The following is a 113,297-nucleotide window of genomic DNA, read 5'->3' as shown; positions in this document are numbered from 1 at the left end:
TCCCGTAACACCTCCCCCTTTTGTTTAAATAAGAGAGTTCTAAACCTACTATGAAATTATATACAATAAGTACAAATATCCTATTCTAACTAGCTTAGGTCTTGTATAATGAATAACTTGGCCAAGTCATGAGAGAAAGTAACTACATTTTTATAGTCTTCAACCCCATCGAAGATCTGAGAAGGGAAATAATGTTACCGGGGTAATTAGGAAGTTCAGTAAAACAACTTCCAAAATATGCAACAAATCACAGAGACAACTAGCTACCTAGGCAATCACCCAAAGTCACATTAGCAGTATTGAAGCAACCAACTTTGGCTAAGGCCTAACATAACTGACATACCATTTTCAAAGGCAAGCAACTTTTCAAAACTATCTTACCCTGTCTTGGCAGGATATGACAGCCCTGTTTTATCCATTGATGCATGCTCTGTATCTTTGTCAGTGGTTGAGGTATGGGCATTTCTTTGCCCCAAGGCCAGTTCTGCCAAAAAGAAAGGCTCCAGGTGGAGTGTCTTTGGTGCTCAACATTCTCTCGGGAATAGAGTGGTGTTGCCAGGAGCAATTGTGTCTCACTGCCACAAAACCCTGAGTTAGGTTAAAGGCCATTTTCTACAGCTCTTTGAAGAAGTTGAAGATTATCTATCTATACTGAGAATAATCTCTATATATCTAAAGAACCTGATTAGTCTAATTATAAATGACAAACTTAGATGACTATTAGTCTATATAATTCTCAATATCTAACTTAAAGACTAAGACAATAAATGACTGTGAAACAAATGAGGACAATGACCTCCAAATATAAACAATGTACAAATATACATTGCAGTAGGTAAATATATATCAATACACAAACATTATATAAGTATCTTAATCAGAGGTAGAAATGTACACTGCAATATGGTAAATATATACAATATATATATCAATACATGTCAATACATAAAAATGTTTTAAACAGAGGTAGAAACATGCATGCATACAATAGTCAATATAATTTAAGTTTGTATCAATATACAAGAATCTATACCAATATATTTGTCTAAAAACAGTAACTCACAATTACAAATCTATTATCCCATCATCCCTCTTTTTTTTTTTCAAAATGATCCCTGAGCTTATAAAATTCCTCCCCCAACCCTCAATCGTATACTAATTATAATCAACCCCTAAATGATGTCCTTAAACCCAAGGGCAAACTTTACTGGGAGAGGGGACGTCGTCCTCTAGAATTACTTCCAGCTGTCATGGGGGCGACGTTCTTTCTGGGGGATCCTGTGAAAGTAAAATGATGGTTAAATTTCAAGATCAATGTCTTTTAAAATTGCCAATAGTCTCTGAGTATTTTGTGCCGGTCTGGCCAAAATGTTGTATAAGATGTGCACCATTTCAGCTAACCAAGTTGGAACTGTCTTGTGCAGCTGGTACCCAAAGCAGGTCTTGTAGTAGCGCTATCAGTATCATGACATCATATCAACCAGTTGGAGTTGTTGTTATGGGGCCCCATCTTCTTCCTGGAAACTTCAAATGTCACTTCAGGAAAAACTCATTGTTCATTATGAAAAACTTAAACATTAATCATATAGACATATATAGACATATATATATATATATATATATTCAATGAAAGACATGATAGATATATTCAATGAAAAGTATGATAGATATGAAGAAAAGAAAAGATGTTTTCTAAACTCATATTTCTTTCTGTCCCACATCATGGCTCTTGACATGAGACAGAAACTCCAGAAACTCTGGGTTTTTCTCTTACTAACAGGCTTGGAATTGGAGAGGGACTGAGACAGAGTACAACTTCAAAACCAGCTTTATAAATTTAGAAATATGGTTTAATATTACTTACACAACCCATTCAGTTTTCTTGATATTTCCTATTGGGCAGGTATTTTTCCATCTGTCAGTATCCAAACATCCAGGGTCCCTTGAATTTTTCAAAGATGAGTGTTTTCCTGTGGAGATAAGAACAGAACCCTGCCCCCATTCTATATGTTTTTCTTACCACCTGTATGAATATCATCATTGTGGATGAGTTGTCATTTCTCCTTTCCAAGAGGTTTCTCCTCTTCAAATCGAAACTTTATTAATTTTGATGGTATCCACAATTTTTCTTCTCCTGTGGAAACAAGAGCAAAACCCCTTCCCCAACGTAGCACATCTCCTGGCTTCCACTGAGAGGTCAGCACATCTATGATAAATCGGTTGATTTAGTTCAGCAGACTTTTCCATTATCCAATGTCTTTCTGCTGCTGTCGTTCCTTTCTCATTAGCTTTAAGAAAATTCAAGGTTAATAAAGCATTATGTAATCTATTTCTGGGGGTATTTTCAGTCCCTTTCTGTTTGTTCAGCATATCCTTTATAGTACGATTTGATCTTTCTATAACTGCCTGACCTGTAGGATTGTTTGGTATACCTGTAATGTGTTTTATATTATAATAATCAAAAAAGCATTTCATTTTCTTAGATACATATGCTGGACCATTATCTGTCTTTATTTGCGCAGGTATACCCATGATGGCCATAACTTCCAATAAATGTGTGATTACTGAATCAGCCTTTTCTGAGCTCAGGGCAGTAGCCCATTGAAAACCTGAATACGTGCCTATGGTGTGGTGTACATATTTTAATTTACCAAATTCCATAAAGTGGAACACATCCATCTGCCAGATTTCATGTTTTCTTAGTACCCTTTGGGTTACTCCCTGCAGGCAACAGTGTTTGATTATAGAAAGAACAAGTAGGACATCTCTTTATAATGTCCTTAGCTTGTTGCCAAGTAATGGAAAATTCGTTCTTTAGGCCTTTACTATTGACATGATGCTTCTTATGAAATTCTGAGGCCTGCAACACACTTCCAATCAATAATTGATCAATCTCAGCGTTGCCTTGGGTTAGAGGACCAGTCAGACCTGTATGGGACCGGATGTGTGTTATGTACATCGGACAAAGCCTGTTCCTGATTATGTCTTGTACCTGGATAAACAATGAAGTCAACTCTGTGTCATCTGGTATAAATTCAGCGGTTTCAATATGCAAGATAACTCTTTCTGCATATTGTGAATGTGTAACTATATTAAGAGGTTCTTTAAATTCCCTTAGCACCATAAGAATGGCATATAATTCTGCCTTCTGGACAGAATTATAAGGGCTTTGTTCCACCTTACTCAATTCATCTGACTTGTAACCTGCTTTCCCTGATTTATTTGCATCAGTATAGAACGCACGGCCTCCAGTTATTGGAGCATCACGTACAATTCTAGGAAGAATCCAAGAAGTTCTTTTTATAAGGTTAAGTCTACCACTTTTGGGATAGTTGCTATTAATTTCTCCCAAAAAATTAGCACAAGCTCTTTGCCACAGTTCATTGTCTTCCCATAACTTTTTTATTTCTTCAGTAGTAAAAGGCACTATAATTTCTGCTGGGTCTATACCTGCTAGTTGACGAAGTCTCAGCTTATCTTTTATAATTAATTCAGAGACTTTTTCCACATAAGTTTTTAATTTTTTTACTTGGTTTATTAGGTATAAATATCCACTCTAAAATAATATCTTCCCTCTGCATTAGAAACCCTGTAGGAGAAATTCTGGAAGGCAATATGACTAGGATGCAGCTAAGATTTGGGTTCACCCTATCCACATGTGCCTCCTGTAATTTTTCCTCAATCATTGTCAGTTCCTTTTTTGCTTCAGCTGTCAGTTTTCTTGGACTATTCAAATCTTTATCACCATCTAAGGTTTTGTTTAAATGAACTATTAGATCAGGTGTTATCCCAACAGCTGGTCGTAGACTGGAAATGTCTCCTAACAATCTTTGGAAGTCATTAAGAGTCTTTAACCGGTCTCTCCTAATTTGTGCCTTTTGCGTTTTAATTTTCTCTAACCCTATTCTGTAACCTAGGTAATTAATAGAATTTCCTCTTTGAATCTTTTCAGGGGCAATTTGTAATCCCCACTAGGCAAAACTTTCTTTACTTCTTCAAACATCCTTTCTAAAGTATCTTTATTTGAATCAGATAACAAGATGTCATCCATGTAATGATAAATGATGGACTTGGGGAATTGTTTACGAATTATTTCCAATGGCTTACTTACAAAATATTGGCACAGTGTAGGACTATTGAGCATACCCTGTGGGAGGATAGTCCATTGATATCTCCTATTAGGCTGAGAATTATTATAAGTAGGCACTGTGAAGGCAAATTTTTCTCTATCCTTTTCTTGTAACGGTATAGTGAAAAAACAATCTTTCAAATCAATAACTATAAGAGGCCATCCTTTTGGTAACAGAGAAGGCAAAGGAATTCCAGATTGTAGTGGGCCCATAGGTTGAATTACTTTGTTGACAGCTCTTAGATCTGTCACCATTCTCCATTTACCAGATTTCTTTTTTACAACAAACACAGGAGAATTCCAAGGGCTGGTTGATTCTTCAATATGGTGAGCATCTAGTTGCTCTTGCACCAGCTGTTCCAATGCCTGTAGTTTATCTTCAGCTAGAGGCCATTGTTTGGTCCATATTGGCTTCTCAGTTAGCCATTTTAAAGGTAGGGCCGTTGGTACCTCTAAAGGTTTGGTATTTGCTGTATGTTCTTGTACAGCCTGAATGGCTGGTGACCTTTTTTCCATAATACCTCATCATATCCTTCCCAGAATTATGAGTTCCTGGAAATACAGGAATGTTAATCTGGGTATTCCATTGCTGTAGCAGGTCACGGCCCCATAAATTTATGGCAATATTGGCTATATATGGCCTTAGTCTTCCTATTTGCCCTTCGGGCCCTATGCATTCAACCCATCTTGTGCTTTGTTTTACACGAGATAGGGTTCCAATTCCCAGGAACTGAACATCTACCTCTTGAAGAGGCCAATTCGGATGCCAAGATTCTGGGGTAATGATACTTACATCCGCACCTGTGTCTAATAAGCCTTCAATAAAAGTGCCATTTATACAGACTCTTAGCTTTGGTCTTTGATCATTAATAGAAGTCTGCCAAAATATACGTTTACTCTGTCCTACTGGGTTTTTTGACTCATCCTCCACACGTAATTCTTCATTTAGACCAGTATTACTTTTTACAGCAGAAATTGGAGCTTTTAATTTTCTTGGTGAGGCACGTTCTCCACTGTGACTGGGAATGACTGGGCCACTGTTGGCTTTGGGGCCTGCGAGAGGCCCCCCAAGGAGTTTCCCGACAGTATCGGGTTGCCTTGTTTGTCTGTTGTTGACCTGCATTCGTTGGACCAATGTCGGCCCTTACCGCATCTCCTACATATACCTGAAGGCCTAGGTCTCCTATTTTTGTCATTCCCAGAGGAGATAATATTCCTAGAAATTCTGTGCCTGCAATCCCTTTTCAGATGTCCTAATTTACCACAATTAAAACACCTGGCAGTTTGATGTCTCCTCATTGCTGTGGAAATCGCTTCTCCTACCCAAGATTCATCATTATAGCTAAACGTCTCAACATTCATCGTATGCTGAATCCATTCATCCATAGGTGCTGATCTAGACTTTAAAGGCCCAATTATCTTTTTGCATTCTATGTTTGCATTCTCAAAAGTTAGAGATTCAAGAAGTATTCATCTAGCTTCTGGGTCTTTTACCCCTATTTCCAGAGCCTTAATTAATCTTTGCAAAAAGTCAATAAAGGGTTCTCTCTGTCCCTGCCTAATTCTGGTATATGATTCACCTCTTTTTGCTGGATCTTGTATCCTATTCCAAGCATTTAAAGCTGCTTGGTGACATAGACACAGTACTTCATCATCATAAAGAGCTTGGACCTGTGGATCAGTATATTCTCCTGCACCAAGAATTTGATCTTGGGAAACCTCAACACCTTTTGCTCTTCCTTGCTGTTCCATATGTTTGGATTCTTCTCTGAAATAAATTCCAAATATCAAGGAAGGTCCATTATCTAAAACTGCAGACACTAACTGATGGAAATCATGGGGGGTAGCTCTAGCATTAGAAGCCCAAGTCCTTATCATTTCCTTTACATATGCAGAGTGCAAGCCAAAATTAACAATAGCTTGCTTAATTTCTTTTAGATCATTCATTGCTATTGGCGTCCATCTAGCTTCTCTGACTCCCTTTGAGCCTTTAGAAGGTGACACTTTGTCAGAATTAAGTATAGGGTATGCCGCTAAAACCTTGAGTAAGCCAGTTCTAATAGCTGGTGTTGGCATTGTATCCTGTCCTTGTGCCTTATTACTCTGTTCACCAGCTCCAATCATTTCTTCAATCATTTCAAGTCTTTTTATTATTGTCTCTTTTGAATCCTGAATCTCCTGACCTGCATGAGTTTCTAGTAAAGATTGTATGGTTCTTAGGAGTGCCATGATCTTCCTAAATGATAGAATATGCAAAAGAATACTGAAACCTAGTAACCAGTAAATTAAGTTATCCCCATAGTCATATAAACCTTGCATGATATAACCCATTGTATTGGCAACCAGAACAGTAAAATTCGCGTTGGAAACGAAAACTGCCATATTACCTATTATCCAGCAGGTGGCGCTGTTGGCAAGTCACGACGAAAACAGGGTCCTATTTCAGAGTCCGCCTAGTATTTGTTAAAAACTGGAAAATGTAAGTTGCTCAACAAAGTAAATGTAATTAAATCAATTCCAGAGACGGAACCAGAAACCCAGAATCCAGGGGTAGAGAAGAACAACCTGGAAGCCGCTTATGCCTCCACGTGACAGAGTCACCCTGAGGGGTTGCAGCTTTCAGCAACCGTGTGCTCTGGTTCACGCCACTTAAGAGCTGTGCTTGCAAGGGAGATTTTAAAACGACTCAGAAAAGAGCAAACCATGCGGCAGAGACTATGCGGGCCTGTGGAGTTTAAATCCACGTGGGGAGGCCAAGGCCGCCGCCGGCGGCTGAGGAAGGGAGGGCTCCAGCCAAGTCGAACTCGTGGCCAGCCGCCGAGCGGGGAAAGGAGAGGTTCTAAAACCAAACGTTGGGTGCCAACTGAAGGCATAAGTCATAAACAATGCCACACCAGTTTGGAATTATGATTAATAGGGTGGTATTTATTTAAAGGAGAAAAAACTTACAGATCACCGTCAGCCCTCTGCACAACCAGGAAGGGAGTCTAGTCACCAGCGGAGCAGGAAGTGAAGAGAGAGAGGAGAGGGAAGTGGCCGCTTTTTTAAAGGGAGAGAGACCACGCCCCAATGGGCTGGTATCTCAGCGGCCATAGCCTGGAGGAGTGGGAGGACCTCCCGTAACAAGGTAGTACGGCCAGGCTAAGTTCAAAGCTCTGAGTACCAGGGATATTGCTGGTAAATTTTCTCTGAGTCCTAAGGGCCTGACCCTACCTAGGCACTTGACTTTTTTGTGTGGCTTCCTCAAATGCCTTTCAGCCATTCGAGAAAACTGTCCTGGCATCCATGATTATTTCAGAAACTTCAATCATGGTTCTGATCACCGAAGGACTTTAAGAACCTCAGACACCTCCAAGTAGGAAGGAGAGGAATGCCTCTCTCACCCAGAGACGCTGCACATGCATGAATCTCCCTTTTCCTTCATAAAGAGCAGCAGGCTCGTTCCTATGGAGTCAGTCTTCTCTGCAACCCCCTGGGCTGTAGCTGGAGTCAAGATGAAGCCTCTCTTAGATGTTTACAGTTCAGCTGCTCTTGATTCCAATCTCAAGCAAAGCAGGCTGAGCTGGTAACACTAGCTGCTGGCGCACCAGGTGGCCAGCAGCCAGGGGAGCAACAATGTACTTTTTTATGACTTCTATCCAAATCAGTTGACTGGCAACATGGGGGTGGCACCCAGAGTTAAACCAGCTTGCTGAAAATGAATGGCCCCTTTCCATTTCTTCCTCTTTTTAAATTTGATTCTTTCTTTTTTTTTTTTTTTTCTTGAGAAGGAAGAGTTTATTTTGGCTCACAGTCACAGAGGAAATAGGGGAGATACAGGGCAGCCTGGGAGCAGGCATGGCAGTTAGAACAGGAAACTGAGAGCTCCCATCTTGAATTGCGAGAGCAAAGTAGGGAGGGTGAGCTGGAAACAGGGCAAGATTGCTCTAGGCAACAAGCTTCCTCTTGCAAAGCTGCCTTTCCTAAACCTCCTCAGACACCAACGAAAGGCAAAGTGTTCAAATGATAGCCTGTGGGAGCAGTGCCCGTTCAAACCACCGCAGATGGAGACGGCAAATTCCTGGGACGGGCTGAATCAGTGAGCCTCCGGTTCACAGAGAAACTTTGCCTCTGTTCTATTTCACCTCCTCCTTTCTCTTCCCCATTTCTAAAAACCACCACTCACTCTATCAACTACCTCTGGGCTCAGCTTTCTGTGGCTAAAATGATGTTTATGTTACGAGTTTAATGTTTTATTTTGTTTTAATTTTGATACAGTTTTTCTATGATATAAAACACTAATATACTATCAAAGAAAACAAACACATTGAGATTGATGGATTTCAACAGAAAATCAAATTTAATTACAGCTGCTGCCCCCGAAGAGCGGCTAAAGCAGGACCTGTGGGGTCTTAATGCCCAAAGAGATGATCGCCCCTACTCCACAAGTACTCTTAACTGCTGAGTCGTTTCTAAGGACCCATGGGATGGTTTTTCTTCCCGAACTATACTCATTAGAATTAGCTGTGGAGGTGAATTTCTTTTGGAAGCATATTCGACCCAGTTCTGTTCATCTTAAGATGACTTGAATTTATCTTTAATGTTGAGAAGTATCAACATGAAATTGAGCAAGTTTCTTTTGAAAGACCCCAGCTTAGCTGCTGTAATGCCATTTTGCAAGGCTTTCACACAAACAAATGTAAGTTCAAGGTAAAGTCGGTACTCCTAGGCGGACAAAACAGGATATCTGTGGTCAGACACCAGGCCTAGGAGGGGAATGAACAGTTCTGGGAAAAAACTACATGTACCCTAGATAGGGCCAAGTCTGTTATTATTATCAGACCTTCATGTCTCCGGGGAAACTTGTCCCCTAAATGAACCCATTGGCTCTTTCAAACTGACCAATGAGATCCCTGTAACCATGCATTGCTTCTGTATGCCTGATTTTGCCACCCTTTTTTTTAAAATTTATTTATTTATTGAAGATTTCTGTCTCTACCCTGCCACCGCCTCCCATTTCCCTCCCCCTCCCACAATTAAGTCCCCCCCAGCCTGAAAAGCAATCAGGGTTCCCTGTCCTGTGGGAAATCCAAGGAACCCCCACCTCCATCCAGGTCTAGTAAGTTGAGCATCCAAACTGCCTAGGCTCCCACAAAGCCAGTGCGTGCAGTAGGATCAGAAACCCATTGCCATTGTTCTTGAATTCTCAGTAGTCCTCATTGTCCGTTATGTTCAGAGAGTCCGGTTTTATCCCAGGCTTTTCCAGACCCAATGTGGGTCTCTGTCTCTGTCTCCTTTCATCGCCTGCTGAAGGTTAATATTCAGGAGGATGCCTATATGTTTTTCTTTGGGTTCTCTTTCTTATTTAGCTTTTCTAGGATCGCGAATTATAGGCTCAATGTCCTTTATTTATGGCTAGAAACCAAATATGAGTGAGTACATCCCATGTTCCTCTTTTTTGGTCTGGCTTACCTCGCTCAGGATAGTGTTTTCTATTTCCATCCATTTGCATGCAAAATTCAAGAAGCCCTTGTTTTTTACTGCTGAGTAGTACTCTAATATGTATATATTCCATACTTTCTTCATGCATTCTTTTATTGAAGGGCATCTAGGTTGTTTCCAGGTTCTGGCTATCACAAACAATGCTGCTATGAACATCGTAGAGCATATACTTTTGTTGTATGATAAAGCCTCTCTTGGGTATATTCCCAAGAGTGGTATTGCTGGGTCCAGGGGTAAGTTGATCCCAAATTTCCTGAGAAACCACCACACTGCTTTCCAAAGTGGTTGCACAAGTTTGCATTCCCACCAGCAATGGATGAGTATACCCCTTTCTCCACAACCTCTCCAACAAAGGCTATCATTGGTGTTTTTTATTTTAGCCATTCTGACAGGTGTAAGTTGGTATCTTAAAGTTGTCTTGATTTGCATTTCCCTGATCGCTAAGGAAGTTGAGCATGACCTTAAGTGTCTTTTGGCCATTTGAACTTCTTCTGTTGAGAATTCTCTGCTCAGCTCATTGCCCCATTTTATAATTGGGTTGATTAGCCTTTTACGGTCTAGTTTCTTGAAAACTTTATATATTTTGGAGATCAGACCTTTGTCAGTTGCGGGGCTGGTGAAGATCTTCTCCCAGTCAGTGGGTTGCCTTTGTGTCTTAGCGACAGTGTCCTTTGCTTTATAGAAACTTCTCAGACTCAGGAGGTCCCATTTATTCAATGAGGTCCTTAATGTCTGTGCTGCTGGGGTTATACGTAGGAAGTGGTCTCCTGTGCCCATGTGTTGTAGAGTACTTCCCACTTTCTCTTCTATCAGGTTCAGTGTGTTCGGACTGATATTGAGGTCTTTAATCCATTTGGACTTGAGTTTTGTGCATGGTGATAGATATGGATCTATTTTCATTCTCCTACAGATTGACATCCAGTTTTGCCAGCACAATTTGTTGAAGATGCTCTCTTTTTTCCATTGTATACTTTTAGCTCCTTTATCGAAAATCAGGTGTTCATAGGTTTGTGGGTTAATGTCATTGCCACCCGTTTTTTATAAAAAGACCTTCTCCCAGCCTGCAGGTGCGCAAGTCCTCCGAAAGGACTTTGCCGCCTACAGGTACCTGTGCCCACCCAATAAACCTCTTGCTAATTGCAGCCAGTGGTGTCGACTGTTCCTTGGGTTAGGGGTCTCCTCCTGAGGGAAGGTCCTCTCTGAGGGTCTTTCACTTTCATTACATCCAGCACACAATACATTCCTGGAATTAGAGTATCAACATCTTTATAGGTTAATTGACACAAAATCTTTAGCCTTTAAAACATTTTGAAGTTTTCATTTGTACATGGTGCCAGATTATATAACAACATTTTTTATCAAGCATATTTTGTACTTGAAGTCTATCATGAATTTCCCAGCCCTCCTTTTTCTCATACTTTCCCCCTTCAGTTAGTTTTCTTCATTCCTCTAGATAGTTTTGCTTCTACTTTACCCCAATTTTCTTATTATAATTTTTTTAATTTTTATTTCTTTTTCCTTCTGTCTGGACCCTCAGCCAAGTGGCCAGCACTCACATGTAGAGAGCAAATTCTTTCCACTTGGTCCAATGGCTCAAATACCCGTCTCTTCCAGCAACAGGTTTACCCCAAAATAATACTTACTTAGCTATCTGTGTATGTGGTTTCAGGGTCACAAAACTCTTCTTTGCTCTACTCTCTTGCTGAGGAACATGAGGTCTGAGAGCTCTTTGGTTTGCTGATGTGGAGGAAGAGTTAAGGCCAGAGCCCATTCACTCCATGACAGAGTTCACTCTCCTCACATGAGGCAGGATTTCCCTTTCCCTTTGTGAGCAGGTCAACACTTGGTATGGAAGGGATGTGCATGAAGATGATGGGTCGGGTGTGAGAGAGAAGTTGAGTTTGTTACCATTTGATTATATTGGTGCCAATTGTCTGAGGCCATCTTTGTAGTCTGGGCTTGAAATTTATAGAACTATTTTATCATTATTTTCATTATTTTCCTTCCTGAGGTGTGTATGTAGGGGGACTCCTCAGCTCTTTGATAATTTCCTATTTATTTTTTGTCTCCAACTCAAATCTTCAGATTTAAGAGCAGCGTGATTCTCTATTTTATAAAGGAAACTTCTCAAATTTATTACTTATCACTGATATTGTGGTGGGTCATTTATACAAGGTAATGGCAATACATTAGATAATACATAAATGAAGGTAAAGCAGGAAAAAACAATAGGAAAAAGGTATAAAAAGCAATATATTAATTATATTCAGTGGCATTTTTTACTTTTATACAGCTATACTTTCATCCTTTCAATATTAGTATCTTCATAATGTCTTTTAAACATGAGATTATGCTTTTTGTGTTGTATATGTATGTGTGTATATGTATGTATGTGTGTATGTGTGTGTATGTGTGTGTATGTGTGTATATGTGTGTGTATGTGTGTGTGTGTGTAAAAGGAGGGATAATATCAAACTGTCAGATGGAGAGTGTTATCCCTGAGGGACATGATGAGGTATTAGCAGTCCTGGAGGTCAGCTGTGTACTGTGGTCACACTGTTTCCTGCCCTGGCTTTAGTTACGTTTCAGTCACACCAATCAATTTTCAGATTTATGCACCCACTTTAGTCTCTAGAGAGAGATCTGAGGACAGATGCCCATCCATTGGGAGAGAGAGAGAGGCCTCCATGGATCACCTTAGCTCAGTGGATGATTGGCTGTGTGGTCGCTTCCTCCTCTAGCGAGGACACCTGCAAGGCTTTTCTATTCCTAGATTCAAGGATGACAGCACAGGGGAGTGCTTAGAAATCCTGTGTTTTACCAAACGGGAAGAAAGGTATTTACCTGTTTTAACATTTGTGTCAGACAGAGGAGAGAGAGAGACCCTGAAAGTGGAATTTTTGTTTTGTTTGCTATAGTTACATAAAAAACAATGTATCTTGCAATGGAAAGAAAATACAAGTTAAGAAAAAATAAGTACTTCAGGTGAGAACTAGAAGCCATGTCAGAAGGGGGAGCTGATTACAGTTGGAAATTAAAAGGGAAAGGAGTATTTTTTTTTATCACTCCAGTCTCAGATCAACTCAATCATTGCCCCCCTGCTCCTCCTTTCTCTCTTTCTTCTTTTTATTTTTCCTTTCCTTCTTTTCTTTTCCCCCATACTCACTCCCATCACTGTGACAGTTCCCAAAGCCCAGAGGCTGCCCTGGTGTATGGTACCAGGGTATACATCCTTCCCTTCTCTTTTATAGACATATAGGAAGGAGAATGATTTTATACAAAAGGCAAATAAAATGAATACCTTTAAAACCACAGGAAAAAGTCTTTCAGACATCATAGGCTATCAGATAAAAAGCTCTGTGCTAGGATTGGGCTAACTCTTAGCAGGGGTGGGGTGTTGTCAATGGGGTTTCATAGACTCCCACAAACATTACAGGATATTGTCACTGATCTTGGTTATCCTTAAGATCTAGACAACAACACCCTATTGCTAGAGAAGCCACACACTTGAGTAATAGGACATGGAGAAATCAAGGTGGTACTGACCAGGAGCTTAATCCCTACCCACTATCTTTGATAGAACTGGCATGTTCTAGGCACAGTCCTAGAGACAGATAAGCAATCATCAGTCCTACACAGCTGTAAATCTTGGGATGTTCAGTAACAACCAGCCTGGCAAGAGATGGGCATTGGGACAATAGTGGCACAAATGCTATTAGAGTAACCCACTACTTTCTTGTTGCATTTAAGGACACTTCCACAAGGCATAAATAATTCTTGATACCAGTAACACTGACATGCAGCTAAATAGGTCATAGGTACTAAGGAAGAAACTGATAAATAAAAAAGTATCTATCAATCTGACTCCTAAAAAGTTAGTGTTATTCACACAGATAAATACTTCTCTCAAACCTCATCAGAGAAGCTTCCTTTTACAGTAGGTGGAGATTAGCACAGAAACGTATAACTGACCAGACATGTCCACAGGCCAATTTGATCTAGACAATATCTCAATTTGAAACTGCCTTCTCCTCTGGGTTGTATCAAATTGACAGGACAGTTTTGTTTTGTTTGCAGCAGTAGGGGTTGAACTGGGACAGTAGGGATCTTGCACATGACAAGCAAGCACTCAATCATGAACTATCATTAGTCTCTTCCGTACTGTATGACCCTCCACCATCATCTTCATTGAGTGGTGTAGGAGGTCCTTCCTTCTGTGTGTTGCTTGTATTGGTTAATGAATAAGGAAACTGTTTTGGCCTGATAGGCCAGAACTTAGGTAGGTGGAGAAGACACACTGAATTCTGGGAGGAAGAAAGCAGAGTCAGAGAGCCACCATGGAGCCACCAGAGTCAGACATGCTGAATCTTTCCCTGTAAGCCACTGCCATGTGGCGATACACAGATTATTAGAAATGGTTAAATAAAGATGTGAGAGTTAGCCGACAAGAGGCTAGAGCTAATGGCCATGCAGTAGCTTAATTAAATCAGTTTCTGTGTGGTTATTTTGGGTGCAAGATAGTCTGGCAGCCGGGAAGAACAAGCGGGCCCTCAGCTTATAATAGTTGAGGGAATTAATTAAAAAAGCAAAAAAGAAGACCATGTCTCTCTCAGATTTTAAGACTGTGGTGGATTCTTTAATTATATAATTAAATAAATTATACAATTAACTAAGTTAAATAAAATTGCCATCATCTCAAATACCCAGTTTTGCTGCCTTTGAAACTTTAATGAAGATGACTAATTTTTTAGATCCCTTGTAGAAGTTAGCTCAATTCGGGAAATAACCAAGTTTTCTAAAAGATAAAACAATTATATTTGTATTTATTATAAGGGGAAAACTCAAGAAACAGGAATGAAAAGCCCAAGCTCAGCTGTGCTGCGAGGGAACCACACAGAGAGAGGGCACCTGGGCCGCATGCCATTTTTCTCCAGGTCCCAGAAAGCCACACCCTAACTTGGTCCCACATCTTAAAGATAATTGGTTGGCAAAGATTCCCCATCAACCCCTCACTTCCTCGCTTTCTTCGCATCTTCTTTCTCCCTCTTGTATGAAAAGTCTATCTCTCATCACAGGACATATTCATTGCTGTGTATGAATTGGTTCCAAGCATTTTGATGCAAGGACAAGTATAAACCATAAAATGTTCAAAATAGTTGTTGTGCCTATTTGCTTAGGCTCTCCAGTAGGGATGGGCACTGACTAACCCACTATTAAAGGTGCAAAAGAGATGCTACACAGATCACAAACCCTTTTAATATGGTGAAGGAGCCATATGCTGCTCTAGGAACCTCTCGTCATCTCTGACACGTCTCTGTTAACCATGATTAGCTATTAGGTACCCATCCTTTACTGTGTTCTTACCAACAGTGGCTTTCCTTTGTATCCTTCAGTTTGTAACTGTAGTAAAATGATTAGTCACTGTTTTCAGAGAAGTATGGGAGCAAATGGAAAAGATGGGATATGAATAAAACAAAATTAGAGACGTTTAAAGACCATGAGATTCTAGAGTAACTTCTTGAGGAAGGGACAACTTCTATTGGGCTTTTGGAACACCAGACATATCCAGGTTGGTAGAATTTTGATAATCTCCATTGGAAATATCCTGCCTCCTCTCTCTGTCCATCCCTCGCCCCAAATAAAGCAAAGAATTTTCTCAGTCCTAGGTTGAAATCTATCCATTGGTAGAACTTCATTCCTTATTTTCTTTTTTTTTAATCATGTTTGCAGGAGAAAAGATCTGTCTCCACTCCTGAATGTCACCGTAGTTACCTGAGATGGGGTATAGTCCCACATTTAATGAAACAACCAGCTGTGGTGCTCATCTAACCCTGCATTCCACGGTCACAGTATCCTAAGTGACTTCCTATGAACTTTTTGTCATATTCTCTTCAAAATGTTAGCTGTTAGGAATATTCTGCTATACTCGTATATCAATGTGTCCCCAATTATCAAAGAGGCTTCCTCTGGCAGCTGATGGAAGCAGATACAGAAACCTACAGTCAAGGACTGGGTGGAGAGAGAGAACAAATTGGAGCTCTTCAACAGGACCCTCCCCCTTGGAGCTCCAGGAACCCCAAAGAAGAGGGGGAGAGAGAACTTTAGGGGCCAAAGGTGTTGAGGACACCAAGAGAAGATGGCATAAAAAATCAACTAAGTAGGGCTTATGGGGGCTCACAGAGCCTGATATGACAAACACAGACCCCATAACTCGCACTCTATCAATTCCTAACACCACTTTAATGAGTTTTTGTTTTTTTCCTTTTGAGTCCTTTTGTTTAAAGGGCCCATCCTATGGGCATAGGTGTAAAGCTGTCTGCTGGAGCCTGAGAAACTCAAAAGTGTTTATGTCACTGAAGACAATGACTCCCTTTCTCCAGAATCCCTCAACTTCTATGAACTACCTGAAAGAATTCTTTTATCCTTCCATATAAATTTTAAGATTTTTTTCTATGTCTGTGAAGAATGAACCTGGAATTTCGATAGAGCTTGCACTGAGGCTGTAGATTACTTTTTTAGAATGGGTATTTTCACAACATTAATTTTGATCCATAAATACGGATCCCTCCTCGAGCATCTTCCCCAACTTTTTTGTCAATATCTGCAATTTTTATTATAGATGTTTTTAATTCAATGCTACGTAGGTTTATTGACAGATTATGAGTGTTTGCATGTCTTCTGTAAAGAGATTATTGTTCTGATTTCTTTTTCAAAATGGTTGCCCTTGATGCATAGTAAGGTTACTAATTTAGGTGTGATAATTTTTGTAGCCTGCTATATTGTTGAATGTATTTTAACTCTAAGTTCTTTTATTTTTATTTTTTGATGGTGTCTGTAAGGTCTCATACATAGAATCTATAATCTTCAAATAGGGGTACTTTATTTTCTTCTCTTCCTATTTATATCCACTTTATCTAGTCTCTTGTGTTATTGTTCTAGGTAAGGCTTCATGTACTATATTGAATAAGAGTAGAGAAAGAATGAACGCCCTAACCTTAACCAAGGATGCTCTGGTTTTTCTCCAGTAAGCACAATGTTGACTATAGCTTCTCATATATAGACTTTATTATGTTGAGACATGGTCCCTTCATCTCTAGTCTCTCCACGAATTTGATCATTATGTGATACTAGATTGTGCCAAAAGTCTGGGTCTTTTTTTGTAGTTGTTTTGGGAAGCAGTTTTGAGTTTCTTAAGAAATTATATAGTAGTAACCTGTGATATTTCTGTCTGTCTATCCTTTTACACCTAGTCCTCTCTGTCCTCTCCCTTCATCCCTCCTCTTTCCCTCTCTTTTGTTCTTTCGATTTCTTCACTCCTCTTTACCTTCCTTTTCTCATACTGAACGGTCCAAAACTCATTAGGGATAACTTTCCCTCTCCTTTCCTCTCTTCTTTATCTCATATCTTTTTTCTTCCAAGAGGCTAAGAATTAGAGTAATTATTTTGATCTGTTCCCATGAGGAGGTATGTGTGTACAGAAGTGTGTGTGTGTGTGTGTGTGTGTGAGAGAGAGAGAGAGAGAGAGAGAGAGAGAGAGAGAGAGAGATTTATGTAGTAGTCTGCCTGTCTTAGAATTGACAATTTATCTGGGCAGTTAGAAGATTCATTAAATCCAACAGTATTAATTATGTATGCATATAAATAAATATGGGATTAGTTTGAGCCAATTTTCTCACTATCAGAGAGTTACATATATGAAAAGTAGGCAGGTATGTTAAGGTGTATATGTGTGTGCATATTGTGAAAAGATGCTGAAAATACCCTTTAATGTTGAATTGAAATAGGAGATTGTAAAGTCTGGGGAATTTTAAAACTCAAAAAATAGTAATTTTGCAATGTTACACATTAACATGAGAATCCAGGATTCCATATAGATAATACAAATAAATGAACAGATCATTTGGGTACAAGGAAAAGCCAATTCACAAATATAGACACGTTTTATAAATATTCTTATATAAAATATTTATTACTTAAGAAGTACAAATATGCATAATTGACATATATAATTATACAAACATGGATAATTTACTTCATGGTAGAAATCCTGTTAGACGACATCTTACTAAGGGGTAAAAAGAAAATCACAAGAGGTGGGGCAGATGAATGGGAAGATACACTGAAAGAGGCACAGGTTTGCTGTTGTGGTATTACTTTCAAAACAGCATCAGTCATAGGAGAATCAAGAAAATCCCAATTGAGAGAAACTATGCGAGGCAAGTGACCTGGAATCTTAGAATCTAGATCATGAAAAACATGAAAGATAGTAGTTGGAAGCAGAAACCTAGAGTAACAACAATAGGGTTTTGATCAATAGGCATCCACGCTGAGAGCCAGGGAATCTGGGAGAAAGTCCTGAGATTTTTGTGCTGCATTTAAGTTACTCTGCCGCAGTTTCATGGATACTCTGGAGTGAGAGATGAAGTATAGTTTATCATTCACAATGACATCAGTAGCTAGAGCATCAGTATTTGTGCTCGTTCCCAGGATCCCCAACCCTACAGGATATACAATGAAGATCAGGGAATAAATGGATATTTATTTATTTAGTGGCTTCCCAACTATAGAAAGCCCTAATATTGAAAGAAAATATTTCATGTTTTGCACTGGAATAAGACACTATTTTCGTTATTAAATAAAAGGGCAATTTCACCACGAGACATCTTTTCAGGTTGCATAAACATTATGGAGAAGATATTTGGGAAAGAGCTGTCAATTCGGCTGTTAATTGGGACATTTATGGGGAAAAATTGTCTCCTAAAAACATCCATCCCTTGCTTTTACACCATCTTCACTAGAAACATGTCTTCCTAGTGTTATATATTAACCAACCTATTAATACAATCAATGGAAGCAGGGACAAAATCTATCACACTAGTCTTGTATAGCGACACCAGCAGCACTTCAAGCATCTCCTGCCCTATAGTATGGACGCAAGACCCATTTCTCTTCCTGCAGAGGCCCCTTGGATCAAACCAGGCGTATAAATGGCATAAGCCTTTAGAATCCACCTTATAAAGCCAATAGAACCCCCACCCATGTCTTTCTCTGTCTCTCTCATTCTTCACCATTTCACTTGGTGCACAACATTTACACAGATTCAACAGAATAGATAGTGATTGTGCAGAGTCCACTGTGAGTGGTAAGGGCTAAATGCATCATCCACAACCATTCATGCCAGAAACCTGAACTTAAACTAACTGTAAGGATCAAAGTGATGTTGGTAATGATTTCATTTAAAGTAAGTAGTAAAGCTTATACCCTTTTTCTAACTGAGTAATTTCGAGTGTAGATAATAGGATGTACACAAGTAATCTGTCGCTTAACTTTCTAGAAAGGTCCTCCAAATAACTAAGGAAAGCTCCTTCTCTAAAATTTTATTCATTTGTCTATTTGGGTTTTTTTTTTAGTGCATATGTTTACACATGCAAAATGCATATGTGGAGGTCAGAGTCAACTTCTGGGAGTCAGTTCTCTTGTCCCACCAAAGGAGACCAAACTCACAGCATCAGACTTGGCAGTACGTGCCTTACCCACTGAGCCATCTCTCCAGCCCTTAGTTTTCTTTTCCAAAGAAATCATCTCAGTAATCAAAGTTGCATGGTTATATTTGTTAAAGCACTTTTGATCACCTTTAAGGTAGAGCTCACTGTGCTTTAGGGAGAGAAAGAAGTTAGTACCTGGCTCCACTTGAGAAATACAGCCTTAGTTGGAATTAAAGGCTTGTGGTGGTAGCGCATGCCTTTAATTCCAGCACTGGGGAGGCAGAGGCAGGCAGATCTCTGTGAGTTTGAGGCCAGCCTGGTCTACAAGAGCTAGTTCCAAGACAGGCTCCAAAGCTATAGAGAAACCAAAAGATAGATAGATAGATAGATAGATAGATAGATAGATAGATAGATAGATAGATAAGAAAGAAAGAAAGAAAAGACATAAAGCCCTGGGGACATACAGGGTGTTACTAGAAACGCCAGTGCTGCTGACAATCACTGGTGTTCTTGGAGCAGCCTGTATCAGTGGGGAATGGGTGGTCAGGTACATACGCCAGTGTTTCCTGTGTGGCCTTCTGACTCACTAATTAGTAAGTTGGGGTTCCAGTTAAGTGGCAATGTTTGGGGCTGGTCTTTGTTTGGGTGAAGAATGATTACAGGGTAGCAGGTCCAAGTTGCCCTGTTTGTCCCTGTCACTAGCTGAGGGGCATTGTTTATACCAAAGTGTGATTGACAAAAGTAAAGAAGACATCAAAGGGTGTGAACACGTGCTTCCTATGGGAAGTATATGCCATGCCCTGCTGTTTGATGTTTTAGATAGACGTGGCAATGCTAAAGGGAATGGCTATTAAATTGTAATGGATACGGTTGGGATGACAGAACATAAGGTTCTTACAGCGATTTGGGAGGGAAGCATCAAGGCATGTTCAATGGATGGGGGAGGCTTCAGGACAACTCTGAGAGAGAAAAAATAGTATCATGAATGCCCTCCTCCCTCTATGTCTCAAAATCAAAGGTGTTGCTTATGTTCACGAGAGTTTCTGGTCTGCTTTGCCACAGCAAAACCAAGGCATCCATAGCCTCACCTAGGTTCCGTTTACTCGTTATTCACATCAAGCGTCTTTGTCTAGAAGCTCAGGCACAAGAAGGACGAGTACTTTGCAATGAAGCCTACAGAAAACCTGGAGGACCTCTCTTGGGTGCCTACAACCTCCTGTGGGAGGACTCAGTGAACAGAACACTCAGCCAAGTGTTAATTATGCTTATTATCTCGAACCGTGTCAATTCAGTAAGTCAGACTACAGACTACAGGGTGAATCCAGTCGGCCTGGTGTTGCCATTAAAGGAATAATAACCATCACGCTCCATGATGGTCAGGGCAGAACCCTAAACTTCCAATTAAAAAAATAATCATCCTCATGCTCTTTTGTCCAGGATGTTACCCAGGAGCGGCAGAAAGAGGATTTCATTCTGGAGAAGGCTTCACTAGGGGCCAAACTGCTGTACAGAGAAATGTGACCTCAGAGGAGGTGAGGGAGAGATTCAGAAACTTTCTTAAAATTAAGGGTTTTTTTTTTTTTGAAGTGGTTGTAGGTGCACAGGTAGTCAGCAGGGACAAACTGAAGAGATTCTATTACCCACTTCAGCTTTACTATGCTGTACCATGTTGTTTCCTAGCAACATTCTGGCACAGCCAAGAGACAGAAAGTTTCCAGCACCACGAAACTTCATAAGAAGCCATTTTATAACCACACCGACTTCCTTCCCACCCCACGCCTTCTTTAAACCTGAACAACCACTTGTCCGCTCTGTTTCTCAATTTTGCTACTAAAAAATGTTACTTAAATGTAATCATAAAGCATGTATCAAACATTGAACATAAAGAGCTTTCTGGTACGTGCCTCTTATCAAAGTTTAAACGTTCCTCTTTTTTTCCCATTTCTCTGGAATTTTGATAGTGCTGTATTTTGATAAGTGCTTGTCTACACACATGGATATTTCATGACCTATAGCAGGGTTATGCTGATTGGTTTGGGGGTACAGAACGGGACTTGCATCACTGGAAAAAACCCCACTTGGTTCTTCTGTGTGATTCTCTTTGCCCATCGCTGCATTATATTTGCTGCTGTTTTGTTAAAGGAGTTTGGGCATCTTTATCTCATCATAGACTGGAAAGAGTAAATAGCAGGATGTCCACTGGCCTTTGCTGATGTGTGAACATCAGTGGGTCACGGTTTTTGCTAATGTTTGGCTGGAGCGATGTAGTTATGAAATGGAGTATAAAATAGTTTTTTTCTAGACTTCCCCTTCCCTCACTCTTTCTTGGTTACTGAAGGAGCAAATAGTAAGTTTACTATGCCCCTCCCCCCATATATCTCTACTTGTTTGCATATTTAGTTACTTTCTCTGTAGCCAGCATTCTCTCCACCATGACAAATTAAACAATTTATTTTTTTGAATTTTGAAACATTTTCTTGGCTCATAGTTTCAGAGATTTCGGCCCATGGGTATTTGACTTAGTCACTTTTCAGCCTGTGATGAGCACAATATCATGACTGAAACACCTGATAGAGGAAGTGTTTTTGTGTCTAGTAAGAAGAGAGAGAGAGAGAGAGAGAGAGAGAGAGAGAGAGAGAGGGAGAGAGAGAGAGAGAGAGAGAGAGAGGAAAGTAGAACGGGCGGGGGCCCAAGGTATCCTTGCAGATTGTACTCCCCAGTGGCCTTTCTTCTTTCTATCAGGTCTTTCTTCAATGGTTCCACTTTCTCAGGCTTTAATCTGTCCTTTGGGGGACATTCTAGATTCAGACGGAAGAAAGGGCATCGCAGCTTCAAGTCTGAGATAATGGACCAAAAGTAAAACGTACAGCCTCACCATGATGTGTTCTCTGGAATGCTGAGGTTTCCAGTGAGGCTACCTTCTACTGCCAGCCCTTCAGAGTCTCTGTGCTAGCCTATGTATAAGTCCAAGAGTGTTGATTATGCACAGCTGTGGGTAAACTGAAATCTACATGCCTGCATACAGAAGGAATCCTTTTATCTTAAGGAGCCTGTCCTAGTAGTCAATAAATCCGATGCCTACAGATGGTAATTTATGAAAATCTAATTCATCCATGATTACAAAGCCACTTTCCGCCATAGAAGGTGAACTAATGACTGATACAAATGATTCGGAAAGCTATCATAAGACACAAATGATGTCACACAGCCACATTCAAGGACTGTTCCTTTGTGGGTTTCCTTTGCTGTTAAAGGGATGAAGTGTTGTGAATCTTCTAGAGAGTCTGCCCCCCCCCCCCGCCATTCCTGGAACCTACAGATGAAAATGAAGCCAGCAGTTGCCTGAATTTGCAATCTTTGTTTTCTTTTGTTTTGAGACAGGGTTTCTCTGTGTAGCTTTGTTGCCTATCCTGGAACTAGTTCTTGTAGACCAGGCTAGCCTCAAACCTCTAACACCGGAGTGCTGGGATTAAAAGCATGCACCACCACCACCAGACCTGAATCTGCATTCTTGTGAGACCCAAAGCAGATGATCCAGTCAAGCCTGGACTTGTGTCTTCCAGAACTGTGCAGTAATATCAGTGTGCTGCCTCAAGTATCGACTTACATAAAAGTAGATAGTGAACACAGGAATCCACCGAATATAATCGTTGTAGCAAAAACTTTAGACACAGAAGGACGAGGCATTCACAAGAAATCCTCATCCTCACATTGATGACAAATGATAACACGCGTTCACATGTTTACTGCATACTCTAGTGAAGTAAAGTAGCACACATTGTCTAGAGACGTCCTTGGCATGCTGGGATAGATGTGAGTTTTGGTCTCATCTGACAATGGAGATGATATCTACTCTTATAAGTTGGGTGCAGGAATTCAAAACAATGCAGGTAAAAGCGGCCTGGCACAGGGCCTGCTGTTCGGCCCATTGAGTGGAGTCCTTGACTTCTCATTTCAGAGATCAAGTTTCTGTCAACATCCACATTCCAGTGGCTGCTGATTGCAGATCTCTTCTGTTCCCCACCCCTTCCACCAAATCAAAACGTCCTTGGCGTAATTATACAGTTCTCACAGGCCAAAATAAGAGTTCTCTCTTCGCAGGTACTAGCCACCTCAACCGTAAATGAACCCTAAGCACTACTTCAAGCACCCACCCAGGATTTTTCCACAGAAACGAACAAATTTCTCATGAGTTCGGATTTCCGTAAAAAGTTCACAATTCCGTCGCTAGAATACTGTCCCCAAACAGTGTACTACTGACACCTATTTTTCTCTCCCCTGAGAAAGTGTGGATTACAAAAGCCTCGAGGAGGGCCTGGACCGCCCTATTGGAGGCGTGGGCAGCGCGCATCTCCAACCCCTTCCTCTTGGAAAAGCCAGCGGCTTAAGCTACTGATGGCTGGCCTTGCTCGTCACCCAAAACGACAGCGATCACCTAGTTTAAACGTAGCTACTTACAAGGCCTGCGGTCAAGGGGTGAGGACAGAGACAAATTCCGAGTTCTAGCGACCTCTCCTCTGCCCCTCCCCAGACCCCCGCTGCCACGCAGTGCCACATCAGCGACTGCACAGCGAGCCCAGCTAGGTTCCTTTCTAGGATGAGAGTGGCCCAGTGGGCGGAGGCGGACAGAGCCCGCAGGAGTGGCGGGCTGTTTCACCAATCGGAGACCAGGGAGGAGACTTGACAGCCAATCGCAGCCCAAGCCAGTGCCCCGCCAGGAAAATAGATGAAGCGCATCTGGACAGCTGTGCTGAGAAAGTCTGTGGGCCCCTTCCTGGCCTGCCATCCGCAAGGCACGTCTCCCACGTCGCCTCCTGCTAGCCACTTGCTACTTATTTTTTTTTTCCCAAGAAGCACTCGGCAATTCAAGCTTGAAGCTTTTTATTCCCGCTACCCCCACTCCCCATGCTAGGCGAGGCCACATCACATTCAACACGGTTTAACTTTCATGGGGCTTTGCGATCCAAAGAACAGAAACAGCAACAAAATCCCAGCCGCCGTCTGACCCTAACTGTCACAGTGGGGAAAGCAGGGTGCTGAGAGAACGGACCAAGCTGGGTAAGTCCTGAAGACAGGGGACATCATCCTAGTCCTGCTGAGATCTCCTGTGCTTTTGCCCTTCTTCGGGACCTCTTTTGGGAAGGGGAGATGTCTCAGGCAGGGAGAAACTGCGGGAGCATCGGGCTCCTTTCTTTGTTTTGTGGACGTTTTCGTTTGTTTGCTATTTAACATTTATGAGGGTGGTGCTAGTAGGAGATTTGGAATCAGAAGTTTGACTGGCGTTTTGTGGTAAACCTTTCTTCATCCCAAAGGTAAGTCCTTCCTTCTCCTCCTGTTCCTGTATGACGCTGTGTACATTTTCAAATGATAACTATCCTCCCTGACTATTTTGATGGAAAGACTGAGAAAATGCTGATGTATTCAGAATTAGTATAACTTTTGACAAACTATTTAAAACTTGAATCATACCAAGGACTTACTGGATCTTTCATGTAAGTTGGAATGTAGTTGAAATTGCAAATGTCATTTTTCAAAGAGGGAAGCCTAAATTCCTTTATGGTTATTAACAAAATAATTAAACATGTGATGGACCACTTTGTGTGTCTGTGATCCTGTAATTACTTATTTAACCTGTAATTCTATCAAACCAATATCCACAGTGGTTGTTACACATGTGTACTTACAGACGACTTTAGTTTATATGACAGGATTTAGAAGTGAGGTGCTGGAAAACACTGAGCTATGGATGGCCCAAGGCCCTTTCCTTCTGCCTTCTATGATTTCCTCCATCCCAGGGATGCTTTGAACTTCAACGTTATGTTGCATGTCGTTTACTTTTGGGGGAGATCTGACTCAAATCAATCTTTAATTTCTGGCTTTTAAAGCAGAAATTGTACAGAATTTGTAAGGTATGTTTTGGTCCACAAAAGAAGAACAATTAAAGTAGACTTAGGGATGCAGGGTTAGAAGGACATTATTATAAACAGGCAATAAGAGATAACGAAGATCAGTTCCCAGCTTCACAGTACGATCTAGGATGAAACAGCCCACCTGGTCCCCAGCATTATCCTTTGTAATACGTTGATAATAAAGTCATTGCATACTGATGGTGTCTAGAGTACTGAGTTAAAATGTTAACTGTTAGGCCAGCCTGGCATATAGTGTGGCTTTGCTGTGTTTTCTTTCTTTATTGCCCTCCTTGCCAGCTTCTGCACTTGGATATCTTCTGTGCCATTCCGACTTCTTGAGAAACTAGGGTTTATCCAGTTCTGACCACTTGCTAGCCAGGCTCAACATGAGTCTGTAAAAGGGAAAGCATCACGAATGGACAGCAAAGACGGACTGGTAAAGGAGGCCTTAGATGTAGAGGGTCTGGAGAGCTGATGGTAGAAAAGGGCATCTGAATGCAGGTTGGTTTCATGGAGCGGCTGTCATTACTGGGAACGGATTTTGACAGTTTGCTTTAGGGGTGGTGGTGCTAAGAGTCACAGAGCTGTGACAGCATCTAGGAGCAAAGGGAGAAGCACAGCGGCTGGGAAGTGTGGAGCCATCCTGGGGGCATTGGGCGGGTGTAGGGTGGTGCTGGCATAAGCTTTCTGTTGACAGGCCAAGCACCATGAGAGAGCTTGGGCTGTCAGGTACTGAAGCAGAATTTGTGAAGTAGATTGGTATGGTAAGCTGAGCTGACACCAGTTGCCAATTGAAGGGTTTGTGAAATGCTTCATTTCTGGGGTCTCCACAGCTTGTCCAACATGCTCTCCTCCTGCAGCTGGGGTGGGCAGGACTGGATGGCTCACCAGGACCTGGCAGTGTGAACGTATGCAGTGATGTTTTCCAGCTCTGTTCTAGTGGTCTGGTACCCCGGGACATTACCCAGGCTAGTTTTCATTAACAAGGGCTACTTGGCAGTCTTTGACAGGTGTGTGATGGTTAGAACCCTGCCCTGTTCTCATATAGATCCCGTGTGTACAAAAGAGATCTTTAACATCCTGCTAATAAAACCATCTATTCCTGTGCTAATATTTAGAAGTTTAAAAATTACAACTACTGAGGTAGATATGCCCTATCACATGCACTTAAGTGAAGAGTCAGGTTTGAGTCAGCTTTGTCCCATTGACACGGACAGAGAGCTGGGTTCTGGTGTGCCTGCTGACCTCAGCCAAGACACTGGACCAGTATGACTCTGGGATATCATGTATGAATGATCTTCCGGGTCCTGTAGGTGGTCATATACTCATCACCTATCGACTTTGGAATAGTCTGTTGTCCACAGTGCTATTTTTGACCACTTGACATTTGGCAAGTGCTCTGGTGTTCAGCTCATGGCACCCTCACAGAAACCATCTGAGGGCTACCACCACACAGAACCTCACTTTTACTATTGAGGAGACAGAGGCACAGATGGATTGTATACTTGCCCACAATTCATGGTGAACAGGCGGCAGTCATAGACTAAGTCTAGCACAAAAACCTTCAAGCTTTAACCATCAGGCCACACAGTCTTGGGTATTTGAGAAACTGGCTTTTCCTCCTACCCCCTTTTCTCTCCTCCTCCCTTTCCACTTTATTCTCTTTCTTGTTCCCCACTTAGTCTTCCTTTCTTAGTTGCAGGGTTTTGCTATGTAGCTTAAGCTAGCTTCAGATGTGTGATCCTCCTGCCGAGGATCTTCCCAAGTCCTGGTGTCACAGACTCTCATTATGCCAGGCTTCATTGTTCTAGTGTGTGATTGTCAGAGTCAACCAGACAATGACATCCCTGAAGTCAGGGAGGAACTGAAAAAAATTGCCTGGAGAGGCCAGAATAGCAACAGGATTCTGTCTGGGAGGTATGTTCCATACCTCTTGGTGACTAGAGACGCTGTGATGCATATTAAGTGGATTTCGTTGCAGCCAGACATCTGTTTTCTTGTGTTGTCTGAACTGAACTCACTGTGGCATCTGGATTTAAAATAGACAATAAATGTCAGCCGGTGTCAATCAGATGATTATCTGCATTAAAACATGACCTGGGAGACCCCAGATGTGTTTTTAAATCTTTGGATACAGAAGCACCTGTACTTTGGGGGCTTTACGTCAGCCCCCAGAGCTTCACAAGACTGATTTAGGAGTAATATAGAGCAACTGGGGAACTACATATGCTGTTCTTTTCACCAGACTCTCCCTGCCAGGCCTATTTATCAATTAGTGAGTTAGTAAACGAAATGAAACAAATACTGAGATTGAATAAATATTCACATGCATTTGAAGCAAGTTACTGGGGCCCCGATCTCTCTTCTCTCTCTTCTGCACCTCTAAATGCTGTTGCCATGTGTACTGCATCATCAAAGGCACAAATCAACAGAGCTAATTGTTTGTGAACCTAAAGCCACTGCCTCAGCTTCAGTTTTTACAGGTGTGTTAATAAGTGTGCACTCTGTGCCGTGGTGGCATTTCATTTGTATGTTAATACATAAAGCTTGCCTGAGGATCAGAAAAGTAAAACAGCTATACTGACCAGCCGTACAGCCCAGGCCACACTGACACACACCTTTAATCCCAGTAACCAGCTTGCCATAGAAACCAGGTGGTAGTGGTGCCCGCCCTTAATCTTAGAACTAGAGAGGATTATAAAATGGGAGGAGACAGCTCTCAGACACAGTCTCATTTTCAGATTCCTGGAGGGAGGCAGGATCACCGTTTTTTGGACTGAGGTCAAGGCCAGTGACTGGCTGCTTTGCTTTTGAGATTTTCAGGTTGAACCCCAATTTCTATCTCTGAGTTTTTATGAATTGTGCTTCGCTGGGAGTACAGGTGTGTGCTAACACACCCAGCACGGCAGTAGCAGAAAGCTGAGTAGCCAACACACAGCCTCCTCTTCATAGTCTTCTCCTTGCAGACCTTTGCTACAAGTCTCTTCTCAGCTTAGTTAAAGGTTACGAACGGGACTTCATTACATACACTCTTCTGACTTTGCTTCAACAAAGATGTCAACAATATATAATATACTCATCTCAACCAGACAGCTGAGGCACACAGAATTTCGTGAGCATTATCTTGTCACAGAGAACTAATGTTGCTACTTAGATGAAAGAATGTCCTTTTTCTAAGGTCACATTGGCATCAGGAGAAGCTTTTCTAACGGGGCTTGTTTGCATCGCATCCTCTCTCAGGTTGGTGGCCTGTGAACCACCCGTGTAAAGTTGCCCTTGACTTTAGAGAGCCTGCTATGACTTTGACATTCAGAGGTCTCAAGAAAACCTTGGAAGATAATGAGGCCTTTCTCCCAAACCAGCCATCACCACTTGGGACCAGCCTGTTTCTCTAAGATGCCGTAGATGTTACTAATATGGAAAAAGGGCACAGGCAGATACCTTGTTCTTGCTGTCCTGAGCAGAGAGGATTGTCCTCTGTGGCTTTTTTCCTTAAGAAAAAGAAAATCTAAAGGGGATGAGTTGGAACAAGGTGTCACTTTCCTTGACAAGGAATAAGGTGACTTTATCTGCACCTTTCCCCATTATATCTGAAATTCCACAGGTTATAGAAAAAATATTTACAATATTTCACAATTCCTTTAGCAGAGAGAAAACGGGCTTTTAGAAAAATAATGTCTGTGAAAGTTGATCTCCAGAAAGAAAATTGTGCTACTTGAGTAGTAAGAATTTTAAAGGTGTCTGATTTCAGTCTCTTTTGATTGAATACTCTCTTTCCTCATTACCTCCAAAAGATCCTGCCATTCTTTGGACTACAGACTAGCACTGTGGTATTAACACAGCTTCCCTGTTTGAGTTTCCAACTGGGGCTCATAAAGCCTGTCAGTGGGCTGGTACCCTTTATTCTCAGCACTTAGAATCAGGCCAGTAGGCACTGTTTGGGGAAAGTTCCACCCAAGGTCCTAGCTAAACAAATAAATGAACAACATTAAATCAGACCTCTTCTAGGATGTTTACAGAGGGCGCTTTTCATCCTGCAGCTTCCTTCCCAGGAGCACTCACTTGGTGAAGCCCTGATTTATGCTGTGTTCCCACTAACTCTGTGCTGCAGAGGTTTCTTGAGTGCCATACTTATTGCTCGGTGGTAGTAACCTGTGCGAGAAGTTTCCTGTTCATTCTTGGTCGCTTGAAAGTGTAGCTGGCCCATTTCTAATTTGAATTAACAATCAGTTGCCAAACTGATACTGTTCCTTCTATGTAAAGGTTGTCTATCTCTGCCCCAGAGTCTATCAGAAAATACACTTTCTGAAATGAGTATTACATTTAATTCGATTTCAATTCAGTAGAAGAATCAAATCCAAAGTTTATAAGTTTTTACAATTTCAGATAAATATTCCTTTAAAAACATATTAGTACCTTAAATATGCCTCTAAAGTTAAAAAAATCAATTAAAATATTATAATATTGAGATTATAGGCAGAACATTTCCTAATCAGTAAATGCAAAATCTGAAGCCTTTTCATTGTCTGAGTCAGGATCGCACTATATAGCCTAGGTTGATCTCTCATCCATGAACTTCTCTATCTCAGTCCCTTAAATGCTGAGATTATAGGCATGTGCCACCATGCCTAGTTCAAAATCTTAAAAATTTAAAGTACACACACAATGGCCAAAAATTTTCAAATGTCACTGTATTTTGGATTTCTGGCTTTCTGATTAAAAATGCTATAAGATCTATACAAGTATTACTAAGGCTAAGAACCTTGGAAAGCAGAAACATTTCTGCTCCCACACATTTGGGCAAGGGCCCCCAAATTATAATTAAGTTTTCATAATTCGGAAGACATTTATCACACCTAATAGACCTTACATTTTAATTTTGGGTGAAAGGAGACTAAAATTGCACGTGCCACTTGGATTTTGTAGCTATGGGTGTGTGTGTGTGTGTGTGTGTGTGTGTGTGTGTGTGTGTGTCTGTATGTATGTGTGTGTGTGTGTGTGTCTGTATGTATGTGTGTGTGTGTGTCTGTGTGTGTGTGTGTTTGTATATATGTATGCATGAATTCCCCAACTTCATTCCCCTTTAATTTCTCTTGATATGTCCTTTTAATTTGAACATTTGCCTTCAGCACTAGGAGTTTTTCTCCCATTTATTTGACTTTTATTCTCTATTTACAGACTAGGCATAATACTGATGATTGTAGAGATATGTTAAAGGCAGATAAGAAGCCAAAGTAGGAAGAGGAGAGATTTGGTAGTATGTAGTACACTCAGGCGTTTTTATTTCCTGTGTACTTTAATGTAATAAGTAATAAATATTTAAATATTAAAACCAGTAGTGGAGAAGAAAAAGGGTTATCGGAAATGACCACATCCACTTGGAGATAAAGGAAGTCAGGATGGTGGGAAATAAGATGTTGAGGACAGATGGAGGAATAGGGTTAGAGGCCTGGTGGCGTCTTATTTTTAAGCAGGTACCATGGAAGTTAGACTCACCAAGTATCTTAATCAGCCTAGTGTTGAATTCTGAGCTCTATTTTGCTGTGCCCTACGTATGGACAAGCTGCCCAAAAGCAGGGTGACTGCTTTCCCCCTACTGCGTCTATGACTTTTTGGATGAGCTGTTCTCACCGAGGAGCAGAGGTTGAGTCAATACTGAATTCACCTGCAGCACAAGAGGGAGACTTCCTAGAGACATTAGTCCTTATTTCCTCCTCAGAAACGCAGGCTTGTCTGTCCCTGTTCCTGATGGTCACTATGGGAAAGATAATGAAGAGATGTGTAGGGTCAGGCTTTGTCTACCATTTGCTTCAGAACTGAGCAGTTGTGTGCCCATGTTGCTATGAAGCTCTTTCTTCACAGAAAGAGGCACGAGCTATCACTGTAACAAACACCTCAGAAGGTAGAGACCTGGTCCTCACTTTGAAGGTGATGTATCTGAAACTAGAGAAGAGTAAGATTTACAAGATCATACAAAAGTGAAATGAGAATTTAAACCCAAGGTTGCCTCTTTCCAGTGCTGGAACTCAATAGTATACTGTTGTATATTATTATATTCTGTTTTGCTTTTTCGAGACAGGGTTTCTCTGTCCTGGAACAAGTTCTTATAGACCAGTCTGGCCTTGATCTGCCTGCCTCTGCCTCTCAAGTGATGGGATTAAAGGCATGTGCCACAACCGCACGGCTTGTATACTCTTCTTCTTCTTCTTCTTCTTCTTCTTCTTCTTCTTCTTCTTCTTCTTCCTCCTCCTCCTCCTCCTCCTCCTCCTCCTCCTTTTCTTCTTCTTCTTCTTCTTCTTCTTCTTCTTCTTCTTCTTCTTCTTCTTTTTAATTAAAAAAACCACACGTTTATTTCACTTTCTGACTCTGAGCTGTGCCTTCAACACTTTCACAACTATTTTCTGCTCCTCAACAAGGAAAGCCCGCTTGATCCTGTCACGGACACACTTGGCACACATGGAGCCACCATAGGCCGGGCTGACATGCTTCTTTGTCTTCGACAATCTCATGAGGACTTTCGGTCTCACAGCACGAACCCCTCGGAGTCGGCCTGGGCACACACCGCATACTGATTTAGGTGCCTTTCCAACCTTCATGGTGTAAAGGTAAACAATCCTGTTGCCAGGAGTTCGAGACAGCCTAGTTTTGTTGGAGGCTGTGTTGTAGGAGAGCCTACGACGGTATGTCAAACGCTGGACCATCCTGAGTGCCTCTAAGCACCATCCCCGGAAGAGCTATACTATTCTTCTTAAACACTAAATTCTCTCATTGCTTGTCACTTTCCAGGGTGTGGCTAAATTCACATCCAGTGTGGGCACAGGCATTCCAGGCATTCCTGGTACACCTACCTCTTTATCTTGATTGCCCAGATCTCTTTCTCAGTGTCCTGGGATCCCAGGATAGTAACATAATTGTCTTTTTTGGGCCTGATCCACCTCCTTTGGTTAAACATCCATCACTCTTTGCCTGAATCACTACAGTGGATCTCAGAGTATCTGTAAAAGACCATTTGTATTTTGTTCCTCAGGTACTTGCAGCCTATTTTTGCCCTGTAAAAATTAAAAATAAAAGGAACATTCTGCTTAATTTTTTCCTTTATTTCAAATAACTTAAAAATATTTAGATTCTTCCTATACATTTCCTTTCAGCTTCTGTATTTCACAAAGGTGGCAACACACTCTTTTGCAGACCAGACTGGTCTACAGACCAATTTAAATGACGCTTTCACTACTGACTTCATGAAAAGACCACAACGCATCCAGACAAAATGTGCAAACAGACAAACAAGTAGTGCAAATAACACACACCCTTTCTCCTTCTTAGACCCCATGACTTTGAATTTTATTTGAAATAAAGCCAGATGTTTGCCCTGTCCTAAGAAGCCTGGTCGCTCATCTGGCTTTGTTTCTGTATCTACATTTTTTCTTTTCTTTTTTGAGATTATAATATAATTACACCATTTCTCCCTTGTGTTCCTTCAAACAAATAACCCCTACCTCGCTCTCTTTCAATTTCATGGTGTCTTTTTTGCTTTAACTGTTGTTACCTGTGTGTATTTCTAAATACATGAAAACAACTTGGCTGTTCTGTGTAGGAATATAATTTCAAGGCCGACATTTGGTTTGGACAATGAGTTGGTTTGTTCTTCCCTGGGGAATGCTTTCTCCACCCTCAGCATACCTCATGTGGGGCTGAGGCCTCCTGAGCCTTCCTCAGTTCACAACACCATGTCTTTGTAGTCACCATTGCTCAGCTGGTGCTTAGGCGGTCAAGTTGTTGAAACTTGATGGGTATAGCTTCAGGCACTTCAAGACGATACAATCTGACAGCTAACTCCCTGTTCCTTTGGCTCGTACAACATTTCCATTCCCTCTTCTGAGCCTGTGGTGCTTGAGTTGTTTTGTAGACATATCCATTGAGAGTGGGCTCCACAACCCTGCATCTCATTGGTTGTGGTTTTCTTCAGTGGTCTCCTTCTGTTGCAAACAGAAGTTGCCTTGGTGGGGGTTGAGGGAATGAGGGCAGCACATGTCTGTGGGTAGAAGGACACATATTTTAGAATGCTGTTAGGGACCATGCTGATTTAATAAAATGACTGTTGTAGCTTCGCCTTCACGGTCCCTGACTTCATTAGCTCTGAGTAGTTGGCTACGTTTCCAGTAACATTTCCAGCATTATTTCCCTCTTGTTGAGCAGGTCTTCAGCCCAATTAAAGAGCTATCTATTACTACCAAGATATGTGTGCCAGTACTGCGCCGTAAGGGTTATTGTATCCTGCTGGTTGTTGTTGTGATCCATGGGCATCATAGCTGGCTAGGGCTACTGGTTGCTTCCCTTCTTTGGAAGCTTGCACGGTGCCTTCTGGATCCATGAAATCTAGTCCTCAGAGAGGAGGCTTTTAGGTCAGTTCCAGCTCAAGGGCCATTGGTCCCTTTGTCTAAAGTGAATTATGGGCTAATTTTGTTGTAAGAGCTAGCTGACAATAAGCCTGGGCTAATAGGCCAAACAGTTTGTAATTAATATAAGCCTTTGTGTATCTTTGGGACTGAATGTTTGTAGGACTAGGCAGGGCAAGAGAGGAAGCTATGCTAGGTTGGATGGGACTTGGGAACACTAGTTTTTTCTCCCAAACCCAGGTTTGGGTCCAGCTTGGCCTGTACCAGTAGCTATAAAGCATTAGGCAAATGACTTTTTCATGAATTTGGACTGCAAACATTAGACACACATGAAACTCATGACTATTTACACTAGTCCTCTAATTATGTGTTTATGTAAAAATCTGCGTGATGATTCTCTGGGCCCCAGTGAAAGCTTTGGTCCATGGGTCCTGAAACTTTATCTTGTTGTCTGTTTGTTAGTTAAGCATGTATCTCATAGCTCTTCCCCCACTAATGCCTTGTGAGAATGCTATTCTCTTCCCTCTGGGATGTGTAAATATTAAAATAGTTGTGTTTAAAAAAAAAAAAAAAAAAAAAATAAAGTGTGTAGTGTCCACCCTCTTCCAGCTTCCACCCCTACCTTTGTTCCCTAGGTGTCCCTACTGCTAATAACGAGTGTTCAGAGGTTGGCGAAAGGTAGGTTTAAACAGAGAACAAGCAATGATTGAGGACGTGAGAATCATTTTGATTTGCTCTTCCATCTATTAGATCAAGCATGGACAAGCGCTTCCATCACTGTCTCTCAGGCAGTGAGAACCTTTCATTAACTTCAGAATGAGCAAAATGGGAGGCAGAAAACCAAGTCCCAGAAAGATCTGAACAACTTAGCTTTAGAAGAAGGACTTGATGATCCCCTGGTCACCTTAGTGTGAAGATGTCTGTTCATGCTTCCTAAGTGTTTTTAGACTGTTTTCTTCAGAAAACAAACAAACAAAAAAAAAAAACAAACAAGACTATGGAGAGCTCATCCCAAATGCCTCTAAGATTGGAGAATAAGATGATGGTGGTTCATTGTTGTTTCCTTGTTCCCATTGCTAAGGATTCCTTAGCAGGGATCATGACTGCTGTTGTCAAGAGATTAAATAGAGAACTGAGGAAAACCATGTCTCCAAAGAGTCTCCTGTCTGGTTTGGCTTTGACCTTTGATGCTTGCTGTTCTGAGGATGTTCTGTATGGAAGTAGCCAGGACTCTCACCTTATCTCTCCACTGTGAATGCCTGTGGCAATACGTCCCAAGGTGGTAGCTACAGCTAGAATGGTTCATGGAGCCACAGAGAGCTGTGGCTTCTAGAAAGCTGAACTGACTATATCCGTGATTTTATTTTCATTTTCATTTTTTGGTCTGTTGCCTACTCCAGGGACTTCTAGGCTCACAGAAGATGATTCCTCTGTCTTTTGTTAACTTACTGTCAATTCAGTGGCAAACCTTTTTATACTTTGGAAGCTGGATATGTCAGTTTGCTTTTTTTCCCTACAAATCCAGGTTTTGATAAATGATTCTGAGGTAGATAGTTCAAGGATCATTCTTTGAAAATGGATAAAGTAGCTTTTTTTTTGCTATGCAATATTAATATTGGGTGAAAATGCACTGAATGTTAAAGCACTCTCCTACTACTGCTGATAAGTAACATAGCTAGATTTACCTTTGGTTTGACACAATTAAAAATATCAGATAAAATATTTAAGTCAGTGGCTTGTATAATCCTGGCTATGGAGTACTGAAGAAAATCGAGAAGTCAGAGGATTAAGAGATGGAAAGCATACTTGCACAACCACTTTGGAAATCCAGTGGTTTCTCAGAAAACTGGGAATCAACCTACCTCAGGATCCAGCAATATTACTCTTGGGCATATGCCCAAAAGATGCTCAATCATACTACAAAGACATTTATTCAGCTATGTTCATAGCATCACTATTTGTCATAGCCAGAACCTGGAAACAATCTAGATGCTCCTCAACTAAGGAATGGATTTAAAAAAAAATAAGGCAAGTTTACATATTAGAGTACTACTCAGTGGCTAAAAAAAAAATGACATCTTGAATTAGCATGCAAATGGATGGAACTAGAAAACACCATCTTGAGTGAGGTAACCCAGACCCAAAAAAGTGAATATGGTATGTACTCACTCATGAGCTATAAACAAAGGATATTGAGCCTATTGTTCATGATCCTAGAGAAGCTAAGTAACAAGGTGAACCTTAAGAAAACCATAAATAGATCCACCTGGAAAGTGGAAATAGACAAGATCACCTGAACAAAATTGGGAGAATGAGAGTGGGGAGAGAAGAAAAAGTGGAAGGGGAAGAGGATGGGAGAAGGGCAGGGGGGAGGAGAACTTGAGGGAATGGGATAGTTGAGATGGAGGAAAGGCAGGGATGAGAGCAAGGAAAGAGATATCTTGATTGAGGGAGCCATTATGGGGCTAGCAAGAAACCTGGCTCTAGAGAAATTCCCAGGAATCCACAAGGATGACCCCAGCAAGATCCTAAGCAATAGAGGAGAGGGTGCCTGAACTAGCCTTGCCCTGTAGTCAGACTGATGAACATATTAAATATCACCATAGAATCGTCATCCAGCAACTGATGGAAACAGAGGCAGAGACCCACAGTGGAGCACTGGACTGAGCTCCCAAAGTCCAGTTGAAGAGTGGGAGGATCAAAAATATGAGCAAAGAGGTCAAGACCATGAAGGGTTCACCCACTGAAACAGTCTACCTGAGCTAATGGGAGCTCACCAACTCCAGTTGGACAGGGGAGGAACAAGCATAGGACCAAACTAGTCCCTCTGAATGTGGGTGACACTTGCATGGCTGGACAGACTGAGGGGCCAATGGCAGTGGCACTAGGATTTATCCCTACTGTGTGTGCTGGTTTTGGGGGAACCTGTTCTCTTTGGATGGATACCTTGCTTAGCATAGATATAGTAGGGAGGGCCTTGGATCTTCCTCAAAGTGATTTGCCTTATCCTCTCTGTGGAATGGATGGGGGCAGGGGTGAGGTAGAAGGGTAAGTGAAGGGAATGGGAGGAGGGGAAGAAGTGGGAACGTGGATTGGTATGTATAATAAAAAAAAAAGATAGTTCATTTTCTTTTTTAAAAAAAATCAGGGAGAGAGAGAGAGAGAGAGAGAGAGAGAGAGAGAGAGAGAGAGAGAGGCATGATCTCACTGCTTCAGATCATCACCTGGAGAGGGTCCAAATAAGAAGATTGTCACACAGGTGGAATTCAGACATCCTGAGCTGAAGCATTGGTAAGAAGAACTTGGGGGAGACTAGAGGGGGAAAGAGCTAGAACAAGCACTGAAATGAAGAGAGTTGTAGAGAGAAAGGGGGACCTTAGATCACTGCAGGAGATCCCCCACAAGGAATCAGCATTAGTGAGCAAAAGCTTTTGAGGAAACCAAGGGGAACAATATGCCAGGATTGAGGGCTGTTACTGTTTAAATATATTCCCTACAAATTTATATTGTGGAAACTTAATTCCCAGTGTTGTATGTTAATGGTCCTGTAGGAAATTATTGGGATGAGGTGAGGTCATGAGGCCAGAGCCTCTGTAACGGCATTAATGTCTTCCCAAGTAGGGGAGAGGTTGTACTAGCTAGCTTGCTGTCTGTCTATGATATGTCCTCTGCTCATTCTGAGGAAGCACAAAATCTCTCATCCTCTGGAACAACTTTCCATGCTGTGCTCCCAGACTTCCCTATCTCTGGGCCTGTGAGAAATAAATTTCTTCTCATCATTTATTAGTTAATTTTAAGTATTGAGTTATAGCAACATCAAAGGGAAATGAGAAATGAGCTTGGCACTCAGACAAGACTAGGGAGGTTGCCCAACCTAGTCATACTTGAAAGCCCCTAATCCATCAGTCATGGGGTAGACCAGTTTGGAAAATCCTCCTGAGTAGTGGGGAATTACTGGTACCAGTATCAGTGCCAACAAATCATAAAGTAGCACTTTTTTCCAAAAGTCCAACTGTTTCCAGTCACTTAGCCTTATCCCAGACAGAGCTGAAAAATATTTATAAGAATTAAAAAATAATCTACTTCCAATAATCTACAATGTCTGGCACCTCAAAATTGTACATCAATTGTATTTAAAAGTGAGGTCACTATGCCGAGCTGCCCCATGGAGGAGTATTTCCATGCTTGGTTAAGTCAAAATAATTGACTTGAGTGTAACATTTTGTACATAACAAACCAGAGGCTGCTAGACTATTGTCTGTGTTGATATTTGCTTTGGCTCGCGAGAAACAGTTCATCTTTGATATCTGATACTGTTGAAACAAAACATATTTTCCTGCTTGCTACCTCTGCATTGAATTACAGCGAGCTACAGTCAGCTAAGATATTATTCAACTACAGAATATGTCCTGAATAATAGTCAGTGAAGGTATGTAAGTGAGGCAGTGTTAATTTCCTGAGAAGACTGAATGACAAAGACTCAAAAGATCTTAGCGGGCTGAGCAAGAACTCAGCAGATTTAAGGTCCAGAGCCTGTTAATCCCAGTGTGGTACATGCCAAGGGTGAAGAGAATCTTATCCCGTCAGCTGTGTGGCAGAAGCTGATGATGTAGGACATTTTCATTCTCAGGGGTTAGAGTCTACGCAGTCCCTGTCTGGACAGTGGCTCTGCAGTCCACAACTGAGCTTCCCAGGTTGAGCCTGGCTGTCTCTTCTCCCTCTGTAATTTTAACCCATTCCTCCCCAGCTCCGAGGGTCAGCCTGACACTCTAACCTCTGCTTATCTTTGTGAGACTTTTCCCTGCCAGAATAAGTTTGGTTCCCATTGATACAAATTGGGCCCAGATGTTCTTTCTGACATTGCCTGTGCAGCAATGGGATTTTTTTTTTTACCCCCTATAATTAGATTCTTGCTGGCTAGAAAATCCATTTGTATAAAATTTTGACTCGAATATCACAATGGGGTGTCCCTGTCATTACGTAATCAACATTTTACTCTTGGGGGAAATTCACATGCAAGTAAAGGGTCAGTCTTGGTGAAAACTGATTTCCTGCCAGTGGTCTTGGAATGCCTAGGACACTCCCAGTGGTAACTGCTGTGAATGGGGGATTGGACAGGAGTGGAGGGACGGGGAGAGTGGAAGTCAGCATCATGATCACTGTGATGGACTTCATGGTCAGAACGATTCCCTTGATCCATTTATAGGATTTGCCAGTTACAGTACAATCCCAGACAGAGTGCCTCAGGGGAACTTAGAATTTCAGTTTCCAGCAGTCATGCACCGAAAGAGATTTTGGTTTTTTTCCTCCCCCAAAAGAAAGGGACAATGAGAGGAGATTAAGACTCTTGCTGCTACTGTCTCATGAGCTCAGGATTCTGTATTTCTTAACACATCTAAGACGGCGAAGCCAAGGACAAGCTTAAACTTTCTTCGGAGAAATGCGCTGAAACTTGATATAATCTAGGCGATGCTAATTATGAAACATCTTGCTGGTTTTGCCTTTGGTTGATAATTATGTTTTCCGGAGGTGACAGGCAAAATAGGGTGGGGCGAGGGAATGGAATTGTTTCACAGAAGCAGCAGCCTGCTGACAGGTCCTCAGACGGGAGGTGGTACTGTCAGAGAATTAGCCCGACCATGGGAAACAGTCAAGAGCACCGACTTTACCACAGCCTCCGTCTTTCCTTCCTCTCTCCCCCGCTTCTCTCTCTCTCTTTCATTCTTCCTTTCTCTTTCTCTCTCCGTCTTTCTTTCTTTTTCTTTCTTCCTTTCTTTTTCAATATGCACATGTAGTTTTTTTATTGATTTTTAGTGAGCTCTACATTTTTCTCTTCTCCCCTCCCTGCCTCCCCCCTCCCCTTCAACCTCTCCCAAGGTCTCCATGCCCCCAATTTACTCAGGAGATCTTGTCTTTTTCTACTACCCATGTAGATTATATCTGCACATGTAGTTTTAAATTAGTTTCTTTCTTACAATACATTAACTTCTAGGCATAATAAGGAGAAAAAGACTAGGACAATATTTATTAGACTCGAGACTGAAAATCTAATAGAAGGTTGACAAGATAAACCCAAGTAAGCCGAACTATCCTTATAATGTGATGACTACTGATTATTAGTTGTGGCTCTACTTGGATGCCATCCACATTCTACCCTGTATACTTACTGTAGGCTGTTTTCTACATAATGCAAATTGGGTTTTTCCTTTTCTTTCTGAAAAAAAAACATATGCGCAAAGGACTAGTAAGTTAAAAAATATCCAAACAAAGTTATGAGACTAAAAAAAATTTCTCCAAAAGCATCAATGAGTGTGTTATGTGCTGACCATCCACTTCTGGGCACAGGGCCTTCCCAAGATGGGTTTGTATAAGCAGTGATACGCCATTGGAGAAAAGTAATTTTCCTCGCAAACTGTTGTCAATTGGAGATAGCTTCTGGGTTATGGATGAAAGCTCATATCCACTTCCCCTCTCAACACTGAGACCCCAAGTGGCCAGGATCCTGGAAGGCCCTGTGTGTGCTGCCACAGGCTCTGTGAGTTCATATGTGCATCCGTCTTTTGTATGGAAGGCATTGTTTTCTTGGCGTCTTCCATCCCTACCTCCTCCTACAGTCTTTTTGAAGACCATGTCCCCTGTCTTGTTTTTACCACCCCACTAGTTTCTCTTCCTACATTCTCATACCATTTTCCGAACCTGCAATTGTCTTTCAGAACTTCCTGCTGGTTTCATTCAAGCAGAAATTGCACAAAATTCTGGAGACTCTGATGGCCTTCCTCATTTGTGTGAATCTTGTGTTGGACTTATAGGAGAATTTGCAAACCATTGCAGAGAGCCTTCCTTAGTTCTCGTGAAATAAAGGGGACTTTCCCTCACCTAAATTTTTTCAGTTATACAGATTTCGAAAAGTTAGGACTGGAAGGAGCTCAATTAAGGGGACATCTTGATGATTTTGAGGTGCCCTTGTCGCAGACGTGGAATTTAGCCATTGAGGAGGGTACCCTCAATGTGAACATGGACATCTCAGCTCTTACACTGAACCGCTGCAGAACTAGGTTTCTGTGCCTTACCAATTCCTGGTAATGTCAAGGCATGAGACTTGTTGGCAGACAAGGCTATGGGATATTGATAAGGAACATGGTAAGGCCCGGAAAGGCAAGTTTGCATGAAATATCAGGGGCTGGAAGGGCAACAGTTTTCCTTCACTATTTGGTATAATTTCAGTTATTTCCTATGCTTTGTTTTGCAAATGGCGCTTACAATCATCTTCTTCACACTCGCTGAAGCGCAGCTGCCCTTTCCTCCTACTGGCTCATGGAGGGTTTGTGCGGGATAAACTGTCATTTTTCCTTAAGTGAGCTGAGAAGAACCTAGCCAAAGAGTTGGAAAGCCCACTCCTTTGTCTTAACTGAGTGAATCCCCCTTAATATGTTTTGGAGGATATTTCCTTTCTAGAATAAATTACATACTTATTTAGGGTGTCTAACCCAGTTATTCAGTCATTGGCAATATGCATTACCTCTAGCCCCAAGGGGATCTTCTGACCTCTAAACACACGCACACACACACACACACACACACACACACACAAATCAATCATTTTCGAAATATCCTTTTTTATGATAAGACATTCCCCCATGTATAGACGTGTTCCACCTACACCCCACTAGTCTTTTCTTCCTGGTAGACCCAAATGCTGAAATCGCTGACTCTTAGTTCTGTTCCTGGGTTGTCTTAATTTTTGTCTTAATTTCTACACATACAGCTCAGGTGCAGGGTGCAGTCTGAAGTATTTAGCTTATCATCCCCTTCCTTGGGTTGGGTGGTTGACTTGGTCGGTTGGCCCAGGTAAGAGATGCAGACCCATAGCTGGGCAGCATTCCAACGGTAGCCTCGTCCTTTCTCTGCTTACATGCGTGGGACCTAAGTGAGGGCTGAAATGACTAATCAGAACACAAATGTGCTGAGAGAAAAAGCAAAAGTGAGTAATTACTCTTCAGTGATGGGGAAGCACCAGTTAACTGACTCACCCCCACTTCCTGATGAAAAACTCGTCGTCCTCCATCAAAGCGGCAGCTTCACACCTGGACCGATAATCAGGCTTGTGTGTCCGATGGCATTCACTGAAGAGTGCTGCGGGTCAGGTTTCTGTAGGACCAGTCGGGGAGGGGGCCGCTGGCAGCAAGTGAGATGCCCTTGGAAAAACTGCGAGTGGGAGGAAGGCAAGAGGACGAGAAGAGCTGGTACAGGCTGATGGAGTAGAACCGACTTTTCTGGAGTGACATCTCTCAGGCTGGACTCACTTTTCAGCGCATCTTTAGCACTCTCAACCCATGGGGACTCATGCAAAAGTAAACGTGCAGAAATTTTAAACATTCTTAATTAGTTTCTTTTGAACAGAGATGTGTGCGAGTGAATGTGTGTGTATGTGTGCTTTAATATGTCTGTGAATGCATGTGCATGTGGAAATGTGTGTGAGAGACTATGAGTGTGTGAGTGTGGGGTGTGTGAGTGTGTGTGAGTGTGTGAGTGTGTGGTGTGTGTGAGTGTGTGGTGTGTGTGAGTGTGTGGTGTGTGTGAGTGTGTGGTGTGTGTGAGTGTGTGGTGTGTGTGAGTGTGTGAGAGTGTGGGGTGTGTGAGTGTGTGATGTGTGTGAGTGTGTGAGAGTGTGGGGTGTGTGAGTGTGTGGTGTGTGTGAGTGTGTGGTGTGTGAGAGTGTGGTGTGTGTGAGTGTGTGAGTGTGTGAGAGTGTGTGGTGTGTGAGTGTGTGGTGTGTGTGAGTGTGTGGGGTGTGTGAGAGTGTCTGACTGTAAGGTGACACACATTATCCTACCATTTTTTATTCCATAAACACTACATTAACTCCTAACAAAGCCTAGACTGTAGCTGCCCCGTCTTACCTCTCTTGTGCCAGTCTGCAGGGCTTCTGCAGGGAAACTGAGCCAGATAAACGCCTTAGAAGACAGACGTGGATTGTGACAGTTAACAGTTTACTGTGTCTCAGAAAAACAGGTCAATTCATGATATAGAAAATACATATTATGGTTCATATAAGCATAGTCTGAATGCAGACTTTCCCATGCTTTGGAGAACTTGCGCCAGCAACTTAACCTCTGGACTTCAGTTCTTTCCCTTGTAAAGGGGGTGAGGTCAGCTTCTCAGGGCGGTGAGCATCTAAGGAGGTGATGCGAGCAAACAGCCTATCGCACCGTCTGCCACACGGTAGCATCACCATGAAATCTAGTCTGCCAGCTCCTCCTCTAGCTTCATTCTCTGCCATTAGGACTATGGCCTGCCCAGTTAGACTCTTAGAATCACAAGTATCTCCCTAGTCGGCTTCTTGGGAATTGTGGATAATTGAGGCAAAGCAGGAACTGTCGAATCCTAATGAGCCTGTGGAAGTACCATTTATTTTTCTGTTAGACTCTACCATTGCTATTTGCCAGGCAGAGAAGACATTAAAGTTATATATCTTTAATGATAAATGTTATTTCATATGATTTCGGTGACATTTTCCCTTTCTGGGACTGTGAAGGGTCTTAAAACTGAACTATAAAGCCTGCCATCCACTCTAACTTTCTATCCACATTTTCAATCCATCCCTCATTTTACCCACCCGTCGTTTATCCATCCATCTGCCTCATGCTTTATCCATCTGTGTCCCCAAGGCTTTCATATGGAAATATTTAGTACAAGCAAGTCTGAGCAGTAGGAATCTGGCAGTGAGGACGAATACAAGAGAAATCCTTTATTCCTAACACAAGCTTTATAGGCCATTCTTTCTTATAAAGAAAAGGGTGTGGAATATAATAACGCAATGACTTAGTAAGTGAGTTATGCAGCATATTAAAAGAGATTTGCTATAGAGAAAATAAGTAGAAAAAAAGAGATGAGGTACTGGGGCAATTTTTAAAATATGGTGATGTCAGAAGATCGCTTTTGAACATAGCTTTAGCGGGAAGAGGATGCCAAGCCAGGAAGCTGCAAGTTCCAATGCCCCGAGGAGGAGGCAAGTCTGGCATGTTTGAGGAGGAGCAGGAAGGCAGTGTTGCTGCTGGGAACGGGACTGAGTAGGAGAGGCTGAAGAAGTGATGATCTGGTTTCTGTGGCTCATGGCAGGGGTGAGTCCTTGTGCGGACTTGGGCTTGACTTGCACAGCAGCACAGCGGCACTGACTCCAGCATTGAGAATTGTCTGACAAGGGCCAAGGCAAGACTGAGTCCAGCTGGGGATTGTTTGAGTTACCGTTCTATTGCTGTGAAGAGCCATCAGGACCAAGGCAACGTATAAAAGGAGGCATTTGATTGGGTGCTTGCTTATTGTTTCAGAGGGTTAGTCTATGACCAATACAAGGGGGAGAGAGGCAGCAAGCAGGCAGGTGTGGGGCTGGAGTGTAGCTATAGCTGAGAGCTTTCACCTGATCCATAAGCACATGGCAGAGACTGAGACTGGGCCTGTCATGGGCTTTTTAAACCTAAACACGCACCCCTGGTGGCACACCTCCGCCAGAATGACCACCACACCTTCTAACCCTTCCCAAAATAGTTCTAACCCACTAGAGACCTAGTATTTATATGTAGGAGACGGTGGGGGCCATTAGCAATTCAGACCACCCCAGGACCATTGTAACAGTCAGCACCAGCGTGGTGGCAGTGGCCGTGATGAGAACTGGCAGATCTCGGGTGTATTTGGGGTGATTTTCAGTGGATTGGGAGGTGAGCGCTAATGCAGAATCAAGGATGACTAAGTTTTGTAGTAAGAGGTCCACCCTAGTCAGGTATGTTAGCAGGTATGTTCTGGGCAGTCATCAGTTGAAGAGGCAGGCTACACACTTGGGTAGAGAAGCTGAGTAGAAAGAAGCTAAACATTCAGGAAGAAGTCTGGCCTGAGGGTTAGGTGTTTAGGAGCAGTGGGCACATGGCACCGTGTTTCAAACTGTGAAGCAGAATGAACCCCCAGAACTGAGCAAAGACAGAAGAGCCCAACAGAAGCACCCTTCAGAAATGCCAGTTTTGAGAAATTAGACATTAGAAATTAGGAGACAAGAAAAGACGTGGGCAGACAGAAGAAAACAGATGGGAAGCGATTTTTCAGGAGTGAGGCAGTGTTCGGCTCTGCTAAGTTCTGCTAGCGGCTCAGCTGAGATGATGTGCTGCTGAGCATGGAAATGGCAGGCCCTGTTGAAGGACAAATGACCTCAGAAGGAGGCGGGGCACAGTGAAGGCAGAGGCCATCAAATTGCTGGCAAGATTCCTGCTGCCCCCAAACAGAAGATCCTAACCCCTTCGAGTTCCATTCTCTCGCCCTCTTTTATTTTGCCAACTCAGTTTCTCTTTGTCAGCACCTTGGAAGGAGCTGAGCTGGGATTCCCTGATAGATGAGTTTGTCTACAGCCTCTCTTGAGCCCGGAGCCTGCAACTACTTCCATCTCTGCCCAGTGACAGAAAGATTGTCATAGATCAGATGGTGAGGGAGTCCTTCATGGCATGGCTGTGCACACCACCTTAGGATGGGAGGCAAAGACCCTGCTAGGAGCTAAATTCTGCCTGCCGAGTGCTCAGGCCCCTACAGCAATGTGGATAAATAGGGCCCAGGCCAAGGCTCTTTCTGACTGAAGTGGGACGTGATATGGGCGAACTTTAGGCTCTGCAGAGCTTACCATGGCAGGACTTAGTTTCCTCTCAATTGTGGCATCTTCCTGTCTGGACCTGCGGCAGTGCAAGTCAGCTTGAGTTGCTACACATGCCCTGTGGTTGTCTATCCTGTCACATTGTGCCAGTTGGGTCTGGCATCTTGTTGCCTGTGCAGGCTATATAGGAAGAGAATGGGGCCAGAGTAGCTCAGACAGGTGACCTGGCTCCTGGTTGGGTCATCAGATATTACTTGACACTTTCAGCTCATGACTGCAAAGGTGTCTCTGTGGCCAACTCATATAGAAAAGAGTGGTGTGGATTTCTTAAATGCTGATTGGTTGTCTGGGGTTGGTTTGGGAGTTTTGTCACAGGGCTTCCTTAAGCCTCTTCTGAGGTAGCTAATGGCTTATCCTGGTGTCATGCCTACAAGTAAGATAAGGACAAACTATTGTGAAATATTAGTTTAAGATGTTTTACATTTGTTTATGCTGTGGATATTTGTTTAATGGTGCAAAGATGTGTTGCATTCTTATGTTGCATTTGTTTAACTCTGTAAAGCTGTGTTACTTTGCCTGCCTAAAACACCTGATTGACAGTTAAATAAAGAGCTGAATGGCCAATAGCTGGGCAGGAGAAAGAAATAGGCAGGGCTGATGGGAAGAGAGAATAAATAGAAGAGAACGAGGAGAAGGAGGAGAGAGAAAAGGAGAAGGAGAGGAGGTCACCAGGGGCCAGCCACCCAGCCACACAACCATCCATGGAGTAAGAAGGAAAGAGGTATATAGAATAGAGAAAGGTACAGGAGAACTTAAGAAAAGCTGACAAGGCTGGAGATATGGCTCAGCGGTTAAGAGCACTGGCTGTTCTTACAGAGGATTTGGGTTCAATTCCCAGCTCACAACTGTCTGTAACTCCAGTTCCAGGGGATCCAACACCTTCACACAGATATACATGCAGGCAAAATACCAATGCCCAGAAAAAATAAAGATAAATGAATCATTATAAATAAATAAAAAGAAAGAAAGAAAACCTGACAAGAAACAAATCAAGCTAAGGCTGGGCATTCATAAGTAAGAATAAGTCTCCATGTATTTATTTGGGAGCTGGGTGGCAGAACCCCAGAGCAAAGAGTAAAAACAAAACAACAACAATAAAAAAAAAAAGACCGCCCAACTACTGAACAGACAGTATTGAAAAGTGAACATCAGTGATTGTAACTCAACCTCCCTGAGGATATCAACCCTTTGTCTACCCCTCTCTACTTCCATACTCACCGGGTTTGCGGTCACTTCATTTTGGAGGCCACGCCTCCTGGGCCTTTTGTGGTTAGAATGGGAGGTGGGATGGGCTGGGCAAAGGCTAGCTTTAACCTTCATCTGTTACTCAAGGATATGTGGGAGATGTACACTTAGACCCTAAAATTGTTGGCGTCTCAGAACTTAGTTTTTCTTGCTTTCTTTGCCTTTACTCTTGTGACTGTTGTCATTCTGAATGCTGAGGCTACATTGCTCCACTTTCCATCCGAATTCCAAAAGCAGATTGCTTCTGCCCTGCACTGTTGTCTCGGAGCTATCAGGCTAGATCCTGCCTGGTGTCACAGCCACTGCGTTCTAGCAACTCGGCCCTTTCCAATCGTTTCCTGTATTTGCTCTAATTATTAACGTGGATGGCAGACATTAATGGCTTCACTGACATTCTGGGCATGTGTACCTTATGCACTGATCATGTCCGTCTACCCACCTACTCTCCTCTCTTCTCTTGTCTGCCCTTCCCCCTTTACAACTCTCTCACCTTTTCTGTTTCTGATTTATTTCCCTTAAAGTGACTCTGTCCTGTACATCCATTTTTCTGCAAATGACTGGATTACTTCCTCGTACATATTGCATCTATAATAATTTTATACATCTATTGGAAAGTCCCATTGCCACGGTCTATTTCTTATCTGATTTGATTAGTGTTTGCCAAGCATGGCCATGCAGGTATCTCTAATATGCCCATTTCATTTCCTTTGATAAGTGTATCTAGCAGTGGTAGAGCTGAATGATAGGGGACTTCAATTCTTAGTTTTTGAAGAGCCTCCGTGTTAATATCTCTGAAGTCAGTGCAGATTTACACACCCACCAACAGAAGAAGTATTCTTCTTTCGTGCCCTCACAAGTGTTTATTTTCTTGTTGGTTGATTGATTTTTAAAATTTCATACTGTAATAAATTGTATATTGAATATGTTCTCTCCATGTTCCCCACCTTTCCCTTCTGTCTACCCCTTTCCCTTTGAATTGTTGTTTCTTGTTGATAACATTTGACATGCAATGACATCTCATTATGATTTTGATTTTCATTTCCTTACTGGCAAAAGATATTTGGCATTTTTCCAATATGTTTGTTGGCTATTTGCCCATAATTTTAAGAAGTGTCTATTTGACCATTTTTAATCGCATATTTCTTGTTAAGCTCTTGAAGTTAATTATCCATGCTGGGTGTTGATGTCCTTTCTGAGAAAGCTGTCAGTGGCCAAGTGCCCTCCTCTCTGTAGGCTGTTCCTTCATTCTTCCAATTGTTCCCTTGATGGTACAGAAGCCTCAATCTGAGATAATCCCATTTGCTGGGTCTTCCTGTCCTTTGTGTTTGAAATTCTTGAAATGAAATCATTGCTTTTGCCAGCTATAAAGTCGTCTTCTTATGTTTTCCTCTGGTATTTTCAGTATTTCAGGTCTGACTTGGGTTTTTGGTCTGTTTTGGGCTAATTTTTTGTAGGGGGTGAGGGTTAATATTCAGTGTTCTCCATGTGGATATGCTATTTTTCCCAGCAGAATTTACTGAAACTCTCCATCCTTCGGTATTCATTTTTGTTAACTTCTTCAAAAATCGGTCGGCTGAGTATGCGTGAGTTTATTTATCCTGGGTTCTTTATCCCTTTCCAAACCTCTATATGTCTACCAAGATGACTCTACTCTTCTCTTCTCTTCTCTTCTCTTCGCTTCTCTTCTCTTCTCTCTCCCTCCCTCCCTTCCTCCCTCCATCCCCCCTTCCTTCCTTCCTTCCTTTCTTTGTGATGGCCTTCTTACTAAGTGGAAGTGACAGCACATCTTGATGCATTGGCTTGTTACACAATGTCGATTTTATTGCCAGCTGGGCTCTGTAGTGTAGTAACACTGTGGCTTTGTTGGTAGTGATTGGTAGGCCATAGCACAATGCTTACTCTATGAGAGTTGGTATGACTCACTTCCTGTAGGACTTATAAGAGCTGGGACACCTAGTCATTTAGGCAGCTATGGTCAGGAGAGCAGTATATGAGGAGGGCACTGTTACTTACACAATGGAATTGGTAGCCTATAAAGTGATGGAAAGTTCCCCAGGCAGCGTTGATACTGGTTAAAGTGATTCTGGATCATGATGAAAAGGACTTGAAGCTCTTATCTACTGAATAGACATGCAGCAGATTCATGGCAAGATGTTAGGGCTGAAATCACATCTATTCCAGCGTGACAATCACGTACCGCCTCGTCAACAATCACATCTGATAAGGCTTGGGTTTGACAAGCATAGAGACCCACACAAGTGCAGTGTCAGCAAAAATTGTGCAATTCTTCTCTCCAGCTAAATGGGTGTGTCTTTCTAGGAGTAAGACCTTGCTGCGCCCACTTGAGAAAAAGTTGCTGGCAGAGAGCTTTTACCTGTCCCCCCTCTGTCTCGCTGTAGGTTGAAGCATCTTTCAGGATTTGAATAATAAGTTAAGAGTTGTGTATGATTCATCTTAACTACAATGAGAATGAGCTCAGTTTGCAAGGCACTGGGTTTGAACTACAATCCAACAAAAAATAAAATAAAACAGCATCAGCAACAGAAAAGAAGAAAAAGTAAAAAATACTAAAAAGAGTGGAGAGGAAGGAGAAGAAGAAAAAGAAAAAGAAGACAAATTCTCCTGGCAGAGATGCTGGGACCAGTGAAGAATGGGAGAGGCAGATTGTTATCTACGTTAAGCTCAACTTCTCTCTCTGTCTTCTTAGGCTGGGTGCCTTGGGTACTGGCCAGGGGCTTACACTGCTCTATGCATGTACACTCATTTACACAGACACACACCCTGAATTCTTTTAGTCATTGCACCCAGCAAATATCAAGCAGGAGTGAGTTGCAGGTGAAGGAAACCTGAACTTGCTCTTAATTGGGTTTCAGGGTAAAAGGGGTTAGCACACAATGTGGGCTATGCCAGATCAAGATTATGGAGCATCATATGTATGTATGTATATATGTATGTACATATGTACTTATTTATTTTGTTTCACAGTATGGAATAATGCCAGAGCTAGTTCCTAGGCCACTGAAGGCAGTTAAGGCCAATAGAACCACAAAGTTCTATGTTGGAAGGGTAGGGCAGTGACTGCTGAGTCTTCTGCCTTCTATCCTGGTATCTTCAGTCATAGGATCTAGAGGAGGATTCTACATGTAAGTAGTCACGCCTTGGGGCTGATGGGAAGTTCCATGACTTGTCAGTTCTAGAGGACAATATCACTCTCTCTCTCCCACAGCATTGTAGCTCACAACCCTGTGTCATAGACCTCCAAGGATAGAGTTATTCTCAAAGCCAAGACATTGTTGAGCACCCCCTCTTCAGGTGGTGAGGTGTAATATCCATGAGGTCCTAAAATGAGAATATGGTGTCCTGTCTTCCCACAACCTTAAATAGGATCAGTTCAAACTGCAAGACCCTACTCAAAACAGCTCTGGGCTTCAACACTAAGAGAGTTCACCAAGAGACACTGGTGTGGGAGGTCCTTTTGTCTCTGTGTTGCTTTTATTGCTTAATGAATAAAGAAACTGCTTTGGACCTATAGAAAGGCAGAACTTAGGTAGGCAGGGAAAACTGGCTGAATTCTGGGAGAAAAGAAGGCCAGAGTCAGGGAGCCACCAGAGTCAGACATGCCGAAACTTTGCCAGTTAGCCACTGCCACGTGGCCATACACAGATTAATAGAAATGGGTTAAATTCATATGTAAGAGTTAGTCAATAAGAAGCTATAGCTAATGGGCCAAGCAGTGGTTTAATTAATACAGTTTCTGTGTGATTATTTCAGGTCTAAGCTAGCCAGGTGGCTGGAAACGAACAAGTGACTCCTCCAACAAGATACAGTATCTCCTTCAAAGCTAGCCTGCTCTGTAGACCACAGGGTTTGCTTTGGCTTTGTTTTTATCTATGGCAGTAAGTCTTCAAGATATCAACCTTTTTGTTACTAGAACTTTCTCTCTTACTGGGATTCTCTCTTTAACTGTTTTCCCAACCAAGCGGAGCTCCATCTGCCCAGCAGACATGGTGTCAAATGGTAGATTCTGGGACACACCCTTTCCTGTACTAGTATGTTATCCCAAGACTGGATTTCAGTGGGTTATGCCTGCAGTTTAATTCCATCCCTCTGGCACAACTACAAACCTCAACGAGAAGATATACTCTTGTTTATTTCTATGCCATGGAGGAACAGGCTCGTTCTTGGTGCCTCTATCATATGTCATTTTGCTCCACCCTAGATAGGGATCCGTTCTAAAGATCCTAACTCCCTGCTGCAGCCCATTCATCTCTCATTGTCTTAACTCAGTGATTCCAGTTTCCAATTCTTCAAAATGATTTGTTTATTTATCTTATATGTATGTGTGCCTGAATGTGTGTGCCACCTATGTACAACTGTTCAAAGGGGTCAGAAAAGGCTGTCAGTTAAAAGTAGTTGTAAGATGCCATGTGAGTGCTGGGAATTGAACTTGGGTCCTCTGCAAGAACAGCAAGTGCTCTAAGCCACTGCACCATCTCTCCAGCCCACTTCTGAGTCTCTATATTACAGAATATATGGGCATGGTATTATTTCACAAAGTGGAGCGAGTGCATTTACTTTTTTAGATTGAGAATCATTTATGTCTGTTTATTAGATTCTTCTGGCTCTTCCTTATCCTCACCTTTTTGTTACTGGTACTTAGGAAGGGGGATGTAGATTTCCCTCTGGTACAGCTCTCTCTCCAGGGGAACAAATGATATTCCAAAGCAAAGTTAAGGAGTTATAACACAGATGACTTAAGAAACATTTATGAATGCCACTCATAAACATCCTTCATGCTAACTCTAGAAAATGGACATTTTTGTCTGGGATGTTGGAAGTAAGAAGGGATTAAGTTCCTTTTGCCATATCCATACTTGGAGATGCCTGACAGCACCTATGCCCTGGTGGAGGGGAGGAGCAGAAGGATATGACATTGCATGCTCTCTCTTAGGCCAGCAGGCCAGCTCAGCTCTCTGACCACACTGTAAGTAGCGTTGCTTCCTCCTATCTTACCACATTATGACCACATTTCACAGGTTTGTGGAATTCCATATATTCCCAAGAAGTTAAATTGACTTTGTGAAGCATATAGTTTATGACTGTGGTACTGCAAGTTTAATTTTTATTACATTTATTTATCTTATATGAGTGCATGTATGTGTGTGTGCATGTGTTTGTGTGTGTGTGTGTGTCCGTATGCATGTGTGCGCTGGTACACTGTGGAATGCTTATGTAGAGGCAGAGGTCAGAGGACAACTTTCAGGAGTCCATTCTCTTCTTCCATCATGTCAGTCCCTAGGATTGCAGTCAGGTAGCAAGGGTTGACTTCAAGCTCCTTACTCACTCTGGGTTACTGAGTATTTTGCTTCCGCTAGGTGCTGTGGTTCTGATTTCTGGGATTTCTAAGAAAACTGACATAGTTGAGCTTACCAGTTGTCTTGGGGTTTCTGTTGCTGTGAAGAGACACCATGACCATGGCAAATCTAATAAAGGAAAGCATTTAATTGAGGTGGCTCACTTGCTGTTCAGAGGTTCAGTTCATTATCATCATGGCAGGACATAATGGTGTGCAAGCAGACATGATGCTATAGAAGTACCTGAGAGCCCTGCATCTTGCATGCAGCAAGAAATGTTCAGAGACACTATGTAGTATCTATATGAGACCTCAAAGCCCGCCTCCACAGTGACATACTTCCTCCAACAAGACCACACCTACTCCACAAGGCCACACTTCCTAATACTGCTGCTCTCTTTGGGCGCGATTTTCTTTCAAACTACCACACCAGTCTTAGAGAGGAAGGTCAGAAAAAGCAGCACAAGTTACACAAAAAAATTCCACATTTTAATACTTACCATGAAGATATGTCTCTATAGTTATAAAGATAATGATTCAACTTAGAACATCTTGAGAAGAAAGCCTCCAGAGGAAGACTCACAAATGCTGAGCCTTGAGAGAGCCTCTTCCCATATGGACTTGAGGAAAATAGAGACAGCCTGCCAGGGGCTACCTACTCATTCACCCAGCATCTGCTTGTCGTTTGCAGTGGGAAAACCCACAGTGCTGAGAGATCCATGCAGGCTCCCTGACTCCTCACAACCTGTGTTCTGGTGAGAAGAAAAGGCTGAAGGCAAGGACCCTGTGGGCAGAGGACGGGACTTGGTCTCCCCTTTCTTCTCATGAAGAGTTAGCACAGAGTGCAGGCTCAATGGTGCAAATTCCTTGGAGCAGTGTGTTCTTCCTTCCAAGCAGTTGGTAGATAGCATGCATAGATTAGTCCCTTTACTTCCTCTTCCCATCCTGGTCTGAGTCAGACTTCTCGTCTCAGAAATAAGCATCTGCCACAAATGCATAACCGGTTCCCTCGCCTGCAGTGTTTCTCTCTTCATATATCCCAAGCATGCCTGTCATCTGAATCTTGTTGAAATATCTTGAAGCAGATACCTTCCTTTCTGGCAGCATCCTGCCAGAGGATCAGCTTGCTGGGAGGTGGAGGTGCTGTACTTATTTTCCTCTTTATAAGAGAAGCATAGCCTGCTGGATTTGTACATTTGTCCCCCCCCCCCCCCAGTCTACAAGCTTTAGACTGCAGTAGACCCGTCACACCAGTTGATTTACAAACCAGGTGTTTAAGGTCTCTTAAGCAACTTAAATAGTGACTCTGCGGGGAAGGAAAGCATTAATATCCTCGATGTCACAGAAGGAAAAAGAGTTACTGTAGGAAGAATATCATTTCTCAGTGCTTGTAGATCCAATTATAAAAATCACATACCATCTATTTGTGTCAGGATGTTAAAATGCATCAAAATGATGAGATGCCTCCTTCCAAGTAATCACTGAGCTCAGTTAGCAACGTGTTTTCTACTTTCCTCAGGGAATATGGCGTGTGTGGCAGTTGGCATACATGTGGTCTAGACTCACTGAATAATAAATGTCTGTAAAATAAGAACAAATGAAAGCCAATGAAAAGGTAAAGTTTCAACAACTCTTTTATTTTTTTATGGTCATTATTTTATTTATTTATTTATTTATTTATTAAAGATTTCTGCCTCCTCCCCGCCACCGTCTCCCATTTCCCTCCCCCTCCCCCAATCAAGTCCCCCTCCCTCGTCAGCCCGAAGAGCAATCAGGGTTCCCTGCCCTGTGGGAAATCCAAGGACCACACACCTCCATCCAGGTCTAGTAAGGTGAGCATCCAAACTGCCTAAGCTCCCACAAAGCCAGTACGTGCAGTAGAATCAAAACCTAGTGCCATTGTTCTTGAGTTCTGGACTAGTTAACAGCAGGAAATGTTGGCTTTGTTCATATCATGGTATTGTATGTGGTAGAGGTTGTTTCATCTTGTGCTGGACAGACAGCAGGGAAAGCAAGCAAGGGAGTTAGGACCTTCACAAGTACATCCTGCGTCTTTACTCTCAACTTTGTCCATTTATGACTGACTTTTGTCCAAAAAATTTTTTATGACTCAGGCATGTAGGAGTAAGAAATGAATACACAGCACAAATGTTTATTGATAATATATCATGAAAGTTATTTTAAAAGAATTCTTTGGTGTACATATAAATGTCTCATCATCAAAATAGGTAGAAGATAACTGAGTTAGTAATATTCTTGCCACAGGAACCTGAGAATAACACATGTACACATGCTCATAAATATCAAATATGTACACAAAATGATTGAAATAAAATTTGTATACCAATGAAGCAGATGTGCTAGTTTATTTTTGCATAAACAGTTGCATCCTGGGGTCTAGAGATAGGGCTCAGAGGTTAGGAGTAGTAATTGCTTTTGCAATGGACACTGACTTAGTTCCTTGAGTCTGTAACACCAGTCTCAGGGAACCCGATATCCTTTCTGGTCTCCACAAGCACTGAATGCATGTAGTACACAGACATGCATTCAGTCAAACCATCCATACACATTAAATATGAATAAAAAGAATCATACGTTGGCTAAATAATAATAATTATAATGCAGGACACTAAATATCTTCACCATTTTTCAAAATTAATCAATATTTTGATTCGATAATTGTCAATGTTGAGGATGCCACTCTGTCTAAATATGTAATATAAAATAGCAGAAGTGTGCTTAGGACCATTTCATTAATTGTTGGAAATTCTGCTTAATCCCAACTTAAAATTAATTTAATAGTTATTTTTATAAAATTCAAGCTAGCAGCTCAAACAGCAATTTTCAAAATCAAATATTCTAACATTAATCCCAATTCAAGGTATACTTGTTTGCTATTTGCATGGTGAGGAATGACAGTAAGAAAACATTAAAAGTCTTTGTTTTCCTTACTTAAACCATTATGTTTCATAAGAGAAAAACTTTGAAATTACAGCGAAAATACCCATTATAAGTCATAGCAAAGCAACGATGTTGACTCTGAGCTGAAGTGTTTCGAGGTCCTTTGCTGCTGAGTCACATGACAGCAGGTTCTGTGTAACATGTACTTATTTCAGGTTTAGCAATGAGGATGCAGTGAAGCTAGAGACAGGAGCTTCCAGAAAGATCTGGGCTTAATTACATGTTTTACTGTTTAATTAATTATCGGTCATTGAATATTCAAAACCCATTTACTCTGAGCAAGTTTTCCACAACCTCTGTGCTCTGTTATATGACTCCACACGGCATTGTGATGCCCAGTTTAGGAAGCCGGACCTTATACGACTTGTTTTGATCCAGGAAAGAACAATGATCTAATGGCTCTGGTGCCAGAGTGCTGACAATCCTCAAGTGTTTAGAAGCATGGGAATCATTATTAACCAATAAAATCAATCTTAATATATATTATATAGAAGGTTTTTACATTGAAAGACCTCTAGGATCCTATTTCACCTCATCCTGTAATTTTGGGATATACTTTTAGTGTTTATTAGTTGATGAAAAATATATATTCTCAATTCATGTGGCCTTTGGAAATGGAACCTTGGTCCAGCTATACCCATCTTACCTGGTGATACCAACATCATTTTAGATAAAGCATTTCATTGTACAAGTGAGGCAAAGAAAGGGTAGTTTGTGGTAAGAACCAGCCTGTATAGAATTCATTTACAGATGGGGCTATTGAGATAGACATGTGGGAATACCCAGAAGTCATAGTCAAGTCAGCTTAGGACAGTGAGTGAAAGATGCTGCTATTGTTTGAGAAGTCACCCTGAGAGATCACAATTTAGAAATCCCTTCTACTCAGTTTCCAGGAAAAAATAAAGCATGCTTCATGGAATTGAACATTGAATCATTCATGAAATATATTGGACACGCTTAGGCTAAAAATTGCATGCACTATGTGAAATTGAACTTTCACTGAGTAACCTGGCCCTTCTACCACTGAGCTAAATGCCCAACCTAGAGACCCGTGCATTTCTTGATGTTGTCACTATTGCTAAATGCTGTTATTCTGCCTTTGGGTATCCATAGCAGCCACAAGCGCTAAAAGGCAGATATGACTTCCTATACAGCTGTCTACACAGAGCACTGATTCATTCTCTTGGGACACTTGAGATGGGTGTCAAAAGCTAGAAGGGTGGATTGCTTCAGGGAGTCTTGCTTTAGTTCTTGGCCCTGAGACTCCTAGCGCAGTCACTGGTTCTTCTTTGGTCCCTTGGTCTTTTCTCACTGAGCTCAAGATTTTTTTTTTATTTCCTTGCATACTTAGTGTGTGAGACAAACATAGAATCAAAGTTGGAGATTTCTTTGGACCAAATTACGGCTTTCAGTGTTGAACAATAGGAGAGAGAAGGATGTAGGGCAGATTACAGCATCGGTTCATCAGAATTCTCATTTTTTTTTTAGTGAAGGCAAAGCATTCTCAATAGCAGATCCTGAAACTCTCCACCTTCTATTGTTTGAACTTGAATTTTGAGGAGACTAGAGTTTACATGTCTGTCTGTCTTATATTTACGCCACACATACCCCTCACTTGCTCACTCTCTTCCTCTCTCATTCAGAAGAAAAGTGACTTTTTCAACTGATTTCATTTATAAATGGAATAGCCTCACATCTTTAAAGTGGTTTCAGGGGATAAAATTGGTGGTGTTTCCCAGAAATCATCTACAACACTATGATAACGACAAAGAAATTGCCAATGTAAACAAATGTTCATATTGGAGTTCTGTTGTCACAGGGCAGACCTACATGCAGAAATAACTTCGGTCACACACCCATCCTAAGGGTCAGAAAGCCTTGCCACTTAGGAGTTTGGAAAGAAAATACTAATGATGAAGTTCCTGGTTGTTGGATGGACTGTTCTCTTCTCGGTGACATATGTGTCATGGAGTCCAATCTGGACTTCGGTGTGTGTGGTGACATTGAAAGGCAGCTTGCTTAAGCCTCTCATAATCAAGAAGAAACGGGAGCTAGAGGTAAGAGCACATGAGTTTGGGAAATATTACTTCATTCCACCTGTGCTTTTTGTAAGGCTCTCAGCTAGCGCCTTTCTTGGCATTGTTTGATTGACACATAAGATGCTTTGAGGGCAGCCGGGTATATGGATGAACTAGGAGCTCTGAGCTGGCGAGGAGACATGGGGCTAAAGGAGGTCATGTCAACATGCTGTGCGTGAGAAATCCTCCCATGGAGAGCAGTGCAAGTGCTGTGGGGGCAGAGGGCACAACATAAATCTTCTCTGAGCTCAGGGCTCTCAGGCCAAACAGTTTCCCTTCACCTTTTGGGTCACAGAGTTTCTCAGAACAGCCCTAATTTCTGAGGCACTACTTCATTATCAAATCCTGTGCTGAAAATCCAGCTCTCGGTGCCCTGGTTCTTCCATCCGTTTTATCCCTCCCCAGTGTTAAAGAAAAACCTAAGCAGATAAAAAAAGAATTTGAACACTACACTAGACAATGGAAATATCCTCCCTGCTCATAGATTGGAAGAATTAATATTGTGAAAATGGCCATTCTACCAAAAGCAATCTAGAGATTCAATGTAATATTTATCAAAATGCTTATGTCAATCTTCAAAAATAGAAAAAAGTAATAAAATTCATGAAACACAAAAGATTCCAGATAACCAAATCAATCCTGAACAAGTCAGGATGCATCATCATACTGGTTTCAAGTTGTACTGCATAGCCACAGTAGCAGAAACAATAAATATTAACATAAAAATAGATGTGTAGATCAACGGTGTAGAATAGACAACCCAGGTATGGAGCCATGGAGTTATAGCTACCTGAGTCTTGGTAAAGATACCAAATATGTATATCAAAGGAAATATGTCCTCTTTAACAAATTGTGCTGGGAAAATTGGGTATCTACCCATACAGAATGAAACAAGATCTCTGTCTCTCACGCTGTACAATAATCAATTCCAAATGGATTAAAGACATTAATGTAAGGCCAGAAGATCTGAAAGCGTCTGAGGAAACAATTAACAATATAGGTGTAGGCAAGAGAATTGAAGTCACTTAGAAAATTATGCCAACAGTAAGTCAAAGGGGACCCATGGAGTTAAAAGCTTCTGTGGAACAAAAGAAAATTTCATTTTGGGAATCGACAGAGTATAAGTTCTTTGCTAATTTGATGCCTGATAGATGATTAGCATCTAGAATACACGAAGAGCTCAAAACACTGTGATAGTAAATAAAAAATGGATTAATGAAGTGAACACAGTTCCCAAATGAAATACAGATGAGCAATGCATGTATGAGAAAAGGTTCAAAATCAGTCAGCTCGGAGACATGCAAATCAAAATTTCAAGGACATTTCTTCTCACCCAGATCAGATTGGCAGTCATTAAGAAAGCAAATGTAACAAGTGCAGGTGAATAGGTGGGCAAAAGAAAACCCTTATTCCATGCTGGTGTGAAGGTAAAGTGGTCTAGCCAGTATGCTAATCAGTATGGCTAGAGAGACTTCCAAAAAGAAAAACAGATCTCCCATATGACCCTCTGTTAGGGACTTACCTGAAAGACTCAAGTCAATAGATCAGAGAAACACTTTCCCAGCAATGTTAATTGCAGCTCTGTTTACAAAGGCTAAATTAGGGAACCACCCTAACTAAGTCTGTGTCAACAGATGAATGAATAAACAAAGGGGGATTTGTATGTGAGGTTTTCAGCCCATAAAGAAGAACAAGGTTGCTTTCAGGAAAAATGCACTTAGCTAGAGGTTATCATATTAAGGGAATCAGGCCTGTGTTTTCATTTGTGGATCTTGGGTTTTATATAGGTACATAAAATTGTGTGTGTGTGTGTGTGTGTGTGTGTGTGTGTGTGTGTGTGTGTGTGAGAGAGAGAGAGAGAGAGAGAGAGAGAGAGAGAAAGGTAAAAGCCAAGCTAAGATTAAAAGAGACTAAGCAGAGGGGAAAGAGAGAACTCTGCTCAAAGGACATGATATATTTGCATTAAAATGTCCTTGTGAAACCCAGTACTATGTGCTATGAATATACACCAGTGAAAATACAATTTAAAATTAAACATATGCTATTATCATATCTATGAAAATAAAAAACAGGAAATTATTTTTGGATCCGAATAAATTAGGATCTGAATAAAGACAGTACATTAAATGCATAATTATAAGTCAGGAGAGATTTGTGGTCTATGGCTTCTGTCATTACTTAAGATAGTAGCAACAAGTTACCTGTCATTAAAATACCAGTTTGTTTGTAGAATATTGCATCATCTAGATTTCACTGATTGCATTCCCATGATATTATTTACCATGTTTCTTTGACCTTGGATTTCCTGTAAATAGGTTATTGCCTAGATTATCCAGGCCACACTCTGATTTAACTGTTTTCTACAGGAAGACTTTAGGCATATCTTGTTGGGTTGTTCATCTTCTGTCTGTTTGATTTCATTCACATTGACCCAATCTATTGATTTAATTTGGGATTTATAGATTTTAAAGTCTATTCTTTTTCTCATGTGTTAGCTGATATAATCCCATAAAGAGGATTTTGCCTTCTTGTGTTTGTCCTGTGTTAGATGTCTGCCAGTTTTTAAGTATAATAACCTATTTCTCCATTTCCATCTCTAAAATGCTCATATAGACAAGATTCATGTGTTCTTGGAGTTCAGCCAGTACTCTGTGCTGGGATTCTAGTTTATATTTAGGATTATGATGGTGGTAAACAATACTGTTTTAATTCTCAAGGTTAAGGAAGAGAGGAGATGGGAAAATATGTGAAAAAACCTTTCAGTAGGTTTGTTTGAATACAGAAAACTGAGTAAAGATGGATCACATAGTGGTATATATTTACGAAAGGCAGGAACTTGAAGAGGTACCTTGCACCCTCAGGAACAGATCAATGGTAATACTGTGTGGGTGTGCTTGTTACTATCAGTTTGTCATAAGCTTGCCCCATGCTCATTGCCTTGCATGTGGTTGCTTGCCTTTCTGCCATATTGTGACACAGCATGATGGCCTGGACAGACATTGTTCCTTGCCTCTGGAAATGCTGATCTCAGGACTCATAATCCAAGAAAGTGCCTGTTGGTTGTAATTTATGCACTCTCAGGTATTCTGCTACAGTAGTGTTAAATGATCAATGGTGGTGTCATCGCCATCCTGTGTAAGGTGGTTTGTCTTTATAGAAACTTTCTATTACATTTTATTTGTATGAGTTCAGTTGACTTGTGTTGAATTTTGCAGTTACACTTTTTTTTAGTAAGTAAATTTGTTTTATTTTCCTAGGCCTTTAAATATTTGTATTATTTAAGAAAGTTTACAATGCATATATAGAATAAAAATTTTAAAAAGCAAATAAATATTTATAATACTAATTTGAGCCAACATGCAAGCTCTGATTTGACTTGTTTTTTGCAAGAAGTCTGCATGTGACACATTTGAGAGATGCTGCTTCCTCCCTCCTGCTTCTACAGATATTAGCTAACGGTTGTTTTGTTAATTGGTGGCTCTGGTTTTGATATCTGAAGTCAAATGGTGTGTGTTAGAGGGAAACTCAGAAAAAGCTGCATCAATGAAGGAGCACCCATGCTTCCTTCTTGCCCTTACATCATCTCAAGCCATGAAACAGGAGGGGCTGGCTGCCCCTTCTGTATTTTTCAATGGGATCTTATATGGCTTGGTGAATCGAGAAGAATCTTAGGCCACAAAAGAGTCTTTGGGAAGATCACACACACACACACACACACACACACACACACAGCAATAGTGCATAGCATGCAGTCTGTACACACAAATGTGAAGTGGTTGACCCCAACTTTAGCACGGTATTTCAGCAGGTAAGAACAATTGTGCATCGATAGCAAAGATAATAAAGAGACTCAGGGGACTTCAATTCTAGTTAATACTAAAGATTTCAAAACAGAAAATCGTAACAAAGGATGGGTAGGAGAGCAGAAAGGGGGGGGGGGAAGAGGGGAAGGAAGGAGAAAAAAGAAAGGAAAAAAAATAAAAGGTTGGTTTCTGGTACTTTCCCCAGAGATTCATATCTAACAGGTTTAGAGAATGGACTAGACACGGAATGTTGTTCTTGCTCTCCAGATGTTTTATATAAGCAAACCCTTGCTGCTAAGTCTTGATCCCTGTCAAACCAACCGCACACCTCAAACACACTCTCACTGGGAGCTACAGCCCTTCTGGTTTCTACTTCCTGATACTTACATTTCAAGGAGAACCCCACAGGCTGCCATCAAAGCTACATGTCCCCTCTCTTATCACATGGGGCTCAGCCTTTGCTGTTTTGTTGCCTGTGTTATTTTAGCCTTAGTGGGAATTGTCTCCTTTGTTGCCTATCTTAGGCATTTGTCAAATTCAGAAGTTACTATGACCTAGCATGGTTATATCATTTAAAGTACTTGTTGGAAATAAAAATAAATCTAATTTCCTGACGCAGACTCAGAGGTTTGTTATTTACTTGACTCTCCCACACCCACCTCATACTTCAGGCGTAACTGAAGGCTACACCATCATGCTGGCTTCAGGCTTTGCTTATAGAGCCTATTAATTTTTCTTTCACTGGATTTGAACATGAAGCTCTTATCTCCATGCCTGACTTCTGCTGCTTGAGGCTAGACCTACATCATGATGCCCCAAAGCCATTACTAAAACAAAATAAAAATCTTTATATAATTCTAGCTAGTGCAAATATAATTGCCAGGGAAGACACCCAATCACGAGGCTTTGATGTGATATATGCTTTATTTAATGCCATGCTCATCTTTATCCTTAATTGTAACATTAAACTACCAACTTGAAAGGATTTCTGGGTGAAATACTTCATACGGGAATCATATAAGTGTTCCTCTAAATGTCTCTTGTTTTTTCAGTTCATTGTAATAATGTGTACTTAATATCTCTGAAAAATCAGTGCACCTAGCCTTTGAACTTACTTTAATATAGTAATTGACAGTCAAATTTGTGACTTTTTTTTCCTAAAAAAAAAAAAGATTTAAAAAAGGAAATATTTTGATGTTAAGAGGATTTGCCTATGGGTCTTTCATATCAGACTTCCTTAATTGGGAAATAAAGCATGGTTTTGCCCTCCAGGGGACATTATCAATCTCTAAAAGTTTTTTTTCTTTTTTCTTTTGGTTGTGTGTTGGTCACACGTAGTATGCACAGATCAGGAATCTTTATCAACACACTGCATACATTAGGTAGTATAGTACCCCACTGCCACAACAGAGAATGAACCAGTCTGAAAGGCTGAAGATGCTCAGCTGAGAAGTGCTGTCCTAGACTAGGGTTTTGCAATGTTTAGTGTGCCTGTGAATCATTCAGGTATCTTATTCAAATGAGGACTCAAATGCTAGGACTAGGGAGGGCCATAAGAGTCTCTCTTCTGACTAACCCCCATGCCGTGCAGGAACTGTTAACGTGAGGGCTCCTCTGTAAGTATTAATCTTCTCTGATTCTTGTCTGTCTTCTTGCTCTAGGAGCACATGCCTTGGCTGTCTCATCACCAATGGCTAAAGCTGGCACAGTAAAGCTTTATAATGAATATTTTTGACAGCATGGGTGGGTAGATGGAGGATTGAGGGTGTGAGTAAATATGCAGACAGACAAACGCCTCAATTTCCCTATATCCACCCATCAAAAAACCTTTGAGGCACTTTTCTGAAGAACATGGAATTTTCTCTCAAGAAATTCAGGAATTTGCCAAAATCCATCCCTGCAGCAAGGCAGCCATAAATGGGTTTAAAAATAAAGGCAATGGAGGAGATGCTGTGTGGGTTTTGTTTCTCTGCCCTTCTGAAAACTGGGTGTGGACGTGTGAAGAGAGGAGGGTGTGAGAACGGGATGGCAAGCAGGCTGGTAAAGATTCATCAAGACTGCCAAGCCTGTGAGGACAGATCTGCAAGATGTTCTTTTTAGATATGCCAAGGACATCCAAAAGTTCCTGCAGGTCTTCAACAGTTCTCGGCAGTTTCAACTCTATCATCAGAAATGATATTATACAGATAAATGACCTCCACACTGGTGATTCAGGTGTGGTCACTGGTAATTAGATACTTTATTCATTTAAAGTAAACTAGTTCGGGTTACTAGATGTCTGTGGCTCCAGCATAAACCAGAGTTAGTAGCTTTCTTTCCTGTGTTCACAGTGAGTAGCATAATTGCATTTGAGAAGTAATGTCCTCATGGAAACATTTCAGGGGCTGGTAAAGATTCTGGGACCTAGAAGGGATTCAGACCCACTGTAAGGCAAGGTTAACTGAGAGTGAGATTTTTGTGTCCCTCCACTAAGTTACAGAAGCCCTTCAGAGAAACCGTCTCCTTGGCTGTCTTTCAATAGAAACTAGACTTTTGTACTGTGGGATGATTTAAGGATCCTTCGTTACTGAATTGTTCACCTTGTTGTGGGATATTTGTACTCTGTGTGAAGAAATGTCACTGTGATCTGTTTTAATAAAGAGCTGAATGGCCAATAGCTAGGCAGGAGAGTAAGGTGGGATTTCTGGGAAGAGAGAGGAATCTAGGTACACTGCTTAACACCAGTGAGATGCCAACCAGACAGGGAAGGAGTCAGACATACAGAATGAAACAAAGGTAAAAAGACACGTGGTAAAGCCTAGATTAAGAAGCAAGTTAGGTTAAGTTATAAGTGTTAGTGGGACAAGCCTAAGCTAAGGCTGAGCTTTCATAATTAACACTAAGTCTCCATGTGAACTGGCGGTCCCAACGAAAAAGCAATGCTGCACCACCTGGCAGTTCTTCCCATGCTCAAAATGTTCTGTCTATGAGCTGACTCTAAATTAACTTTGCAGATTTTCATTTTATTGTGTGCACAATTGAAAACAAATGGAAGGCAAATTAAGTATAGAAAGGGAATGTCCTCAAGTAGATTCAGGATATCTGAAACAAAATCTACAGCTAATGTCATAGTGAGTCATACTTAATGGTCAAAAACTGCACACCTTCTTCTAAGGCTTGGCAACAAGGCAAGGATACCCTAGCATACCAAATTTATTAGGTCATACAGTAAAGACACCAATTAAAGATGAAACATAGTAGCATTGGAGTCAACACAAGGGAGGGAGGTAAAGAAAGGAAAGGGGGAGAAGCGTGATGGGGAAGAAGGAGAGAGGGCTAGAGAGGAAATCCATAAATTTAGTAAAATCTGTAAGGTATGCACAAGGACAACCAAACTTCTGACAAGAAATCAAGAGTATAAATAAGGGGAAAGATATTCTATATTTATCAATAGAAGCGGGTATTGTTTAAATATCAGTTCTTCCCAACTGGATCTTTAGAATCATTTCTGCAATTCCAACTATACTCTTAGGAAATCACTGTGTGAAAATGACACTTTGCTGCTAGGGTTTATACACAAAGGCAAATGAGGCCCAATAGCAAAATCAGATTCAAAGGATGAAAACTGCTGATTTAAAAACAATATTGTAAGGGGTGGGGGCAGAGTTCAGTGGCAGTGTGCTTGCTTAGCAATTATAAAGGCCCTGGGTTTCATTCACAGTACCCGGGTGGGGGCGGGGAACGAAGCCAAAAAGAAAACACCACCACAGCAACGAAGACAGTGTCCTGGTGAGAGAAAAAATAAAATACAACAGAACAGAAACCCGGGCAGTGGTGGTTGACTTCTGGGAGAGAAAAAGGGACTGGAGTGGGGTGAAACCCTGCCAAGAGGCACTTAAAATAGAAGTTTTTATTTCTCTTATTTAAAGAAAGACACCTTCAACAAATAACGCAGTATGCAAGCGAGTTCTGTAGCTGGAGCAAATGCCTGCCCTGCGATGTTGTGCTTTTCACCATTTTTTTAATTAGTAGACTATTTTTGGAGTAGTTTTAAATTTACAGAAAGCTGTGCAGAGATTATATTCTGTACAGTCTCCTAATAATTAACATCTTTCCGTGGTGTGGCGTATTTGCTATGGCAGACCGACTGACAATTGTACATTGTTAATTATATCCAGAAGTTATAGTGGTGCTCTTTTTGTTTTTAAATTCTTTGACCTTTGACAGATGTGGAATGTCACCTATCCATATTACACTCTACTATAATAATATTTATTAAACACAGGTGTTACATCTATTTATCTAATCCTTCCTCCTTCTGAAATCATGGCAACATCTGACCTCTTTACGACACCTTGTCTTTTCCAAGTAATCATACCGATAACTCTGCTGTCTGTAGGCTTTCATGCTGAGAGCTTCACTGAAATACATGCCGTTCTCTCCATGTCTTCCTATTTCCTTTTTAAACATTTAACTTATAAAGTAGGCACACTAAGAGGGTAATAACTCATACAATAGAGATAGCAATATAACACAATAAAATCACTTAAATTTATGAACTATTGACTTCTGGAACTTTATGTATGGTCTTTTCAGAACATGGCTGGATATCTTAAACTACAGAAAATAGAACCTTAAATGGGGGAGACTGCCATCACAGGTTAGGCTTTTAAGACTGAATGGCAGATGCCAAGCTTGGAGGGATTCAGCCTACAGATGTACACAGCTGTGCCAATAAAATGACTCTTTGGAATTTCATGGCTGTGTCTTAAAAGCTGAAATATTTGGGACCATCCCATGAGCCTTCTTTGTTGTTGTTTCAGCCAGACAGCTCGACCCCACTCCAGGTCTTCACTTTCCCTGAAGTCAAGCACCGCTGTCCAGGTTTCTGTTCTGATCTTGTCTGGGGAGCAGGCTCCGTGGGTAGAGCACTTGCCAAGCAAGTATGAGATCCTGAATTCGAATCCCCAGAACCAACATAAAGAGGTGTGCTATAGAAGGCATATGTAATCTCAACACTCCAACAGAGAGATAGCATGGGGGGGACAATCTTTAGACACTCACAGACCATCACTCTACCCAACATTCCTGAGTCCCAGTTCTCCTGCCCACATCTCTTCTTCCTGTAATCATAGACCAAGTCCCAGTTGTGGAAGGGAGGGAGAAGAAAAAAGGGAAGATGTCATAGAGGAAGTGGTCGAGACAGAGGGAAGGACCTTCTAGTGGGAAATGATGCTTCAAATATACTCATTTTTCCCTCGCATTGCATCTTGTCTTTGGGCCATGCATTATGCCCTGAGTAACAGTCACTTTGTGCTTTATTATACAAAGGCTCAAACACCAGAGATTGGCAAACAAAGCTATCCTCTGATGCCCGAAGGCTTATTTCTTCTTATCACTGAATAATCTCTCATTGCCAGCTCGCACCCATTTCCTCACTGAAAGACGTCAAGGTGGTTCCCAAGCGTTGGCAGATGGGAACAAAGCACGTCTGGAACACCTGAAAGTGAACATGTCCTGAGATAGCTAGCTAGAGCCGTTGGCCTGTAGGTTAGTTACGGTTAGAATCTTGTTCCTTCCTTGTTCTCATTTCTTTCTCTATACTTCATGGTGGTTTAGAGTCCTTTATGTACTTGTCTCTTCTAGATCACATATTTCCTGCATGCAATTATTATTTTTGTTTGCTTCTATGTATGGTTATTTAGTTACCATGTTGAATCTAGGGTCTCAAATACAGCTAAGCAAGTACCCTATGACAGACAGCGCTATAGCCCCAGTCCCTTGTTTGTTTGTTTACATTTGGAGACAGGATCTCACTAAGTTGACCAAGCTGGCGTCTAATTCACACTTTAGATGAACTCAGCTTTGAACTTTCAGTCCTCTGGTCTTAGAACCCGTGGGCCCCAACATAGATAACTATTTTCCCTAACTGGACTGGTACGGAGCCGCAAGGAATAATCAGACACAGCTTACACAGTCATCACGGAAGGGCATCTCAGGCTTCTTCTCTCCTGAAGATCTCCCCGTGTTTATCCTCCGGACAGCATTTATACCAACACATAAATGGAGCGGGGAAAATACACCAGACCTGTCTCCTAGGTAACCAGGTGAATGGCATTTTGTCACGTCCGCATCTACTTGTCTGCTGCGTATGCTAGCTGTCACGTAGGCTTGAATCAGCATCTCTATAAGGCATCCTCCAAATTACAAAGAAAGGAGCAACAACATCCTGACCCTTTGTTAGAGAGACAGCCTGTATGCAGGGCTAAGTGATCACCTCAGATGGGGCCTATGGCTTTAGCACCTGGCTGCCACACCACATAGAAATATGGGCCTACACTCTGGCTTCAGCTTCCCCAGTAAGAGGAAATTTACAACCTGGCAAGATGGTACATTGCTTTCTTTTCGTTTTTGTGCTGGTTAGTTTTTGTCAACTTGACACAAGCCTAGACATACTTGGAAGAGGAAATCTCATCTAAGGAAGTGTTTCCATTAGATCAGCCTGTAGGCATCAGCCTGTAGGTGTGGGAAGATATATAAATTATATTCAGAGTACAGAGGCTTGAACATTTGTGGCATTGGGTAGAGCTATTTGAAAGTCACTAAAATTTTCCAAGGTTAAGCCTTATTTAAATATATAAGTATATTTAAATGTCACTTTATCACTATTTACACTATGCAGAAAAGAGTATATTGTCTTTATTTTCCCAAGAATTATCAGGGCTGGGTAATCTAAACTGAATTACTCAATTATTATTGAGTAATATTTGGAAACATCAGAATTTGATCCTAAGATCAGATTAGGTAGCTGTTATAATTTATTTTGTAATTCTTCCTGTTACTTTTAAAATACTTTGGGGTGTGTGTGTGTGTGTGTCACAGTGCGTGTGTAGATATTGGAGGTCAACTGGTGGGAGTCAGTTCTTTCTGTCTACCATGTGGATACCAGGAACCAAACTCAGGCTTGCAACAGGCACCTCTAGCTGCCGATTAGTCTCTCCAGCTCCCTTTTCCTATTCTTCTTAAAAAGATTTTAATCCTGCATTATTTTTGCTTTTAATTACAACCTCATACATTTCTTATTCTTTGTAGCACAATATTAAAACCACATTTTGCTATTTTGAAGTTTAACACAGTCTTGTTCAGCTTATTTTCCCTCTGTGCAGTACACTATCAGAAATTATTCTCCTTACATAGAAGTAACTTTGTATCAGCAGACAAGTTTTCTCTCCTACTTCATTCCTCTTCCCTTCCTTCTAAAGCCTTGCCTAGCCTCTATTCTACTCTCTTCTGCTATTAGGTCAACTCTGTTGGACTGCACAGTAAACAAAGTCATGTGGTATTTTTCTTTCTGCATCTATCTTGTTCCTTGGATCATGAAATCTTGTGTATTCGTCTGTGTTGTGGCAAATGACTGAATTATTTTTTCTAGTTGAATATATTTCACTGTGTATATGTGTATAAGCATTTTTGTTTGTCATTTCATTTATTTATTTGTATTCAAGTGCCAGTTTACCCATAGAGGCCAGAAGAGAGAGTCTAGAACTGGAAGTACAGGTGGTTATGAGCTGCCTCTTATGGGTTCTGGGAACTGAACTCTGGTCCTCTAAAAGAGCATCAAACACCCTTGACAGCTGAAGCATCTCCAGCCTTCTTTATCCATTCATATATTGAGGGATACTTAGCTTGACTCCATGTATTAGCTACTGTGAACAGGGCAGCAACCAATATAAGAGTGAAGATGTCTCTTTGACATACTTCTTTTTATTTTATTATTTATATTTCGCTTTATTTCATTTCATTTGAATACACACACATATATGTATACACACACACACACACACACACACACACACATATATATATATATATATACACACACATAATGGGATTACTGAATCATACATACAGCCACATGGCTTTCTATGATGGCCATACTAATTTACATTTTAATACATACACACACACATATATCATGGGATTACTGGATCATACATACAGCCACATGGCTCTCTACGATGGCCATACTAATTTACATTTTTGTCAAGAGTACATAAGAGTCTCCCTTAGGTCCCTGTCCTTTGTCAGGATGCTGCCTTTCCCTTGTGCATTGCTCGCCTTGGGTCACTCATTCACTTCACTGCTTTACAATAATCTCTTTCCCTACATACCCTTCTCTGATAGAACCCTGTCCCCGTTTTAGGTGTGCCAGCATCTTAATTTTCACATAACTTGTGACCAACCTATTAGTAAGGAATGCAGTTCTTCAATATTGCTGGTTTTCTCCTTCCTGGTTTGAGCAGGAGCTGTGTCAATTATCCAGTAGGCGCTTTGGGCCCTGGAGATGCTACTGTGCAATACAAGCAGTGGTTAGGCTAGTGCTCCCAATTCTTTGAGCTATAGTGCTGACTTGCCACAGTTTTTGTTCTTTTGCATTTATTCCTATAGCTTCAGTTCGTCTATGGTTCAATCTCTTTCTTGAGGCACTGCACATTAGAAACTGGTTTATCTCCTTAGGACCTCTAGCACACAATTAAATATCATTGCTATAAGTATTTTTTTTTTCTTCTGCCTGTCTTGATGTCCTAAAGGAGAGGTTATATGACCCACAAAGCAGGTAGCACATGGCTCAGGATAGTAGCTTGGTAGGTGGGAGGCAGGATGTTCAAAAGGGTGTGTTCCTTGGCCTTAAATACCCTGTGACCCAATCTGAAACTTAACTGCTTGACTTCATGATGAAAAGATAAGCACAGGCTTAGCATCAAAGCAGCAGGAGGAGGCCGTGTTAGATACAGGGCAGTCAGCATCTGTTTTTCCTTTTGCGATCTGGAACCATCGTACGTTCTGGAGAGAAGACAATTGACTTGGACCTGACGTTGAGCAGAGGTTTAAGGTAAGAATAGTTTAAGAAAATGCCTCCAAAACAGTTCCCATTGGGGAGGCAAAATGCTGACGTGGGATGATGTAGGATCAAGAAATTTCCATATGCCTGTATCATTTTCAAATGAGGCAAATAGCACAGTGAAGTTCAAGAAATAGCTGATGCTTTTTTAGTAAATTAGAAGCTACAAATGTGTCCTGAAATATGAATCACTAATTAAGTCACAAGTAGTTTTTTGGTTGTGGCTCAAGATAAAATTGTAGTTTTATGTTCTTTCTCGTAAGAATACTCACTTTCTATTGAAATGGGTGTGATTCCACCAAGAAGATTGTTAATCTCTTACTCTTGGCTGAGTTTCTCTTCTCTATTTACAGGACAGATCTGTGGTTTGTGTGGCTTTAACACGGCTTTATAATATGACGTCGCCTTGTCAGTACTAGAGTTCAAAAACGTATATATTTTTGGTGCTGAGTAAGAGTGTGTGTGTGTGTGTGTGTGTGTGTGTGTGTGTGTGTGTGTGTTGTGGTCAACAAAAATGGACACACTGGGATATAAGAAGGTTTTCGTTTTTGCTTTTCCTTTTGCTTACTTCTTCTCCTCCTCTTCCTCCTCCTCTTTCTTTTCTTCTTCTGCCAAAAGAATAATACTTGATGTTATTTGGAGTGATAGGTTCTCTTTGGGTGGGAGAAGACTCTGAATTGCTTTAGAATGAGCCATATCTGGAGGGCAGTGATTGAAATTTCAGATAGAATCCATGAAAATCAGGGCAAAGGGCCTTTCTATTTCCTACCCTAGTAATTTCCCTGATGATTACTACTGGCTGCCTGGTGAATTCTACTTTGTGAGTGAGGATGGTGGCCCCACATTTTTCCTCAAAAAAAAATGCCTGTTTGTGGGTTTAAAATTTCCCAGACTTTTCTACTGGACATGGCTTTTATAAGAAATAAGTGACATCAGCCAGTATCTGTAGATCAGGAAACAGCAGATAGATCAATGCATAATGATTTCTGTAAGATAAGAGACAAGTGGTATATTTGAGGATGTGGGCAATTTTTCTCTCCACCATGAAAATGAAGTGAAATTATTGTCAATTTAATTGCTAGGAAAGACTGTCTGCTGGGTCCTTTCTCCAGGCAAATATTATGATTGCTATGTCTTTATTTTGCCGAGTCTTTTAAAAACAGCAGCGTCAGAACCATCCAATTGTTTTTGGTTAAAAGGACAGTGGCGCTATAACCGAATTAGGAAGGACCAATCTCTTTTCCCCACTGTGATCATCTGATATCTATTGAAAGCATTCTGTGACTCCAGGTTTATTGCATTCCTTATTACATTCCAGTACCTGTGCTAAGACGTACACACCCATTCACTGTCGTCATGGAGGTGGGTCCAGAAGATTCTCTGAGCTAGAGTTAAACATTCAGGAAAACCTAGATTTTAATTCCATGTTAACTATGACTAGGTTACTTGTATGTTAGGTAATTCTAAAACTTAAAAGCAAATACAGTATTTTTTAAGGTGACACACATATTCACATTAACACAATTATGGAATGTGCCATGTGCACTGTTCAATTAAAGATTTTTTTTTTTTGCTCTATGTTTGCGCAGGTAAAAATTACCCGTCAGATTTATAAGTTTGTTTGGATTGCATAACCAAACTTGCAATATAAATATCCATCCACACCATATGAAAGGATGGCATGTAATAATAAACCATAAGGACTCTGTAGCCGTCAGTATTTATCATGTCTCATCTCCTCTCCAAGCTGTTCCCGTGCAGAGGGCTCAGCTCACAAGTCACCTGTCTTGTAGTCTGTCTTGATTTCCTCCCCATGTGTCTGTAGTCTCCCCTGCTCAAATCCGATGTTTGTTACCTGGAAGGAATCCACAGCCTTTCATTTCCTGTAGAAACAAAACCACGACTTCTCCTCCAAGGCAACACATTGTCCATCCTGAACTTTATTTCAGAAGCCAAGGTAACCCCAAAGTATATAGACATATAGACTGGTTTAATTCAACAATTCCTTCCACAGTCCCATGGCTCTCAGTGGTGCTGTCTGTTCATTAGCATTCAAATAATAATTAAAAATTAACAAAGCTGCATATAAGGTCCAAACTCCCTATGTTATAATAGTTCCCATCCTTATGTGGCCTACTTACTTGACTTATTTTTTTTTAAATTACTTCTCTCTTTTAAGACGTTTTATTATTTTTAAATTATATATTTTTTTGTTTTTTTAAGTAACTTTTTTTAAAATTTATTTATTTATTAAAGATTTCTGCCTCCTCCCAGCCACCGCCTCCCATTTCCCTCCCCCTCCCCTGATCAAGACCCTCATCAGCTCGAAGAGCAATCAGGGTTCCCTGACCTGTGGGAAGTCCAAGGACCGCCCACCTCCATCCAGGTCTAGTAAGGTGAGCATCCAAACTGCCTAGGCTCCCCCAAAGCCAGTACATGCAGTAGGATCAAAAACCCTTTGCCATTGTTCTTTAGTTCTCAGTAGTCCTCATTGTCTGCTATGTTCAGTGAGTCCGGTTTTATCCCATGCTTTTTCAGACCCAGGCCAGCTGGCCTTAGTGGGTTCCCGATAGAACATCCCCATTGTCTCAGTGTGTAATGTGTCTAACAACATGCCCATCGATGGGTAGGCGCTAAATTATATATTTTTATGACTATCTATACTCCTTTCCATTTCTTAAGCCTATGCATGTTGTTAAACACATTGTTATTTGTTTAGAGGTTTGAAACTGCTGTACTGTGAGTCTGTAACTTTTTCTGTCAGCATGAGCAAAATCTTAAACTGCCAAACAGGTTAGATCATGACGTGCTGGCAGCTCAAGCTGGCAAGCAGTGGCCAAGGACTAGGAAGCCACATATGGTTCCATTTTTATGTGTTTGGAACCTTTTTTTTTTTTTAACTTTTTCAGGTCTTATGTGGAAATACATGTACACATTAGATGCCATTTATAGTGAATCTTTCTCTGCCCCTCCAGCCACCTCCTAAATATCCACGTGAAGACTTATTATTAATCATGAAATCTTGCCTGTATCTTAGGCTTGTTTCTAATGAGTTCTCATAACATAAATCAACCCATTTCTACTAATTTGTGTGCTTCCCCATGGCTCATGGCTTGTTACCTCAACTCCTACACAATCTACCTCCTCTAGGCCCCCCCATGATGCCACGCTTCTTCTTCCCAGCACCCTCTGTACCTGCAAATCCTGCCTAGCTATTGGTCATTCAGCTTTCTATTCAACCAGAGTGACACGTCTTCACAGGGTACAAAAGGATTATTCTACAACAGAATAGAGATGTTTTGTGATAAGATAGTCTTGTTGGTAAGAAGAGCTGAGTTTTTCCTGTCAATTTACAACTTTAGGACATTTCCCAGGGTTAGTAGGAAAGGGCAGCTTATATCTACTGCTTCCACTTTTGAGGAATTTATGTAAATACCACAGAAGATCCCAGTAACCCTCCGTGACACTTAGGATCTAAACACTTAAAACTGCAAAACGAAGGGCTGGAGAGATGGCTCAGAGGTTAAAAGCTGCTCTTCCTGAGGTCCTGAGTTCAATTTCCAGCAACCATCTGGTGGCTCACAGCCATCTCTAGTGGAATCTGATGCCCTCTTCTGGCATAAAGTTATATATGTAGATAGACCACTAAGATACACAAAATATATAAATAAACCTTAATTAAACAAAAGAATTTCCAAAAGAATTATGTAGATGCTTCTTGGTTTTCTGTAGTCAGTATTCAAGTGGGGGATAGATATTCATGTTATATTTGTAATTTTTATTTATTTATTTTTATTTCTGAGATAATTTTATAATTACAGCATTTCTCTTTTCCATTTGCTCCCTCTAAACCCTTCCACATACCCTGTCTCCTTCTAACTCGTTGCCTCTTTTTTCACTAATTGCCGTTGCATGCATATATGTATATGTTTGTGTGTGTGTGTGTGTATAATATATATATATATATATATATATATATATATATATATATATATATCTGTCCAGTCAGTGTAATGTTTCTTGTGTGTTTTATCTCAGGGCTAGTCATTTGTTACTGACAATCAATCCGTGTGCTCTTCCCTGGGGAAGTCCACCTTTCCCATGCCCAGCTTTCCTCAGTGGCCCATAGTTCTTTGTGCAGGGCTGAGGCTTCGGGGGCTTTCCCCATCTACTCTTGCATGTCCGTTGGCGTCACCCTTGTTCAGTTCACCTTTGGGCAGTCTGTTATCCTTTTTTACTTACTTCTTCTCTTTACCTTTTTATGTTCTGCATTTCTTTTTTCTAAAAAATTTTTAAAATGGTTTTGATATCACTAGGTTCATGTTACTTTTATTTGTACAGTGCTTCTCAACTTTTCTAATGCTATGTAGTGACCTCAAACCTTAAAATTATTTCTCTGCTACTTCGTAACTGTAATTTTGCTACAGTTATGAATTATAATGTAAATATCTGCTATGCAATCCATGTGAATGAGTCATTTGACCCTCAAAAGGGGTCAAGACGCACAGGTTAAGAATCACTGCTCTAGTAGTTTGAAATAGATGATACCATAAGTTGTTTGAAAGTAGCATGGTGTAGTAGGAAGCTGTTAGCTCTAGCTTCTTATTGGCTAACTCTTACTTCTTAATTTAACCCATTTCTATTAATCTGTGTATCGCCACGTGGCTATGGCTTACTGGCAAGGTTCCCTCCAGTGTCTGTCTCCAACTCCTGACTCTACCTTCTTTCTCCCAGCATTCAGTTTAGTTCCCCCCTTTCCTAGCTCTGTTCTGCCCTGCTATAGGCCCAACCCAGTTTCTTTAATTAATCGATGGTAATCACAGCATACAGAGGGGAATCCCACATCAGGGTGGGGTAATTGTTTAGAAATGAGTACTGTTATTGATCCAGTTTTACAAGGGTGGACATTCACAAGTTAAGTGGCCGACCAAAAGCCACATAGTAAGTTATAAAGTTAATATTTAGACTTACTTAGTACTGAATACAAAGCCCTTCCCACACTTAAGTATTTTTAATTTAAAAATCACTTTTATTGTTGGGGGAGTATGATGTATGGGAGACGTGCCATGGAGCATCTGTGTGTCACAGGACCACCTCATGTCGTCAGGCTTGTGTGGCCTGTGCCTTTACCACTAAGCTATAGCCCTGCTCTGTCCTCATTTTCCTCCTATTGCTTTCACTAAATATATCACATGTTATTTGAAAACTGTATTTTTGATACCTAACTACTTTAAGTATCCTCTTAATTCTTGGCATATGTGTCGTTTTTATTTGATAATAAATTTCAAAAATTTTTTGTTTTAATCCAGAATCAATAGATTCTGGAAACTCCTACAAGAAAGTTTCCTATGTTAAGAAATAACAATGTGTTTTAAGACCCTTAAACCATATGAAATTCTTTAAGAAAACCTAGAAATATGTATAGGCTGGGTGGGAGTATTTCTGAATTCCTTACAAAATTATTTTGCAATCTCTTATGATTGTCTAAATCAGACAGAGGTGAAATCAACAACACTGGTTGGGATTAGTTGTTCAATGAGAGCTTCTCTAAGCAGAAATGTCATGTATCGTTAAGGTCTACCCATTCTTAGTAATAAACAAGTACAGTTCAGATGTTCCAAACATGGCAATAAAGTATATGCTCCAAAGCATAGCAGAGAGTGAAGGTTAGGACCAGAACATGTGCTTAGAGATGCGTGATGTAGTCTGACTCTTGGAAGGTTTGGATGCCTCAAGGGTGCATGAGATGTGCTTCTGGGGTCTTTTTTTTTTCAGTTTTATTGCTTTATAACTAGGAAGTATGTCTTTGTGTCCTTTCCTTGTGTCATTAAATTAACTGGACCTTTTAATTTCTGGTATATATATATATATATACACACATATATATGTATATATGTGTATATATATATGTGTGTGTGTGTGTGTGTGTATTTTTCACAGCAATGACAAAGTTATATGCATACACACACACATATATATAGTCTGTCATTTCTGTTCCTTTAGTGAACACTAATACAGGCTTCATTATGATATTTTATATATACCTTGCTCTCATTCTCTTTACCACAGACAGATGCACACACATATGCACACACACTCCCTCACTCCTGAAAGCAGAGGGGAACTACATTTTAGCTGTTTTGAAGTTGTGTTTCACTGTAAACTGAAACTGGATTCAAGCTTAAGATCCCCCTGCCTCGGTCTCTGAGTACTGGGATAACCAGTGAATGTCATCATACCAACTCGGTCATTTTAACTTATAAATGTTGCAGGATATGAGGATATATTACACAAATTAAACAAAAAGTTTAGGAATCCTTTTTTTCCAATTTCAATGTCTGAATAACAACATTTGGTAGACTTTTGAAGTGTTCTGGATGTTTTTCAGGTTTTTCTTTTAAGACAATCAAGAGTACCTGCATGAAAGGATAAGGCAGAAAAATAATCAAGGAGATTCCTGGCATCAACCCCACGTCTCTACAGGCACTTGCGCACTCTGCACCTATACACATGAATAGAAAAAACAGACACTATCAAAACCTTCCAAAATGCTAAAAATGATGATAATTATAATAATAACAACAATAATAAAAGGAAATTTTCTTTTTTTCTTTTTTTTCTTTTTTTTGGAAATTTTCTTTTTAGAATTGTTTTTATTGAGCTTTGAACAAATAATATTCAAAAATATTTGAATAAAAAATATTTATTATATTTTTCTTTGGTCACCTCCCTTCTTCACCCCTCCCCTTTTACACTCTCCCATGATTCCAATGCTTCCAATTTACTCAGGAAATCTTGTCTTTTTCTACTTCCCATGTACATTAGATCCACATATGTCTCTCTTAGGGTCCACATTGTTGTCTAGGTTCCCTGGGATTATGAATTGTAGGCTGGTTTTTCTTTGCTTTATGTCTAAAATGACTTATGAATGAGTAAATATGATATTTGTCTTTCTGAGTCTGGGCTACCTCACTCAATATGATGTTTTCTAGATCCATCCATTTGCCTGCAAAATTCAAGATGTCATTATTTTTTCAGTTGTGTAGTGCTCCATTGTGTAAATGTAACCACAACTTCTTTATACATCCTTTGGTCGAGGGGCATTTAGGTTGTTTCTAGGTTCTGGCTATGACAAACAATGCGGCTATGAGCATAGCTGATCACATGTCCTTGTGCCATGATTGAGCATCCTTTGAATATGAACCCAAAAGTGGTGTTGCTGGGTCTTGAGGAAGGTTGTTTCCTAATTTTCTGAGCAATCACCGTACTGATATCCAAAGGGGCTGTAACAATTTGCACTCCCACCAGCAATGCAGGAGTGTTCCCTTTACCCCACAACCTCTCCAGCATAAGCTGTCATCAGTGTTTTTGATTTTGGCCATTCTTACAGGTGTAAGATAGAATCTCAGAGTTGTTTTGATTTCCATTTCTCTGTGGCTAAGGAGGTTGAGGATTTCCTTAAGTGTCTTTCAGCTATTTTAGATTCCTCAGTTGAGAGTTCTCTGTTTAGGGCTGTACTCCATTTTTTAATTGAATTATTTGTTCTTTTGATGACCAATATCTTGTGTTCTTTGTATATTTTGGAGATCAGACCTCTGTCTGATGTGGAGTTGGTGAGGATCCTTTCCTATTCTGTAGGCGTCGTTTTGTCTTGGTGACGGTGTCCTTTGATTTACAGAAGCTTCTCAGTTTCAGAAGGCCTCATTTATTAATTGTTTCTTTCAGTGTCTGTGCTACTGGGGTGATGATATTTAGGAAGTGGTCTCCTCTGTCAATGCATTCTAGTGTACTTCCCACTTTCCCTCCTGTGAGGTTCAGTGTGGTTGGTTTTATATTGAGGACATTGATACATTTGGACTTGAGTTTTGTGCATGGCGATAGATATGGATCTATTTTCATTTTCTACTTGTTGATACCCAGTTATGCCAGCATCATTTGTTGAATATGCTTCCTTTTTTCCATTTTATTTTTTTTTTTTTGCTTCTTTGTCAAAAATCAGGTATTTGTAGGTATGTAGCTTGATATCCAGGTCTTCAATTTGGTTCCATTGGTCCTTCTTTCTATTTTTATGCCAGTAACAGGCTGTTTTTAGTACTGCAGTTCCGTAGTAGAATTTGAAGTCAGGAATTATGAAAACTCCAGAAGTTTCCTTATTGTACGGGATTGTTTTGGCTATCCTGGCTTTTTTGCTTTTCTATATGAAGTTGAGTGCTGTTCTTTGAGGTTTGTGACAAATTTTGCTGGGGTTTTGATGGGCATTGCATTGAATCTGTACATTGCTTTTGGTAAGGTTGCCAATTTTACCATGTTAATTCTACCTACCCAAGAGCATGGGAGATCTGTCCACTTTCTGGTGTCTTCTTCAATTTCTTTTTTCAAAGATTTAAAGTTCTTGTCATACAAGTCTTCCACTTGTCTGGTTAGAGTTACTCTGAGACATTTTATGTTATTTATGGCTATTGTAAAGGGTGATGCTTCTCTGATTTCTTTCTCAGCCCATTTATCATCTGTGTAAAGAAGGGCTACTGATATTTTTTTTTAGTTACTCTTGTATCCTGCTACATTACTAAAGGCATTTATGAGTTGCATAAATTCCTTGGTAGAATTTTTGGGGTCACCTATGTAAACTATCATACCGTCAGCAAATAGTGAGAGTTTCACTTCTTTTCCAATTTGTATCCCCTTGATCTCCTTTTGTTCTCTGATTGCTCTAGCTAGGACCTCAAGAACTGTATTGAATAGATATGGAGAGAGTGGACAACCTTGTCTTGTTCCTGATTTCAGTGGGATCACTATGAGTTTCCCTCCACGTAGTTTGATGTTGGCTGTTGACTTGCTGTATATTGTCTTTATTATGTTTAGATATGTTCCTTGTATCCCTGCTGTCTCCAACACCTTTATCATGAAGAGATATTGTATTTTATCAAAGTTTTTTTCAGCACTATTGAGATGATCCTGTTTTTTTTCAGTTTGTTTATAATGGATTAAATTGATAGATTTTCATATGTTGAACCATCCCTGCATCTCTGGGATAAAGCATAGTTGGTCATGGTAGATGATTTTTTTGATGTGTTCTTGGATTTGGTTTGCCAGTGTTTTATTGAGTATTTTTGCATCAGTGTTCATAACTGAAATTGGTCTATAATTCTCTTTCTTAGTAATGTCTTTGTGTTGTTTGGGTATTATTAGGGTATCCAATTATAATAGGGCAATTGTAGCCTCATAAAAAGAATTTGGCAACTTTGCTTCTTTTCCTATTGTGTTGAACAATTTGAGGAGTATTGGTATTAGTTCTTCTTTGAAAGTCTTGTAGAATTCTGTGCTGAAACCATCTGATCCTGGGCTTTTTTTGGTTGGGAGACTTTTGATGACTGTTTCTATTTCTTTAGCAGTTATAGGTCTATTTAATTTGCTTATCTGGTCTTGATTTAATTTTGGTAAGTGATATTTTTCCAGAAAATTGTTCATTTCCTTTAAGTTTTACAATTTTGTGGAGTACAGGTTTTTGAAGTATGACCTGATGATTCTTTGGATTTCCTCCATGTCTGTTGTTATGTCCCCCTTTTTGTTTCTGATTTTGTTAATTTGGATATTCTCTCTCTGCCTTTTGGTTAGTTTGGAAATTTGGTTGTTTTTTTCCAAGAACCAACTTTTTGTCTCATTGATTTTTTGTATTGTGTTCTTTGTTTCTATTTTGTTGATTTCAACCCTCAACTTGGTTATTTCCTGTTGTCTAGTCTTCCTAGGTGAGTTTGCTTCTTTTAGGTCTAGAGTTTTCAGGTGTTCTATTAACTCACTAGTGTGGGATTTTTCCAACTTCTTTATTTAGGCACTTAGTGCTTTCCTCTTAACACTGCTTTCATTGTGTCCCATAAATTTGGGTATGTTGTGTAGTCATTTTCATTGAATTTTAAGAAGTCTTTGATTTCTTTCTTTATTTCTTCATTGACATATTGGTGATTCAGGTGAGCATTGTTTAATTTCCATGTGTTTGTTGTGGGTTTTCTGAAATTAGTGTTTCTGTTGAATTTTAATTTGAAGCCATGATGACCCAATAAGATACATGGGGTTATTCCAAATTTTTGTATCTGTTGAGGTTTTCTTTATTACCTTGTATGTGGTCAATTTTTTGAGATGGTTCCATGAGGTGCTGAGAAGAAATACATAGATGTACAGTATTGAAATTTCCTCTTGATGGTTTTTTTCTGTGTCAAATATGAAATGTCCTTCATTGTCTCTTTTGATTAATTTTAGTTTGAAGCCTATTTTGTTAGGTATAAGGATAGCTACACATGCTTATTTCTTAGGTCCATTTGACTGGAATTTTTTTTCCCAACCCTTTACTCTGAGGTCATGTTTGTCTTTGAGGTTGAGGTGTGTTTCTTGTATGCAGCAGAAGGATGAATTCTGTTTGTGTTTCCAATCGGTTAGCCTGTGTCTTTTTATGGGTGACTCGAGTTCATGTATATTAAGGAATATTAATGACCAGTGATTGCTAGTTACTGTTATCTTAGTTTTCGTTGTTGGTGATGTTATTGTGTGTGTGTGTGTATTCTCTTCTTTGGGGTTTGGTGCTGCGAGATCATCATTGTCTCTGTTTTTGCAAATGTAACTAACTTCCTTGGGTTGGAGTTTTTCTTCTAGTACTTTCTGTAAGGCTAGGTTTATGGCTAGGTATTGGCTAAATCTGGTTCTGTCATGGAATATCTTGTTTTGTTCATGTATGGTGATTGCAAGTTTTGCTGGGTAGTCTGGGCTGACATCCATGGTCTCTTAATGTCTGCATAATACATGAGTGACCAGGACCTTCTGGCTTTTATTGTTTCCATTGAAAAGTCAGTCCAGTGCTCCAGTGTGGGTCTCTGTCTCTGTCTCCATCCATCACCAGATGAAGGTTCTATGATGATATGCAATATATTTGTCAGTATTGCTATAGGATAGGGTCATTTCAGGTTCCCTATCCTCAGCTGCCCAAGGAACTAACTGGGGACCTCGGCTTGGGCATCTGGGAGCCACTCTAGGTTCAAGTCTCTTGCCAACCCTAAGGTGGCTCCCTTAACTAAGAATTGTGCTTCCGTGCTCCCCTATCCAACCTTCCTTTATCAAGGTCCCAATGAGGAGCAGAAGGAGGGAGAACATGAGCAAAGAAGTCAGGACCACGAGGGGTGCACCCACCCACTGAGACAGTGGAGCTGATCTATTGGGAGCTCACCAAGGCCAGCTGGACTGTGACTGAAAAAGCATGGGATAAAACTGGACTCTCTGAACATGGCGAACAATGAGGGCTGATGAGAACCCAAGGACAATGGCACGGGGTTTTGAACCTACGTAATGTGCTGGCTTTGTGGGAGCCTAGCCAGTTTGGATGTTCACCTTCCTAGAAATGGACGGAGGGGGGAGGACCTAGGACTTACCACAGGGCAGGGAACCCTGACTGCTCATTGGACTGGAGAGGGAGGGGGAGAGGAGTGGGGGAGGGGGAGAAGGGTGGGAAGAGGGGGAGAAGGGTGGGAGGAGGGGGAGGGAAATGGGAGGCTGGGAGGAGGAGGAAACTTGTTTTTTTTTCTCCTTTTCTCAATAAAAAAAAGTTAAAAAAAATAGAAAAGAAAAGTCAGGTGCAATTCTGATAGGTCTGCCTTTATATGTTACTTGGCCTTTTTTCTTTTCAACTCTTAATATTCTTTCTTTATTTTGTATGTTTAGTGTTTTGATTATTATGTGGCAAGGGGACTTTTTTTAGGTTTAAATGTCTATTTCTTTTTATTTTTTTATTTTACAAGTCTTCTGTAAACTTCTTGTATCTTCATTTGCATATCTTTCTTTAGATTGGGAAGGTTTTCTTTTATGATTTTGTTGAATATATTTTCTGTGCTTTTGAGTTGGGCTTCTCCTTCTATCCCTGTTATTCTTAGGTTTGGTCTTTTCCTGGTGTCCCATATTTCCTGGATATTTCATGTTAAGCTTTTGTTAGATTTAATGGGTTTTATTTCCTCTATTATATCTTCAACACTTGAGATTCTCTCTTCCATCTCGTATATTCTGTTGTTTATGCTTGCATTTGTGGTTCCTGATCATTTTTTTATATTTTCCATTTTCATAATTCCATCAGTTTGTGTTTTCTTTATTGTCTCTCAGTTTTCAAGTCTTGAATAGTTTTTTTAATCTGTTTGATTGCTTTTTCTTAGTTTTAAGGGATTTGTTGATTTCTTTCAATTTTTGTTTATCTTTTCTTCCATTTCTTTAAGAAAATGTTTCATTCCCTCTTTAAGGGCCTCAAACATTCTTCTACACTTTTTTAGGTCATTTTTTTTCTGCTTCATCAATATTGGGTTGTTCAAGTCTTACTGTTGTAGAGTCACTAGTTTTTGTTGGTGTCATGTTGCTCTTTGTAGTTTTGAATGAGTTCTTACCTTGTCTGCACATCTTTTCCTTTGATTGGTGTAGTTGGGGCTGTGTCTCTGGTGATCAATCTTCTAGATGCCAGATGTTTGCTCCTCATGGTGAAGTCGGGGCCATGGTTCCAGTCACTGTAGAGCTCACTCGGCATTCCTGGAGGTCACTCCTCACTCATGGGGGTTGTTCTGCAATCTTGGAGGCCATTTGGGCCTGTTCCCACTGAGGTTGCTTGCTAGGGCCTGCTCCCGTGGAAGGCCTGCTCCGACAGAGGTCGCTGGCTTGGTTTGAGCTTCTGGGGTCTTGATTGAAGATATAGGATGCAGTATTTGGGTCGGCTTCACAGTTTCCTTTAGGTCATCACTTTAAATAAAAAAGGCAGTAAGCCAAACTAGGGATCCCAGTAGTCACTAAAAGAAATAAGGTTTCTAGTCTCCTAGACTAGGAATAGTGTGAAATCCTCTTTTGTGAGTTTTCTTGAATCTAACCTACTATTAGATTTTCAGAATAATTATGAACCTTATTTCACTGTTGATAGTACAATAAATATGTTTGAAAGAAGGACTTTCCAAATAATTAAAAACTCATATTATTCAAGACGGCTTTATATACTTGACTGGAATCCGAAGGTAGTTCTGATTATTAGTTAGAGTATAGCACGAATGTGAGTAACATTTGTGATGTGATTTGGGTTGGTGTCAGCAGGCTGTGTTGTTGTAAAAGTAAACCTCAAACTTTCAGTGATCCACATCAATAAAGGGTTACACACACACACACACACACACACACACACACACACACTCGTATAGTCTGAACCAGGCCAGCTGCCCATCTTTGTGCAGTAGAGGTGTCATGCCAGAATAGCTGAGGCAAGAAGAAAGCTAAGGTATTTAAGCAGACTGTAGTGACTCAGCTTGAAAGTGACACATACCAACTCCTTGCTCAATCAACTAGCCAGAATTAGAAACATGGCTCAAATTCAGTTGGATGAACAGCCTCAAAAATATGCAGACAAACACATAAATATTTCATGAATAAAGAACTGTCTTTAACACGTTCTTGATTTTTGACCCTTTAAAATTATATACTGGAAATCTATAGGCAGTATCACATCTTTACCTTCATGTTGTTTTCCTTAAATGGTTCTTGTTTGATATAGTATATACTGTGTTTTAAAGAAATGAAAATTTTCTGCTTATCAATTCTAAGATGTCTATAAGCCATTTAACTTCTCCAAACCCACTTTTTAGCTAAAAATTAAATAGCAATATTTCATCTGTGGATATATTTCAAAAATTAGGTAAAGGATAGCACTGTAAGACACTTGATATGGTGCCTAATACAAAGTTGATGAGTAACAAATGTAATTTTTCATTTTACTTTTATTTGAACTGTCTATCTTATAGTACTATCTACAGTATACTCAAAATCCTCAAACAGCAATGTAGTTGGTGGGGACAAGATGTATTTTTGCTGAGTTTAAGTGAAATGTCTATTTCTTATTCTTGTAGGTCATGGGGAGTTTTAAAGGTCATGCCCTCCCTGGAACCTTCTTCATTATTATGGGCTTTTGGTGGCTTACAAAGAGTATTCTGAAATATGTCTACAAAAAGCAAACTCGGACCTGCTACTTGAGTTCCAAAACATTATTACGTCGAGCAGAGATTTGGGAAGGAATTGTCTCAGTCTTGATGGCTTTTACTGGTAAGTTGGCTGTGTTCTGTTTTCTCCTTTTGAGAATTCATGAGTGAGGAAAAATGTCAACACAAGATCGCTATATACTAAATGAATTTCTATAAATGTATTTCTTAGTACTTATCCAAATTAAAGTTTATAACTGATGTAATCCTAGGAAAATGATGTTTCATAATTATACAAAAGCCTAATCTTAATGAGTCATAGTATTTAGTTTGCCCATCCAACCACGTGAATTTCCTTTGTATCATGAATTGGAGCCTATTGAATAGTTAGACACAAGTTGTTCTGATCCCTCAAAGAGTACACTCTATAAGAAACCATTAATAAGTGATTGTGGGGAAATCTTCAATAACAAATCATTTCCAAGAGATAATAGAGGAAGTCGGGGCTGAAGCTCCATGGCCATGCACTTTGTTTCCTGAGTTGGGCAGAGTCCAGGTAACTTTTAACCTCAATAACTTCTCATTGTTCTTGAACACCCCATAAAAAGACTGCAGTCATACAATAAGGCTGTAGCTGCTCTTTTGTCAATGGCAACACTTCTAATTATTCTACTGATTCCTTTCATTCATGTGACTAGGACGTTGTCATGATCATCACACTGCAAATTAGCCATTTCCAAGAAGAGGAATTCCCCTGCCCATTCTAGAGCCTAACAAGGCAGTGTCCAGAAAACAGCAAACCTGTTTACATGAATAATCAGCTACATGTAGAGTCTGCACGAATGATCTCTATTCTTCTTAATTGGGGAAAATATCTAAATTCTATATCAGTTTTGTCAACACCCTACTTTGTAACAGCTGCCTAAGGGTACAATATCTAGGAAGGAAGTAAACATCCTTTGTATGACACATATCATAAATCCAAACCTCCATGTCACCCAGGATTTTAGTCATTAAATTAGAACCAGTTGTTGAAATAAAAGTGCCAGTGTTAAGAATATTAAGCATTTATTTGGCTCATTTGTCTATATTGAGATAAAACTGATTATCCAAATCAACAGCTGAACTTTGGAATCAAGTCTAAATCAGTACTGCTAGGTTTTTAGTGGAAAGCTCAGAGGGCGCAATCGACACCACAAGCTTAGATTGTATAAGCAATGACCACATGTGTCTTCACACTAAGGAGAGTTAGGAGAAAGGTTTCTCAAACTGTGGTGTGTTCCTCTGCAGGTATGGCTGGGGAGCAGTTTATTACAGGCGGACCATACCTGAACCTGTATAAAGATGGCCAGTGGAACCAGCTTCTGGGCTGGCATCACACAACCATGTATTTCTTCTTTGGGCTCATGGGGATAGCCCACATCTTATGTTTCACGACCAATTTAGTTCCCCTTTCTTTAAGCAAGTTAATGTTATCAAATGCCTTCTTTGTGGAATGTAAGTATGAGGGAAATGTGTTTTCTGTTCTTTTTCTATCAGTAGGCATTGGTGTAGTGCTCTATAATAACATGTCTTTTGTTTTTCATCTTTATAGACTAATTTAATAGATCTGGGCAGACAGTCACTCACAAGCTTTGTTGGCATTTCATATTTGTCTTTAGATGTCATCTACAGTGGGTACTTACATCCTGGTTATTTGGAGCTTATCATTCTTTTTTCTTCTAACAGTGAAAACTGAACTCACCATAACAGTGCATGAATTACTAGAAATAGGACAACCACTCACAATAGAAAATATCTCCCAATCTCTAATAAGCTTTTCAAATATCAGAAATAGAAACTCTACTAAAATGTTGTATGAGTGTCTGAAAAATGACTTCCTATTTTGAGAGGTTAATGAAAATAACAGGATTATCGTAAGGGGAGGATAAAGCAAGTGTTTAATATTTTGTTATAATTTATGTATGCATTTGCTGAATTCCTTAAAGTGAGACTTTGACTTCAGCTAATTTATTGATTATAGCTCCCTACCCTAGTCATGTTTATTAAACATTATCCTACATAGATAATGCTTTGAACAATAGTTGAGATTTTTATGGTATGTTAGATGAGAGAACAAAGGTAAGAAAAAGGGGAAAATGGGATTAGAATTCAAAGACTCCCTTTCTAAGTAATAGAAAATGTTTACTCTTCCCAAAGTAAAAATACATTGCTATGAGTCTCAGTGGGTATTTGCTCTTTGGGGCAATCTTATGCTTGTCTCAAATTCTATGGCGAGAGGGTGGTACCATGGGAAGCCTTTGGTTTTTATCAGAACATATGTTTTGCCCCCTCCATTAGCATTTATCTTCTACAACCACACTCATGGTCGGGAAATGATAGATGTGTTTGTGCACCAGCTTCTTGTCTTTACCACCATTTTGGCGGGTTTGGTTACCTTCATGGAATTCCTTACCAAGAACAATGTACTGCTAGAGATCCTACGATCAAGCCTCGTCATACTACAGGGGACCTGGTTCTGGCAGGTGAGTTAGGACTTGGAGCTGATACACCTGGTGTCAAGTATCTGTAGATTCTCTTCTTAATCGATTTTAATACTTCCCTTCTATGAGCATCAGAGAAGTGATGTTCTTGGAGTGGCTTGGTGGTTCTGGTAAGATTACTATCAGAGCAGCCCTTAAGGAAGCAGGTAGTGTAATCCTTCATTTTGGATTCACGTATCCTTTATGTAGGAATTCTGAGCTGATGATTATGGTTATAAGGAATTCCTAGTGCTAGAACAACTTATAGAATAATAATCCATAAGCTCATGAACTATATGAGAGACCACAGAGAGAGTAAATACTGAGAAACAACTCTGGGATGGCCACCATATGGGTTTTATGTGCATCTTAATTTTATCTTTTTTTTTCATCAGAAAGCAATTATCTTATGTTCTATTTTGTATATGAAATCTAGGTGTGAAAAAGCATGAAAACACAGTGAGGGAGAGGGCTGGAAGGAGAGACCCAGTAGGAGGAAGGGCAGGACAGGAGAGAGAAGGGGAGTAACAAGTCCTGTGTTGTGTGTGATGCAGATGCACCATGGAGCTTAGGATTTTGTGAAACAGTGTGGGGCTAACAAGATGGCTCCATGCTGAACAGTGCTTGTCAGCTTTTGTTCTTAGCACTCATGGCTCATAAACTCCTGTAACTCCAACTCCAGGGGTCCAGCATCTCTGGCATCAGATGGTACCTGGTCAGGGCTAGAACCCTTGCCTAGAATTCCCCAGTGAGGGGCTAGGGGCATGTCTCAGAGGTAGAGCCCATCTAGTTTTACTGTATCCCTGTGTCCTCACAGTGATCCAGAGGCTAGGTGTTACTACCTCTAATTTGCCTATAGGTATCTTCGGCAAGACCAAGATATTTTCTCATGTTCAAACAGTAATGTATCTAGGATCTAAATCTAGACATCTCTAATCCCAGATCCCAGACATTTCCCATTTTACAACATCATCAGCTCCCTAAACTTGCTATGCTACTGAGAGCATGAATTCTAACAGTGAATGTATATTTTTGAGAGTACCAAGTCATAATCACATTCAAATATAGACATGAACAAAGTCTAGAATGAGGTGAGGATGTGGTTTGATTAGGTAAGGCTTTGAATGGCAGATTTTTTTAGTCACTAGAGAGCCAGGATTTGGGTGATGTGGCTATGTCAGGGGATGGAATTTCACATAAGCACTAATAAAGAATTGGCAGGTAGTAGTGAAAGAAGTGCAGTGGTTTAAACAGGGTTTGATGACGTGGTATCCACACATGGGGCGAGAAGAGCTTGTGGTGCAGAGACCAGCAAGGGGGAACTATGTTTCTGCATCAGTTTGAAGTGCTTTATTGAAAAATATTATAAATACCCTATAAGGTGATCAATCAATTAATTGCTGACTATAGCCTTATAGAATATAAACCCTCTACCAGAACCTCTATGGAGTAAAGACAATGGGATGTAAAGAACTAGTGTGCACCGCATTGCACTGCTTTCCTGTGCATATGTTTAGTCGTCAAAAGGAAAGATGTTTTTCCAAGAGAAAACTTCTGGTTAAATTGACACCATGAGTCGATGCTTCAGTGAATTTTCTCTGCTCTGAACAAATAACAAAGACAGATAAGATAGATAAATGCTTACAGCAATTTGAAAATAAAATTAAAAAGAAAAACAAAAAAATTAGAAAACCTCTAACCACATTCTAAAATTATGGAACAGGCCTCCCTGACTCATTAAATCTTACATCTTCCATGTGTACAAGCTCAATACCATGTGAATGACATTACCGCATTCAAATGCCAGCTTGGGATATAAAGTGAACTCCTTGGACCACAGGTATATCAGTTTCTGTGTGCTGACTTTGGAAAACACATTCCTAGGTGGGTTCCTTCAAGAAATGGAGAACCCTTTCTGTTTAAACTTTTTTTCCTTTAAGTGATCTTGGTTCTTCAGATGTTGAAGCCTCAGAGAGGCAGGTGGAGTTTTACCCTCAGAAAACCTCTCCCACCTGTTGTGAGGAGCAGCGGGCTGCTTTCCCGCCACCCGGCTCCTGCACGGCTAGCTTTACCGGAAATAACAACACACAAATTGTATTCTTTTAAACACTGCCTGACCCATTAGTTCTAGTCTCTTATTGGCTAATTCTCACATCTTGCTTTAACCCATCTCTAGTAATGTGTGTAGCACCATGAGGTGGTGGTTTACCAGACGATCTTAACCTGTGTCTTTGTTGGAGAGGAGAATCATGGCACTGCCTGACTTGGCTTTCTTTCTCCCAGAATTCTGTTCAGTCTACTCCGCCTACCTAATTTTCTGTCCTGTTAAAGGGCTAAGGCAATTTCTTTATTTAACCAATGAAATCAACACAAAACAGAAGACTCTCCCACATCACCCACCATCCTAGTATAGCACAGGCTTCTCTTCAGTGGTACCGATTTCTTCAACCGTTACACCTATTTCCTCAGCACCAGTGGTTGATTGAATAAGAATGTTCCTCCCCCATGGGCTCACATATTTGAATGATTATTTGTCAGGGAGTAGAACTGTTTGAAAGAATTTGAAGGATTAGAAGGTATGGCCTTGTTGAGGACATTTGGCCTTGTTGGAGGAGTATATCACTGAGGGTGAGCTTGGTGTGTCACCAAGGGTGGGCTTGGAGGCTTCAGAAACCCAAGCCAGGCTGAGTGTCTCTCCCTGCCTGCCCGCAGATCATGACCTAAAGCTCCCAGCTACTGCTCCAGTGCCTTGTTCCCTGCCATGATGATAGACTAACCTCTGAAACTGTAAGAAAGCCCCAATTCTTCCTTAATAAGAATTGTCTTGGTCATGGTGTCTTTCCACAGCAATAGAATGGTGACTAAGACAGACGTTGGTATGAGGAACTGAGGTATTGCTCTTACAGGCCTGATTATACTGTTTTTTGGAGGAATTTGGAAGACTTTGGGACTTTGGACTAGAAAAGCAGTTGGATACTTGAAGCAAGTTTTACTGGGCCCTCCTACTAGGAGCCTAGAAGACAGTGCTCAGGATGGTTTGAACTGTGGGGGCTCAGCTCACAAAATTTCAGAGAGAGGAATGTTAGTAAATATTTTAGGGACCATTCTTGTGATGTTTTGGCAAAAATGTAGCTGCTTTTTGTCCTTGTCCTAGAAATCTCCTTGAGGCTAAATTGAAGAATTTTAGATTAATGACATTGGTAGAGATCTCAAGACAGCCTCATATTGACTGTCATGTGGTTATTAATAATCACTCATATGCAGATCTATAGTGGAAAGAAGCATTGGACAAAGAGAAATTTTAAAATGTACAGTTTGTTCTTGAGTTCTCAGTAGTCCTCATTGTCCACTATGTTCAGCGAGTCTGGTTTTATCCCAGGTGTTTTCAGACCCAGGCCAGCTGGCCTTGGTGAGTTCCCAATAGAACATCCCCATTGTCTCAGTATGTGGGTGCACCCCTCGCGATCTTGAGTTCCTTGCTCGTGTTCTCTCTCCTTCTGCTCCTGATTTGGACCTTGAGATTTATGTCCGGTGCTCCAATGTGGGTCTCTGTCTCCTTTCATCACCTGATGAAGGTTAATATTCAGGAGGATGCCTATATGTTTTTCTTTGGGTTCTCCTTCTTATTTAGCTTCTCTAGGATCACTAATTATAGGCTCAATGTCCTTTATTTATGGCTAGAAACCAAACCCGGACTCACTGAACATAGTGGACAATGAGGACTACTGAGAACTCAAGAACAATGGCAATGGGTTTTTGATCCTACTGCACGTACTGGCTTTGTGAGAGCCTAGGCAGTTTGGATGCTCACCTTACTAGACCTGGATGGAGGTGGGTGGTCCTTGAACTTCCCACAGGGCAGGGAACCCTTATAGTCTTTGGGCTGACGAGGGAGGGGGATTTGATTGGGGGAGGGGGACGGAAATGGGAGGTGGTGGCAGGGAAGACACAGAAATCTTTAATAAATAAATAAAGGGGAAAAAATTTAAAAAAAAGGAATCGACAGGTCAGCAAAAAAAAAAAAAAAAAAGGACAGTTTGAGGAGAAAAGCCACCTGACCTCAGTGTGGTTCCTTAATCCTGAAGGAGGTTCCATAAACTCTTTCTGCTATCCTGTAAACTAAAGTCGAAACCACCTGGCCACAGCTGCCAGGTTCTGCTGTTTGTTAGGACTGGAACTTGACTCCTTCATCCTACACTGAGCACCAGGAAGTATAATGGAGCTAATTTCCCTGCTCAAGGAGATAAAAAGTTTAAAGAAAAGCCTGCTGCTGAATAGGATATAAGGTGTGGTGTGGTGGCCTCTGGGCAAGACCTCACCCAGCTGAGCTTCCAACTTGGCAGGGTAGGGTAGGGGTTGGGGATTGGGGGGGGGTGGAATTAAAGGGAAGCTTAAGCAATGAAGCTTCCCCATCAACAACAGAAAGCTGATGCAAATGTAATTGAATGAGGGTTCCAAGTTCTGGTTTTAGAGTGTGGGATAGAAGAAAGGGGTTGTGAAATCTCCCTCCACTGCTAATGAAAGTCACTGAGGTCAGGTGTGTGTCAGAGTTGTCCTTGCTTGGAGGACCAGAGAGGCCTTTGAGTGAAGCTGTGAAGCCTGGATTGCCTTGGAGACCCTAAGATGGTGGAGATGCCAGAGTTGTGGGACACCCGTCAAGGAGAGCTGCATACAAACTCTCTGACCTTCAGTCAAGGTGGAACAGAGCTCACATCTGTGGGCTCCCACAGTTCTCTTTTGATGGCATTTATTTTATTAAATCTTCTCCAGTTTTTGGCCTCTATTCTATATAATCCAGCAGTCAATCCAGTTATATTTGAGACTTCATCATTAAAGCCTTTGTTTTCTTAATATCTCAATCAGCATTCTGATCTCCTGAGTTCCTTAAAGAATTTCTCATTAAGCCCCATTTACAATGCCTAAGTTTTCTCCATACTTTTTCAAACTTTCAAGCAATTTTGAAGTAAGAAATGAGATCAAGGGTTTCACCCAGTATCTTAGAATACTTCTTCTATTTTTCTGTAAGATTGCATTTAAATGTGTAATTGTGAACAAACCATTTGTTCACAATTGTCTGGATGGTAAGGATAGTAATATATCTAACTGCTGATTGAGATTTCAAATAGTCTGAGTAAATCAGGGAATGGAAAGTCTTGTGCCTTAATCACGTATCCAAGTGTATAGATTGCTTATGGTTAGGAAAAGAACGACCACTTGGATTGATGCATAAGGTGACCCTCTGGTGCCACACTTTACCTTCAATCATGTGCTTAAGTTTTATAATAATTCTTTGTCTTAAAAACAGTTCCTGTAAGGTGACTCATTATATCCCATATTACTAAAGGGATGACTGGGATTTATAAATAGATGCCAATAATTTCTCAATATTCAAAACTGCTGAAAGGCAGGATTCCAAAAAGTGTGCCTGTTTCCAAAACCTCCATTTTCTTCTACCCATGCTCCCTTTCACTACATAGCCTTCCACCCAGGACAATGTCAGGATGGTGAGCTGAGTCACAAAGGGGCCCTGTGATGGAAACAATCAGAACCAAGGTAGAAGCTGGTATCATGAAAACACAGCACTGTGCTAATACTAAATAGAGATTATAGCAGGCAAGATGAGGGTGTACCTATGCCCTGGCTACTTAGGAGGCCAAGACAAGATGCTAAGGCTGGGAGTTTAAGGCCAATCAGGGTAATTCATGGAAACCCTGTCCCAGAAAAACAGAAGAATAAAAATGTAAACAAACAACAATAAAATATCCTTAAAAATACACATTTCAGACCAACAGGCCCTGAACGACATATAATCTGTAACGATTACATTTTGAGTTAGCTGCCAACACTTGAAACATAGGAAACAACACTAAAGCATTTATTTTCTTAGCTGTTTTTAACATAGAACAGAAATATCTGGCAGCATTAGGCCTGTATTCCAAAGTGGCAATCGTGGGTGGAAACATGCCCCATCAATTCACCATTTGCATCAGCCCCTGACAAAATAGAGAGGCAGATCAAAGTTTCTGTTCCCATTTTGATCCTGTGCCCTTTATTTATCAACCAGTTCATGGCCATGAGTTTTCCTCTTAGAATATTATGCTAGTTACAACTGGCAAGATGCTTCTGAATAACTTTGTATTGATTTCTTTATATTCCAAGAGACAAGATGTGTTATTGATTTTAAGAACAGGAAAATGAAGTACTACATGACCCTGTCCTATTCTCTACTACCTACCATCTGTCTGTCTGTCTATATCATATGTGTATGTCTATAAAACATTACTTATTTCTTATTGGGTTAAAATTCACATAGCATGGTGTCTTAGTGCTCAAGTACTGTGAAAAGACACCATGATCATGGAAGAATAAAGAAAAGCGTTTTACTGGGGCTTGCTTAGTTTCAATTCATTGTCACCATGACAACAAGCATGGCAGTATGCAGACAATCATGGTGCTGGAGAAGTAGTTCAAGGTTCTCCATTCAGATCCACAGGCAGCAGGAAGAGAGAGTCACTGAGCCTGGTTTGAGCATTTGAAACTCCAAAGCCTACCCCTAGTGACATACTTCCCCCATCAAGGCCACACCTACTCCTAAAAGACCATAAATCCTCCTAATCTCTGTCAAGTAATGCCACTCCCTAATGACCGAACATTTCAAATATATGAGCTGATGGTGGACATTCCCATTTGGAACACCACACATGGAAACAACCATTTTAAATTACATAATTCGGTGATGGTTAGCATTTCCACCATGCTGTGAGTGCACCATTTCTGATGAACTCCAAAAAGCTTTAAATTGAAAGCTGTGGGTGGTGTGGGACAATGGTCTATATTCTGTCAATTATAGTTTAAATAAACACTGATTGGCCAGTAGCCAGGCAGGAAGTACAGGCAGGACAACCAGACAGGAAGTAGAGGTGGGTCGTGGAGAACAGGAGAATTCTGGGAAGGAAGAAGCCCATTCCTCTGCAGTCCTGACCTGACCACAGAAGAATCAAGATGTGACTGTCCCACTGAATGAGGTACTGAGCCATGTGGCTAACATAGATAAGAATAATGGGCTAATATAAGTTATAAGAGTTAATAAGAAGCCAGGCGGTGGTGGCACACACCTTTAATCCCAGCACTTGGGAGGCAGAGGCAGGCGGATCTCTGTGAGTTCAAGGCCAGCCTGGTCTACAAGAGCTAATTCCAGGACAGGAACCAAAAGCTACGGAGAAACCCTGTCTCGAAAATCAAAAAAAAAAAAAAGAGTTAATAAGAAGCCTGAACTAATGGGGCCAATCAGTTTATAACTAGTGTAGACCTCTTTGTGATATCTTTGGGACTTAATGATTGTAGGAACTGGGCAGGACAGAAAACTCAGTCAACCAAGGACAAAGGTATACAGAAACCCCAACAATGTGTGGGTCCTAGTACTTTAATAATATTTTCCCATGCTTTTTCAAAGGTAATAATGGATACTGGGCAGTTTTGTATCAATTTTATCATCAGTCTTTATGAAATGTCTGCAAAAAACACTACTGGATTATTAATAACTGTTATTTTGGTTCTGCAGGTTGCCCTGGGTGTTTTGCTGTGTCAATAATGTTGAGACATCTAGTCCATTATTTGAGATGGTTTTCCATTTTCTTGGGTCCTTGATTTCTTTCACCAACCTTATGCAGATTTTAAAGATCTTCAACTGGTGTGTGTTCCTGTGTATACCTGCATGTGCATGTGTGGTTGTGTGTATTCATGTGTGTACCTGCATATGCATGTGTGGTTGTGTGTATTCATGTGTGCACCTGTATGTGCGTGTGTGGTTATATGTGTTCATGTGTGTAACTGCATGTGTGTAGGTGGTTGTGTGTGTTCATGTGTGTACCTGCATGTGCATGTGTGATTGTGTGTATTCATGTGTGTACCTGCATGTGCATGTGTGATTGTGTGCATTCATGTGTGTACCTGCATGTGCATGTGTGATTGTGTGCATTCATGTGTGTACCTGCATGTGCATGTGTGGTTGTGTGTATTCATGTGTGCACCTGTATGTGCGTGTGTGGTTGTGTGTGTTCCTGTGTGTACCTGCATGTATGTATGTGGTTGTGTGTGTTCATGTGTGCACCTGCATGTGCATGTGTGGTTGTGGTGCCTAGCATCTACAGCAGTGCCTTCTGAATACCAGTAAGATGTTCTACCATAGAGCTATATTTCCAGTTTTGTTCTTTAGTTCTTCACTTTGTTCAGCGTTAAAGTAGATTTCTAAAAACTATAGTGTAGGGCTTTCGCTACTTGTGCATAAAAATATATGTGATGGTTTTATCTTGATTTTCAGTTTTCAAATATGTGAAATTCCTTCATTAACTTTGATAATCGAGGGTTCGTTCTTTATGATTTTCTATAATTGAGATCATATTATATGTAAATATAGATCATTTTATAATTTCTTTACCAAAATGAATGTCTTTTACTTTTCTTGCCTAGTTTTCTTGCGTAACTAGAATTTTCAGTACAATGCTCAACAGAAGTGATAATAGAAAAATATCTTTGTCTTATATATACCTGATCCTGAGGAGAAAGTTCCAACCTTTTTCCACTTAGCATAGCATTATCTATGTGTTTTTATTTATTTAAAAACATATTTGCAGTCTAACTTAAAATTCCAGAGTTAGGTTGTGCAGTGTAGAGCTCCAGAGATTCAGGAAATGAACCCAAGACCAGAGTGACCACTATGAATGTTTCAAATTTTTATTATTAAATATACTTAAAATTATTCTTCCAAAATATTCCTTGGTGGAGAGTGACTACAGAATAACCTGATGTTGTGTTTGTGACATCTCAGCTAACGGGGGTCATCTTAGTCAACATTTTGAAATAAGCTTTCTTTGAGAATGTGGCTGGTTATTTTAATGTGCACTCTTTTTGAGTTGCAGATTGCCTTTGTCCTGTATCCTCTCAGTGGAAGTCCTGCATGGAATCTGTCAGATATTGAGAATAAAATGTTTCTCACCATGTGCTTTACTTGGCATTATGCATCAACCTTTATAATCTCTGGATTAAATTATGCTTTTATCACCTGGTAAGTTAGCGTTTTCTTTTAATGCGTGGTCCTTTGCATATGTCTATCAAGATTTGACAGTATTGCACTTCAAATTCAAAAGGAAGAGTTCACTCTTGCCTTCTTATCAGATGAACTAGGGCATTAGGAAGTTATTTCTACACAAAGAAATGACTAGCAAAACGTACATGTTGACTTAAAGTTATAATAGTTTAGCGGTGCGGCTCCTGTGCCTCTGACCCATGCCCTACCCTATAGTATACTCTCTGGACCTCCATCTCTTCACAAATACAATCTTCTATTCTGGATGGACAGTTGCCCTATGTGCAATGAGACCTCCACTTACTTAATCATCCCATTTCATAACCTTAGGACCTTCTTTTGACAAATGTATATAAATCAAATTAAATAAGACAGTAACTCTAATTTTTCCAAAAGTTGAATGATGCATTCTTTTATATAAGAATCCCGATCTAACTTTCTGAGTAAGTGAGGAGCAACATAGCAGATTGCAGAGAACACATATGCTCATTAGTTATGACTTCAGACTCATTACTCAGCCGCAATAAGTATAAATCTTTTTGTTTACTACATAGAGATAATAGAAGCTACATGAGATCGTGTATTTGCGTTCCTGAAGATGTGAAAACTCAGAAAATTTTCTTGTCTTCTTGTCTGTTTTATCCTCCTCTTCCTCTCTATTTGGTATAAAAGTATGAGGTGGAGACCATTCCATGGGAAATGTTTCTGTTCTGTAACCAGGGCAAATTGGAGAGATAGACAATAAAAATACAGAACAGTGCATGGAAGTTGTAGAGAGAAGAAGGAGCTCAAGGAAGGCTCCTCACAAACTGAAAATTATGTGAGCTCAAAAGATGAGCAAGAAGGAAAGGGGACGATCATGGCTCCTGGGATGCTTAGTGCCAAAGCACAGAGGTCTTGACAGATCCTAATTACTGGACATACAGACTCCAGCACTGAATTCTTCAGACTGCTTCACTGAGTAAAATATTCTACAATGGCAGTAATGTGTATTTAGTGTTCAGTATGGTGGACACCAGCTCCTGAGAACGTCTAATGTGACTCAGTCCATATTAATTTCAACTGATTGAAATATGAAACTCTAGATAGTATTGCACACCTTGAAGCTTCTCCAGATCCCTAGAATGTAGTAGCTATTTCTAGGCACCATGGTTTATCGACTTCTCATGCAACCAGGTTTGCATCCTCTAGGCATGGGCTCCAGATCAGCCCTTCTCCTCTGAGTTTGGTGCTGGAGCAGTCGTAACACGAACTATTGCATTGTCCAGCTCCTGGATGTCCCTCGTGGGCTTTGGAGCAGCTCACTTTGCTCTGCAAATGCTTTCTTCTTCCTTCAGGTTGTTTCTGTTCCCCAACGCATGCGCATCAGCACGTTGGTAAGGCTGGTTGGGCTACTGAGTCTTGCTCTCTTCCCCTGTTGTTCCAGGCTGACATCTGGGCCTCATCTTCTTAGGGGCTGGGGCGTCTTCAGGAACAGTCACAGGATGCAAGGACAAACTCAACTTCCTGTCAGCTCCCCTGCAGAGCCAAGAGAAGACTACTGTCTCTTCCTGTTCCAAAAGCCTTCAGATGCCTAATGAATGGCTTGGCCACTTACGGGGCCGTAGAACCAAGAAACGCCAGTTTTATTTTTCACCCTCTCCCAATCCTCACCGCATGTTATTCTAATCTCTTTGACCAGACAGTTCCCTTTTCCTGGTATATTCACACTAAAGACCCATCTCTTCTTTGAAACCATCTATAATTCCTCTAGCCCATATTGATCTGTTTCCTAAGCTCCCAAAGTACTTTGTTTGCACTAGACACTTTAAATATTATCATATATCAATTGAGACATTGACTACTTGCCCCTGTTAGCCCTCCTCACCAGCTAAATTGTATCCCTATGTGAAAGCAATCTTTTTTGTATTCCATACCGACTGTCACATTAACAGACATATAGTAAGTGCTCAGTTAACATTTATTAGCTGTTTAGTAGATCTCCATTTCAAAGATATTTAAATATAAGCTTCATTTGTTTGGAAATTGCATTTTATATGTTTCTTGATTTTCCTTTAATACTGATATTGAAAAGATAAGATCAAGAGTTTAACTTTCCCTGAACTATTGTGATATATATATTTAAGCAACAGTGTTAAAATACCACAAAGACTCAGTATTGTCTTTCAGTGAGATCACATGAAAAACTAATTCAGTACTAACTTTGAGAATGAGGTGGATTGAAAGTCCTTTATTCAGGGTTCGACTATGAGGCGGTTGCTTATCCCCAAGTCATTAAATGTCAGACATTCTATCCGAGTTGTTTGACATAGCACAATAATTGTCACACAAGCACATCTAAGTTATGGAATTCTCCTCCTTAAATCCTTGAAAGATGATGCAAAATGTCCCAGTTTTGCAAAATAGTGGTTCAAGATTGCCACATCTATTCTCTGCCTGCAGCCTTGATTGTGCAAGCTTGTAGATGAAACCTACCTGTTTGGAAATATTGTTGCATATTTAATGTGTCACACACATATATTTCTGTGGCAAATAACTATTTCGATAGCCGCTGCCTATGAGTAAGGAAGCATTGCCTATTTTCAGATGGGCTTTCCACGCTGTGAGTCATGGGAGCCATTGTGAAGAACAAAGCAGGGCCTGTTAACACACCAAGCACACAAGTTTCTTGTGTCGGGTCTGCTCTTTTTCACAGTAATTTATGAAAACATGAAGCAAGAGTAGAGACACACCTTGATTTTGATTCCCCAAATTTCCCCCATTCTAGTAACTGGCAATTGTGTCTGGGTATTTTTTTGTGTGTGTTGTTATTATTGGAGCAGGAGTTGTTTTGAGGGGGTTTTATTTTGTTTCTGAGACAGAGTCGCACTGTGTGGTCTTGACTGATCTAGAACTGTCTATGTAGACCAGGGTGGCTTCGAACTCACAGAGATCCGCCTGCCTCTGCCTCCCGAGTGCTGGTTTAAAGGTGTGCACCACAATGCCAGGCTGCAGTTCCTTACCCCAGCTCGTACCCTACCTCACAGAACCATTTCTGCATGTGGGCTACAGATGCCTAGAACCCTATAAGGGTGTGAATGTGTCTCAGCTTCATGGCTTACAACACAGCAGCTACAATCCAGAGAGAAAGAACAGGAAGCAGTAGGGGTAACTGGGTCTATGTTAACATTTCATTCCCAGTAAGCAGCCACGAGTCATTCATTTTCCACACGAGTCTTCAGAAATGAACATAGCTGATTAATCCCTTTCATCCTACACAGACTGATGTTGAGCTATGTGGAAGGAATGTGTGGGCTTTTATAAGATCACACAAATACTCTCCAACCCTTAATCAGCCTTCCAAAGAGGAGGTGGCTTGGAGTGTTCCGAACCTATGAACAAAACCAATAGTCAACAATCGAGGCAAACAACTGAGCAGTTTTTCTTGGCTGTTGAACCAACAGAAGTGGTTGGTTCTGTCCCGTTGCCGTTTATTAGACGCGTTAGTGTTAGTTGGCAGTAGCAGAAGAGGGGGCAGCCTCTGTTCATAGATGAGCCACGTGGCCTGTCAGATTGCTCCACATGTCAGAGCTGTGTCAAATGTGTCAGTGTTAGAGGTTAGGATCACTTCTGACTCTGGCTTGGGTTATGCTAACAAATGGGATGGAGTCAGTGAAGATCCAGAGCACAGGAGTGACGTAGTGTATGAATAGAATGGGCCAGAACTTAATGGAAAGAGAGAGACGGTAAAAATCAGAATGTAAACAGACTGAAGAAACTTTTCATAAAGAGAAATTCAACCCAGGCTTAACACATGCCTTCACTTGGTCTGTCACTCTAGGGAAAGGGCATGTGCTTCCTTAAAGGAGACGATGTTTCTTTGCAATCCATAGGTAGTTGTGGGTTTGATGCAGATGTTCCACCAATGTTTCATTTGTCACAGTCAATAGAGTCCCCTGCTGGTTTTATAAACAAACAGTTCTGCATAGTTAAGCTATCTCATAATGCGTTTGAGAGACATGTCTTTTCTTTTTACTTAGACATTGCTGTAGTCAATACACCTTTTCAAGTATCTCCAAGTCACATAGAAATCATTTCACTTTGGGGACTGCCTCTATTCATTGTGGGAATAATCTGCATATTGTTGTAAAGTTTTGACCCTTGATATCATGTAACCAGAGATGATTTTCTTCTTCCTCAGGTTAATTAAATCTAGACTTAGGAAGGGCTGCACCTCAGAGGTCGGACTCCTGAAAAATGCTGAACGTGAACACGAATCTGAAGAGGAAGTGTGATTTTGATGGGCACCCATTCTAAATAAGTCTTCTCTTGTTGCATTTGCCTTTGTTCATGGCTTTCCTTCTTGACCTTTGTCTGAAGAACAGCTGTCTGAGGCTGACTCCATGTTGTTTGTATTTCCAGTTTTGATAAAGTGTTGGACTTATAAATGTCTCACTTTCTGATGTCTTTGAGAGCACCTTGGGTGATAAATTCAGTTTGCATATTATGCATGTCGTGGTGTTCAAGAGCAATCATTTTTCCAAAATTATGCATAGTTTCATGTTCATATTATGAAAATTATTTGTTTTATTTTCCTGATGGATACCTTAAAGAGTCATAGCCTTGTCATCGCTTGTAATTCATTAAATGTTGCATGTTATTTGTTTATCTTGTGGCCACAATGAAAAAATAAATGAATGTGTGCACCTTTGTGAAAAAACCTCAAATCCTCATTTTTTTATTGACATATATCTCACCTTTGCATGATAACAGAAAAACCTACACGGACAGAAATCCCTTTCTTTGAGACTTTTATATGGAAAGCTTGATGCAAAAGGCAGACCAGAAGTCTTCCTGTGAGCTTTCTAAAAGTGAATGACATTAAGATACATGGTTTCAAAGACGTTGGAGACTAGGAAAGGGGCATTGTGGTATTAACAAAAGACTACCATGCCATTTGCTCTGTTAAACAAAGGATTAAACAACATGCCTCTATACCAGTGGTTCTCAACTTGTGAGTCATGATCCCCAAAAGACCATCAGAAAGCATAGATATTTACATTATGATTCATAACAATAGCAAAATTACAGTTAAGAAGTAGCAATGAAAATAATTCTATGATCAGGGTCATCACAACATGAGAAACTGTATTAAGGGTTACAACAGTAGGAAGGTTGAGAACCACTGCATATAATCCTAGGCTAAAAAGTCAGAGCCTTGTGCCATGCAGGCCAAGAATCTCCCAGTGGTGATTGATATATATCATATAATATATATATATATATATATATATATATATATATAATAATTCTCACTCTTAACCCCCCTCCATATCTCTCATAAACCAATGCATCTTCCTCTCTACATTTGGCCATAGTCAAAGAGCCAAAAAGATGACTCTCCACTCTAAAGCAAGAGGTCAAACTTACTTAATAAACACAGAGACCCTTTCCTAATATCACATTTTATGAATCTCAAATGTCAGCAAGTGGAGAACTAACTTAACACAATGTTGCACAGAAAGGTCTGCTGTGATGGAAGAAGGAAAGGATGCAGGAATCCTGAGAGATGAACTAAATTTGGAGGAAGTGACATGGCCTCTGTGCCCACACAGCTGAAACACAGACAATGAAACCTGGAAGGTTCCCCGGCATTCTAGAACTCCAACAAACCTAGAAGCTGTCCCATCATATACACAATACAGGGATCCTAAAGAGAGAAGATTATATTCTTCAGGCCCATGAACTGGGAGTGTTCATTTTGTTACATAGCTTTTAAAATGACAGATGGAAGTGACCAAAGGTGTGTCTTGAGCACTTTGAAGTATGAGGTACCAATGTGTCATGGTCCTCTGGGGATCATGTTCTACCCATGTGTGTCCAGAGTTAAGGGTCTAACAACACACTGTGGCTGTCACATTTGAGTTTCAGATCAACAGGTCAACAGTCAGTGCAGTTAGTTGAGACAGAAGTCACTGATAATCTACATGCAGAGATCACTACTTCTCCAGGCTCGAACCCAGAGACCTATATAAGTAAGTTGTAACTCAGAGTTCTCAAAACATCTGGGTCTTAGACTAGTTTGGGGATGTTTCGTACAGCTCCTGAAATAAAACTTCTCTTGAAATTGTATGACTATACTGTTGAGGTTGTGTTTTATGAATACTGTTTTTGGAACAGCATGAAAAATCTTACTAGATATTTTACTAACTGGGATCTCAAATAGGAAAGTCTTTTATGTATTTCCTTCATCCTGTGCCAGAAAGTCTCAGTCCATTCTTAGAAGCTATAAAGATTTTGGTTTATCAAAAAATCTATTTCAGTAAGTTGCCCAAATTAATGACAAGTATAACAAAAGTATTAAGTGTTTCTACTCTAGACCAGAGGTGAGATGAGGAAAACAGTCTGTCATGTTTATCAGCCTGTGGAGTGGATAGAAATGGAGGCATTCATTCACCAGGTGTTTGTTATCCCATTTCCAAAGGCTAGGAAGTGTTCGGTAAGCTAAGAACAGAACGATGCTCAAGCCAGAGTTGCTGTCTCCATCAGACATACATTCCTGGGAGAGAACCAGGCAACAGCAAAGAAAAATGTAAAACTATAAATCAAGGCAATCAGTGACATGAAGAAAGATAAATCTAGGAAGGAGAACCCAGAATGGGGAGGAGGTGCATCACTGACATTTCCCAAGGGTCCTTCCCCAAAGGTCTTTTTATGAAGAAAAATGGCACCCATGTTCCATCTTTAAGTAAAATTATGGTGTGTATGTTTCCAAAGGATTAGACTGTGCCAGGACAAGACTTCATCAAAGACAGGACAGAGATGGAAATCCCACCCCCTTTACTCCCTGCATTGTCTTAGCTGTCTCAAACCTGAAGGCTCAGTTTCTGAAGTTTTGCTGTTTCTCCTTCACTAGTATCTCAGGCTACATCACCATAAGCCAGAGAAGAAACCCTTGAAATCAGTCAGCAGGAATTGTGCACTGGCTGTGCAGACAGAACTGTGAGCGAGGGGGGCTGTTACCTTCGCTGTTGGCAGGGCACCAGCTCTTCCATGCTCTTTCTCATTCCCAATTTCCTCACCCTAGCAATTGCAGCCCTTACTGCATCTTGAAATGGGAGGCCAGATCCTGACTGTACTTTTATTAACCTTGATATCACCCCATCACTATAAAAGATTATCAAGGTGCTTACCTTGATATCACCCCCATCACTATAGGAGATTATCAAGGTGCTAATTCTCCTTTGAATTAGGTGAGGTCGCAATTCACTGTATTACAGGAAAAACCAGAAATCAAAGTAAGGACGGATCTCTCCCAAGCACAAGTAAATGATTGCTAGAATTGATAAAAGAAAAGTTAATATATATGGGGAATAAACCCCAAAAGTTTGTATTCTGTTAAAGTCAGATAAAGAAAAGCAAAAGAATAGAGGCCAGACATACGAAAATCCGAACTTCCACAAAATCAATGGCAAGGGAAAGGTAGTGTTGCTCTATGTGTAGAGGGATGTGTGCCTTCAAGAGTTGTTTAATGGATGGAATAATTAGGCTTCTAGATTCACCTACTTAAAAAAAATCTCAAAATTGAGTCCTTTTAAATTAAATTTGAAAACATCTGTTTCTATTTAAGTATTGCATTGGTGAGGATCCAACTTGGAGCCTTTCCCATGCTCGGTAAGGGCAGTAGCCTGAAACTCCCCATCTCTGCTGCTCCAATTTTAAGCACAGAAAAAATTTAACCCCCAAGTTTTAAGTGGTTTACTTTGAGACTTAAATAATAGATTTTTTCTTTAAACCTTCAAATTCATTTGTAGTGACCAACTAAATATTTTACATATCTTTATTTTCACCAACAAATTTTCTTAAGCCTTTATTGTTTTTACAGACCTAGATTGTTAAACTTATTAGTAAAGTTGAAGAAATTTAAATCTTTCTGAATATTCCAATAGTGTTATGGACATGGTATAATTTTGTAGAACTATGATCCCAAATTTAGTAATCAATTGTACATCTGTAAACCAGTTATAAATCTGAACAGACAAAATTATTTTAAAATTACAGGCATCTACAATTCTGGACACGTCTTTGGCAATCCTTTAACACAGGGCACCAAGTGTCATGGTTGTCATCCCTTTATTTCTGTTCTTTATTCTATGGCTTTTCTATGCTAAAATGGACTTGTGAAGAAATGAGTTTGTTTATGACAGACAAATGACTGTGAGATATTAAAGCCAAAGGTGACGAATGGGCCAGGGCCTTTAACAGTGACTCTCATAGCACATAACCTGAATTCTGTTTGTGCCAAGTGTCAAATCCTTCACGCAGGTTGTGTCCCAACCCTCTGAGTATAGGGAGTGGACTGTCCAGTCCAGTTCTGCAGCCTTTCATGTCACTCGAGATTCTATTATTGCTTAGCCATTAATTTTAGGCCTAAAGGTGACAAGCTTCCCTGGAGAACAGACTTATGCAGAAGACCTTCCTCTTTAATCTTACACAGAAGGCAAGAGGAGCTACAATGAGAGCCTGGTCCCAACCCTCATCTCCCACTCTGTGGATGTCAAATGCTCAAGGGGTGATGGTGGGCATAATGTGTTTTACGTGTTAGCTTCTCTGGGATTCTCTGGCAGCCTACAGGAGGACACACACAGAGGGTGTTCTCTCAAAATGTTGCAGTGCACAAAGCACCCAGAATTGAGATAAGTAAGAAACCATCCCAATTATACACATGTGTATCTAAATATGAGATTTAAATGTATCATCTTTGAGGTATAAAGACTTGTGAACTTGGTGTAATCCTGTATTCTCCACATGTACATTTCCTGTCTGATAGGACCGCTAACTTCTCATCTATTAAAGTGCTATATCTACATAACTTGTAGTACACTCACCTTTGAATTATCCAGTGAAGAGGCTGGCTCTCACTAGTTACAGCACTAACTGGCTTGAAGCGGTGTCTATATACATTTGAGGGTGTATGTGACTTACAGAAGAGAGCCTATGACTAAACAAATATTAAAATGAAAATAATAAATTGGTCCTGATGTTTTTCATCCCCTCATTTTGAGTCTACTAGCCTGTTATCAAATGTACTGAAAGGGTGTGGAGGAAGGCTTGACAAATGTCTAGAAGTGGACGTGAAACCACTCCCTATTTGTGGATTGGGTCTGAAGGCACAATGCATTGAATCCAAAACATACAGGGGATACCTTCATGAAACCAACAGAAGGCCGTAGCAATTTAGGATGGAACAACTTATCCCCTGCTTAGCTATAGCTTCATGTTCCCTTTGTCTCCTAGAGAGAGCCTAAGTTCATTAGCACTACACTCAGAGTTTTGATGCTGAGAGCTAAAATTAAGTTGTCTTAGCCTGATTTTTAATTAGTTGTACAACTATGCTTTATGTTGGACTCCAAACCTAACAACTGACCATGTTAATTCCTTATCTGTATTTTATTAACCACCCTCCTGCCATCCACCTCAGGTTAGTTTTGAAGGTTCTTTAAAGAACACAACCTTAAGGCTGTGTTTGCAACATTTCCCCCTGCTACTGCAGACTTCCTTCTCCCATCACTATCTCTAAAGCCCAGAGATTAAGCCAACTGAGTCACATGCTTTGCAACCTCTGTCATTGGAAATAAAATGCTCCTTGTCATGACGCTGTAGGGCTGAAGAAGACCATACTCTTCCCTCTCCACTATTTCAGCTAAGGAATCTTCTGCCCACTGCTACAGTAGAGAGGCCCTATGGGCATAGAAGGGAAGGTGGCCCCTAAAAGCTAATGTTCCCTATGGTCCACAAAACAATATGTGATATCCGTATTTCCAGTTTGGAAAGTGTGCATTCAGTAAACAAAGAGCAGACATAAGAGAGCAAGAACAAATATTGTCCTATGGACAAAGGCAGCAGCTATATTGCAAAACATCAAGGCAGGTGGCAGCATATGACAAAGATTGTCAGGGTGAGCTGACTGAGAGCAAACAGAGGTGGCATTATTATATCTGGAGCTTATAACAGCCCACAGAAATGCTCTAGGGAAGCTTCATTGAGTTCATTGAGTTCCCAACAGGGAGGTTGTCTTCTTACCAGTGAGCTTCTGTTTGCTCATCTCTGTAGGTTTCTTTAATACCACGGGACGGGACAGACAAGAGCAATCTCTTTTGGAAAGAGTATCTCCTTTCCGCTGTTCTCAAGGACACAGTCGGGTTTTTGTTTGTCGTTTGTTTAATTTTACTTTTATTGATTCTTTATGGATTTTACATGATGCATTCTGATCCCACTTATCTCCCTGTCTCCTCGAACGCCCCCTCTGCCCTTGCAACACCCCCAAAGAAAACCAAAGCTAAAAGAAAAAACAAAAGAAAGAAACAAGACAAAAAGAACAATAAAAGAAGACTCTATTGCAGAAGCTGTAGTGAGGCCCGTAGAGATACACAGTTTGCCCATGAGTCCACTCATCTTTACTTGCAAGTGTTCGTTGCCACAAGTCATAGGTCTGGCTCGAGGCCTCTGCTTTCTGCTACACCACCCCACCGATAATGGGCTCTCACTGCGGCTCCTCTCGGATATCCTGCTGTCGTCCTGTGTCACGGAGATCCTGCTATTTTGGTTGCTCCACCAGTTCACAGATTCGGTGGCTGTTGGGGTGGTCCAGCTCATAGCCCTGGTTCTGGACCTAAGTGGTAGCTGTGCTGTCGGCTCATTCGCTTTCCCTCATTGTCACTATCCAGTTGAACTCTCCAGCACAGCTTGGCTAGCTCACCCAGTGCAGCCTGCAACAAGGAGTGGGGCCAGTGCTCCTGATCTCCAGCCCTCAGATCGGGGTCCCCTAGCTCATATGGTCAGGGACAACTCCACTGTTATGCTCAGGCAAGGTGCAGAGCCCTCTATCACAATTGCTTCGCCGGGAGGGGGGGCACGTGAGAAGAGCACAATGTTTTAAAATCCTTAGCTGTTTGTCCAGAGTTAAGGGTACCCTAGAACAGGGAGATCTAGAGGACACAAACACGCTGGGACCTGAGACAAGGAAGGGTCCCCCCTCCCTCTGAGCCAGCCTTAAATAAGTCTAAACATCACACGTGGCAATTCACCAATATCCACTAGCCTTTAGGAAAGAACCCCAGAATCAGTGTTGATGTTGGTTCAAAAATCTCTCCAGGCTCACAGGAGGAAACATCGTCTAGCACCAGAAGGGGGCGCTCTTCCACTTTCAAGGTTCCTAGTGAATTATGATGGCTGCTACTTCTCAGGGGAACTTGTTTATCTCATTGTATCTGATTCAAAAGGAAAGCCACCAGCTAGCTTCGACTTCTCTGGCGTTTGAACCAGAGGTTCGGGAGAGAGATGGTAAGGACAGCGGTGCTTGGGTAACATCCATCTTTCCACCACATGTTTTTCTACTTCCCACCCCTTCAAAGTCAGGGACTTAAGAAAGAATTATAAAAATCAATTCCCACTCCAGTGCAAGAAGTTGCTTTAATTTTTTGCACATCTGTGTTCTGATAGTTTACACAATGGTAAGCGGATGAGGCCTGAAAGGTGCTACAGAATAGGATTACCAGAGGAAAAGACAAAAGTAATGATGCTCCCCTCTAGTGGTAGAGTGTGGGAAAACGCTCCTAAGTGGAAATTCCTCCCTACACCCAAATAAGCCAGTTCACTGAAACAACACCCGCTGTTGCTGTTACTCTTGGTGGCCCACAGGTCTGTTGCTGAAGATGCTTTTGTGACAGGACACGGACGTTTCAAGCTAGTAATGAACTGGAAGTTTCCTCCATCTGGCTAGCTTTCATGGCACCAGAAGGTGCTAGCAAGCTGATGAGGGAGAAAAGTCCTTAAGAATCTGACCCAAGTCTGCTCCTGTAAACTACTAACAGCCAGCCTGACGGAATATGCCATTAGTGAGATGGTAGCATTAATGTTATGGGGTTAACTACTTTTATGATTGGATTATGGGCCCATTTCAAACAGGACGTAATTAATGTGTCATACTATAAACCAGACCAAGAACCTGTAGCTGGGGAGGTCATACAACCTAAGGGAGGTCCTACCGCTACTATTTTGCTAAGTGACAGTATAAAACCACCTCCTATTTCAATGCTCATGGGTTAGTGCAACTCTTGGCCTTCATCCTAAAACCTTCTTTTTGCAGGGAGAGGCAGTTAATACAAACTCTCAAGAAAAGGTGACTACAGAGTACTCTGTCCTAAATGGCCGTCTGTATCACCTTACTGTGCGACCCCATCCCCTCGAGTACGTGGTGAAAAGGCTGAGAGATAGCCTGAAGGAGTCGGAGGCCAAGGAAGACTATCGTCAATTTAGATGAAGCAGGACCACTGCACTCCTGAACTCACAGTCCTGTGGCTGCCTACATAAGACCAGCATATGTCAAATCAGAGAAACGTTCCAGTATGGATTTTGGAGACGGGCACACCAGGCCCCACTCCTAGCTGAATAGCTGTTGACAGTCAATGGCTTCATGGGGCAAAGACAGTACAGCCCAGGGTAGGGGTTGCCCGTGCTCCATTGAATGGCCCCATACCCGTGAGCATATGTGCACCACTAATCCACCAAGTTTGGTTTAGAAAGGAGCATGGAGTTGGTGGGAGACAATTTGGGGATTCTAGGAGGAGCTAGAGAAGGGGACTAGAGAATGGACATGATTAAAATACTTATACGAAATTCTCAAGAGTTAAATAAAATTATTGCTTAAATATAGAGGTAAAATTTAGACTAATTTTAAAACTTATATATTAATTTTTAATACAGAAATCCACTGTTATAGATCCAATTATCTCCCAACTTCCTCTACTTCCTATTTTGAAGACCTAGCCTCTACCCACATACCTCAGAGTGTCACCATATTTTAGGTATGGTGAAACCTATAACCACTGGAGAAGGAAATCTTCAGCTCAATATGACAAATGTCCTTATAGAAAGGGAAAATTAAGGGAGATTGAGAAGATAATGTGATCGTAAAGATCTATTTCAGTATGATGTACCAGCAAGTCAAAAATCAAAAAACAGCAACAATTGGCAGCAAACACCAGAAACTTGGAGGCAGAAAAGGACCAGATAGATCTCTGCCTAGCACCTTCCAAAGGAACACGATTTGTCCAGCACCAAGATCTTCAGTTTCTAGTCTCAAGTGCTTTGAGGCATTAATCTCTGTTCTTTAAGATATTCAACTTATGATATTTCATTAAAGCATCCTGAGAAGTTGATAGATTCCCATCGCTTTAACATTAGTTTTGAACTTAATGATTTAGATGTAAAAAGAGATAAACATTCATTTGATCTGAGAAATGATATATTGAGGGTACTCAGTAAATATGAAGAATAAAGATATCATCCCCCAGATTTTTACCAAACATGAGATGCATCATCTTCCATGCAAAACTTTTTGGAAACTTGGTTTGGATATACATTTATACCGTTTTGTGGTTCCAGCAAGTTGATGTGTTTCCTCAGTCTGTCCTGCTGTCGTTATAACAGCCCTCAGAGAGGTAGTGTTCGCACTTGTAGTGAAAATCATCTGTTGATCAGTGATGTCTGCATGCTTTTTGGTACCTTTAATATAGCAGCGGTGGTGGTTTAGATGAGAGATGCCCTTTGTAGGCTCCCATAATTGAATGCATGGTATCCAGCTGGTTGTGAGGAAGTTGTGAAGCCTTTGGGAGAGCCTTGCTGGAAGAAGTCCATTGGGGCCAGACTGTGGGCGCATAGAGTCTTGCCCCAGTACCTGTTAGCTGTTTGCTTTTTGCTGACATTTGTGCGCTCTCAGCTTTCTATAACTGTTCTGTGTCTGAGCCTGTGGCTTGCTGCTCCAACACAATGGATTCTCATCCCTCTGAAACTGTAAGTCAAAATAAAGCTCATTTCTCCCCATGTTATGTCTTGGTCATGGTCACTCTCTGTCTTATCACAACAACAGAAAGCAAACTAACACAGTTGCTCTTTATCTAAATCATAGATTCCTCCAGTGTCTTTGATTTTCATACTCTTTTTAAGCTTTCTGGGTTCATGGGCCTCTTGTCTTTCAACATGCTTGATATTTATTGCAAAGTATTCCTGATATTAGTTCTCCAGAGAGCTACAAACAATAGGATAGACAGTGCTTTACAGTTATTTTTATCTCAACATTACCTCCCGAAGGCAGGACAGACACATGACTCAGGAGGTTAACAAAAACCTATACAATCGGGCTGGAGAGATGGTTCAGTGATTAAGAGCATTGCCTGCTCTTCCAAAGGTCCTGAGTTCAATTCCCGGCAACCACATGGTGGCTCACAACCATCTGTAATGAGGTCTGGTGCCCTCTTCTGGCCTGCAGACATACACACAGACAGAATATTGTATGCATAATAAATAAATATATATTAAAAAAACAAACCTATACAATCCAGGAAGTCAACAAAATCTCCACAACTCAGAAAGTCAACAAAACCTACACAACTCAGAAAGTTCAGAAGTAGTTGGCTTCATTGTTCATTTGCTTGCCTGCTTGACCTACATGTAACTACTACTATTGTTTCTGCTGCCCACATCCGTGTGTGGGTGCCCTTGCTCCTTACACATGCCCTAGCCAAATCCTCCACACTGTAGATGTCTTCCTCACTCAGCCTCCGACTTGCCTGCTGAGTCATGACCTGTGAAGGGAGTCTTGATCTGCAAACGGTGTCCTATTCTTCCTTTTCTACCACTGACTCGCCACATTTAGTGTCCCACATTGATTGTGGTCGGGGCCGGGACCAGCCAAGACCTAAATTATTTCTCGTCCCAGAGTGGAGGAGTGGGAATGAAAACACAACTTTCATGACTTTATCAGGAGAGAGTTCTTAGTGCTCCTTCATAAAATCCTGAGTTCACATTCTGAAAATCACCTGCATTTATTCTCCAAACAGCTTTTATATCAAAACTTAAGCTGAGGGGGAAGTACCTTAACTCTCTGTTTCCTAGGTAGCAGCGAGAATAACTTTGATCACATCCATACCTATGCCTGCTCTGTCACGTAAACTGAAAAAAAAAAAATCTCTTTCCCAGGAGACCTCCTAAATTACAACAGAAGGTGTAGAACAACATTAGTATATCCTGGCCACTTGCTTTGGATGATGTCAGTTTGTCTCACTATCAAAGGCTAGGTGACCACCTTCTGTGTGGAAGGTGCAAACTGAGCCTTGCCAGGTCGCTCAGAATTTTGACTGCCATACCATGCAGGAATATGGCCTGTATAATCCAGCCTCTAGAGATTGTCTCCCCTAATTGACATTGACCTTCCATATTAGCTTACTCGTCCTCAGCACATGAATGACTCTTCATTCCGGTTCGGGCGTGGCAGTTTAAGCTAGTTTCCCTTTTATAGATGTTCACACCACTCTACTTATCATTGACACTCACTCTGAGTCACAGGGCCTCTGACACATGATAAACACTTTCCTTTCTCTTGTTCAGATCAAGTCTTTATGACTAAAATGCATAGGAATGACAGGTCTAATGGCTATTTCAAATATGAAGAGATGGAGGCCTGGATTTTGTGTGATTTATTTGAGGCCATGAAACAAATTAGTGACAGCATAAAGACAACCCAAGACTCCCTAAGTGGCAGCTGTGTAACGACAGAGACCTTGTCCCTCTGTCTTATTATTATCCACATGTTCACCACAATGTATGCTTTGAATAAAATAAATAAGTCATTTCCCATTTATCTTTTTTCTTCTTTGTCTTCTTGACTTGTGTGCATAGAAAGCAGTGATTCTGTTGGTGACTTTTGAGCCCATGTAAGGGACTCTTTGACCATCTAATTAAAGGAGGAAAGATATGATTTGGTTCAGCTTCTGAAGGAGTCCATGGGATTGTTTTTGTTGTTGTTGCTTGTTTTTTGTTTGTTTGTTTTTGTCCCATGTGTCTTGGGAGAGCATCATAGTAGCAAGAATTTGTAATAGAAGAGTCACTTTGCCTCATGGAAGAGAAGAGAAAAAGAAAAAGAGAGACTGAGGGGGAGGGCAGGACAAGATATAGATCTCAGGATATGTTCCTATGACCTACTTCTTCTGGCTAGCCTCTATCTCCTAACAATTTCAGAACCTACCAACCTGGGGACCAACCTTACAATAAATAAACTTTGTTGATTAGATACTTCATATCCAAAACATAAGAGTGACTGTTTATACATTTTGGTGTATTTAATGACAATTATTCATGTTTTTATATGAATGCAAACATCTGAGTTTGTATGTCTGGGGTTCTTTCCATCCCACAAATTTCTAGTGTTCCTAGCAAATAAGGGCAACCATATGAGGCTATGATTATTGCATCATCACAGAGTTCCTGTGCATTTGCCAACTGGGAGAAAAAAAATGCCTCTGCCCCACCAAAATCAGTTTTCCAGCCATTGGGCTCCCTTCCCTTCAAAATGTGTGTAACCTTGCAAGGAAAAAAAAGCCTATCATCCTGGTAGGGTAACCATGGGCTCCACAATCCATCATTGAAGTCATCCTCTTCTGCAATAGTCACCTTTTTCCGCACAAAGCAAGGTTTCCATAGCATGTTCTGAAGAATGGCATCTCCGAGAGGGCCTTCCTGTGAAGGGAGCTCTGTAGTTAAGAAACACTGGGAACTTGGCAGTATGCAATGCATTTGCACACACTGGAGACTGCAAGACGTTCCATGTAGAACACCATTTAACTTTGTGTGAGCTGGCGCTGCTCAAGATTCCATAATCACAGAGCTCATCTTGCAGTCGTCTCTCACCTTGTTTCTGCCCTGGGAAAAGCATTGTGTTGTGAAGCTAACGAGGCAAAGACACAAAATGTATGTAGTGCTGTGCTCAATGTATTCTCTTTTTAATAGGTGATAATTCATCTTCTTAGTTAGTTACTTATGGAACATTGTTATTTTTAATACTGAAAAGGTAATATATAAGTTATATCAATTGAAAATACAAATATACTATGCGTGCCACAAAAAGGGCATAAAGAATTTTTAAATTTCTTGTGTCTTAGATCTCTTGGATTGCAATGAAGAATTTTTTTATGTACCTTACTCTAGCCATTTTGGTAGATAGTATAGACATGCAAAAATAGGTATTATAATATATTCACAACAAACAGATAATGAACATGGATTTGTTTGCTTTTTTTTTCTTCTGTAGCAGTCTCTAAATTGTTTCATTTTTGTAGGTGCCCACTCCTACAAAGCCAGCTAGGGTACCTGGAATGGGGGTCGTTAAAGCCAAAGGAACGTCAGATGAAAGAATCTGAGACAGAAGACATGGAATAGAATCGGGAGGTCTGTTTGGTCATGTCAAAAACAGACAGCCCAGAGTTTATTTCAGGAATTGTTTATATACAAACGCAGAACAAAGCACAGCACAGTCAGTCAGTATCCAACCACAAGATCATTCCTGTCCTTGAGTGTGAAGTCTCCTCTCTAACATGTACTTGCTACTCAGAAGCAGCCTCTCTTTCTGTCTTGATGTTCCTGAGGTTTGGTGTCAGCAGTATTCTTTCTACTGGATAGAGAGTATTTTTCTCGTGGGCAAAATGCTCTTTCCCATAGGCTGAATCAGAAGTCTCTCACAGCCCTCAAGGTTATTGGAAAAAGCAGAGCAGGCAGGCTTGACCTCATGACTTCTTTAAATCAGAATTGACTCCAAATAGAAACTGAGCCACACATGGGCTCCCACACATTTTGTGACATATTAATGTGTTTTCATGAAGTTCTAAGATGAAGTAAAATTAAGACTTTATATTAATATTCCCCCAGAGTTGTACTTTAGAAAGTATTATTGAGAATTAGGGGATAATACATAATTTTGAGTTGTAAATAAATAATCAGTTTAGATGTAAAATGTATTTAATATTTTCAGAAGAGTATTCTGTGGAAATTACACTCGTTATCTTTAATAGTTGTGGTCTATCTTGTCAGAAATGACTGCCTTGTTCCTCACCCCAAGAGAATATGATTGTTTTGAGGACTTGTCCCTGCCTGTGATAGTGCTGACATGTTGACAGCTCTTAATCATCTTGGGTCTAAATTAATGGAGATCCCATTGGAGCATTGATTCATCCACCAGAAGCAGAGCTTCAATGGCGTGAGTGTAATGATCTGTCTACTCATTAGTGACTTCATTTGAGACTAGAGAGGGCCAGGGGAGAGGAATGCCAGATCCCAAGAGTCACAGCTGCAGCTGCGTAGAAGCTTGCGCATGGTTCCCATAGAAGATTTCTTTCCTGAGAAATATATAAATATAAAATGTACTATAAACGATGTGGCTTAAGTAACAGAAATGTATTGTTCCTTGTATGTGGTGACTCCCCACCATAAAATTATT

The 113,297-nt window shown here is 40.7% G+C and overlaps 2 protein-coding genes across 3 annotated transcripts; one reads left to right on the top strand and one right to left on the bottom strand.

The window, feature by feature from the left end:
• The first annotated feature begins 23,861 nt into the window (after positions 1 to 23,861).
• Tmem45a (transmembrane protein 45A) lies at positions 23,862 to 99,687 on the top strand. Of its 2 annotated transcripts, none has more exons than XM_041673183.1 (6): positions 23,862 to 24,153; positions 83,315 to 83,507; positions 84,674 to 84,880; positions 85,724 to 85,908; positions 94,824 to 94,969; positions 99,171 to 99,687. In XM_041673183.1, exons 2-6 carry the CDS (start codon positions 83,318 to 83,320, stop codon positions 99,262 to 99,264), a joined length of 822 nt encoding a protein of 273 aa, XP_041529117.1. In that variant the 5' UTR covers positions 23,862 to 24,153; positions 83,315 to 83,317; the 3' UTR covers positions 99,265 to 99,687. The 2 variants fall into 2 exon arrangements, with proteins under 2 accessions (XP_041529117.1, XP_041529118.1); XM_041673184.1 differs by lacking the exon at positions 23,862 to 24,153 and adding an exon at positions 24,265 to 24,407.
• LOC121461629 (60S ribosomal protein L34-like) lies at positions 31,358 to 31,718 on the bottom strand. The gene has a single exon (XM_041672719.1). It carries the CDS (start codon positions 31,703 to 31,705, stop codon positions 31,358 to 31,360), a length of 348 nt encoding a protein of 115 aa, XP_041528653.1. The 5' UTR covers positions 31,706 to 31,718.
• Positions 99,688 to 113,297: the final 13,610 nt, after the last annotated feature.

Source organism: Microtus oregoni, unplaced genomic scaffold (genome assembly GCF_018167655.1).
Source record: "Microtus oregoni isolate MIOR12 unplaced genomic scaffold, Mior012 000023F_ref0000262, whole genome shotgun sequence".
Classification (NCBI taxonomy): Eukaryota; Metazoa; Chordata; class Mammalia; order Rodentia; family Cricetidae; genus Microtus; species Microtus oregoni.
This window is presented reverse-complemented; position numbering and strand designations above follow the sequence as displayed.

Excerpts from the sequence above, each read along its gene's own strand:
- LOC121461629 (XM_041672719.1), bottom strand. The coding sequence starts at position 31,705 with ATGGTCCAGCGTTTGACATACCGTCGTAGGCTCTCCTACAACACAGCC.
- Tmem45a (XM_041673183.1), top strand. The coding sequence starts at position 83,318 with ATGGGGAGTTTTAAAGGTCATGCCCTCCCTGGAACCTTCTTCATTATT. Across the intron at positions 83,508-84,673 it reads AGTCTTGATGGCTTTTACTG|GTATGGCTGGGGAGCAGTTT; the intron begins GTAAGTTGGCTG and ends GTTCCTCTGCAG. Across the intron at positions 84,881-85,723 it reads AAATGCCTTCTTTGTGGAAT|CATTTATCTTCTACAACCAC; the intron begins GTAAGTATGAGG and ends CCCCTCCATTAG.